Source organism: Girardinichthys multiradiatus, chromosome 18 (assembly GCF_021462225.1).
Source record: "Girardinichthys multiradiatus isolate DD_20200921_A chromosome 18, DD_fGirMul_XY1, whole genome shotgun sequence".
In the NCBI taxonomy this organism is placed as follows: Eukaryota; Metazoa; Chordata; class Actinopteri; order Cyprinodontiformes; family Goodeidae; genus Girardinichthys; species Girardinichthys multiradiatus.
In genome coordinates this window covers 39280174-39402355 of record NC_061810.1, presented here as the reverse complement: position 1 = coordinate 39402355, position 122182 = coordinate 39280174, and the positions used below count along the sequence as shown (strand labels likewise).

At 38.6% G+C, this 122182-nt stretch overlaps 2 protein-coding genes and 1 long non-coding RNA gene across 3 annotated transcripts; 1 reads left to right on the top strand and 2 right to left on the bottom strand.

Moving 5' to 3' along the window:
- Positions 1–26768: 26768 nt before the first annotated feature.
- LOC124883778 (rho guanine nucleotide exchange factor 26-like) lies at positions 26769–59364 on the top strand. Its single transcript, XM_047391104.1, has 15 exons — positions 26769–26988; positions 27434–28681; positions 29806–29854; positions 29958–30100; positions 35674–35730; positions 36161–36321; positions 39523–39675; positions 39790–39922; positions 41550–41624; positions 43148–43237; positions 44693–44847; positions 50342–50551; positions 57913–57983; positions 58114–58215; positions 59181–59364. Exons 2-15 carry the CDS (start codon positions 27518–27520, stop codon positions 59321–59323), a joined length of 2706 nt encoding a protein of 901 aa, XP_047247060.1. The 5' UTR covers positions 26769–26988; positions 27434–27517; the 3' UTR covers positions 59324–59364.
- On the bottom strand, positions 36657–39511 carry LOC124883779. Its single transcript, XR_007042312.1, has 3 exons — positions 37324–39511; positions 36924–37243; positions 36657–36840 (listed from the first exon to the last, which is right to left on the bottom strand). It is a non-coding gene; the product is annotated as an uncharacterized LOC124883779 (long non-coding RNA).
- A 2208-nt stretch (positions 59365–61572) lies between the features above and the next one.
- Positions 61573–103816, bottom strand: dhx36 (DEAH (Asp-Glu-Ala-His) box polypeptide 36). The gene is made up of 26 exons (XM_047391103.1): positions 103243–103816; positions 100251–100408; positions 100030–100128; positions 99138–99345; positions 98131–98169; positions 97807–97977; positions 97535–97614; positions 93249–93323; positions 91320–91486; positions 91164–91245; positions 88976–89116; positions 85802–85907; positions 80681–80768; positions 80136–80191; positions 79959–80023; positions 79392–79535; positions 78845–78962; positions 77303–77401; positions 75920–76093; positions 75692–75778; positions 75531–75614; positions 72587–72686; positions 72393–72483; positions 65340–65460; positions 62396–62548; positions 61573–62312 (listed from the first exon to the last, which is right to left on the bottom strand). Exons 1-26 carry the CDS (start codon positions 103504–103506, stop codon positions 62082–62084), a joined length of 3201 nt encoding a protein of 1066 aa, XP_047247059.1. The 5' UTR covers positions 103507–103816; the 3' UTR covers positions 61573–62081.
- Between the last annotated feature and the right edge of the window lie 18366 nt (positions 103817–122182).

The window sequence follows — 122182 nt, the reverse complement described above, 5'->3', positions numbered from 1 at the left end:
TGTAATATATTTACTTTCACCCTACAAAGCTAAAGGTATTTTGCTCAGGATATCCAGTCACTGATCTCACACATCCAACAAATTCATTGAATAAAAGAAAATATATTACAAGTCAAGAGAATGAAGATGGTTTTCTTCTGCATCTCAGGCTGAGACTTGAACTGAGTGCAGATGAGGTAACATGACTGATAATTCTGGCTCGAGGCTTCCACACAACAATCATGACTGCCGAGCATTAAACTTAAAAGGTTGTGTGCTGCTTTAACACCTCGCTTTAACCATGTCTCATCTTTAGACTTGTGTCTCATAATATTCGTTAGGTTTCTGTGAAGTATATTTTTGGCTGCACATGATCCAGAACATGTAGGAAAAGGAGCATAGTGAGCAAAATGGCGCGATCGCAACACGCTTAGCAAAAGGCAATTTGCTGTTTCGAAAGGTGCAGAGCTCTGAATGTGTCTCATGTTCCCTGTGGGCTATTTTTCTATTTTCAGAGAACTGTAGGCGGTACGGGGAAAGTGTTCAAGCCAGGACAGGATGGAGATATTCTCCTAGGCTTGAAACAGCTGGAATTAGAAGCACATGTATCCTTGAAGATCATTGGAATGATAACAATCACATGTTGAAGTGAATATTTAAAACAGGACAAGATAATCTCACAGAAAATGTCACATTTTCTTCCAATCTCTGTATGCCTATGCAATAGATTTCAACAGAAAAGGGATAATGTCAACTTTTCACTAAAGATAAGGCGTGTTAAAAACGCCTTATCTTTATGTATGAACTTGCAAACAAAATCAAATATTATAGTCTGTTTTTAACAATGCTTGCGTGCATTATGATAAAAGAAATGTTGTACTAATGCTTTTAGTACTGAAAAAAAAAAAACATTCCTGGGCCATGTAACAAAGAAGAACATTTGGCAAAAGCAAAAACACAAAACAAACAAACAAACAAAAAAAAAACGTAATATGCAGGTTAACAGTATATTTTGTCAGAAAACACCAACACTCAGCTGTGCATTCCTGTGGACTGAATTCATTCCCCAATACCCGCTGGGAAACACACACTCTAGCACACACAACTCCTTTCTCTCACGCAGAAATGCACCGCAAAGCTCTGGCCATGTCTGGGCCTGCACTCGATAAGATAGGTATGGGTTGCACAGCCTACCGGCTGATGCCATTGTGGCCGTTGACAGGAAACTGAAACAGGGTGGGATCGCTTTGGGCCACAAATTTGCATGCCTGTTTGTGCCGTTATGTATGTGGTGAATGTTTGGACATTTGCCCCCTTACCCTCCTGTCAAACACAAGCCAAATGCTTTCCCAAATTCAGTGTTTCTTTTTCCTCTTTATGAATGCTGGTACTCACTCCTGAAATAACTAGCCTCTTGTCCTCTGCGTAAAGGCCTGGGTCTCCCAAAAAACTGAAAAAAGGAAAAGAGAGAGACCATACTGTAGGACAGTCTGCATTCTGCGATTTGGCCACCAGACAGGACAGTGGGGTGACTGTACTGGGTAGCGTTATTGTATTCTGGTGAATAAAGAGCTTGTCATAGACACATAAACACAATGACCGTGCTGTGTGCAGTAGCTGAGTATCTAGTTTCAAATGCTTTGTTGTTTATTATTAATAGATGCCTTTTTTGTACACCACATATGTAACTTACAAATGACGTGTGTGAAAACTGAAATGTCCCTTGCTGAGTTGAGTGACAGTTTTATTCCTGCATTCAGATGCCACTTCAGCACTTGCAGTGGTGACCAGTGCTTCAAAAAGTGCTGCAAAAGTTATCACATTGCAGTTGCTTTTTCACATTTTGTCATGTCACATCACAAAGTAACACATACTATGATGTGGAAGAAAAATGACATAGCTTTTACAAATAAAAATCTGAAAAGTGTGGCATGAATATGTTTTCCGCAACCTTTAGTCAATATTATGTCAAAACCAGCTTTTGCTGTCATTACAGCTGCAAGTCTTTTGGGGTATGTCTCTACTGGCTTTGTGTAATCTACTAAATTTAGATTTTAGGATTTTGTTTTTTGTTCATACAGGTCCTTCTCAAAATATTAGCATATTGTGATAAAGTTCATTATTTTCCATAATGTAATGATGAAAATTTAACATTCATATATTTTAGATTCATTGCACACTAACTGAAATATTTCAGGTCTTTTATTGTCTTAATACGGATGATTTTGGCATACAGCTCATGAAAACCCAAAATTTCTATCTCACAAAATTAGCATATCATTAAAAGAGTCTCTAAACGAGCTATGAACCTAATCATCTGAATCAACGAGTTAACTCTAAACACCCGCAAAAGATTCCTGAGGCCTTTAAAACTCCCAGCCTGGTTTATCACTCAAAACCCCAATCATGAGTAAGACTGCCGACCTGACTGCTGTCCAGAAGGCCACTATTGACACCCTCAAGCAAGAGGGTAAGACACAGAAAGACATTTCTGAACGAATAGGCTGTTCCCAGAGTGCTGTATCAAGGCACCTCTGTGGGAAGTCTGTGGGAAGGAAAAAGTGTGGCAGAAAACGCTGCACAACGAGAAGAGGTGACCGGACCCTGAGGAAGATTGTGGAGAAGGGCCGATTCCAGACCTTGGGGGACCTGCGGAAGCAGTGGACTGAGTCTGGAGTAGAAACATCCAGAGCCACTGTGCACAGGCGTGTGCAGGAAATGGGCTACAGGTGCCGCATTCCCCAGACCTGGGCTACAGAGACGCAGCACTGGACTTTTGCTCAGTGGTCCAAAGTACTTTTTTCGGATGAAAGCAAATTCTGCATGTCATTCGGAAATCAAGGTGCCAGAGTCTGGAGGAAGACTGGGGAGAAGGAAATGCCAAAATGCCAGAAGTCCAGTGTCAAGTACCCACAGTCAGTGATGGTCTGGGGTGCCGTGTCAGCTGCTGGTGTTGGTCCACTGTGTTTTATCAAGGGCAGGGTCAATGCAGCTAGCTATCAGGAGATTTTGGAGCACTTCATGCTTCCATCTGCTGAAAAGCTTTATGAAGATGAAGATTTCATTTTTCAGCACGACCTGGCACCTGCTCACAGTGCCAAAACCACTGGTAAATGGTTTACTGACCATGGTATCACTGTGCTCAATTGGCCTGCCAACTCTCCTGACCTGAACCCCATAGAGAATCTGTGGAATATTGTGAAGAGAACGTTGAGAGACTCAAGACCCAACACTCTGGATGAGCTAAAGGGCACTATCGAAGCATCCTGGGCCTCCATAAGACCTCAGCAGTGCCACAGGCTGATTGCCTCCATGCCACGCCGCATTGAAGCAGTCATTTCTGCCAAAGGATTCCCGACCAAGTATTGAGTGCATAACTGTACATGATTATTTGAAGGTTGACGTTTTTTGTATTAAAAACACTTTTCTTTTATTGGTCGGATGAAATATGCTAATTTTGTGAGATAGGAATTTTGGGTTTTCATGAGCTGTATGCCACAATCATCCGTATTAAGACAATAAAAGACCTGAAATATTTCAGTTAGTGTGCAATGAATCTAAAATATATGAATGTTAAATTTTTATCATTACATTATGGAAAATAATGAACTTTATCACAATATGCTAATATTTTGAGAAGGACCTGTATTACTGTAGTAACAAGCTTTATGGTATATTTAGAGCTGAATATGGCTGTCTGTAGTTAAAATTCCTGTTAGACACTTAAATATACATTGATACAATTTAGTAGACAGTAGTCTAGTAAAAACAAATAGTTTTTAGTAGACTACTGTCACTGTCTCCTCAATAATACAGCTAAAAAGCCTTTGAGTTCATTATGCAGAAAACATCACACAATACCATATATGAATTTCAAGAATAAAACCTCCAATCAAACTAAATGAACAAAGATAATGTCCTACGAAGGCCATAAGCCTTTGACTTTTCACTGTCACTTAATGAAGCTCATTTATGAGCTCTGCTCTCCTACAAACTTGACCCAGTATTCAGTCAGCTGTATCTTAACCCCATTTGTCCTTTACTTTCCCCTAAATGTGAAATGTAACACTATATTTTAGAAACAAGGTGTTTTCTAAAAATCAGCCTAATTTCTCAACCAGGTGAAACTAAAAAAAAAGCCTCTTTCACCCTCCTCTCTATAATATTTATGGGTTATGCAGTTTATAACCAAATGCAGTTTTCAGCAGGAAAAATAAATTTGGTTGCCTCTCTTGCTTTGGCAGGTTTCTGGCTGAGAAGGCAATAGGGTGTTGCGTTGAAGAGATCCATTAGCTTGTGTAGGTCACAGTCAAACAGCTTGTCTGGGAGTGGAGGCTCTTTTCCAGTGCACCATCCTTAAGAGAGAGGTGGATAAGGGAGGGGCTGGCTTAGTGTGGATAGATGACTCACAATGTGTAGGAGCAGGAAAAATAGACCTGGACCCCCAGCCTTTTTATTTCATCTGGTATTGCACTACAGAGAAACATACAGGAATTAATATAAAAAAAAACAAAAGTGGTTGGTTAGACAAAGTGATATCTATCTATCTATCTATCTATCTATCTATCTATCTATCTATCTATCTATCTATCTATCTATCTATCTATCTATCTATCTATCTATCTATCTATCTATCTATCTATCTATCTATCTATCTATCTATCTATCTATCTATCTATCTATCTATCTATCTATCTATCTATCTATCTATCTATCTATCTATCTATCTATCTATCTATCTATCTATCTATCTATCTATCTATCTATCTATCTATCTATCTATCTATCTATCTATCTATCTATCTATCTATCTATCTATCTATCTATCTATCTATCTATCTATCTATCTATCTATCTATGCTGTCCTGACATTCTCTCACTGCCACTGTGTGGGTGTAATAAATGTGAGTCAACAGAGGTTTTATATTGTTCTCAGATGAGGAGCAGCCATTTGCATTATGGCACAAATCAGTGCATTGCATGTCCAAGATAATATGCACTGTACACATGACAATGAATGTGATGTATATTACAGTCCTCCTCCGCAAAACCTCATTAGCATGTCCATCTGACGTCCAAAATTATTCATACCCCTGGCAGATTTATATTTAAAATATATATATATTTTTTTTTTTAACCGTGTCCTGTCCGGCGGAGTAGCGCTCAGAATTGTTGTCTGAATGCTACAAAAAAGCCCAACAGATTTACTTTCACAAATGGAGCATCACAGCTAATGCTTTAATGCTGTGCTTGATATTTATAAAAGAAACTTTATTAGAAACTGCTTTGGAATTATTTCAATTGTTACGGACACAGAGACAGAAATGAAAAGGAAAAAATATAGGAAGCACGAAAGAGAGAGGTGGGGCAAAAAGGAAAAGGGGAGAGAAGGAGAAAAGAATGGAGGAAAGAAAGAAGGACGAAGAGAATACAAGATAACACCCTGCTTGCTTCGACACCTGCAGAAACGTTCATATTAACAGCTTTTTTACCAAACATTGCTCAGTACTTATGAATGCAAGATGTAACTAGTGGTAAATGCGGCTCAATATATACATTTGTGTTAACACCTGAATCTAAAGGAGATCCAAGCCACAGACATCCAAAGGCCCCCCAGAGCACAGGAGCCCCAGGATTCAAACATTACTTGAAATCTAAATCTACCAGTGGTATGAGTAATTTTGAGCTTAACTGTAATACCTAAGATTTTTGCTGGAAGTCTGCAGAGTGCTACCTACAGTCCCAGAAAGGCACAGTTAAACAGTCTGTAAATCTCCACATAGAACTTCAGCTGCACAATATATTGAACTTCTACGGTCAAACTCAATCAGTTTACCAAATTGTGCAATTGCAAAGCACTGCTTGAATATATTTACAGTACTATACAGTCACTCTCCTCCACAGCTAGAAAGCTTGAGAAGCTAGGTGGAGAAGCTATTTGGTATGTTTTTCTCTAGGGAGGTTCCTAAGTCAGGTTTGTCAACTCTTCTGGAGTGAGACTCAAGCTTTTCCTCCATTTGTAAATCTCTCATTCTGCCCAGATAAATCGGGCTTCAAATAGAAAAACTGATACGCTCAAAGTCAAAACATCTTGTTCCACACTGCCATTTGTAACAGTTTTTTCTTATGTGTAAACCACAAAGCCACTAAGGCTTGAAGGGTTCATGTCACTTTTGACCTCATATTCTTGATTACATTTTTTCAAGCCACATGCAGGCCTGATTATTGGCTGAGCTGTAAAATTAAGGAATCACTAAAATATTACCTGTCTGACAACATGATGAATTCTAAAATATCTGAAAAAGCTAAACATCATGCCCCAATCTAAGAAAAGAATTTCAATTCAATTAAATTTATATAGCGCCAATTCACAACACATGTCATCTCAAGGCACTTAACAAAGGGTTTGGAATGGGGCGGGGTTGTTGGGGAGGTTAGATTAAACTACTGAGTGTTAGAGATTGGCCATTTTAGAATGGGCTATGTGTAGGGGTACTAAGTAAAATAATAAACTGATAAAGTTTGTCCATGTAGAGCCCACTGGTGGCCATTGTTATACTAAAAACCACCTCTCTCTGTCAGACTGATTATCACTATTGGAAAAGAGAAGGGGTCACACGAAATTATCAGGCAGCATAGGATAAATTTTCACTGTTACGCTCATGATACTCAGCTTTACTTATCCATAAATCCTGATGAGCCCAAACAGTTAGACAGACTACAGGCATGTCTTGAAGACATAAAAACTTGGATGACTTTAAATTTTCTGCTTCTAAATTCAGAAAAGACAGAAGTTGTCATCTTTTGAACGGAGTCTTTGAAACAGAAACTGCTTAGTCAATCACTTAACTTGGATGGCATTAACTTGAACTAGAACCGATTGAAAAAAAAAAAAAAAAAAAGAACTGATTAGATATAAAGTCATTCAAATCTATCGGTCTGGGAAAGCTTACAAAGTCATTTGGAAACAGTGGTGAACCTTCTGAGGATTAGCCAGACTAAGGTCACAAAACAACCAAGAAAAACATCTAATGCACTGTAGTCCTCAGTTAAGGTCAATGTTCATGTCATGCCACAATAGGAAAGATACTGGGCAAAAGTTGTATCCATGAGAGATTTCCAAAGAAAAACCATTGCAAACATCAAACAACACAAAGACCTGTCCTATATTTTGGAGAAAAAAAACATCCTGATGATTCCCAAGAATTTTGGTGTGGTATGACTATTCATTATACTGACAGGACTATGTGGAAGGTGTGTGTTTTGCTACATCTGGTTTAAAACTAACACAACCCTTCAGAAATAGAACTTAATTCTGACAACCGAGCATGGTAGTGTCAAGGTGATGGTCCAAGGCTGCTCTCCACCTGGAAGACTTGCCATATATGAAAGAACCATTAGTTCTACTCTACACAAGACAATCCTCAAGGAGAATGTCTGACCATCAGTTGGACCAAAGTGCCTTTGGGTTATGCAGCAGGACAATAATCCAAAGCTCATCAGTAAGTACACATCTTAATGGTACAGAAAAAACAACATGAAGGTTTTGAAGTAGTTTAAATCTGATTGAGACGCTGGGGCATGACTATAAACTATAAACAAACAGCTTATTCGTGTTTGAAAACCCATGAACACTTGATGGTAGTAGCTGCTGCAGCGAGTGGGACAACCAGTTATTAGGTTTGAGAAACAATTACTTCTTCATGTTTGAAAACTGCATTTTGTAGTAAGAATCTGTTTGATGATCTGATTAAAGTGTGACAAAACTAAGCGGCAAATGCTTTTTCACAACACCGTAGATGGAACAAATATTTTGGTCATAGTTTGAAGTGCTTATGGTTGTGTTGTGGAACTAACACCTAAAATATGAGCTGAGTTATTTTAGGGATCACCTCATTGAGAGTCTTTGTGAGTTTATGGCCATGATTGCTTTTAAACAATTACATCTACATTTTCCGTACTGGCTGACTTGTAGTTTCAACAATTCACAAGGTTTCTTTTGTTGTGTTTTTTTTTTTTATATGTTTGCCATGTTGGGTGTAAATGCATTATTGATGTGGGTCATATCCTAAAGATATTGTTCTGATGAAAACACGGTATCTTTAATTATTCATTTTAAAATGTGTTCAGCAACTTGCAGAATAAGCTTATGTGACAGTTACTTCATGCTGCCTTAGCCCCAGAATGTCATTATGCCCCGGAGCGGATTTTGACCAAAATTCCCTTTAAACGGCAAATAAAAAACATAAATTGTACTTTAGCGCTTTTTATAATGTCTCTGAGGTGCTGCACAGAGGTGAAAACATGTTGACTGTTGCATGTCTCCAGCTTTTGCTTTGAATCAATTTTATGTCACAAGGTAGGCTGTGACTGTGATCAAGAATAAACATAAAGTCACAAAATAATCTCTCTCCATAAACCACAACTATACAAAAGGAAATACAGCAGCAAAAATTAAAATGTTTAAAGGTTTGCAGACAGAGAAATAGCTGAAACAGAAAGGGTCTAGCCTGAGAAGGAGATGATATGAGCAGATGATCATAAAGGGGATGCTGCCAGATTTGTCAGCAGCAGACGTGGTGCGTTGGACAGCACTGTCATTCAGATATATTCTGGGAAACTCAGGAACAGTGGATCTTTGGCAGTCTTTGATGTGTGGGATGAAAAAAAATGACAAGGAGTGAAGTTTACAGGTCCTTCTCAAAATATTAGCATATTGTGATAAAGTTCATTATTTTCCATAATGTAATGATGAAAATTTTACATTCATATATTTTAGATTCATTGCACACTCACTGAAATATTTCAGGTCTTTTATTGTCTTAATACGGATGATTTTGGCATACAGCTCATGAAAACCCAAAATTCCTATCTCACAAAATTAGCATATTTCATCCGACCAATAAAAGAAAAGTGTTTTTAATACAAAAAACGTCAACCTTCAAATAATCATGTACAGTTATGCACTCAATACTTGGTCGGGAATCCTTTTGCAGAAATGACTGCTTCAATGCGGCGTGGCATGGAGGCAATCAGCCTGTGGCACTGCTGAGGTCTTATGGAGGCCCAGGATGCTTCGATAGCGGCCTTTAGCTCATCCAGAGTGTTGGGTCTTGAGTCTCTCAACGTTCTCTTCACAATATCCCACAGATTCTCTATGGGGTTCAGGTCAGGAGAGTTGGCAGGCCAATTGAGCACAGTGATACCATGGTCAGTAAACCATTTACCAGTGGTTTTGGCACTGTGAGCAGGTGCCAGGTCGTGCTGAAAAATGAAATCTTCATCTCCATAAAGCTTTTCAGCAGATGGAAGCATGAAGTGCTCCAAAATCTCCTGATAGCTAGCTGCATTGACCCTGCCCTTGATAAAACATAGTGGACCAAAACCAGCAGCTGACACGGCACCCCAGACCATCATTGACTGTGGGTACTTGACACTGGACTTCTGGCATTTCCTTCTCCCTAGTCTTCCTCCAGACTCTGGCACCTTGATTTCCGAATGACATGCAGAATTTGCTTTCATCCGAAAAAAGTACTTTGGACCACTGAGCTACAGTCCAGTGCTGCTACTCTGTAGCCCAGGTCAGGCGCTTCTGCCGCTGTTTCTGGTTCAAAAGTGTTTGACCTGGGGAATGCGGCACCTGTAGCCCATTTCCTGCACACGCCTGTGCATGGTGGCTCTGGATGTTTCTACTCCAGACTCAGTCCACTGCTGCCGCAGGTCCCCCAAGGTCTGGAATCGGCCCTTTTCCACAATCTTCCTCAGGGTCCGGTCACCTCTTCTCGTTGTGCAGCGTTTTCTGCCATACTTTTTCCTTCCCACAGACTTCCCACTGAGGTGCCTTGATACAGCACTCTGGGAACAGCCTATTCATTCAGAAATTTCTTTCTGTGTCTTACCCTCTTGCTTGAGGGTGTCAATAGTGGCCTTCTGGACAGCAGTCAGGTCGGCAGTCTTACCCATGATTGGGGTTTTGAGTGATAAACCAGGCTGGGAGTTTTAAAGGCCTCAGGAATCTTTTGCAGGTGTTTAGAGTTAACTCGTTGATTCAGATGATTAGGTTCATAGCTCGTTTAGAGACCCTTTTAATGATATGCTAATTTTGTGAGATAGGAATTTTGGGTTTGCATGAGCTGTATGCCAAAATCATCCGTATTAAGACAATAAAAGACCTGAAATATTTCAGTTAGTGTGCAATGAATCTAAAATATATGAATGTTAAATTTTCATCATGACATTATGGAAAATAATGAACTTTATCACAATATGCTAATATTTTGAGAAGGACCTGTATATTCAGAAAGCCTGTCTGTCCATAAATGACAGATTGACAGGGAGATGAGGTGTGTGAGATTGATGGATGTTTAAGTGATTTAACAGGGCCAATCAAGTTTGAGTATGATGCATGTATGTGTTAGACAGATCAGATGAGTCAAACTGGGTGATTTCCTTGCTTCTTTGTGCAAACATGTAGGTGCAGTGGTCAGAATGACAAAACAATTTTGTCTGTCCCGAAACATACAAACATTCATTGCTTTTTCATCTTCTGCCAGTTTCTGTAATTTCAGATTACGCTCATGGAATGTAAACAATAATAATCTGCATCAGTAAACTTAATCACTAGCTTTTCACTAAGAAAAAAGGAAAAATGAAAGAGGGGGCAAATTGCCTGAGGGGATTGGGCTGGAATAGGTTTATAACAGCCATTGGTGTGGTATGGCTAAGATTGTAAATTGTAGAAGGACATAGATGAGAAATGTTGTGTTTTGCCTGTCTGCAACATGTAGCTGTTTACCTTAGACTGGGAGACTGGAGAACGTTTTTCCATGATTCTGTGTAATTTTATATATATACCATATTGGCAACAATATTGAGACACCTATAAACAATAAACAAAGCTGTATAACATCAAGAACCTAGGCATATAGACTGCTTTTACAAACATTTGCTAAAGAATGGGCCATTCTGGAAAGCCCTGTCAATTCATACAATAATATGATACCACCTGTGCATTACATCCATTCATAAAATTTCCTTGCTAACCATTCCACTGTCCACTAGGAACAACAGCAACTCAGCCAGGGACTGGTAGGCTCTCTGTTGGATCCTGAGGAACAAAAAATTGCCAACTTTCTGCAGGATCAGTAGCTACAGACCTCCAAACTTAGTTTGGTCTTCAGATTAGCTCAACAACAGTGTGTATAGAGCTTTATGGGGTGATTCTCCATGGCTGAGGAACTACACCCAAGCCTTATATCACTAAAGGCAATGCAATGTGTTGGATGCAGTGGTGAAAAGCCCACCATACCTGAAGACGTGTTCTGCCAAGCAACAACTTATCTCTGGCAACCTACTGGTAGAGAGAGTGTTATGGGGGTGGGGTTGTTTTTCAGGGGTTGGGGTTGGCCCATTAGATCCAGTGCACAAAGCAAGGCCCTTAAAGATCTAGAACACAGAGCAGGTTAGTGGGGCGCAAATTGAGTAGCCTAAACAGATTCCTGACCTCACCAGATGAAGCATGTTTAGGATGAAGAGAGGAGACTGTGAGCCAGGTTATCTCATCCAACATCAGTGTTTAACCCTATAAATGCCCCAAACATATATTCAAATATTCCCAAAAATATCTTAATGTTTCGGTGTCTATACATTTTTATAACCCAGTGTTTGAAAGAAAAATGACTTTGCTGGAAGGAAGAGTCTGTAACAGTTTTGTCTTTATATTTACCTACATTACCCATCCATCAGAAAGTATATGTAACGAACAATTAATGTTATTATACACTTATGATTTGATCTTTTTTTGTGACATCAATTATGAAAATAGTTTATTCAAAGTCAAATAAATTCTCATAATTCTACACAGTAAAATATTACAAAGTTTGCAAAAGCAAAAATAAACAAAACAACTTCAAATGTTATTCATTCTTGTTGTTATAGCCTGCATGCTTTTCTTCTAGGAGACAGTAGCAATTACTGGACGTACTTACTTTCTGTTTAGGTTTGTGAGCTTAGAACACTAAGGGTACTCACTAAAACTGGAAATGGGAGTACTGTTTGTTAAAATATATAGGGACGTTTCTTGTAGCAAATAAGGATAAATTCCTATTCGCTGACCTTTAGTCCAGACATACAGTCCCTTTACATCCAACATTCCTTCTTCCTTTGTCTCCTTTAAATCCCAGAGCAGTACTTTCATGACGTGATTAGCTCCATAAGCGCATCGTCCTCTTCCCCCTTCCAGATCAGCATTTGTCCTGTTTGCTTCCTTCCAGTGGATGACTCAAACGGAAGCTGCAGGTTAGGTGGTAAGTGTGATACTGCTCCTTTGTATGCATCTGTTGCATGAAGAAAAAAAAAAGACTAATAAATAAAATAAATTAAGGCATTGAGATTTATGTCTTGGTTGTAAGAAATCCCCAAAATAAGCCATTATTTTAAATTAACTCCTGGGTTTCTGCTCACGCAGCTAAATCCCCAAAACATAATTACAAATCAGTAGCTGCATGGTAAAGACCTCAGATGTAAAACCCCAGAGATATTAGCCTTCATCAGATTTTGGATCTTCTTACTAAAAGTATTTTGTTTTACAGTTTAATGATCATTTACTAGTGTGAAGCAACTGCAGCAAATACGGAGAAATACCCATACATTTGATAATTGCTTACCACAGTCATCATTCTATAGTCAGCCTCAGAAAGCAATGCCATCGCTTCTTCCTGTGGGGTTTGTGGGATTGTGTTTATGTGCAGCGTGTTTACTTAAAGGCTTACAGATCTGTGTCCCAGGGACATTTAAATTAAATCCTGTTTGTTTTAATCTTGGTCAACAGAGGAATAATTGTGGAAACGTGATAGATTAGAGAACTTAATGGTTTATTTAAGTAGTGAAGAGCCTTTATGCTCTCTCTAGCTTAGTTGGTGCATACACACTTGACACACAAGTGATGTACGGGGTTCACAAACTCATCTCATGGCAAAACTTAACATGAGTACAACCTGAATATACAATTTTTGGGACTTTCGGGAGGTGTTGGGAATCCACTTAAGGACTATAACTTCGGTGGAATTTGCAACACAAATAGAAATGCTGATAGTAAAGTTTAATACTAATTGAACATGTCGCCTCAACGTTTCAACTTTTCTTTTTTAAAAGAACAAAATATCTTAAATGGGGTTTTTTTTATTATTATTTTTATTTGCTCAATTATAAACTAAAAATTCTATTGAAATAGGATCTGTAAATCATTAAACATTAAAAAACATTTTAAAAAAAGGAGAGCTGCGTCATATTAAACAGCAGAAAATAAATGGATTCTCTTTTTTTCTCTGTTTTTATTAAAATACTGTTCGACTCAGAAAGTCCTCCAAGATTTTCATTAACATCAACAATTTGTCATTACAAACATGTTATTGCACTAAACAAAAGACAGGTGCACATTCACGACTTTACTTCGTCAATAATAATTATTTAAAGTTAACGATAAGTGATGAAATGTTGAAATGGTTTCTGACTTTCAAAACTGGAAAAAAATTAGAACCTTCATATTAAACTTTGAATGCATCTGTTGTATTAACAGGGATTCAGACAACTTTTTTTAGCATTAATTGACAAGGTCACATACTTGTTATTTTACTTAGAGTTACTTTGGAGACCTTGTGACGCCACCCGCATGGAATAAAAGGTCATTTTGACTAGACCATGGTTCTATTAGGATATCTTAAAAGGAAATGCAGGAATGCCGCTCTCCTGCATGTCAAATTCAAGAAAGGCAGGCCTTACACTGGAACTACAACATGTGAATGGAGAAAATAATCAACTTTAAATAGCTTTGTGAAATGCAATAGCCAATTACATTACATACTGTGGGTGCAAAGTTGAACAAACAAGAAGTTCAAATAACTGATTAGGTCAATTTACATATATAATACTGTGAAAAATTTATGATTTTCATTATTCTGAATTATCGAAATGATGCTTTCTTTACATGACTAGAGTTAGTGAAAAGATAACAAGAACAAAGCAGAGAAACGTCATGAGCAAGGGTATCAGATGCACACATTAATAATGCTTGTATCAGCTACATGAAACAGAAATGATCAGATTTTCACTAGCAGATTATTTTTATCAAAATTGTAGGATTGCTGCTGAAAATAATCGAATTACAAAGTTAAAAGAGGCTTCAGATCAGTTGTAGTCCATAGCTGGTTTATCCTGTTGTGGGGCAATCATGATGGAGCTATAATAGGCAAAAGAAAGTGTGGAAACATTTACATAATTGTGCTCAATTTAAAAGCCCCAATTTACGATTTAGGTTAAGCCAGACTACTTAGACAAAAAATTATTTAAGTGTTCGGAGACACAAGGGAGGGCAAAACTCAGATTTGGATGTGGAATATTTGTATTATCAGACAAGTGTTTTCATTAACGCTATGCAATCACAGGGCTGCATGGAGGCACAGTTGGTAGCCTTGCAGCAGCAAGGTCCTGGGTTCTACTACTGGCCGGGGGTATTTCTGCATGGAGTTTGCATGTTCTCTCCGTGCATGTGTGGGTTCTCTCCGGATACTCTGGCTTCCTCCCACAGTCCAAAGACATGCCTGTTAGGTTAACTGGTCTCTCAAAATGACCCTTAGGTGTGTGAATGAGTGTGTGCTTGGTTGTTTGTGTGTTGCCTTGCGATGGATTGGCGACCTGTCCAGGCCTCCCAGGCTGCCCATAGACTACTGGAGGTAGGCACCAGCAAACCACTATGGAAGAAGTGGTATAGAAAATGACTGACAGACTGTGCAATCACAGCTTTAAGGAATATTAAACATATCTGGGGTGGGATAAGCCTGCAGCACTTCAGGATCCTGACAATGCCTCTGCTGGAGAGAGTGCAGATCACTGCACCAGTGTGAAGATGAAGACAAATTCCAGTTTCGTTTAAATAAATGGTTCATTGAGTAGCCTTTAGAAGAGTAATTAGATGCCATGATTTATTAAAGTGGAGGCAGAAATCGTGGGGGGTGGGGAGGTGTGTGTGTGTGTGTGGGGGGGGGGGTCGTGTTGGGTGGTGGGGGGTTAGAAAGTGAACAAGACAGTGGGATTCAGGATGACTCAGCAGCAGGCGGAGAAGGAGGAGGGGGGGAAGCCACTGAGATGCTGGCATGAGATGGGAAGTGAGTGCAGAAACAGAAATCCATTACTGTTAGTACATCTGGCTTTGCAGGTTAAAGTGATGATTTGTTTTATTTATTTATTTAACTTTGGGAGCATGTTTGCAGGAGTTACATTTATGGCAGTTTACAGTCACATAGGTACTTGCTATTTTTCTTACTTAAATGCATATTGATATTCAAAAAACTCTCTCTGTTCCATGTGAGTATGCATGAAAATAGCAGTATGTGTTTCTATAAGGGATTAAAAATAAATTTTTTATGCACACTTGATTTCACAACCATTTCTCACTGTTTTCCAGTGGATAAATGCATGATTGCTTTAATCTTGAAGTTTTGTAAAGTGTCCTCTTAATTGCCTTCATAATTACTTTTTCAACACCTTTGCAGGCTGTTGCTAAACCTATGGAGGCATAATAAGCCCAACAGGGCTTAAACTAATGCTGTCTTCTGACTGTCATTCATAAAATGCAGTGTGATCCAGGAATTGTACTTGGTTTATAGTTTTCTTGTGAAGTATTTTATTTTACGTCAGAACAGAACAGAACGTGTAGGTTATTGAATGGTGTGCAGAGCAGATCATGGAACTTACCAAATGCAGCAGATGTGCTGAAGAATGCACCCCCCCCCCCCCCCCCCCCCCCCCCCCCACCCCCTCCGCCAAAAAAAAAAGGTCAAGCACTTAGCAAGAATGCTCAAATAAATATTTTAATTTGGTGCAAACTCAGATCAGAAATGGTTGTGTAATTCATCATAAACTGTAAGCCTTTCTATTCCCCCCGTGAGGTCGCACAGCGCATGCTCGCCGACCAGATACTGAGTGTGGAGCGGACCAACCCGGACTCCTTAGTAATCGTTGTTGGCGACTTTAACAAAGGTAATCTCACCCACGAACTCCCCAAATATAGACAGTTTATTAAATGTCCGACCAGAGAGGACAACATTCTGGATCACTGTTACACCACCATCAGAGACGCTTATCACGCCGTCCCACGTGCTGCACTGGGCCAATCCGATCACATCATGGTCCACCTGATTCCTGTATACAGGCAGAAACTAAAGCTCTGCAAACCTGTTGTGAGGACGACAAGGAAGTGGAGCAGTGAGGCTGTGGAGAATCTCCAGGCGTGTTTAGGCTGTACAGACTGGGATGTGTTCAGGACTACTACCAACAGTCTGGACGAGTACACAGAGGCTGTGACTTCCTACATCAGCTTCTGTGAGGACAGCTGTCCTACCATCATGCACCAGGGTGAGTTACAACAACGACAAACCCTGGTTCACAGCTAAACTCAGAAGGTTAAGACTGGATAAGGAAGAGGCCTTCAGGAGTGGGGACAAAGACATATACAGAGAGGCCAAGTACAAGTTTGGCAAGGCAGTGAAAGAGGCCAAACGACTGTACTCTGAGAAGCTCCAAAACCAGTTCTCAGCCAACGACTCTGCATCTGTCTGGAAAGGGCTCAAGCAAATCACCAACGACAAGCCGAAAGCCCCCCACTCCATCAACGACCAACGCCTCGCCAACGACCTGAACGAGTTCTACTGCCGCTTTGAAAGACAAAGGGACAGTCCTGCAACCATCCCCCGCGACGCCCCCCAACAGCTGCAGCCACAATCCACCACCCCCACCTCCCCAACCTCAAGAGGGGCCTTGGCACCTCCAACCCCCACCCTGAAGTACCCCCCCACCAGCCCCCTACCCACGCCGAGGACGGCTCTTTCCATCCAGGAGAGGGACGTCAACAAACTCTTCAGGAGACAGAACCCCCGGAAAGCTGCTGGTCCGGATTCTGTCTCACCAGCCAGCCTGAAGCGCTGCGCTGATCAGCTGTCTCCAGTCTTTACAGACATTTTTAACACCTCACTGGAGACATGTCATGTGCCAGCCTGCTTCAAGTCCTCCACCATCGTCCCTGTTCCCAAGAAGCCAAGGACCACAGGGCCTAATGACTTCAGACCCGTCGCCCTGACCTCTGTGGTGATGAAGTCCTTTGAGCGCCTTGTGCTCTCACACCTAAAAGACATCACCGACCCCCTCCTGGACCCCCTGCAGTTTGCCTACAGAGCCAACGGGTCTGTAGATGATGCAGTCAACCTAGCCCTTCACTTCATCCTCCGGCACCTGGACTCCACAGGAACCTACGCCAGGATCCTGTTTGTGGATTTCAGCTCTGCCTTCAACTCCATCGTCCCAGTTCTGCTACAGGAGAAGCTCTCGCAGCTGAGTGTGCCCGACTCCACCTGCAGGTGGATCACTGACTTCCTGTCTGACAGGAAGCAGCGCGTGAGGCTGGGGAAGCACGTCTCTGACTCCCTGACCATCAGCACCGGTTCCCCCCAAGGCTGTGTTCTCTCTCCTCTGCTCTTCTCCCTGTACACCAACAGCTGCACCTCCAGTCACCAGTCTGTCAAGCTTCTGAAGTTTGCGGACGACACCACCCTGATCGGACTCATCTCTGATGGTGACGAGTCTGCGTACGGATGGGAGGTGGACCATCTGTTGGACTGGTGCAGCCAGAACAACCTTGAGCTCAACGCTCTAAAGACAGTGGAGATGGTTGTGGACTTCAGGCAGAACCCAGCCCCACCTGCCCCCATCACCCTCTGTGACTCCACAATTGACACTGTGGAATCTTTCCACTTCCTGGGAACCATCATCTCCCAGGATCTCAAGTGGGAGCCAAACATCAGCTCCCTCATCAAGAAAGCCCAGCAGAGGATGTTCTTCCTGCAGGTGCTGAAGAAATTCATTCTGCCAAAGACTATGATGGTGCACTTCTACACAGCCATCATTGAGTCCATCCTCACCTCCTCCATCACCATCTGGTACGCCGCTGCTACAGCCAAGAATAAGGGCAGGCTGCAGCGTGTCATTCGGTCTGCTGAGAAGGTGATTGGCTGCAGTCTACTGTCGCTCCGGGAACTGTACACCTCCAGGACCTTGAAGCGGGCAGGGAAGATTCTGGCTGATCCCTCCCACCCCGGTCAGACTCTTTGAGACTCTCCCCTCTGGCAGGAGGCTGCGGTCCATCCGGACCAAAACCTCACACCACAAGAACAGTTTTTTCCCATCTGCCACCAGCCTGGTTAACAAAGCCCGGAAACCACCCTGACACTCTCCCTTTCCCCCACACCCCCCCTTCTTTGCCTACAGGACACCCGTAACTTGTAACTCTATGCGTTACATTAACGCTCAGCATGGACTCCTGCTTTACTTGCACTGCCATTCTTGCACATTGATCACCTGCACTGTTGTATTGCTCTTGCATCTTATACTGCTCTATATTTACTCTCACTCACTTAAAACTGTGCACATATATTTATATTATATTGTAGATATGTTTATGCTGTTTAATTTCTACTGTATTGCACCGACTACGCCAAAACAAATTCCTTGTATGTCCAAAAACGTACTTGGCAATAAAGCTTTTCTGATTCTGATTCTGATTCTAATTGAGTTTGAATGGAACTGTCATGTCTTAAACAGCCACCAGAGGGCACAGGTGATGGAGCTCAAAATGGAACAGACAGTTGTGCTATCAGCCTGTTGCCAGAGCGACTTCAGTCAAAACAGTGATTGAAAGTAATCAGAAAAATTATGCCTTATGGGCACATTAGACAGCATTTTTATCACTTGATGGAGTTTTATATGGGTCCCGTTAAGGGACTGGGTGAGAATGGGTTCTTAGATTGTAAAAGTGCCTAGCATGTGGGGCATGAAGATATTATAGTGACATAGAAAGTGTAGGCACAGGCACATGTTGAGAAGGTTTTAGTCATTCACTACAAACAACACAAGTGGAGAACTGTCATAATAACCTAAAAGTATTACAGAACTTGCACCTGTCACTCAGACACCACCACTGATCTCTTAACCCGATGTGGGATGACACACTGTGAGTACCCCTTAAAATGAGGCTTCCATGCCATAGTAAATATAGTGCACCTTTGAACAATTTAATCTCAGTATAAATCCAGCTGATCTGTGAAGGCTCAGAGATTTGTTACATAACATTAGTGAACAAACAGCATCAAGAAAACCACACAGCAGACACGTCATATATAAAGCTGTGGATGTTAAAGAAGAATCAGGTTAAACAACAATATCCCAAAATATGAACATCTTACAGAGCCCATTTCAATCCATCATCCTAAAATGGAAAGATTATGGCATGACTGCAAATCTACCAAGACACAGCCATCCACCTTAACTAACAGGCTGAGCAACAAGAGCTCTAATCAGAGAAGGAGCCAATAAGCCTATAGTAGCTCTGGACGAGCTGCAGAAGTCCACAGCTCAGATGGGAGAATCTGTAAGTCCGTTCTTTATGGAAAGAAAGCTTGTTACAAACCATGTAGGAGACACAATCATATGAAAGAACTGGCTCTGGTCAAATGAGACCAAAACTGAACTTTTAGTCCTACGTGCAAAAACACTTTGTATGGGGGAAAAATGACATGGCAAATCACCCTGAACACATTATCTCAATAATGAAAGAGACGGTGGTGGCTGCATTATACTGTGGTTACGCTTTTCATCAACAAGGGCAGAGAAGCTGATTAGAGCCATAGATTTGGGCTAAATACAGATCAATGCTAAACAAAAACCTGCCAGAGGCTGTAAAGCACTTGAATCTGGGGTGGTTGTTTACCTTCCAAAGTCAAAAAGTTATAGTGTTATTGTTTAGATGAAAGCATTAAGTTAGAATTAAGTCAAGATCTAAATCCAGCTGATAATTTGTGTCAGTCTGATTGAACTTGGACTTTTTTTCAAAAAAGAATGAGCACATATTTTAGTCTCTAGATGAACAAAGCTGGTAAAGGCATTCACCCAAAAGACCTGTACAAGCAGCAAAAGGTGGCTCTAAAACTCACAGGGCTGAATACATCGGTATACGCCAAACTTTTCTGATTTTTAATATGTTGAGAGCCATATATTCTTTTCCTTCCACTCTACAGTTATGCATTACTTTGTGTTGGTCTATTACATTAAGTCCCAGTAAAATCTACAGAGGTTTATAGTTAACATGACACAATTTTAAAAAGTTTAAGGGTTGGGAATACATTTGTAAGCAATGTCTGCCTTTTGTTCTCTGTTCTATATGTGCCATCTCCTGCAAAGCAATTAATTTACACACTCATTACCAGTGTGAATCTCCCATGAATTAAGTCTAAAGTGTTCCAATCTCTCTGAGTGCTGACATTTTCATTTAGTGAGCGGATAAATGGTCAACATTAATTTGTAACTTTAACCATCAATATTGTGTAAAGAGTTGGGGCCATGTTCTAATGGCCTTCCATAATAAAGAAGGATCAAGAAAAATAAAGAGCCCATAACCAAATAAATTATTCAGTAACATTGTCATTGTTTGTTACAGGCTCTTTAAGCCTAGACATAAGGTGGCGGGTGTGAGCTCTGATTAATATTCCCCCCTAGGTTTTTTTTCTGTCATTTCCACTTTTTCTCCTGGTATTTAAATGTCCCTTGCATTTGTGGTGAATAGGAGTAGAACGGCTAGCTGGATAAAACTATTTCTTAACCATTTTGTAACAATTATGTTAATCTCACAGTAATTATCATTCAAACAGAGGGACATACCATCAGATTTGAGAATCACCTGTTTTTGAGTATTGTTGAAGCTTTAAGTTACTGAGACATTTGTATGTTTTATCTTTCATATAATTCTGCGTTTCTTCATCATTCCCAGTTTAGTGCATGTCTACATGTCATATCTACCGCTACAAGCCAATGACATCCCTGTCCTGGGGCAAACAGCCAATGAGAATCCACAGGGGAGAGTCGATCGGAGGTCATTGCGGCCCTGTTGGCCAATCAGGGCAAGCTAAAAGGTCTGTAACCATGGTGATTAGCTTGGGTTCAAACATGTGTATATGTGGCAGATGCCCCCTGTGTTGGTCCCATATGCGTTCATAGATAGGCAATGATGCAAAAGTTTGGACAGCCATGAAAGAGAGGGAGTTGTTTTCAGCTTAGAAGAACTCTCTGATTTGTAACATGGACCTTAGTTATAACATAATTGATAAATAAATATTGCACATACTCCTTATTCTATTTTGCACCAAATTTCCTGTTTGGTGCATTTTTCAGCCATTCTAAGTTATAGTAATTAAAGTTGTTAGCTCTGCTCTGTATTGTTCTCTGAGAGGATGGACTAAGAGATGTGTGGGCGGAAGTAATGGCTGGAGGGGGTAAGGAGGGGATGAGTACGGCAAGCAAACGGCACCGCTGACTAGGAGAAGTACAATGAGCCGTGAGTCAGAGGAAAAGCATAAGCGAGAAATAGAGAGAACTATGCTGATAAAAGGTCAAACTGTGAACGGCTTTTTTAGAATGCCAGAATACTAACTACACTCAGGAATGTTGTGTATTATGCTGGCTCTGAAGTTTACAGTGTATTTTCAGATAGTTATGTTTCTTTTTTTCTTCTTCTTCTTTTTCCTCTGTTTGAAAGGGCGTGTGAATTCTGAACCAGTACAGTGGAGATAACTGAGAAGGAGGAAAAAATCTTTGGATACTTCATATCACACAACTCCCTCACTTGGAGTAAGACAGATCTTCCTTTCTGCGGTTACTCTAATTACTGTAATGAAATAAGAAAATTGTGCCTTGATCTATTAGTAAAGCAGAGTCTTGTTTTTATTCAATAAGTTAGCTGGTTTCTCTAGGGGTTTGCAACACTATCGTTTAGAGTTAACAGGAGAAAATGGTTTTCAAGGCTGAGTTTTATGCAAATGCACATTACAGGGATGAGCTCTTTTGCTGAAACCCATAGATTAAGCAGCTTACTCATACAAAAGAATGAAGGCAACGGCAGTAATCTTTGGCACTTCGAAGAACAAGATGGTATTTCCTTTTTTATAATGCCTGCTTTGTGAGCCTATTAAAGAATTTTATGCATATATTTTGTTTGACATTTTTAAACAAGAATCTGGATCTAACTTTGCTTCCTTTGATTAGAATGCCTTTAGAGCAATACATGAATCTAATTATTCATATTTTATTGGATTTTATGTGCAGGGGTAATTTTATGAAGGAAAGTTGGGTTAGAGAGAAAATGAACCCCCTATAAATAGTAGGTCAGCCACTTGGTGACCTTCTATGAATAGTGTTACAAGTGTGACCATGTTACATTAACAGCAGACTGCTGGAACGACTAATTTGTTGGCAAGGTGCAATGCACTGAGATTCAACCTCATTACTGAAGAGAGATTTTTACTCCTATCACTCATTTTCAAACTAAAAGCTGATCATTTCACTAAGTAGGCAATGTGTCCCAAGTCAAAGAAGACTGGTGTTAATTCTATATAAAAAAAACCCACTTTGTTTCAGGTTTTTAACTAGGTTTACTTAATTTAGTTCACCTATTTGAACAACAGATTTACAAGCCCTTTAAATCGCCTCTATATCTCACCAAACATTGAATTATTTGGGTGGAGGCCTGTGACCTGTCTGCAGCAGGTTCCGTGCAGTCAGCTGTTGCTCTTCACCACTCAAACAGTCTCCAGATACATTTTAAGCAAAATCCTGCGAATAGTCTTTAAATGTGCATCTAAAATCAGCATATCACCGCGGGCAAATTTGACACAAAAATCCGGTTTGAATTTTTTTTCTCTTTTAATTTCTGCCAAATTATGGTATGTTGTTGGAGGGCAGTGAGAGTGGAGCAATATTTCCAAATCCCCCCCCCCCCACTATATTGAGGTCAAAGGCTACACAGACTTGTAAGACTTGTATTGTTTGCCGTCTTCCATTTTTTGATTGTGTCTCATGCTTTATTTAGTTTGCCTTAGAAGTTAGAAAGGCACGGGAAATGACATAATGGCATAGCACTGCATTCTAGTTGCAAGTCAGAAAACAATGTTTTTCCCTCCATTTTATTTGTTCAAACATTAAAGGAACATTTTTGTAGAGGTTTCATGGCACTTTCTGTAGCACTAGTTTTACAGGACACAAAGTATCAGAAGGGCTAATAAACAGCACAACATATAAAATTTGACTTTATATGTGAAGCAGTCATACTGGATATTGAGCCCAAGGTTGCATAAGAGCTTATAGAATATTGTTCTCCTCAGCTTTTTCTCCTCAACACATCTTAAGGTGTTCCAACTGTCTGTTACACTCTTCCTCTTAGTCAATCGTGTTTCCATTCATCATATTTGATGATAAAAGTAAATCCTAAAAGCATGTTTAGTCATTATCCATTGGTGTTAGTGTTTTTGTTTTCTTTTGTGTTTGTTTTCCAATAATTTCTGGGTTGTTTATTATTGTCATTAATCTTGCAATATTCAGTTCTTTAATATTGTCATTAGTGCCTTTCCATATTAGTTCATTCCTTTGCGATTAGTTTCTTACCTTTTTCTGGTGTTCCTTCATCTGTGCATTTTTGTTTGTTTTCCTATGTTACTGTTAGGCTTCCCTCCTTTTGATTTGTAGATCATTTTGTATCTAAGTCCAGCTGCCTGTGTGTCACCTGTGTTAATTGTCTCCTCATTTTCCCTACTCAGCTAGACTCACCTGGTTCTGTCACTATCACACCTCCTACGTTTGTAAGCTCCCTGGTTATTGTTGTTTAGTACTGGATTTTTCACTACACTTCCAGGGCTGGGCTGCCCTGTTCTCCCTGTGCCATTTCATAAGTTTGACTTATTTTTTTTTTTTATTCCTTTTCATAATACACGGCTCCTGGTCTGTCTGCATTTGGGTCCATTCAAACTACTAAACATGACATGTTGAACATAGTCAGTCATTTTCTACTGCTTCTTCCATAGTGGATCACGGGGAAGCTGGTGCCTATCTCTTGTAGTCTATGGGCAGGAGGCGGGGTACATCCTGGAGAGGTCGCAGTCCATAAACATAAACAACCATGCACACACTCATTCACACACCTAAGGGCAGTTTAGAGAGACCGATTAACCTAACAGGCATGTCTTTGGACTGTGGGAGGAAGCCGGAGTACCCGGTGAGAACCCACGCATGCACGTGGAGAACATGCAAACTCCATGCAGAAATACCCCCGGCCGGGAATCGAACCCAGGACCGTCTTGCTGTAAGGCAACAGTGCTACAAACCGTGCAGCCCATGTTTAATATGTATTTTTATTTTTACTTTTTTGTTGTAGTTCTTCTAAATCCCTCTACTCATCCTACATACATATAAGCATTTGCAAAGCAACTATTTAAATCATTTTTGAAAATACCATTTTCCAAAAGTATTCAGAACCACTGAGCCAAACTCGAAAGAACATCCTCTTCTTCACCGACTCAACTCCATGAATAAAGTTGTGCCTCTTGGCTCTTACTTCAGTACCAGGAGGAAACAGATTGTTCTCATTCAGCCTCCCCTTGAAGAAAATCTTTTTGATATCAGTTTTGGGTAATGAAAACCTGATTACAATAATTGTTGGCAAATAGGAAATGTCTAATTTTTTCATTTATTTGTACAGGCCACAAAAGCAAAGGTGAGTGAATGTCTAATATAAATGGCTGCTACTTTCTATTTTGTACATAGAAAGAGTATGCAATTGATTTTGAAGCTTCTAGAATTAGTGTACTTTGCTGCCTCAAGTCTGCATATGTAGCATGCTGTTCAATCGATGTTTCTTCTGTTCCACCCTTGATGTCTGTGAACCCATGATGTAATTTCGAAAGTTTATTCAGTCTTATGGATTCATTTTCAAAGTGAGGAATCCACATCGATAAGTCTGCGATTTGCATTTATGGTGTTGAAACATTGTACAATTTTAATTTGTATTCTCACAGATCAAATGCAGATTTCCCAGTTATGTGTAATTTGACTGTAAGGTAAAAATATTAATCCTTATGCATGACTACTGACTTACTTTTACTTTCTGGCTTTAATTACTTTAATTAGTACTGTTTTTAAAGAGAGATACCTTACCCTGTATTTTTGTTTCTTAAACAGTTTGTGAGTGAGAACAAAATTGTTTCACCTAAAAAATGTGAATCACTTTGTATTGATCTATCACATCAAATGCTAATACATTGAAGTTTATGGTGGGAACCTGTCAGAATGTCAAAAAGTTGAGTCCTACTAAAAAGGAACTCTGGTTGGATGAAATGTAAATAAAATATATTGCCCTAAAGGAAAAACACTATACGTAAAGGGAAATTAACAAAATACACCACCCTGAACACTATATCTAAGCTGATGCATTGTGGCATCATCCTACTGTGGGATTGTAAGTAGGTCAAAATTGTAATTGATATGTAATTGAATTGTTATTGATTAAATTCAGTTTTGGTTTCTATGTTTTTATTTCTTATTTTTATTGTTTTAGCTGTGTGTCACTGCTACTGTAATATCTAAGTTTCTCTGAAAAGGACAATTAAATCTGTGAAAAGAGAAAATTAGATTTTAGATCAGGTTTTCCCTTGCTTGGTAAACAGGATCGACGCGCCCCTTAGTGGTCAAAAGTAGGTAATACAAGACATCTCTTTGAGTAACTATATGACGTAATGGGGCTTACTATTACCGCAAAAAGCTTTGAAAAAAACTGTAAAATTTGGCATCTACTTTGACATTAAATGAGTAATCTGTTTACGAAGATGAGGCATATAGTCTTTGTCTTTAATTTAATTGCAAAATGTGTGTCGCACACAGAGTTGCACAATATAAATGTCATTTGCCCGGTTGCACAAGACATTTCATTGGAGTTGAAAATGAAAACCATTAGGATTTCTCTGCGGAATTGTTTATATATTTATGTTGTGTCCATGAGATGCCTATGAGAAGGGAAGCACTAAGGTGGTTGTTGCACCTCATCATTAATGTACATAATGTAATGTACGTTTGGACAAAAGAAACGCTGCATACATTTATTTATTATTATTATTATTATTATTATTATTATTATTATTATTATTATTATTATTCTAGAGCGAATCCCAGGTACAATGTGGTTGTTGGACCTCATCATGACGTCATATAATGTGATATTCCGAGGAAATAAACATTTATTTATTCGTACTTACTTACTTTTAATTAAAATAATTTTTGTTAATGGTGACGAATTTCCCGGAATTGCAAACCAGAATCTTTCTTTTCTATTGAGCCACTTGCAATTACAATACAGAACACACGATGGCGTAAACCAGCAACAGGTCAATATATGCCCAACGCCGTTGTTTATTTATTTATTTATTCATTTATCTTGTTTTAAATAAATTTACTGGGATTGCCAGCTCAGATTTTTGTTTTCATATAAGCCTTTATCATCTGCAACGTCCTTTCCTGTAATTTAATTTTTTTTAATTGTAGAGTGCCTCAATATTAAAAATGTATCTATTCAAATCTTTTTTAGACGAATGCATTAATTGGGGGGAAATACAGCACACACCCTGTTTTACACTCGTGTTTTATTAAATCAACTCTAATAAGGCTTCGAGCTTCGTTGCAGCTGGATTACACAACTCTTGTGTTCTCGGAAATCCACTTTAATACACTGGCGAGCAGATGTTACCAGAAGACACACCTGAGTTCAGTCCAGAACTTGAGTGCCATTATTTGCAATTTACACACTCCTGCCTTCCCATTCCTCCTCCCATCATTCTACTCCACCTCATTCTCCCCCTTTCGGTGATCAGAAAGTCCTCAGCCTTCAGTGGTGCACAGACGCGTTGTGAGCGGCGCACGCTGGAGTTTTCTCCGATCAGATAAACTTCTTTAACTTTTGTACAAGATCCCTTTTGAAAGAATACTCACTGGACGCTATTGGATTTCCCTCCTTGGTGTTTATTTAATGAAGCTGTTTGTTTCTCAGAGCGCAGGTACAATGAGCGTATTCTGCGCCAGATCGGCAGATTAGAGGTGAGTTGGACTTTAACCTGCTGGAAAACCTTAATGGATTTACCCGGTGATAGGAAACGGTCCGCTTTTTACCAGTATGTGTTGATACATTGTGTTTAGATTTAAACAGTTAGAAGCTGATTAAGTTAAAGATTCAAAGAAATTTAAGAAACATCTAAACTCTTACACCACAGTTTTTCTTGGTGGCATGACAGTAATTATTTGGTGCTAACATTATCTTGGAAGCTTGGAGCTTGTAATTGGGGCATTTCACCTCAGTGAGCAAACACAAAAGACTTGTCCTCACATACAGGCCTTCAGTTTCAAGCAGTTTTCCCACTTATGTGTCTTGACTGTAGTTGCTGCTGGTATCTGCTGTGAACCCTTGTTAATAAGTAATCCTGAATTTGGACACTTCTGTGCTCTGTGATACTGATTTGTGTCCCTCTCTTTTGTTTATCTCAAGGGTGGAAATCTTCTCACTGTGGTTGTTTTTTGCACTGAGACCTTAACGTTTCACCACAGACAATAAAAACAAGATACAAATGCCATGGATTTGGGTAATGATGTAGATCTGTCCAACAACAACATCACACCTTTGTGGAAGCGGTGCACAGACAACAGTAAAGGTTCCCGGGATTTGAACAAGCCCAATCCACGACCCCTGAGCTACCACGTAAACAGGGTCACGACTGCAGAGTTCCCTGTGGGAGATGACAAATGTTCCTTCACTTTGAGCCAACCAGCTGAGAGAGTGCTAGTCACACCCCAGGCTTTAAATGAAAACACTATGGTGTTTAGACATGCTTTACACAAACCCTCAAAGAAAAACCGGGTTGTTCGGAGCATTAGCATTGGGCGTCTCTACAATGGACGCTTCTCCTTGTCCAAGTTTAAGTCTGAGGATAACAGATCTTCACTGGATAACAGAGTGCATAATGGAGATAGCAACAGAAGGAAAACCAGGAATGGACAAACTGTATCCTCTGAAAATCCTCACCAGGACATGCAGAGAACCACCCCTAGTCTTCTTGATCTGGACTTGGAGAAAGACCAGATCACTTCTGGGACAAATACACCCTCACCTGAAACTCCTACCCACAACTGTTCCTTACATCTTAATTCTCCAAACACACCTAATAACAACCACTATAAACTGTCTTCACAATCATCCACATCCAGCTCCTCATCTTCATTGCAGGGTACCCTCACCCCCTCTCACAGCTCCACTTCAAGCATCCCCTCACTATCGTCATTAAGCTCCTCAGACCCTCCCACCCCTCGTTCCCCATCACCAGCTGACAAAGGGAATTCATTGCCCAGACAGCCTCAGACAACCTCCTCTCCATCCCCACAAGACACCAGTATTGCATCTCCCTCTTCCTCCATCTGCTCCACCTCACCATTGCTTTCCCCAACTGCTTCTCCCTCCATCGTCCTTAGTACCAACAGTCCCGCTGCCCTGAAAATGGGCACACATCAGCTCATTCCCAAAGGATTGGTATCCGATACCCGGCAAACCAAGGCGCCACCTACGGGGACACAACGGCTGGCATTGGATCATCCCAAACGAGCTTTGAAAGTCCTTAGCATGGTGGAAGCAGGAGATTACTTTTCAACTGGAGTGGGGCACACTGAAGAAGCAGAGAGAGAGAAAGAAAGCCTAGGGACATTACGGAGAGGTTTGAGGAGTACGTCTTACAGGAGGGCACTTGTGAGTTGAGTTGACACAGATGTTTCCTCAGTTGATCCAAAGATTGATTGGTTGCCCCAGCCTGTCAGCTACGTTACAGCTGAAAAAAGAGATTTATCACAAAAACCTGGAATTTTAACAGGGTGTAACGATTTTTGAGATCCCCTGTAATTTAAAAACCTTGTGGTTATAGTCTGACGAAACCAAACTTCACTACTTGGGACATGATTGCCAAATGTAATTTTGGCACAAAGTCAATGCTGTGCATCTCCAAAAGAACAATATGTCAACTGTAAAATGTTGTCATAGTAGCATCAGGATCTGGGGTTGCTTTTCTTTAAATGGAACCTAGGGTTTTGTCAAAGTGAATTTTATTATAAACATTTCCAAATACCAGTCAATTTTGATACAAAAAACTTTGAAATACAGAATGAGCAAATATTACCAGGTAAAAAAGTTGTACACTGATAGATACATGCCAAAGAAGGCTGAAAGCTGTTTTGGGGTCAAAAGATGGTTTAACAATTATTGGTTTCAGGATATGCACACACATGCAACCAGGTTATTGCAATTATTAATTCAGTTATTATATATTTTTTCATGGTCTCATGTATGCAGCAAAACAGTTGGTGTGAGTTTCCACAGTTGTGTCTAGTTGGGTGTCTGCAGACCTTTCCTTGACTCTAGTCAATAAGCGGCTCATGTAAACTGTGGTAATCTGTTGAATTATTATTTTTTCTTTGTTGCAGCAGGTGGAGATTGATTGACTAATCACAATCAATCTAAGGGCTTTATATACTTTGTGCACAAAGATTGCTTTGATGCAAATTTTCCCAGTCAGGAGGGGATAAAGTCCAAATCATAAAACCACAACACAGACTGACCATTGTGGAGCAAATTTGCATTAGGGCGATGCCTTACAGGGAAACAATTAACTTGTTTGTTGGATGTTATGATGTAACAAGACAATGGGTCCACGCTTAAATATGCAAAAACTCTGTAAATAGATTAGGGTCAGTGAAGGAGGTCACTAAAAAGTGGACAAATTGGTCATAGACAGGTGATAGTTGATGTTGCTTAAAAGTAGGTACACGCTTTCTAGATACTCCGTAGTTTAAAGTCATTGTCCTTTGTTTCTCTTTCAGATTCCAGATAGGAGGAAATTGATATCTCAGCGGACCTTTGACAGTGAAGGTACCGCCTGACTTTTGGGTTATTTTGTTTTTCATACATTCAACTCTTTAACTGTCTACTGTCCTTGAGTTTAAATTCTCTGTATCACAAAAACACATTTCAGAAGAGGAGCTTTACCAGAACTACCAGGAGAAGGCCCTTCATAATGATTCTGATGAGGATGCGGATTCAAGGGGACCTAAGCCCGATAAGAGCATCGTCGTCCAGTACAAACCAATACGTACCTCCTGGAGCCAACTCAGCGTGGTTAGATATAGCACACACACACACACACTCTTGTTTTGCTATATGTAGTGAGGACCATGTGTTGACTCCCATTGACTTCCATTGATTTTCAGTCATTTTCAACCCTTTCTATGCCCTAACCCTGACAATAACCCTAAACCTAACTATTACCAGTGCATGTCTAACCCTAACCTTAACCTAAACTCAACTCACACCTTAGCCCTAAACCTAACCGTTAGCAAAATAGGTCGTGAGGACCAGCAAAATGTCCTCACTTTGGTACAAATGGTCCTCAATTTGATGGTGATATCGGAAAATTGGTTCTCACAGTAATGCCAAAACAGAAACACACACACACAAACACAAAGGGTTGTGTTAGCTTCAAGTCTTCTAATGTCTTTCATACTCTTTCTCTACATCCTGACTAACTCACAATCTCACTGCTGTGGCTGGAAAGTCTTGGAATTCTAACGCTCCAAAGAATGCTGTCACAGCCAGTGTGGTCACACTTCAAACCCATCCTCCCATTTGCCCCTGTTTGTCTCTGGCACTTACTGTTTATCAGGGAGCACACTCCTTTTCGGACACATGCAGCCTCAGAGGCAGACAGTCCGTCAGAGTCAGAGAAAGTCTTGGAAGCACTTCCAGGCTTAATGCCAGTGTGTTGGCACACCCTGGATATTCGTCAGACTGCAAATATGCTCAAAATGTTCTCCGTAGGGAGATGTGTGGTGATTCTGTGTTGTATAATATAGTTACAAATTGGAATGAAGGGACGGAAGAAGATATTAGAAGCAAATGGGCTAATTTGCTTCTAATATCAGTTTCCAAACTACTGTGCAGACTCTAATGACTTGGATAAATTACTTGCAAACTAAAAAATATTCTTCAGATTGTAGTTGCTGGTATTTACAAAGCCATCAGAATGTTTTTGCCCCTCTTCTATTTTTCCACATTTTTTAATACGGCAGATATTTTCCAGAATAGATTTTAGCAAGAGCTTGTTAATCCAGGGTTCATAAGTATTCACATTCAAGGATTAATACGTGATTGAAGCCCCACTGGCACCAAGCACAACCTCAAGTCTATACTATCTCTCCCTTCTCTCTGTCTTTCTGCCATCTTCTCTGTTTAAGACACTCTTAGACTCACTAAGAGTCCTCCTCACTACTCTTAATAGTTTTTGACCTTAGGAGCTCTCTTAAGGTGCTTTGTGAATAACTTTTATCTCACCAAGGGGAAATTCTAAGAGAACTCATAGAATTCAAGGAATTCTAAGGTTTTCTTAAAATGACATTCAGTTTCTATTCAATTCAGTTTATTTATATAGCCCCAATTCACAACACATGTCGTCTCAAGGCACTTCACAAAGTCAGGTAAATACATTCCAATTAATCATAATCATTGAATAGTGCAGTCAGATTCAGTTATTTATTCAAACTGGATAAAAAGTTTTTCTGTCTAAGGAAACCCAGTAGATTGCATCAAGCCAGTGACTTGTAGCATTCCCTCCTCCTGGATGAGCATGTAGAGACAGTGGACAGTCACTGGCGTTGAATTTGCAGCAATCCCTCATACTGAGCATGCATGTAGCGACAGCGGAGAGGAAAAACTCCTTTTTAACTGGAAGAAACCTCCAGCAGAACCAGGCTCAGTGTGAGCGGCCATCTGCCACGATCGACTGGGGGTTTGAGAGAACACAGCAGAGACATAAAGAGAACAAAGAAGCACTGATCCTGGAGTACTTTCTATGGGAAGAAAAAGTAAATGTTAATGGATGTAGTTCCTTTAGTCGTTTCACCTAGAAAGAAAGAACAGATAAACTCTGAGCCAGTTTTCAAGGTTAGAGTCTGAAAGATAGCACATAGAGTGAGTCAAGCATTTCCATTACTGTTTTTTTCCGTATCTCTCCCTATTTCTTCCGGCCCTGCTCCTGAGCAGGTACATTCGGGGCTGAGTAGGGACAACAAGTGACGTGAACAGACTGCTGTTCACTGATTGACCATGGGACGAGGAGAAATTAGAAGGTTTTAACTGAGATAGTGCAGGGAAAAGTTAATAAAACTCAAGATTGACTACAATAATATTAAGGACCACAACGGCCAGAGTCGGTTAAATTGAAATATAATTTTAATATTTACAAATCATAAACCATGCCTGAAGACTGAAAAAATGAAAAGGACATTTCAGCTTTCTGAATTACACACAGGCCCTTTAATAACATCCTAAATCAGCTGATCATACATAAAATCAGCTGTTCAGACACACATATATTTGTCCCAAAACACACAACACAATACCACCATAAAACAGTGTGTTTGGTTCAGAAATTTGATGGTCCTTAAGCGAACCAGCGTCTGCAGGAGGAGGGAGCAGGTAGAGAGCAGCTGCATGTAATTAGACTGCCTGCATTGGGTCAAACAGGAGGAAGATCCCGCTGAATTCGCAAAGCACGAATATCTAATATCCAACCTAAAACTAACTTCATTGCGGTCAAAAGTCCGCAGTTTTGCGCTTTAAAGTTCTTGTCTTCATTATTGCCATGGCTGAGACAAAAACTTCCTCATAAAGCCCAAAATGTTACCTTCTTCAGGCAAACTTTGGAACTTCTCCTGCTCACATCAAATCCCTGAGCCTTATTTAATAAGTTCTGGCTGGGCTGTTGTCCAGTTAGTAATCCCAGTGGATCAGTTTATACATGAAAAAAACAAAACGTATTCATAAGACCTTCTTGCATATACAGTAGGAGAAACATAATTTGTATTATATTTATTTAAGTTTTTATTTTCTATTTATTTATTAACTATTTTTATCATTTTACATAGATCACTTTAATGTAATAATGTCACACAGTAACATTAATAGTGGCACAGCACACTACACTGATGGCTGGAGGCGGGGCTTCCATAGATCCACCCATCAGTGAGTCAGTGTAAACACAACGGGTTTTGTAGAGTAGACTGGAGCAGAGCCAAGAAACCTAAATAGAGCCAGTGGAAAAGGTGCATTGGTCTAAGGATTCTTTGTGAATATGGGCCCAGATTGTGCATTAAAAAAGATTGACCTGATTGGTTTTTACACCTCCACAAGGGAACACTGGAACTTTGCCTAGGTGACCGTTGGGTTCTTGGTCACCTCTCTGATCAGGGCTTTTCGTCTGTGATTACAGTTTGTTCAGGCTGCCAGAACTATGGAGAGTACTGGTGGTTGCAGACCTTTTCCTGTGCTGAACAATGGATGCTTGATGTGGACTATTCTTTCTCAGATTTTGCCTTGACACAATCTTGTGTTGGAGGTGTGCAGGCAATTATTTCAACTTTATTGCTTGCTTTCTGCTCTAATATGCTCTGTCAAATGTTAGACACCATATCAACAAGTGCCCTCCATTCCAAATAATGTTCATTCAACCAAAGTGACCACAGATAAACTCCAGTTAGGTTGCTGTAGCATCTCCAGTGTAATCAGAGAAGATCAGATGCACCTGTGCTCAATTTTGACTACCAGCAAATGGTGTACTCAATTTCGTATAAGGTCTGTAATGTAACAAAATGTGTAAGAAGTGAAGGTTTATAAACTTTCTGATGGCCCTGCGTATTAATTAGTCCCAGATGTGAACTAAGCATAAACCAGCTTCACCAGACTCACCAGTACTCTGCTGAACTAAGCTTTTTTTTTCCATTACAGCTGGTGTACAGCAGTGGATACCGTGTTTGTTTGGTTTGTGTTTCTGTAAATCTCACAATAGAGTGTCATTTATTTTGTTGGGAATGGTGGAATGTTGCTGTTGTTGTCAAGGTGTGACTGGAAGCTTAGCTCCTTTTAAACTTAGTGATGCCAAAAACCAGACATACAGGTTGTCTTCAAGTGAGACACACCTTATCGGCAATATCACTTAGCCCCGCATTTGTCTTATGGGTATTTTGTTATTTTGAGTTTGATGGGACATCAAATCCCAGAAATTATGTTGTTCCTGGATCAACAGTGGAAAGTTTCAGAAAGTGGGGCTCACCAGACGTTTTCATCCTCAAGTGCAACCTCAAGCAAAGAAAAAGGTTACAGCTAATTGATTGTGTTCCTGTTGCTTAAAACATGTTTAAACGTTTCTTCTCTGTGGTGTTCTCGGGGGGCTCCCAGGCTTTGGGGGACCTTTGGATGTCTGTGGCTCCGGTTTCATCTGTGTCTGCCTCAGGTCCTGGGAGGCAGGTCTGTCTAAATATTCTTATGTAGAAACCTTATATACACAAACATGCTTACACATACTCCCACAGGTGTTTGGATTCAGATGTTGCAGATGATACAGATATACAGATATATATATCTGTGAATATCTTTCCGTAATGCTCCACTTATTAAAATAAATCAGTTGGGCTTCTTCTTGGTTCTCAGACAACAATTCTGAGTGCTACTTTACTGGACAGGACACGTAAAAAAATTAAACTGGGAATTGGGGAGTTTTCACAAGAGAGAGCAAAAATAATAAATCATAAAACTGATATCTGTACGTGTGAACGGAATTTAAAGATCAATAGAGATGTTTGATCAGCCTCAGGTTTGTTTGTTCTCAGTGTTTGCACAAAGACTCACAGGACTGCAGGGCAGATACTAACACAGATGTGATCTCGGGGTGCAGTTTCGATGCCATTCTCTTCTTACCCAAACAGGCTGAGAAGGTGGTAGAAGTAAGGGAACACCTTGTCAGGAATGAAGCCTGAAAAATGTATTATACTCATTTAAGTGTCCTGTTACCTATGTGGTATGAGATGAAAGAAGGGAAAGAGCCAAGCTTTTTTTAGTCAACTGTACTCCAACCTAGGCATTTGCCGAGTGTTGACATCAAGGGTATAGTAATGCAATGTTGCCCCTCCTACACCTGTTGCTGTATTCTGCCAGTGAGCAGTTTTGTTGTACAGAAAAGGCCAATGGGGTTGTTTGTAAATACGTCCCTTTGTGAAAAACAGACAATCATGATCTGGAAATTATCCATCACCCTGACTGAGATTACTGATTTAAAACTAGAGTTGGCAAGCAACAAGCTGGTGGGCAAGCTGTTTTAATTATAGCAACGCCATCATGGTTATAAATCATTGTGTTAATAATGAAACCATGGTGTTTTTGCTTAAGTTTCTCATATAGGCTGATGCATACTTTAACTTAAGGCTGAGAAGTTGATTTTTATTTCACTTCTAGTCCATTTCAAAACATTGGTTTGCTTCTGTTTTATTAATAACAAGAAAAATTACCAAGAAATAAATAAAAAGAACTGAATTAAATCACTGTGTTTTATTAATTTATTGTTGCATTTGTTGCCATGGTATCATTTTAGTTGAGCCATTTATTCATTTCTTTATTCTTGATTATGGCAGGTTTGATTTTCCATACCTGTTGTATTGTCGCTAAAACAAAAATAGTAAAATAAATAACTATCTGTGCCAAAACAGTCAAACAGCTCTCTCAGGAATGCAATATGCAAAGTGTTTGTTTCTTTTTGTGAAGAGATAACATATAAATACCAACTAACATCTAACCATTTGGTCAGAGAAGTATTGATTAAAGGAAAAACAACTTTTAAATCATGAATGTTATTTTTTGTTTAGGTAAAGAAAAGTGGCCTGTCTGAACAGCTGAGTCAGGAGGAACGCAAAAGACAAGAGGTAGGATTTGGGTTTTATTCACTGCTACAAAATAATTTTAAGTGTTCCTAAGAGCTGGGATAAGCTATCCATTTGTCCCTGTAAATTCTAACAAAACACTAAAAAAAAAAACACTAAAGGGGCACAAGAAGACATATGCAACATGGACCTTTGAGCTGACAGGGACAATTAGTTGCAAAGTAGGGAGAAAGATGCAAAACTGATGATGATGCAGGTTGTTTATAGCCAGACACCACTGGTTGTGGAAGTATTTTTTGGTTGTATATAGTTATCTTTGACATTCCTGACAGGACTGAAACCTGCAGGTATGCAAAACATGTTGATGACAGTCCCCAGGGGATACTATGTGAATCTGAACCTGGTGTGCTCACTGAACCCTAATTCTTCATCCCATCAGGTTTCATCTCTGCTGCTTTTCTTTCTTTTTAAGGCCATCTTTGAAGTGATCTCATCGGAGCACTCCTACCTCCACAGTTTGGAGATTCTTATCCGTATGTTCAAGAACTCAACAGAGCTCAGTGAGGCGATGACCAAAACTGAACACCACCACCTCTTCTCCAACATCTCGGATGTCTGTGAGGCTAGCAAAAAGTATGTGGGTTTGCTATGATGTTGTTAGCGAATTTGATCATTTACTTCATACAGCGATTAGCATAATTACATTTTTACTTGGCTGATAGAGTATTATATAATACTCTGGGTTGATGGACTTGCTTTGGTATTTTCTCTTTAACTCGGAACCAGACTTTCAATGTGAAATTGATTGTGTTAAAACAGCAGGTTACAGTGTTTGACAGAAGACTGAGGATTCAAGTGAGCTGGGTTCAGCAGATGCCATGCTGAGTCGCTTTTACAAATGATTGTCAGAGCTGCTTGCACATGGGATTTCTCTCTCTTGTAGGTTCCAAAGATCTTTCAGAGAAAATATTGAAAAAGGCAAAGCATGCTTTTTTTGACAGTACGTTTCTGTCATAATGAAGAGTTTCCTTTAACTCTGAGGAGAACACAACAACAAATTCAGGGTAGCATTTGAACAGATTTATTTTGTGAAGTGAATGAACGGAGGCAAGACAGGAATCCAGACAGCGACAGCAAGGGACTGGTTCTTCTCTAGAAAGGAAGGCGACAGGGTTATTGATATCCCAGGAGTATTGGAAGGTGTTTCTTTCTGGAGGATTTATATAGGGACTTACAGCCAGAATGATAGTGGTTTCGCTGGGGAGGTAAGTCCTTCCTCTGTGAAGGAGGTTGGCAGGATGTGTGCGGTCAGCAGCAGTTTTTTTCCCTTACTTCTCTTGTATAGCTCGAGGTCTCAGTTTGAGCATTCCCATGTAGGAGGGTGGACAGGCAGGTGACAACAGGAGAATGGTTCTCCGTAAGGATCTTTCCCGAGCCAGGGCCAGAAGCTGAGGAGGCAGGGGGACTTACAGTAGGAGACGATGAACAAACCTTGAAACTCACTCAGAACCAGTTCACAGGACTGGGAGCCTTAAAAAAAAACAACAGGCAAGGTCTAGGGAGAAAAAGACAAAACAATCCAGATGAGACTCAGGTTAAATGTATGCGAAAGCACTGCACACCACGGTCAGTTACCACTTAAAATGAAGCGACGGGCTGATGTCTCCCTCCTAGTCTCAGCTCCTGAAGAAGCCCAGTAATTAGGCTCTGATCAGCAGCACCTGCCAGGGAACGCTCAAGAGCAGAGGGTGGAAAGAAACACACACACACACACAAACTGCACACCAACACAGACACCTGACAATTTCATACACAAGGTATTATGATGTGCTTTACAAGAAAACTAAGGGTAATTGGCAGGAGCATTGTAAAGGAGCTACAGCTGCCTTTTTTTATACTGTAAGGACACAATTACAGTAATCTGAAAATTCTGGAATGCTCTGTTGATTTTGTAGCCTCATTGAGTCGAGCTAAGTGGTCATTTCTAATCTTTTTTAGGTAAAAAATAGATTTTTCTTCATTAAGCTTAAGCACATTCTGGACCTTCCACTTATTGATACTATGGGCCCACTAACTTAGTGACTCTAAGGGACTGTGGTCATATAGAGACAAAGAAATGTAAAGTTATGTGTCATCAACATAAAATTTAAACCAGTATGAGCATTTTATTATTAAACAAAAGGGGCCTGAGAAATGAGCCTTGTGGAATCCCATGTGGGATTTTTGTTTGCAAATTAGTCCCAGTCTTGCAAGTTAAATAAAAAGTCAGAAAGTCTCATTCAAAGACACCCAGTCTATCAATCAGTATGCTGCAGACATTTCTACTAGTTTGATTATAATTTAGTATTTAGTGAACATTGCCATCATCAAACCAAATTTGTATTTTTTTAAACCAGCATTTTAATATCATTAGTTACTTACTGACCTAGATATATACCAGCTGACTTTACATGGCCCTTGAGTTAACACAGAAAAATGATCACAGTTTTGCTCTGTAACTTAGGTTGTCAGCTTTCCTCAGGATCCTAAGTCTAAAAAAGGCCATTTTAAAATTGATGGTGCAAACATTGCATTGCATCTCTCCTGAGACATCTTTTCAAGCAATTCATGCCAGATCTGCAACCCACTAATCTTTAAGAATAAAGCTTCCTCTATACTTGAAATATGAGAGCTAGAACTCTAATCTGAGGCAAATTTTATTTATTTGTACATTTGTGAATGTCCCATTATCACTCCATCTTGTGTTTAGACATGTTGCAACCCATCTCTCTTCTATTTCTCATGCACACAATAATGTTTGGCTGCACCCTGCAACACCGGTTAAACAACAGGATTTATTTGGAACAGAGGTTTTGAATATTGCTTTTCAAAACAAGAATTTATAATCTCTGCAGCCAGGATCCTGTGTGATCTTTATCATAGGAAGTATGTGTTTTTATTTTCGTTTTTATTTTCTTTACATGTAGGCGTGTTCCTGGTTGTGCTATTATATTTTGGTATGGCTTTCTTAATTTTCAGAGTGTCCCACGAAATCTGATCATTTCACTGTGGCAGAGCCAGTTGATGAGATTCAAGGCAGGATGTGGTTGAATTTGTATCCTTTGTTGATAGATGTTCTGCACATTCTTTTGTTATCATGCTAATTTAAGTCCAGTAATTTATTGGTGTCAAGTTTGTTTTGCCTGAGGACGAGATTCAGCCTGAATCTTTGCAACCTTGGTCTTCTTAAAATCCTTAAATTCATATTTAGAACATGGGCCAAAGGGCAAGGGCTCATTAACAGCAGGACAGCTTGAAAAGGACAGAATCAGACAAGGGTTACATGGTCACTAGAAGCACTGTTTCCCATATACAGAAAAACAGCAATGGGTTTGTTGAGGGATTAGAGATTGGGGGAACTGGTCTGGACTCATCTGCTTTTCCAGATGAATTTGGACATGGTCCAACTGGTCAAGGGCAGCATCCTGTGTCTGTTCTCCAGCTTCCTGTTTGGCACCTAAGTTAGTGCAAGCAAAAACACTTACTCTCTTGAAGTTGGACAAATGGTGTTGTTGTTAAACCGGCCATCTGTTTGTGCTCAGGAAGAGGAAATGCATCTATGCAATGGGTACTGCTAGGGTTGTATCTATTTTGAGTGTTGGGGAGTTCCTTTTTGTGATCTTACAGCACGTTTTTAGAGGTAAGATGCTGGCAGTTGTCTTGCCTTCCTGACTTTACATCCATACGTGCGTCATGTGTTTTCCTATTTGGGACTCATAATTTGATGACTTTACATCATTGCAGTTCCTGGCATACTAACCATTAGTCTTTTTTACTACCGATGTCTGTGCTCAGGTTCTTTAAGGAGCTGGAGGAAAGACACAACCAGAGCCTTGTCATCGATGACATCAGCGACATTGTTTGCAGTCATGCTGAGGCTAACTTCGACCCTTATATCACGTACTGCTCCAACGAGGTCTACCAGCAAAGGACACTGCAGAGACTGATGTGAGTGACCGAGCGAATGTACTGAGATTTAATCCAACATGCCAATGGACTTTTCCTCAGAAACGTTCTTTCTTTATCACCAGTACTCCTCTGACTCAGCTTTCTTACTTTTAGTGGTTCCAAGAATTCAGCTTTTAAGGAGGTGCTGACCAGGATAGAGGGCCACCCAGACTGCAGAAACCTCCCTATGATCTCCTTCCTCATCCTGCCCATGCAGAGGATCACTCGTCTGCCTCTCCTTATGGACGTGAGTGAATTGAAGATGCACAGTAGCTCAGGATGAGGAATTAAAGACTTTGAGCGTTACCCAACACTTTGTTTATTTGACTGGGTGTCTTCTAACCACAGACGCGTTTGTGTGACCTCACATCATTCTTAATTAATCCACAAAGATTTATCTCCACTTTCCTTCTTTGAATTTTGTTCTTTTTTTCATCACCGTCACTTGCTCATTTCATTTGGCAGAAGGGTATTTGGTCTCCCTGTGTCTTCCTTTCTTATTTTGTCTCATTGTAATTTTATTCTCCTCCTTCTTTCACTAGATCCCAATGGGACTTTGGGGTTTATGCTTGTACCATGAGAGAATTTTGGTTCCTGAGAAAGTTTTATTTAGGTTAATTTCTTCCCACAGTGATGTAATTTTGTCCCTGCTGAAACAATGTACTAAACACCCAATGCTCAGTTTTTTTATTTTGATTTTGGGTTTTTTTCTCACTTAAATGTTTTAGGTCAAACAAAACAAAGTTATTGGGAGTAAAGGGAAAATAATCTATCCAAACCAACCTGGCCATGTTTGAAAACATAGGAAACAAGTGGCATCAATTACTTACGATAACTGGCAATAAGTCCTTTACAGTCCTATGGAGGAATGCTTTCTCACTCTTCTTTGCAGAATTGTTTTAATTCAGACACAATGATGGGATTTTTTGTATGAAAAGACTGATTAAGTTCACAGCTTCTGTATTTGATTTAAGTCATTCCAAGGTGAACTTGCTGGGGTGGCTCTTGTTTAGATCACTGTCTTCTCCATAACTCAAGTACACTTGAGCTTAAGGTCACAAATTGACGGCCGAAGATTCTCTTTCAGGATTTCCTAGTCGAGATCAGAATTTATGGTTTCATCAGTTATGGCATATCATTCATGTCTTCGAGCATAAAAACAAACAGCCAGCCACAAACATCACACAGCCACCCACTTGTAGGAGCATTCACCACTTTCATGTTTTCTCCGTTTGTGGATAATGGCGCACCAAGGTTTGCTACAGTCACAAAGCTTTAGGGGACTTTTACACCAGAACCGTCTAATTCATTTTAAACATACCAGAGTTTTTATCCTTAGATAGTTTGCTTAATTTGGCTAAGTGTGAATGCACAACCTTTCTAACCCTTTCTAGACTGATAAATGTTAATTCCGTTTTTATCTGTCCTAGAATTTCTTTAGCTCAGGATAAGAGGTGTTGCATTTTGATATATTTTACCCTACTTCATGTTGTTAGACAGGTTCACTTTTAGTGATTTGTTGATTTTACAGGTCTGGCCATAATCGGGGCTGGGTATGGGTAATGAAATTTTGCCTAGCTTTCCAAACATTTTTGTTAATTACAGTTAATTCATCATGTAACAACAGTGAATAATTAATCAAATAAAGGTCACGCTGGTCATTTGAAAACTGCCTTTTGTATTTACTGAGGTTATTTTTGTCTGACATCAACATTTGTTTGATAATATGAAACATTTAAGTGGAACAAAAGGGAAGCAAAAACAGAACTCGGTAATGTGGCTTTTTTGTTGCACTTTACGTGGGTCTAATGGTGGGAGTGGGTTAGCAACAAATGTTTTTTAATGTGAAACTTGTCTCATAATCTGTTTTGCAGACCATCTGTCAGAAGACTTTAAAGGACTCGGAACACTATGAAACATGCAAGAAAGCCCTGCAGGCCGTGAGCAAGGTTGGTGTTTTTTAACCAGTTCAATGTCTTGATGAGATTTCAACCTTTCGGTAGTCTGTTTCTTTTCTCTGTTTGTTTCTGTTAGTTTGACATCTTATTACCACAGGAATTAAGCTGTCTGCTCTACCACAACAAAGGCACTACAATAAGTTATTGTTGTCTCCACAAACAATAAATTAGATTGAGCCTTTATTGTCATTAGCCATGCATCAATCTGTTTTGTATTCCATTTACCAATAATATGTGGACTCTAGGTGTACTGAAAGCTGCTTAACAACAAATCATCAGAGTCTGGCTAAGCGGCGCCTAATAATTATGCAAGTGTCATTTTAATATAATTCAAAAATTTTTGATACTGATGGGTCACCACCAAATGGTAATAAAATATAAATAGTTTTCTGTGGCTACTGGTCAGGACAAAAACTTACAGCATCCTGAAATGATTGCAAAATAGGCGAGAGCCAGTATCAGATTCCCACTAAAGCTTCAGTAAAAAGATCAGAATTGTCATTTTAATGCTATTAACACACAATTTTTAAATAAAAAAGTGTAAAATGATATAACTGCATTTATTTAAAACTGATAAGGAAAAAACTCATATTACTGCAAGAATAATGTCATATCCAGCCAGTGTCTGTGTCGTGAGTTTGTGTTTTTGTTTATTTCTCCTGGTCTGGTCCTTAGTTTACTTTTAGTTCTGTGTCCTACCTTATTAATTGGTTTCACTCCCTATCTCTCCCCGCAGTCTGACCCACACCTGTTCCTAGTTCCCCTAATTACTCTGTCCCTCTGTCCATTGGTTTTCCCTGTTCTCTCTGCCTGTATTTAAGTTCCTTAAGTGCCTTTGTTCCTTGCTGGATCCTTGTCTGTTTATGCCATTGTTACCAAAGTCATGTCTGGTCACCCCGTGTCCTGGTCTGGATCTGGTTTGACCTGATTCCGGTTTACCTGCCTGGTCTGCTTACGAGAACAATTAAAGACTCGTCTTACCTTTGCTCCTCTGCCTCGTGCCTCCTTCACTGCACGTTGGTCCTATCACAAACCCGCATTTTCTGACAAATAATACAATATCCAGTCATATTCAATGAATTAGAATATGCGTTACGATGAGGCTTGTTTGTCAGATTAAAAGTATTTTTCAAAGTAATTACAATCTTTAAATAGGTAATAACTTTTCAACACATTTCTGTATTAAATGTTATGTTTTTTTTTTATCTAAGGTTATATTCTAATATTAAATGTTGTGTTTTTGTGTTTGAAAAATCATCATAATTAACAGAAATAAAGGCTCTGTGCAATTAAACTTTATGATGTGTTTTACTTGGTGAATTGAGTTACTGAAATAAATATTTTTTTTTTATAGTATTCAAATTTATTGAACATGACTGAACTATTATAGGCATAATAAATATCCCTACCATATATTTACTGTAATTTTGATAACTACACACACTCATTAAAGTGATGGTTTTGCAGTATGCAGTAAATGTTTTCCAATACACAACGCTTATCTGTGTGACCAGGTGGTACGAAAGTGCAACGAAGGAGCTCGCACAATGGAGAGAACAGAAATGATGTACACCATCAATTCTCAGCTGGATTTCAAGTTTAAGGTATGAACATGAAAGATAATATGTGTATTTTTTTGTTACTTCTTGCTGTTATTAGGAGGCAAATAATTTGAGTTAAAGTGGAAAAATGCTCCACCAAAACATATTTTGTCATTTATCATAAATCTCACAATTGTAAACCTTCAGTTTGTTTGCTGTTAACAGTTTTGAAAAAGCTTTTATTTCAGATTTTGGGTACAGGAGAGATTAGCTTGAAGGTCACTTTTGTTGGGAATGTCCTTCTCCTGTTCAGATACTGAACATTCTTGGACAGTTTTTCATGATTAGTTAAGGCCGGCAATCTTTTATATAGCTGAGTGAAACTTGTTGAAAACAAAACTTTTTTTTAACCCACACAATTTTAAATTCAGCCTAAAGAAAGACACATTATCATTATTATTCACATTTTGAGCAACTTTCAGAACTTTTTCACCACATTTACACATTAATAGACACCTTTATCTAAACTTTCTTAGCACCTCTCCCTTTTCAACCACATTTCATATTATGTTTCATTTTATTATACCGCAGTTCATGTCTTTAATCTGTCTATTCTGACATTTTGCTCTGGGAGTTAATTTCTGCAAAGGAATAAGATAAGGAGAATGATTCTACTTTCATGCATATTAATTTTCTGGGCAAGTTTATATCAGTAGTATTACACTTTAAGCCATAAATAATATGTCTTTGATCACATTTAATGGACATGGCTGTTTGCATTTTCTATAGTAACATTTGTAAATTCTTTCAAAGGCCACATTTTTCATCTGTATTCTTCAGCATAACAAGTTTTACAAATATAAAAGCATAGTTTTCTTGACTTATTAACTTTAGCATATTTTTTTAAATTTTTTGGCAAACTGTATATATTTCAAATTCTTTTCATTTTAATTCTTGTAATTGTTTTTGTAATGTGTCTATACTGCTGTGCTATATATGCCTATCACTTTGCTGCTAATACCCTTTTTTTTTTTTTTTTTTTACTGAGGAACAAATAGATTACTTTCTTCTATTTTATTAGACTTTAAATATTTCACCTTGAACTATTCTGCATTATACTGACTCAACATCAAACTCTTATTTATTAGCTAAATTGTGTTTATCTTATTCTCTACCTCTCATCAAATAGGTAAAGCCCAGTTTATGTTAGGGGAACACAAGTGCAGTAATGCAGCTGCATGCACACATGTAGTTGCCGTAATGTGAAGCATGCACACCACTGTTTCCCATTTGGCACAGATCTTCACACTTAGTAAACACACAAAGCTTGGCTGGCTCATGTGTGCCTAACTAGCGTGGGAAATAGCTGTTGGGACATTTGGGATCCACAGATGTTTCTGCGTCGACACCTGATTACCTTTGGACCTCTAGCAGAGCCCAGACATTACAGACTCTTTATAATTTATTACATTTTATTAAATGTGTTGTTTTGATCTGTTGTCTCTTCTTGTCTTTCAGCCTTTCCCACTGGTTTCATCTTCTAGATGGATGGTAAAAAGGGGTGAGCTGACTGCATTTGTGGAAGACAGTGGCATCTTCACAAAGTGGAAATCCCGACACCAGGTGTATTTCTTCCTCTTCAATGACGTGCTTATCGTCACCAAGAAAAAAGGGTGAGTTAGTGAGCTCTGCTGCACAGACATTTTGGGCAGTGGGTTTGATTTACTGGCTGTGAATGTGACCTGGGACTGAAGGCTTGGCTCGTAATTCACCTGTGCTGACAGAGTCATGGTGAAAGGGTCCCTACAAGTGTTTGGATTTCACTGATTGTAACCAAGAATCCCAAAGTTGGGTGGGGCTTGCAATTTAATCAGCTCAGTCCTCGTGTTTGAACTTGTGTAGGGAAAAACCCTTTACAAAAAAAAAAAATAATAATTGCTGTCTATTCTTAAGGATTAGGTGAAATTTCAAAAACAGACATCCTTTTTTCTGTGCCTCTCTGGTTATTAGATTCATTTTTTTAATGAAAACAGCAACTACCTTAAATTATAATCAGTGGCTTTGCAAAGTACAGCACTTTCAGGGGTTCTTAACATTCAAATAAACTAAGCATTTGTTTCTGTATTATAGTCTGACACTTGGCATGTTTAAAAAATCAACCTTTAATATGGGTACATTCATTCTGTACGAAAAACGTTTTTACAAAAATCAAGTATTCTTTAAAGTATGTCTTTCTCCCGAGATTGGATTTTTATGTTTTAATATAAGAGAAACAATTTAATTGCATTTTGCAAATTTGTGGTGGTTCTAAGAATCATTGAGGGTGCTGCAGGTTCAGGTTCAGTCTGGCTTTTAAAGTGTCCTGAAGTTGCTGTTTGTATAACTTGGCAACTAAAGCTGGAAACCTAACCTGCTCAGAAGATTGTTTTAGATAAGAGATCAAAAATGTAAAAGGATTAGCATCTCAAACCGTTATCTTATATAGTGGAAAAGGTCGACGTGTGTTATCGCCAAGAAAGTGTTAGGACATAGGTGTCCAGGTTTAATAAGAGGCATTCTAATGAGAGAGTCTAAAATAATTAAACTACAGTTCAACGCTTAATTTAAAAACATGTTTTCTATATTTAAATGCATCTTTAATAATATTTGTATTAACAAGACTACTGAACTAATAAACAAAGTTAGTTTCGTGCAACAACTCACTGAGTTGCATCTGTATGCTCACATTTTTTTATTCCACATCCACCATTAAATAAATAAAAAAAAGAAATACCTTTACGTTTTAATTTATATCGCAAACAGTATGTAAATGCAAATATTTCCATTGTCTGGCTTAAACCGTTGCTCATACGTTTCAAGAGCACATGTACTACAGCTAAGCCCAAAATTATTCACACCCCTGGCAGATTTATTAAAGTAAACTGTTGATTTTATCTGAAAAATAGTAACTTTGTTTCAGCCAAAGTCCTGACTTGAATCTAATGGAGAATCTTTGAAGGGAGCTAAAGATTAGGGTGACGGCAAGGAGGCCTACCAACCTGAAAGAAATCTGACCCTGTTTTTTGAAGCTTGTCTCCGGTCAACACATCCTGTAAACTGTCTTCAACTCTAAACCTTTTCCTTGTCATCTCTGCTGTCAAGCATATTGATGCCTCTACTTTTAGGCAACAGCATGAAAACAAATTAAAATATGCACTTAAATTTATGTGTTTTTCATTTGCGTGTCATTTCACTGCTGTGCTAATAACATTTTTTTCAAATATCCTCTCCTTCCTTGTCATGTGTCTGGATTCGATTGCCATGTCTTTTGCAGACGGAATGTTCCCAAGAATCATTAAAAAACACTAAAACACATTCCTTCTTATGTTTTTCTGAGAGTCTGATCTAAAACAGCAGACTCCAGCAGTGAAAAGTGCCAGGACTGTGTTTAAAAAAAAAAGGGATTTGGTCAAGAGGGTGTTTTGGAATCAGTGTGTGTGTTTAATGTTGAATGGGAGAAGCTGTTATAATATTGGTTTGTACTGTGGGGAGCGATGCAGCCAGGCTACGGCACGCTACTCTACTACACTCCAGCTACAGCAATGAAAGCAGAAACACGCTGGAGGTTCACAAGGCCAGCCAGATAGCAGCAGGTTGCCAACCCTCTCCGACATAACAAAACAATAGCCACCTCTTGGTAGTATGACCTGAAATGTGTTGCATGTGGCTAAATCCAACATTGCTCAAACGTTTCTGCTGCTTCTTGTTTTGTTTATATTTCTCGAAATGCTAACACTAGAAAGAAGTAGCAGGGTCAGAAGCATGACACTTAAACAGTAGAGAACATTTACACCCATGAAGGTTTTCAGAGGAAAGGTCATAATAAGCAATAATACTAGTAGTGTGATTAAAACAACAATAGTGTTGTATTTGCTGGTTATCCTTTACATTATTCTGTTCAATTAAAACTAGTGGCTGGAAATGCCACCTCATGTAAAACCAGGTTGTTTTCACACGCCTGCATACCTCAGCAGCCGCCTGATTTGTCTTCCTACCTTTTGATTTTCATAGCTGGGGTTCTCAAACTTTATGTTTAGAGGTCCAGGTTGGATTTTTAGATAAGGTAAAGTGTCCAGAATAACATAAGTCAGATAGATCGCTTTCTTTAAGTTTACCTACAACTTACTTGCTAAAGAAATCACATTTTATGCAAGCCACTCTAATTTTTAACAGTTAAGAGCAATGACCACTTTTACATTAAACCTGATTAGCTAAAATAAAGTACCATACAATTAAACAAAGTTAACTCAAAGTGTAATATGACACTGTAACATTAAAACAACTAAGGTAAAACTATTATAGGATATAGCAACTTATTGAGATAAATTGATATACTTTCAATAAGTTTAGCCATTGGACACATGTTCCATATGAATTCAAAGAAATGAAATCCAAATTCAAATTGGATTTTATAAATACATGGTTTTCAATAGTTTTGTTATTATACACTATGAAACCCACTCGCTGTCCATCTTCAGGATGTGTTGTTCATAATTTGTGCCTCAGAACATAAACAGTTCTGAAACCCATTAAACATTACTTTGACTGAAAAATCGACTCCCTCCTACATCCTACAATGGCTGCAAATGGATAATTTAAAATCTATTACAGTTAAAGTTAACAGAAAACACGAGACTATTTTAACCTAATGTGCGAAAAACAACCAATTTAAAAACACTTGCTCTACATCACTCAATTTAAAGGCTCCTATTGAATTTATTTGGGGTAAATTTCCACCATGGTAATCTATGTTTACTCTTTTACACTCGGTGGAAATGAAAGGGGGGTTATAAGATCCCCCGATAACTTTCCTGGTTCCTTATTTTATTTTACTGACACAACCAGTGCTCCCCTCTCTTTCTCCTTCTGTTTCTCTCTGATATAGAGTTTGCTTGTGCCGTAGTCTCTTGTGAATGTACACATTTGTCAGCATGTCTAAGTTGGAGCTTCATCAGCCTGAGGATTTGTGTGACTCCACGTCCGTTTATCTGCTATGTAGCAATTATTGGGCATGATATCTGCTTACTCAAGCACTTATTAATACTCACCTTACAAACATAATGTTCTCCACCCATCCTGTTCTCTCTTGTCATATGAATGGCATTCCTGGAATTTCACTGGTAGATTTGTCAGGGAGGCAAAATGCTTATGATCTTGAAATCTGGCAAGGGAGACCAGGAAGAGATATGTTTTTTAAATTTGCACATATAGTTGGGTTTCTTTGAATTTTTGAAAGAATGAATTGTCTCTTTAAATAACTCATAAATTAAACTTTGTAGTAGAGACGCACGGAGAAATCTTTAGATTAACCAGACCTTTTTTCCAGTTTCTACTGTGCAGAGAAGAATGAAAGTTGATATTTTTAGGGATCAGTAAAGTTTTTAATAATCAAATCAGAGGAAGCACAAAAGCTTTAAGAAACTATATAAGCTGTTCATTCAGAATCCTACAACAGAGGGCCAGTTGTGCTAAATTTAAAAATGCTATAGATAGTTTAAAATGTAAAATACTTTTGTCTTTGTTTCAAATGGGAATCCTTTCTCAGACAGTGCAAGCCTGTGCTCCTAACGTAATTAATTAATAAGTGTTTAAGGCTGGAAGACTTGAAAAAAAAATGTTCTGTTATTTATTTATACTTTTTAAAAGGGAAAAAGCATCTTTACTGCGTAGGGTTTACAATAGATAAATATAATTATTTAATAATTTTAGTTTCCATTAAGTTAAGCAAAAGGATTCAAGCTAAACATTACTGATTTTCTTTCATCTTGAAAACGTCTAACTGTATGATCAAATAAAACTTAGTTTGTATAATATAATTAAAACATCTATTTACTCATATCCCTTTTTGTGTCACAAGTAAATATAATTGTTTATCTTCAAAAAGAGCCAGAATAACTGCAAATGTATATCAACAAGACACTAAAGAAGTAGTTTATATTCCCAGTAGTTTGGTGAAATATTCCTTTGGCTAACATCATCCAAGTATGTGCAGCGATTAGCTCTGAGGGAAAGCCACCACGTCTGTGTGACATAATGTACTGAATGTGGAAAATCAAAACCCTGCTCTAACTTTCTAGTCTTTGTTTGAACTATACACAAATCTAAGTTTAAAGTTTGAAATTATGGTTTCATTAAAACATTCTGCAGCTCTGTTTTAAGTGGATCTTGCCAGATTCCTAGAAAACTCAAACTCTAGATCTCAGATATAAAACTGTCATAATGGCCTTTGCAGCTTTTCGTGTCATCTGCTGTCTAAACTGCCATTTGAGTCCATGTGTTTTCCTGTTTTAGCACCCTTCCCCTGATATCCAGTAATTCTTCTGACTTACAAAAAAATAGAAAACCTGCATGCAGCGAAGGACACACTGCAGCTTGTTAGCTGTCTGTACCTCCTGTACTTCAAGGGTGAGCTGTGTCAACATAAAAAAAAATCATGGCCTCCAATATATATATATATATATATACTCAAAACATTAAACCATAAAGTAGATTTTATTATATTTTAACTGGATTTTTAAATTAAATTTATAATTAATGCATGTCAAATTGACTCCACTGAAAGTTTATATTTCATTTTTGATTTAGTAATTTATATTTTGAGACCTGCATTTATTGCTCTGTTTAATAATTTAAAAAGGAAAATGCTTCCAACTTAATGTATTTGACTGTCAAATCAAGATAGTTCTGAATTTTTCTCTTTGTCCAATCTAGTTTTTATACACATTGCTTCCTTCTCTTCAGAGTAACAAATTTCTTGCATCTGTTGTTCGCTAAACACACAGTATTCCTTGTTTAGCGGAATGCAAAAGAATTATTATCTGGTGAACTACAACATTTGATGGATTTTATGTAGATTTGATTTAATATACCAATGCAAAGCAGTACATAATGGTGTAGTGGATGAGAAAGGAAAGAATCATGACATGGATGCTGTGAGGGACTCTTTTTCTTATGCAGGGACTGGTCAGTGTTAATAGGAATATGGATGGTGGTAAAAACAGAAGAATCCTGGGGAAACCCCCCCCCCCCCCCCCCCCCCCCAAAAAAAACAACTGTGTGAAGCTACAAAGGACAATGAAGACTTTACCAAGCATTTCCTCATGTCTTTGTGCCTTTTTTCCCCACCAGTGAGGACAGTTACACTGTGATAGACTACGCCCTGAGGGATCAGATCCAAGTAGGCACCAGTCAGCCCAAGGATGTCCACCTATCACCGATGAAAAGTCCCACCAGCATGCTGGGCTCATGGCAGGTCGGGACAAACCATCTCTTCTGGCTGTGTTTCCGTAGCAACCACTCCAGTGAAAAGGTGCGGATGATCCTCGGGACGGAGCTGCAGTGAGTGCCTTGCTTTGTTTCCTATTTTCTTCTTAATTAAGTCGTTTGTTCCGCTTGCATTACAGTTACATATTTACAACCCATGGCCTTGAGCACCAATGAATAATTTTTGCCTGTGGCAAAATGCCACTCTTGCATGTTTATACTTGGTTAAGACTCACATGGTTTGGTTTGATATGCTGGCTATTAGGTTAGACAGCAGAGTGAATCTGAGTTCTTTAATATTTTGAATGGATTTCTGTGGGGAACAAGCTCAGTTCAGACTTTTGCTCCACTATGTGCCACAGTGTGCCTTTTAACTTGAATTAAACAAATACATTTCTCTCTCTTTTTTTAGCTCCCCTATTTGTGCATCTGTTCTGAAAACAAATGTAATATGTTGTCTCTCCTGTGAATTAGGACTTTATATCTGTCATAGTTTTATACAGTCAAACTGTAAAAACATTTTTACCATAAAGTTTATTGTCATCTGTTTTCAAGTAATGTAGACTAAAGTTAGCAACTCCCTTTTAAATTACCAAAATGAGCAGCCAACAGACCTAAAAACAGCTGCAGTCTATAAACTGTTAGCTATAGTTAAGTGAGCCCTCTGTGACTTCATCTCTCCTCATTTAGCAATTAGAGTGTAAAGTGAGGATGTTCAGATTACATAACCCAAACAAAGCAAAGGGATCTGCTATACATCAGCCTTCATATTCGTTCACATGCACGGATGCACAAACACATTGCTGTAATCATCTGTAGTGCTTCGTAGCTTTGCTAAAGAGTGTTTTCAGAGGCACGAGGCCTGTTTTTCCTCGCTCTTATGTAGCTGGAGAACCTCCCTTAATGTTCTGATGCTGTGATTTTCCACTATAGACAGAGTTCTGTGAGAAGAAATTTATAGCGAAGAAGATTTAAAATGTGTCTAACACTTCTTTTTTGTTTTTAAATTGAACAGCCCAAATAATGTTGAATCTTTTAACTCTACGGCGGGCTGATGCCGGTGCCTCTTTCATCGGGCGAGAGGCAGGGTACACCCTGGGCAGGTTGCCATTTCATCACAGGGTAACAAAGAGAGAGACAGGACAAACAATAACTGCAACAATTTGTTAACATACTCATACTCAAAGGTTATTTAGAGAGAACAATTGACTTAACATGCTATTTCTGGACTATGAGAGAAAGGCCAGAGAAATGTAATGCATACAGGGAGGAGAAACCTGCAAGCTCCAAGGAACCTATGCCTTCTTTCTACAGGGCAACAGTCCTAAAACCTGCGCCACCTTGTAGCCCCCCATTATTATTAGTATTATTATCATTATTATTATTATTATTGCTGTTGTTGTCATCCCAGTTGAAGGATATCAAGATATTGAAAGCTACCATTAAACTAAACCTTAGGTACATATAATATTTTCACAGTTTTTCTATACTTTGCTGCATAAACTATCCATTTTAAATGACACTATTTTCAATGAATCTTTCTTGCATATATTGCAGTCGTTAGTTTTTAGAAGACATTAAATTTGACTCCACAGAAAATATGAAACAAGACAGGTATTGACTTGTGTCGGGGACATCACCTAAATATAATCTTCCTGCCCAGTTGTCCTCCCTGCTGCATGAGTCTTTGTGGAAAACCCAGAGCCCCCCTCCTTTGGTGGTGTTTAGAACAGTTGGCTACAAATGTAGTGGTGTGTGTCGCGCAGCCCTTTACTCACTGAAATCCTGAATGAGCCGAGAAGAACCAGTGGAGAGACCTGGCAACTGTCTAGTGTTATAGTGGTAACTAGGCTTTGTTTAAGCTGTTGTTTAGCAACAGACTTAAACTAAGCTGGCTGTTTCCCACGACTGTGCCCCCACCCACTTTCTGCTCCTTTACTTCTCCTGATCCTTCATCACATAGCCCAGAGTCTCTGTGCCTGTTCTTTTACAAAGAGGACTCTGTGAGCTCTTTGTTGTTGACAACCATGCCGTCGTCCAAGTTTAGTAAGAATCGCACAACATGAAGTCTTGTCTCAGCAGACTGTTTGGGACAAATAAAGCAGGCTGAACAATAAAGCTATAGGACAAAAAGGTTAAAAAAAATATATATAAAGTTTAATTTGAAGATCTTCCAGTTTTTTTTTTGTCCCCAATACTAATCCAGGCCAATACTGAGTACACCAGCCTCTCCATTTCCTTTGTCCTGACAGCTAGAGATATTTCATCCCAAATGGTGGTTCTGCAGGATAGCATCTGCTCCAACATGGCGTTAACCAGATGAAATAAGCTACTGTAATGTTCTGACAACACATCACATAAAATGAGTAGCTTATAGCTTTAGTAATTTCTAAAGATATATTTGACCAGATACACAGAGCCACAGTCTTCAGTAAACTCATGTCTTGGTCCTGCAGCTAATGTTTTTAAGCTGAGCAGTTTATTGAAGTCTTAGGTTAATGCAAGCAAATTTAGTCTGTGTTTTAATATGACTTTATTTTTTTTAATCTGCTGCTGGTGCCCCTTACACCTTTCACAGATGAAGAATGACAAACTGCTTTACATTTAACAACAGTGGTTCATTTATCATATACCAGTTTAAATAGAATTATTTATTTTTTTATTCATATAGTAATTCTGTTATTTTCCTGTCACACATATAGCACTGGCGAGAATAAATCCTGTTATGCCTAAAATTATTCACAGCCCTTGCGAATCTAAGTTTAAAATAATCCTTTATAATTACCAACATATTTCTTCTGACTGGAAATAATATTACGGTTTTGGAGCAGCCTGGCCAGAGTCTCGACTTGAATATGATAGAGCATCAGTGAAGGGAGCCAAAGAGGCCTTCAAACACCAAAGGTCTGGAGCTCATCACCTAAAATTAATCCTGAAAATATCGGTGGAAACCCACAAAAAGTTGTTTAGCAATTGTAAGAAGGTTTTGATTGGTGTAATGCCACTGAAGATTTTTTTCATTAATTAATGAGAGAGATATACATAATTTCAATGCTATTTTTTTTATAAAAGGGAAATCTATTTTTTTTTTTTTTTATTATTTGGTATTCCTTTTACAATGTTTTATTATCTTCTGAGAGATTCCTGTGTTTCATATAAGAAACACAATTATTGGTTTAACATAAACAATTTAAAATCAAAATTTAACAGGGTATGAATAATTTTGAGATGTAGAAGTTAATTTAAGATTCTGTTTTCAATGTTTTTATTTGCTCAATTTTGCTTAACCTTGAGCCCCAATGGCAGACACTTTGTACATAATACTTTAGAGCGTATTTTCTGAAAAAATGAGAAAATGGATTTCATGGGTTTTACGTCCAGTAAAGTAATTATTCAAATTAAAAATTTTCAGCTGAAGTGATTTAAAATGATTGGGTCCTTATCCTGTCAATGTATCTGACCGGTCAAAACAGACTGGTGATGGATTTGTAAGAAACCTCGTATATATATAATATAATAATGTTAAACTGTTGAGGCATGTGGTAAACAGATTGTCATATTATGGCACAGTGGAGTGATAAATTAAGAAGAAACGGAATTAATTCACAAATCTAAAGCAGTCTTTTCGATCACCGCTGAGTACTGGAGTCTTGAAAAGGCTGTTTAACTGCAGCAGTCTGGTTAAGGCTAGAGGGCAAAGTCTGTGTGGGATTTCTCTTTAATGAGTGCAAACTTTTCTATCTACTTGCTTGGAAAAGAAATGTTTCTTATCTTAATATTTATATGTCCATATTTATCAGTTCAATGCTGACTTTAAGTCCAGGAAATGTCAGGAGTTCCAGAGTGAAATTCCTTACATTTTGACTTTAGGCGAGTCTGTTTTTCTTTTGGAAACGATACTGTAGAAATGAACCTGTTTCTTTTTCCCTCATCTGGTGGTTGTTGCTTTCATTTTCACTTACTGACATTAAGCGTGTTGTCCTACCCGTGTCGGTGAATCTTTGTTCAGTGTCTCAGAAGCAGATATATATTAGGGTGATGTTTGATCTTGACATTGTAGCTGTGCATCAGGAATTCCAGCTGTTTGGAGATGGTTCAGAGGGCTCTGTGTGAACTTCTAGTCACTCCCCTTTTTTGTCTTCTTCTTTTTCTGTTTTTGCATGCTAGGATGCTTTCCTCATAACCTTGTTGCTGTGTCCAGTGTTCAGAATCAGTGAATAGTACTCATCTATTAGTGGAACAGAGCAGCTACAGTAGTCTGCAGGAAAACAGAAGTGTTAGTCAGATATTCAGCTGTAACAGAAAGCAGCCCAGATTATATAACGGCTCTGACCAGAGAAGGGAGTCTGTGCTTCTGTTCCACACACTGGATACTTTTTTTTTGGTTTTTTTTTTCTCCCCGTCTGCTCTGTCTGGTTTTGTTTATGTGATAATGGGAAAGTTGTTGATGGGAATTGTTATGTGGAAGTTGCAGATGGGAATTGTTCCTTCTGCCTGGGAATTTCCCTGACAGCAGATGCCATGTGTTTGTCAGAGCAGTAAGTAAAGTAGTGAATGCTCTCTTATATCTTCTCTTTTTTGTGACACATTTTTCTAGATAATGAAACAAATGTTTATTTCAAACAAAAATAACCCGAGTTAATACAAAATGCACGTTTTTCAAATTATGACTTCATTTATTAAAAGAAAACAGCTATCCAAACCATTCTGGCCCTATATGAAGTAATCCCAGACATCACACTAACACTACCATGTTTGACTGTATGATGTTTTTCTCTGAAAAGCTGTTAGTTTTGCACCACATTGAATAAAATCAAATCCTAGCCCAGGATCCTTCTGCATGGAGTTTATTGTGTCTCCTTGTGCACGCATGGATTTTCTCAAGCACCCCGGCTTCCTCCCATAGTTCAAAAACAGACTGTTAGGTTAATTGGTTTCTCTCAATTGCCATTAGGTAGGAGTGTGTGCATGCATGGTTGTTTGTGTGTCTCTGTATTGACCTGTGAAGGACTGGTGACCGGTCCAGGGTGTACCCCGTCTGGGTATGGCAAGTTGAATTGTTGCCAAAATATGGTTAATCACAGTTCATACAATTTTAAAGGGGATTATTTTCTTTTTCAAATAGCCCCCATATAGATTTAAATAACTTATTTCCCTTTTTATAGATTAAATCATTATTTGAAAACTGCTTTTTGGGGATCTGTAGGGGCATATACTTTTCACAGCACTGTAGCAATACGTGGAAAGCTCAAGCAACAGAGGCATTTGGCTGAGAGTAAGCAAGCTCACTGGATAAAAAGTGAGTTATAAGAAGACATATAGATGAAGACCCAAAGGTCTGGGTGGTGATTTTTAAGTAATCAGACAAAGAAAGGAAGAGACTGTTATCATTCTTTATCCACTTGTGTGAAAGACGTTTCACAATCCACCGGCAAGACTCTTCTTTTCAAAGGTGAAACACGAACCTTTCACTATGGTTTTATGAATTCCTTTCTTCTGCAGGATGAATGGTCAAAGCCAGAGGAAGTCTTACTACAATGGATAGACTGATTCTGCTCTGGCTTTTAGTCCATGAGAGGGAAAGAGGAGCAAGCACCTGCTATCCATGCTCATACCTCACCAGTCTAAATACGCCTCACATATGTCTCCTCTGCTGATGCCTGCACTTACATTTGTTGGTTATTTCAGCTGTTTTGTGTGAGACGTCGACCTGTCATGACTTTTATTTTACATACACATACATCTAACTGTTGGCATGCAGGCCCAGCTGTCAAATAAAATAAACAGCTGTCTTAGCCACAAAGAAGCTCTTTATAAACTTTATAAACAGTCAGGCACAGTGATTTCTATGAAGGTTGCCTTGTAATTTTTTTTTTTTTTTTACCAAATTTGATTTAAAGGGATAGTTTGGGATTCTTTAAGGGTGGTTCTGTGAAGTTATTATCGGTAACAGTTTCTTTACCTGTAAGAGACAGATGTCATTTTGCAGAAAAGTGAAGACATTCTCATAATGGTAGAAGTCTAACACTTAATCAGCTGATTTTAGCAAATTAAAAAAACTCAAAACAAAAAACAGATATTACACAAGATATTTGTGTAATATCTGTTTTTCTTTTGTCATTCACAGCCAGAAATATTTACATACAGCCATATTGATCTTTCTTGCAAACAAAGAAAATATTGAAGTAGCCGTTAATCAGCCAGCTGACCAGCAGCGCCCAACAACAGCAGCAGGTGTGGGAGGGGTACAACTTTGTTAATCTATGCTCTTTCACTTAAACACTTTCTCTGGCCTCTCATAAAAAAAGACATAGTGTGTAACAGTATGATGGAGGATTTTAGCAGTTTAAAACTGTGGCTTTTAAAACTCTCTGTTTAATACTGGTCATCGGCTAATGTCTATTTCAGACACAAGAATAGTTCAGGTTACCTTTAATCAGTTCCTGATGTAATCACTTTACACTTACAAAGCAAAAGTAAGCAAACCTCCAATAATTTGGAGAAAAAGACATGATGTAATAATCTTTTATCTCATTTATGTCTGATTTAAAATAAAAAAGCAAATACCAATTTTCCTACTGGACTCTGACCCAAAACTGAAGTGTTTTTGGGTGAACAGTAACAGAAAATAGGTCCTAAAGGTGCAATGTAAATCCAAAGGTTACACTGTACTGTTATGATTATTGCTGTGTTGGCAGATTGTTGGCCAGCTCAAATGAGGTTATTTGAAGATCTGCGCTTATAAAAGTCTCTCAGGTGATACAGTTTTGTTTGTTTGTTACTGAGGTATGACAGTGCTGTATTTTACTGCCTGTGTGACCTGAAAATTATCACACGATGGGAATGCAATAATGAGGTCTGACTCATTGGTGCCATCCGGTAGTGTCCATTTGAGGTGCATCAGGGACAAGCCACACAGCTACCTTTACACAATTGTCCATGTTTGCAGGCCACTAATGCGGAGTCATTGAGGGCCCCCATGAACCCCCTCAGTTTAATTTTCCAACCCTCCCTGTGCCTCTTTATCACTCCCTTCATCTCTCTCTCTCTTACTCGGTCTGATTTCTTTAGAGCAGGTGAGATGATATCTGGTTTCACAGAATCCGACCTATGCAACTCCACCTACTTGGTTTCCCACACAAGAGACAGGAAGAAAGCAAAAGCAGGTCTCTCTTCTACTGAGAATCAGCCCTTTGTGCTCGTTTTTTCTTGGTACTCTCTCAATGACGACGGATAGAAAGGAGGGAGGGATGGAAAACTTGCCAAGGAACAAACATACGTTGTCATCAAAAATCTACAAAGCTGTAAAACATATGTAGTCATATCAAAAACAAAGGTCTGGTAGGCAACAGTGCATCACCTACAACCGGGTGAAGTTTTGAAGTTAATTCTTTCAACTGCCAAAGTTTTATAGAAATGTTTATTTGTTTTTTTAGGAATGAACGTGCACGGTGGATCAGTGCTCTGGGCCAGAATGACAATGATAAGAGAAGACATGACAGAACCAGTAAGCTGCCACAAACCCCTCTCTTTGAGCTTATTGCACCACCTTGTGGCTTTTTATTTTATTTATTTTTTTAGCAAAACCAGTTAAATCTGGAAACAACTTAAGGCGATGTTTTGTTTTTCCTTTCCAGATGTTATCCAGGTTGAGGTGATAAGAACGTACACAGTGAAGCAGCCAGATGAGCTATCTCTACAGGTAGCAGATGTGGTGTTGGTCTCCCAACAAGTGGATGGTATGATGTGTTTCACTTTCTCACATTTACCCTGTAGCTCCTCTAACATTTTTTTTTTTTTTTTACACGCTCATCTCAACAACTCACAATATCATTAAAACGTCTATTTATTTCGATGCTTCAAATCAAAGTGAAGCTCATTTATAATATAATTACACACAGAGTGAAATATTTTCGGCCTTTTTTCCTGCTCATTTTGATAGTTATTGCTTCCAGCCAATAAAAACTTTTCAGAAAAGCAAAAATGACACAAACCTAGAAAACAATTATTAGATAAATGTTGTGGTGTGGTCTACACAGTCATGGGGAAAGACTGTTGACTTCAGTACTAAACACAGTGGACCATGATGAAATGGCTCCCCAAGGCATAACTGAGTATGAAAACGTTACACTGGAACTCAGCTGCGCCTCTCCATTCTTGCTCCTAACTCTGGGACCATGATTTGCAAATTAATTGTCAAGTTTACCTTTTCAATCTGGAAACATGACTTTAAACCAATGAGCAAAGATCATGTGCCTTTTCTCCTTAGCCCAGATAAGACCATGGTAACATTTTGAAAAAGGAGCCCAACCAGTATTGGGCTCCATCATCAAAACTGATATAAATAAATCCTGAAATTATATCGAGTGTGACAAATCTATGTAATAAACAAATTTGACCTTTTAAATTAAATTACTGAAATTAACTTTTCAATGACGTTCTGATTTACTGAGCTGCACCTCTATTCCTCCTCTTCAATTCGCTCTCCTCTTCCTTTTAGTACCTATCTCTCTTTCAATGGACCCGATGTGTTTAAAGTTTCCCCATCTACTCAAAAGCCTGGAAGTTAATTGCTGTTTTGGTGACCATAGCAACAGACTTTCCTGTCAAAGAATGGACAACATCAAAAACAAATATGCTACATAAATAAAGGCATGATGTGCCACGCCAGTCATTGTAATGTGAACATGGTTTGACCCCTCAGGCTGGTACGAAGGCGAGCGGCTGCGCGACGGAGAGAGTGGGTGGTTTCCTGCCGAGTGCGCCGAAAAGATCACATGCCAGGCCACCATCGAGCGCAACATGCAGAGAATGGATCGGCTGCAGGGGCTGGAGACCAACGTGTGATGAGACCATAAGCCACAGGACAGATGTTTTTTTGTTTTTTTTTTTCGGGGGGGGGGGGGGTTTCTCCATGCTGACAAAGACCTTCTGACCGAACTTCTTAAACACTAATGTGTTCAGCAACAGCATCGGTTACAGATTTATTATTCAGGATTTACTTAACACTGAACACCTGTCTGAGTTTCAGACTGATCGAGAAACCCCCAACAGACACGTCGTTGGAACGTCAGATTTACGTTTACGCTCAGGGAAAAATTCCCTCGTTTGATGCATGAGCTTCTTTTGCTTTAATTACTTCCTCGTTTTGTTGTTATTGTAAATAAGCTTTGCATGTGTACATATGTAGAACAGTAACACTTTTTTTTTTCTTCCTTAAATACAGATTTATTTTGGAAGAAAAAATACTGAGCATTATTTTAACTAGTCTCTGTTAATAAACGTTTGATTGCTATCTGACTTGTATTCTGAGTGGTCGTTTACGGCAGACTGTTAGATTAGAGGAAACTATTTAACTTTTCCACTGCCATGTTACCAAGGGGCTGATGTTAAATCAGGTGCTCTTGTAAATTTTAAATACACTATGCAGAAGAAGTTAGGGATATCTGGATGAGGATGAACTTAAAATGTATTATAACCTTTACAGGTGTACCCAAAGTGACCTTCGCTAAACCTCTGAATGCACATGTCTACCTGTTCAATGTTTCAGTATTTTTTGCACAATTTACTGTTCTCTAACAAGGAGCTTGATGGCAAAATTCACAAAAAAGATGTTTGATTCAATACATTTCCTGGTTCAATCAAAATTGGTATTGAATCAGTCCTCCTCATCATGCTGTTAACATTTTGGCATCACTGGTCAAAGACGCCACCTAAAAATGGATCAACAGTACCTTGCCATTGTGAGGCTGCAAACATGATGTTCTCAGACTAAAGTGGCCACTGAGCTTACCAGATGATGAATGCAACTCAACTCCAGGCACATTTAAGGGAGGTGAGAGGCATCCAAGTATCACATCAAACATGTCAGAGCATGGTCTGCGTGCTAGGTGCCTGCATGGATACCTGATCACACCACCAGGCACAATCATCTTGCATGGGCCAGGGAGCATTTACGCTGAATGAGGGATCAGTGGGTCTCAGTGCTGTTCTCTGATGAAAGTCGACTGAGGTTGACCAGAAGTGATGGCCGCCAACAGTGTTGGGGATGTCAAGGAGAGCAGTAAAGGCATATATTTAAAGAACTTAATTACGGTTCAATTTTTTTTAGATAGTTATTACTTGACATCAATAATAAATAATTAATATGGAAATCACATGGCCTACCCCATTATAGGGAAGACTTCTGAGATGATGGCAGATGGTCACTGACATCCTCCAGAGAGGGTAAGCCACAAAAGATCACCGCTAAAGCAACCGGCAGTTCAAAGTGCCGTATGCAAGCAAATGAATGGAAAGTATGAAGGATAAAGTGTGGTAGAAAAATGTACACAAGTAACAGAAATAACTGCTGGACTAAGAGGATTGTAAAGCAAATTCCATACAACAGCTTGTGAGATTCACAAGCTGTGAACTGCAACTGGAGTCTGAGCTTCGAAAACCAGTGCAGAAGGAGGTATCAAAGAAATGGGCTACAACATATGCATTCCTTGCGTTAAGCCACTCCTGAACCACTAATGTCAAAAGCATCTTTCTATAGAGATAAAGCCAAGTCTATACGGCAATGTCGAGAAGAAGATTTAAGACAACACAGGCCACCAATGCAAACGAGCTAAAGACCACAGGCAGATCACCTCCATGTCATGCCAGAAGACATAATTGCTTATGAAGCCAGCTGCAATGATGCAGGAACTTAAGCAAAATAAGCCTCAACCAATAATTGAGATTATAGTACATGAAGATACTGGTCAGCTGGTAAACATTTCTGAGCCAAGGACTTGAAAAAGCTCAACAAGCTAATAAAGAACACTGGCTCTGTTCTGGGGACTCCTCTGGAGATCACTGTTGAAAAGAAGGATTCTTCATAAATGAAGGACATTATGGAGAATCCTGAGCATCCTCTTCATGAGACCGTCATTCAACAACAGAGTATCTTCAGTCAGAGGCTTCTTCAGATCTGCTGTAAGACAGACTGCTACAGGAGATCCCTTCTGCCCACGGCCATCGGCATCTACAACGGCTCTTTGAAGAAACCTGTATATGAGCTACAACAACATTTAATTTCCCTTTGGGATGAATAAATTGTTAAAATAATGTAACTTTTTGATATTTTATTTATGGAGATGCAATTTCTCCATTTAAAGGACAGTTATGATATCCAGTCATGCAGAGATTATTTCAAGGTAACGTTTTTTCAAATTTCAGTCCCATAAGATGGTATAAGCTGCACTGAGTGATTATAAGTAGCCTCTTTATTGCACAAGCAGTTGTGTGGCATTACTGGGAAAAAAGGTGAAATGTTAAATGTACAAATTAAACAAAACAGGATACATAAAGAGAGGTTTGTCCTTGAAGAATACTGAATGGTCAAAAGAGACAGAAAAGCAGGACTCATTCCAGTAAAGAACATTTTCATTTTTTCAGCACTCTATCATTCTGTGTTTGGCCTTCAGCAGCATCTAGGGAGCACTAAAGTTTAAACCAAGTAGAAGCATCAGGGAGGCCAGCTGTCTATCATAAATATTCCAACAAACTCATGTGTGAAGGTGCAGACAGCCATGGTAGAGGCTCTTCTCTTCATTGCCAGCCAAATGTCGGGCCACTTTTAATCATCGTTGTCGTCGTCCTCGTTGAAGTAAACGTGCTTCCCTCTCAGAGCAGACGTCCACGTCCTGTCATCATCCTTGCTGCTGGCTGCAGGCCTTTCCTGGGTGGTAATAAGGTCTATGATGGCTGTGATGACAGCACAGTCTTTGGACTGGCGGTTATTCCAGTCCACAGGAGCCGGGTTACTGATTTTCTCTTGTAACAGTGAATCCAGCTCTTTCTTCAAACTCTACAGAACACAAAGTAGAAACTAATAAAAAAAACAAACGATCCATTGTGGTAATGTGAGCATCTGGTGTCGACTCCATTTACCTTAACGAGATGAGCAGTGCGTGCCGGGGATCTGAAGACAATCCACCGGTCGACTGCAATGGTCTCTTGGTCCTCGTCTTTCTGGATGGTGATGTCTCCTCCGAAGAAAAGCAGCGAGAATGGAGACACCTCAGTGCAGTCGTACAGGAAGATCTAAAGAGATAAGGTGACATTGCATGGACACAACGATGGCATTATTATAACAGATTAATGCGTTTAGCAACGGGAAGCGGCTTCATTATGACATGCTGAGTCCGACAGCTATTCTGCAGTGTAGGCTGAAAGTGTCGCATTAGTGAAGAGAAGTTGTGCCAGTGTGAAATGTGTTTTGGTGCCTCTGGTGTGAGGAGAAATGTCATTCAACCCCATCTGTGAATCTCCCTAATGTGTTACACTCTTTCTATCCATTTCACTGCCTAACTGACAGCTGATTATGTAAAGTAGTCTGCTCAGTAAGACCCAAAATATGGAACTGAACACTTTGAATACTAAGGGTAATAATTCAGAGGGATGTGTCAATGACCAACCTTTACCTAAATAACACTTTTGTCTCAATTAAGAAAACCACAAAAATGAAATGAAATATATTATTTTAGAATAATGATAATGAATGCTAAACGATAAATCAAGTTTTTTCTTAAGATCACTATATTAAATACTAATCAATTTAAATAATACTGGCTGAAATAATCATAAATATGATGTCTGCCTTAATCCCCAAAATGCTGCTTGTCTTTACCTCCAATTAATTCATCTTTATTTTCCATACAGTGCTGGTATAATTTAAAACCTCTGTGAATCTGAAAAAGATTTAGATTATATAAAAACCTGTGAACTTGTTTTTAAAATTCAATAATATTGCTTATTGTGTCATAATTCCACCCTATATCAAAGCCCAAATGTTATGTGATAGGTTCATTTTAATCAACGTGGGGCAAATTCAGAGTACTTTGGTTAAAAGAAAACCCCCCAGGTCCTTTTCAGCACAAACATTCAGATGGTAAATAAAAAAAGAGAGGTCAAACAAAACCTATCTGTGCTCTAAAGGTCTCAAACACAACCTGAAAATTAAGGGTCAACCCAAAGGTGGGGAGATAAGGAGCCGGCAAACCTGCATTTACTCCATAAATCTGTGATGTAATGGATTACCTCGGACAAGTGCGTCAGAGAAGATCAAGTCTAACGTCATCACCCATTTTCCTTCCTTTTTTTTTTCCATTCTGCTGCTCTACTCTTCTACTTCCTTCTCTCTTAGTGAGCAAATAACCTTGGCAATCTCACACTGTCTGAATACCTCACTCTATTAACGCAGATGTGCAGTATTGTGCGAGAAGTAACAAAAATACTTAAATGTGGCAAAAAACAAAGGTAAAATACAGCAAAGGATGTTTTCTTCATCAACACTGAGGCAGAATAGCCAGATACAAAGGTAGAGGATGCAATCAAAGCAGCCATGAGATGTGTTTTTTTTTTTTTTATTATGCAGAATCGGGACACTGACGTAAGGCGACAGCTCAGAGAAAACAAAGACAGATAGATGGAGAGAAAAACAACAGTCTGAGGAGAGATTTACTTAAAAAAAAGAAAGAAAGAAGAGTATATAAAAAAAAAAAGCATAAGAGAGTTGCAGTCAGGAATCTGTGTTGACCGGCTTGCACCCACAACCATCTCTTGCATTGTATCTGGAAGCTTTGAAGCCTAAAGAGCCTTTGAGAGAGAGTTGAAAGGTGGTGTTTTTAATCAAATATTCATTAAGTGCAAAGCTGGTGTGGCACCACTGGCAACCTTTAGCCACTGGTACTTCTATCCTCTCACAGGCGCTCGTCAGAAGTGGCCAGGCAAAACCCCAAAAGCCGTTTTCACACATGAACAGAAACGTTCAGAATAAAATATAAACAATACGGGCTTGTCTTATTTAACAGTTGTTCACACTGGGACTTCACAGCTGGAGATTTTCTGCTAGTGATTCGCTCTGACAGCGTGATATTTGAGGTAGGGAGTGCAGAGGAGCACACTTTGCACAGGAGGTGGGACATGACGCACCAAATATAGACAACTGAGAGTTTTGTTCAAAACATGCACCTCAGATCTTACTTGTCTTTACTTATTCAAGTGAAAAGCTGTAAAAGAAATGCCCTTACAGATGTCTTCTACTTTAGATTTTTAGTCACACTTAAATGGTTCAGGTCTTCTAACAAGACTAGGATAACATGAGTAAATATAACACTCATTTTTTCAAATGATTTCATTCATAAACCAAAAGCTATTTAAAAACACAGTCATCCTATGTGGCCTGGTTTGCTTCCTGAGCTAAGCTAAGCTGAAGCAGACTTGGGTTATGGAGAAGGAAACACAAGAAAAAACAAAATAAAGGTTTTGTAGTGGCCTAGTTAAAGTCCAGACTTAAATCCGATTAGGACGCTGTGGAATTACCTTAAACAGACTGTTCATATGCGGAAACCCTCCTAATGAGTCTGAATTAAAAACATTGAAAAACAAAATAGCAAAGAAGAGTTGGCCAAAACTCTTAGATAATGATGCAATAATAAAAATATGATTCTAATTTTAATTTTGGAGTTACTCAGGTTATCTTTGCTACACATTCAAATTTGTTTGATGATCTGAAACATTTGAGTTTGACTGAAAAGCAAAAACATTAGAAATCTGTAAGAAGGCAAATACTTTTTCACGGCACTAAACAGGTGAAAAGAGGAGAATAATCTCTTATACCTGGGTTGTTTTATTTTCCTTTAGCGCTCCAGAGGATTTGTCAATATGTGCGCACATTCCCACATCTTTGAAACTAGAAGTTTCAAAGATGAAACTAAGAAGATAATTTCCCCATGCACTAAAGACACGCTTCAATCCACACACAGTTGTAAAAAAATAAACATTAATTCTAGCCTTGTTATAAAGCAAAAAGCCCCCAGGTCTGTTTACTTACACTGCTGGTTCTCATCTTCAGGTGGTAAATGAGCCATGTGTAATTGAACTCCCTCTCTTCAGCATTGACAGATTTGGGATGAATACACACCTTTCCGTCAGCGTGGGTGTACACCTTTACCCTGAAATGAACGAGACGTTACAGAGTATGAATGATAAGCAGCAAGTATTTCATCTCTGATTCTCTGTTTGCCATCAATACCTATTTGTAATGTAAGGGAATTGTTTTTAATGTCAAAAGGTGAAAAAATGTTTTACTAGCAGAGATAAAAACCAAAAAGCTGTCGGTGTGCATTTAAAACAACTTACTTTGTATAAATCACTAATATGTTCATTAAACTGACAGGATGGGTTTAAGATAAGCAAGTAGGGCAAATTTAGCTTGTTGTTTTTACAAGTAAGCAAAGTTTATTTGTGGTTACATAGTGCGTAGGGACTAAATCTTTAGCATTGAATTATGACAACTACATTAGAAACTGAAGACATTCCTCTAAATGTTTTCTGCATTTGCCTAGATGTTTTACAGATGTACATTTTAAATTTAAAACCATTAAAACTGTTAAATTCTCTGTTTGGAAATGGAATGTTGGAGAATTTAAAGATGCGTGCTTCTTTTTGGCATTGAGGCACTCGTGAATGGTAAATGGCCTGAACCTGTATATCGCTTCATCAAGTCCCCAGAGACCCCAAAGCGCTTTACGCTACAGTCAGTCATCCACCCATTCATTCGCTGACAGTGGTGAGCTACAATGTATACAATGTCTTACGACACCCCTGCAAGTCTGGAGGTCTTAGGGGAATGTAATGTAAACGTAAGAAGATGTAAAAACATTTAAAATTGAGTTTGCATTAATGGTTATTAAAATTCAATTCAATTCAGTTTTATTTATATAGCGCCAATTCACAACACATGTCGTCTCGAGGCACTTCACAACAGTCAGGTTCAAACATTCCAATAAATCCTAACCATTGAACAGTGCAGTCAGATTCAGTTATTTATTCAAATTGGATAAAACGTTTTTCTGTCTAAGGAAACCCAGCAGATTGCATCCAGTCAGAGACTTGCAGCATTCCCTCCTCCTGGATGAGCATGTAGACAGTGGACAGTCACTGGCGTTGACGTTGCAGCAATCCCTCATACTGAGCATGCATGTAGCGACAGTGGAGAGGAAAAACTCCCTTTTAACAGGAAGAAACCTCCAGCAGAACCAGGCTCAGTGTGAGCGGCCATCTGCCACGACCGACTGGGGGTTTGAGAGAACAGAGCAGAGACACAAAAAGAACAAAGAAGCACTGATCCAGGAGTCCTTTCCATGGGAAGGAAAAGTAAATGTTAATGGATGTAGCTCCTTTAGTCGTTTCACCTAGAAAGAAAGAACAGATAAACTCTGAGCCAGTTTTCAAGGTTAGAGTCTGAAAGAGAGCACATATAATTAGTTACAGTTAAACTCAGTCAATCGCCATGTCTAGGAGAGAGAAAGGGTTAAACACTAAAAGACAGGGCCATGTGGATCATTGGTAGAAGGTGAGCATTAAGTTGTTGCCAGCAGAAGCTCGGACGATTCCCCTCTCCAGAAAGGTGTCACAGGTAGACACAGAGTCAGGCCAGGTGTAGCTTCTAGGAAGAGAATAGAGAGAACAAAGTTAAAAGCTAAAATAACAGCAAATAATGCAAAATTGGAGAGTAGTGTGATAATGTAGCGAAGAGGGTGAAAGTGGTCATTATGTCCTCCAGCAGCCTAAGCCTATAGCAGTATAACTACACAGATAGTTTCAGTTCAGATTATTTAGTTAAACGGCGCTTATTTACAACAATGTCGTCTCAAGGAACCCCACAAAGGGTCCCACTGATGGTCATTGTTAGTCTGACAGAGAGAGGTATCCCAATCTTTGTGGTTTTTAGAATAACCTCTCTGTCAGACTGCTTATAACCATTGGAAAAGAGAAGAAATGGAGGGTGTGTTCTCAAACTGTGTTGTTTTAGATGGAGATGTCGTACGCTGTCCTACAATGGCCCTGCCCTCTATTGTTGTTACCTGTGGGCTCCCATGAGAATTTCTTTCTGATTCCTGAAAATGTGACCATTCTGCAGTTGAGTGCAGTTAACAACACAGATAACAAAAACCCATATTTTTTATAGAAGTAAGGAATAAATAGCAAAGACGAAAAACACACTCTTTATTTAGAGGACTGTGAGGGTTGTACTCAAACCTTGTCCAACTATTGAGCCTCCCACCTAACAGAAGGTCTGAAGTTCATTTGGCAATTTTCTGATTTAACTGAATCCATTTTTCTTCAACAAGTAATATGTTCCCAGGGCCACATAGGCAGCAGCACAATCCCAAAGCATGAACAATCTGGCTTCATATTAAAATGTTGGACAGAGGACCTTTTGATGAAACACCACAAACATGTTCCAATCATTTCTCAGTTCTTTGTGACAAGAAAGTTACATTTTGTCTTCATCTTTCACAAGAAACCCATCACCTGCGGCTGGATTCTGAGGCGAGGTTACAGGAGAGATTTGCTTCTTATGACCTTTTTGTGAATGTCAATGTGCTGAATGTGTGAGTTAACTGCAAAGCTCTGTGGTCTACTTAATGTCCAAACCTTAACTTGACCATTCCTAATGTTGGATACACTGGATAACAATTGCAAAATTAGAACATGAGGAAATAGGTACTTAAACACTTTATTTTTATAGTTTAATTTTAAGTGAGCAGTAACTCACTGGTCCTTTGACCTGCATTGGTCCTTTGACCAATGCAGGAAACCTCCAGCCAGCAGATTGTTGGAATAAGGCCTGAGAAATGAGAGCATTTATCAAGCATGGTCATTTCTAAAAACAAACAAAAAGAAGAAAAATTATAGTAGTTTAAGTAAGTTCAATGTATTCTATATGATAAGCCAACACAAAGTAGGGCATAATTGCCAAGCATGAGGACATGTATGAATAGTTTTGGGCGTGGCGCTGCTGATGTAGGGGTTAAGTGCGCCACCATGTGCAGAGGCTATAGTCCTCAATGCGACTGTCCCAGGTTCAAGTCCCAGACCTGGCGACCTTTGGCGAATGTCTCCGCCTCTCTTTGCCCTCTTTCCTGTCTACCTACTGTTAAAAAAATTAAAAATAAAAGCCTCTAGTGCTGCATAAATATATATATATATATATATATATATATATATATATATATATATATATATATATATATAAAGAATAAATAGTTTTTAAATTTTCTCACAAATAATCTGGAAATGTAGCATTCCTTTGTTGCAGCATTTCTCACCAAGGCCAAGAACTAATTTGACTTATAAGCTGACTTCTGAAAACAATTGGTTACGCTGAATAATATTTAGCTGTACTAGTGCAAACAGGGCTGAATACAAATGCATTCACATACTCTGATCCCAGTGGTATGAAAACTGACATGAACAAATTTGCTGAGAATCACTGAATCCAATCATACACATTTAGCTTGTTATTCTAATTCCCTCAGAATGCCTCCTGTCATGTCTGCTGGAGAACAGAAAGGAAGCTATAAGGTCTGATAACCATATCGAAGTTTAAAGTGACACCCTGTCCCAAATGTGTGTATGCCAGCAAAACAGAACCGACTGCTTAACAGCAGAGAACTAACTGTAAGTACCAGACAACAGTCGGATTTGGTAACAAAGGAACGAGCCCTACAGTAGCAATTAAATAATTTCATCTTACAAAGAGCTAACTTCATATGCAAATAAAGGAACATTCAATGCATTCATAAAGGTGTTGCTAAGCACTGAAACAGACAAAAGGGGGACCCCTCTGTTATCACAGTTTTTGTTTAAATACACATTTCTGTGAAAAACTATTTGACCCCTTACAGACTTCTTTAGTTTTTGCTTTGTTTTAGCTCAAACTAATTTATCAGACAAGGACATACAGAGTACAGGTACAGAAAAAAAGAACGAAAAAAAGCTAAATATTTTTGTCACTTATTTCGGAAAGTGAAACTTATTAAATAGATTTATTACAGTGTGACATATTTCAAACCTTTATTTCCTATAATCCTGACCATTATGGCTCACAGATAATGAAAACTCAAAATGCATCGTCTCAGAATATTACATAAGATCAATAAAATCTTTTGTTTTAAATAGAGATTTCAGGCTTCTGAAACGTATGTTCCTTTCTATGCATTCAAGCCGTGGTTTTAACACCATGGTCACTGAACCAGATTTTGGTATCTTTGGCAGTGGGGACAGGTGCCAGGTCCTACTTGAAAATGAAATCAGCATCTCCATAAATCTTGTCAGAAGAAGGAAGCATGAAGTTCTCTAACATTTCCTGGTAGATGGCTGCATTGACTGTGGATTTCAGAAAACACAGTGGACCAATACCAGCAGATGACATGGCACCCCAAATCATCACTGACTGTGGAAACGTCACACTGAACTTCAAGCAACATGGATTCTGTGCCTCTCCACCTCTAGATTCTGTGACCTTGATTTCCAAATAAAATGCAAACTTTAATGTCATCTGAAAAGAGAACTTTGGACCACCAGACTGTGATTCAGGAGTGGCTTAACACGAGGAATGTGATATTCGTAGCCCTGACAATCGTCTCAAGGCTGTGGTTATCCTGGTTGCTTCCTACCACACTTCTTCCTTCCATTTAACTTTCTATGAATGTGATTAAATACAACACTCTGAAGAAACAGCCTCTTTAGTGATGTCTTACCCTCCTTGTGGGGGGTGTAAATGACTGTCATCTGGACATCTGTCAAGTCAGTAGGCTTCCCCATGATTGTGTAGGTCATAATATGGCCGTTACATAACATTTAGACATTAAAAATGCTGTTTTTAAAGTCATCTTATCTAATATTCCCCTTTTCTGACACATTGTATTTTGGATTTTTATTATCTGTAAGCCATAATCATCAAAATTACATGAAATAAAGGCTTGAAATATGTACGTGTATGTGTAATAAATGTATATAAGAGTTTCACTTTCTGAAATAAGTGACCAAAAATTTATTCTATAAAATTATTTTGGAAGTATCTGTAAATACAAAATGCAGTTCTCAAATGATGATTTCATTTATAAAGGTTAAAAAACTGACCTTGCTCGAAAGAGCAATTGCCCACCAGGTTAAATCATGAATCAACTAATTATTATTCACACTTTTTGGAAAACTAAATTATATTTCACAAGCCACAGTCATGGCCTGATTGCTGTCAACTCTCATTTAGTTAGAACCTGTCTGACTACATGAAGTAGGCTAAAATATCTCAAAAGGCAATACATTGTGTCCCTGTTCTAAATAAATTCAAGCACAGATGATTGATATCTATCAGTCTGGGAAGGTTTACAAAGTTGGGACAGCAGCAAACCTACCAAAGTTACTCTTTAAATGACTCTTCCAGGAGGTCAGAAAATATCCCAGATCAAGATCTGAAGCACTGCAGGCTTCACTTGTCTCAGTTGACATCAGTGATCGTGACCCCACCATAAGAAAGAGAAAGGTGAAAAACATCATCCGTGGGAAGGTTCCAGGGACAAAATTGCTGCTGACCAAAAATAACATAAAGACACCTATCACCTCTTATTAAACATCTGATGGTAGACTTTTGGGAAACTACTATGGGGACTGACTAGACAAAAACTAAGCTGTTTTGGAAGATGCGAGTCAAGTAACAGCTGGTATATAACAGAGCATACTGAGCTGATTCTGATTCTGAAAGTCAAAGCTGGTGTTGTTAGTTTGATTGACTGGTGCTGCTTCTGGACCTGGACAACCTGTAATTGACAGAACCAGAACTCCTGCTCTCCTGTAGAAGATCCTAAATGAGAAATGTACAGCCATCAGTTTGTGATCTTAACATTGAGCTAAAACTGCACAATATATCGCGAATATCGTCATCACAATATCAGTGTGTGCAATATTCATATCGCAAAGGACTGCTTAGAGTGCAATAATTATTGACTAATGTTTTTGAAGAGTTTTGAAGTTGTATTTTCTTCACTAATGCAATATTTATCCAGTGTTGTATATCGAATATCCAGTAGGACAGAGTTTCACGGCAGCAAAAGCTCAAACCAGACACAAATGATGTTGCCAAAAATGCTAAAGGTCACATAGTAGTAAGTAGTAGTAGTAGTATGTACAGATTAGAAAGGGAGGTAAGAAAAAAAAGAAATAAATAAAAGACATGTATCGCACCTGATATCGTCATCACAATATTGACAAATATTATCACTATCGCAAGATTTTCTAATATTGTGCAGCCCTGCATTGAGCGTGGAATAAAATTTCTCCCCAGAGATATGAATGACTCATTGCCAGTTACTGCAAACAATCAGTGACAGTTGTGGCACCCAATGGGGGAAAAACAAGTTATTAGGTTCAATGGACAATTACTTTTTTATAGAGGGACCAGCTGGGTTTCAATAGCTTTTTTTTCGTAAAAAAGTGCGATGGACTGGCGATCTGTCCAGGGTGTACCCTGCCTCTCGCCCATGGACTGCTGGAGATAGGCACCAGCTCCCCCGCAACCCACTATGGAATAAGCGGTAGAAAATGACTGATGACTGACTGAAAATTTTATTATTATTTGAAAACACTTTTTTTTTTACTCTGATAATCTGAAACAAACAAACAAAAAAAAAGACATATGTAAGGGGACAAATACTTTTTTACAACACTGTATTGTATATTGCTTGTTGTGTAATGTTTTGTTAGGTTATCTGAGTTTATATATAATGAAATATGATATATAAAACAAATGCCATTGCCAAAGCCATTTATCCTTTGCACACAGGTCAAAGCTGTCACTTATGACAGCTGCCTCAGGGCACCTCTGTGAGTGCATTGATCTTGAGCTGCAAAAGTGCCTTTGTTTTTCTGACAATCTTTCAAACACAGTTGCTGCATGTAACCATCACAAAACCCTTCCAGAACTCCTGCTAGAAGTCTGGTGAATGATTGTAATGCTAGCGCCATTTGTCTTTCAAGAGAGGAAAAAAAGTGATCATTTACTTCTCAGTCGTGAGCTTCCTTGGACTGACAGACTCACCCAGGTCTCTTTTGGCTGTGAGATGGTCTGATCATGGCCACCTTAGGGTACAGTCCAGCCACAATCACTGCCTTAATTAACTTCTCATTATCTGAGTAAAAAATAGACATTATTATTTAATGAAATACTGTTCTATGGATAAAATGTCTGATTTAAAAAAAGGTATGAATAAAAAAAAAATATCTCCTTCTTACCTGAGTTGACATTGGATTTAGGGTCTTTCGGATCCTTGCTGCTGACAAAGCCAGCATGCATGAGATGTTCGGCAAACTGACCCTTCATGTTGTGTAGCATCTAAACAATAAAAAGGATAAATTACAAGGGTGTAATGAGATCTTGTGATATTAAAATGGCACAATAATTCTTGTCAAAGTGAAGTCTATCCTGCGTAGCCTTATTCAGTTTCCATTAACATATGATTTCGTCTTGTGGAGAAGTCCAAGTGTAAGGCAAATATTATAAGACCTGGATATGTAGGTGAGTTGTTAAAGCTCAACACCCTTTTGTATGTATGTTTAAGACTCTTCTGTTGGAGTAAGTAAGGAAGAGTTCTCATGGGTTTGCTGATTATCATTTAGCTGTTAGCAATAAGGAAGCCGGATGCATGGTAGGCATGGGCTAATATGACATTTTCAAAGTATGATAACCTTGAGTAAAAGTAACATGATTTCAGGCTAATAATGTATAAACACTAACATTGCAAATAAAAATGTATAATATTTCCTTTATTTAAGAGTGAAAAAAAGTTTATTTTGTCTTTTGCAAACGAGTAAAAAAGTGTGGGAGCCTTCTTTGAGTCAGAATCAGAATCACTTTTATTGGCCAAGCTTGCATGCAAGCCAATAAGACATTAAGGATAAATATATAAACTTTAGAGGAAATAACACAAGATAAAAAGAACAATATGTACATATACAGGTCCTTCTCAAACTATTAGCATATTGTGATAAAGTTCATTATTTTCCATAATGTCATGATGAAAATTTAACATTCATATATTTTAGATTCATTGCACACTAACTGAAATATTTCAGGTCTTTTATTGTCTTAATACGGATGATTTTGGCATACATCTCATGAAAACCCAAAATTCCTATCTCACAAAATTAGCATATAATTAAAAGGGTCTCTAAACGAGCTATGAACCTAATCATCTGAATCAACGAGTTAACTCTAAACACCTGCAAAAGATTCCTGAGGCCTTTAAAACTCCCAGCCTGGTTCATCACTCAAAACCCCAATCATGGGTAAGACTGCCGACCTGACTGCTGTCCAGAAGGCCACTATTGACACCCTCAAGCAAGAGGGTAAGACACAGAAAGAAATTTCTGAACGAATAGGCTGTTCCCAGAGTGCTGTATCAAGGCACCTCAATGGGAAGTCTGTGGGAAGGAAAAAGTGTGGCAGAAAACGCTGCACAATGAGAAGAGGTGACCGGACCCTGAGGAAGATTGTGGAGAAGGGCCGATTCCAGACCTTGGGGGACCTGCGGAAGCAGTGGACTGAGTCTGGAGTAGAAACATCCAGAGCCACCGTGCACAGGCGTGTGCAGGAAATGGGCTACAGGTGCCGCATTCCCCAGGTCAAGCCACTTTTGAACCAGAAACAGCGACAGAAGCGCCTGACCTGGGCTACAGAGAAGCAGCACTGGACTGTTGCTCAGTGGTCCAAAGTACTTTTTTCAGATGAAAGCAAATTCTGCATGTCATTTGGAAATCAAGGTGCCAGAGTCTGGAGGAAGACTGGGGAGAAGGAAATGCCAAAATGCCAGAAGTCCAGTGTCAAGTACCCACAGTCAGTGATGGTCTGGGGTGCCGTGTCAGCTGCTGGTGTTGGTCCACTATGTTTTATCAAGGGCAGGGTCAATGCAGCTAGCTATCAGGAGAGTTTGGAGCACTTCATGCTTCCATCTGCTGAAAAGCTTTATGGAGATGAAGATTTCATTTTTCAGCACGACCTGGCACCTGCTCACAGTGCCAAAACCACTGGTAAATGGTTTACTGACCATGGTATCACTGTGCTCAATTGGCCTGCCAACTCTCCTGACCTGAACCCCATAGAGAATCTGTGGGATATTGTGAAGAGAACGTTGAGAGACTCAAGACCCAACACTCTGGATGAGCTAAAGGCCGCTATCGAAGCATCCTGGGCCTCCATAAGACCTCAGCAGTGCCACAGGCTGATTGCCTCCATGCCACGCCGCATTGAAGCAGTCATTACTGCAAAAGGATTCCCGACCAAGTATTGAGTGCATAACTGTACATGATTATTGAAGGTTGACGTTTTTGTATTAAAAACACTTTTCTTTTATTGGTCGGATGAAATATGCTAATTTTGTGAGATAGGAATTTTGGGTTTTCATGAGCTGTATGCCAAAATCATCCGTATTAAGACAATAAAAGACCTGAAATATTTCAGTTAGTGTGCAATGAATCTAAAATATATGAATGTTAAATTTTCATCATGACATTATGGAAAATAATGAACTTTATCACAATATGCTAATATTTTGAAAAGGACCTGTATGTGTATGTACGCTCAATATTAATAATAAAAAAAGGCAGGTTAAAATAGTGCTTAGTGCAGAGAAACATGTGCGAGAGAGACACATAACCTTATCTTCAATTCAGCCAGAAAAAAACTCATTCAAAGGACATTAAACTGTAGGAACGTTATGACGGAAAACTGCTATAAAACCATAGCTTTGATAATGGAAGATCCAAGTTATAGTTTCCTTCACATATCCTGGTACCGATATCTTGCCCAGTGCTCGACAGAAGAAACAGTCCCCAATTGTAAGCCAACAGCAGCTAACATTTAGCTGCTAATTACGCTAAGGTTGGCATCTGCTTCGGCGCTTCCTACCAGTATTAAACTGGAGGATTATTTTAGAGTTTTGTATTAAGTCTGGACTGCATATGATCACCTCAAAATTTAAACCTGAAATGAAAACCAGAAAGTGGTAATCCTAAGTTTTACCCAAAACTGTTGCTTAAAAGCTCGTCTTGCCTTGTTAACCCAATATTGCTTACCGTTTCTGTTTGTGAGCTAAATGTATCTTTACACTCCTGCAACTACTTATCTTCAATCTGCCAGATGCCAAATGTGAGAAAAATCTTTGCAATCAGCCTGACTCACCTGGAGTGTGTTGGCAGAAAGGAAGTTGTCCCAGCAGTACTCCCTCTCATACCTGGCCCCCCGCTGTTTGGCTTCCTCCCATCCCTGCCAGTCAGTGTGCAAGGAATTTAGACAGAATCAAGCCATACAAAGTCAGGGTCATTGCAGTTGGTTTTAGTTACCTTAAAGGCATAGACAATAGTGAGGTGGTCACTCTTGGAGTCTCTGGACAGAGTCCTTCTCCTCATGTCCGCCATCTTTTCTTTACCCTAAGAGGGACAGATGATTTTCCAAAGCATCTTTAACTACGAATCATATATAAAAAGTGCGACTGCAGTAATGTGCTGAAGTTTATGTGTGTGGGTCTGCTGTCGATGTTGCCTTTCATGTCTGTGAGCGCAGCACCCTACCAGGGGGATGAAGAAAGGGTCTTTGAAGCTGAGCGAAGCGGCAATGGTGAGTACAGGGTCGAGGCATCCTAGCAGAGCCCCAAAAAGGATCAGTTTGCCAATGTGCGGCTCCACAGGGAGGCGTGCCAAGTGGAAGCCCAGAGCTGTCAGATTCTCTGCATGGTCCAGGGCATTCTAACACATCATGTCACAAAACCCAGAAGAAAATGCTTCATGTCATCTTGAGCTCAGGCTGATGTTTTTTTTTTAATGACATCCATCAAATCAAATGGTAGCAGCTTTTTTATAATCATTGTTTTCTTTAAAATAAAATCTTCTAGAAATAGTACATTGAAACTACATCTCAGTCAAAGAAAGGGACATTGTACTGATATTGGCAGCATTATGTAATTAAAGGTGAAACTGGAGGGTGATTAACTGAATGACTAACAGAAAGTGAATATGAAATGATTCAATCATTTTACAAATGGACATCATTTATGTGGCCGCTTTGTTGGGAGGACTTCTTTTACTGTAGTTTATCTGATATTTATTCCATTTTCAGATAAAGACTTGAACAGTGTCCTGTGAGATGTTCTAAGCTTAGGGCAATATTTATTTGCCCTAACCCTTTCATAAATGTCTCGGCAGCTTCATCCCTGATGGGTCTCCTGTGATCCTTAGTCTTCATGACACTGTGTGTTCACTAATGCTCTCTGCCAAACCTCTTTGTTCTTCACGGCACAGTTGGATTTACACTGAGATTAAATTACACACAGGTGGACTTTATCTACTAACTGGGTAATTGGTTGCATTGAATTTTAACAAGAGGTTTCAGATTAAAAGATGCTGAAGACACATGTACACCACACTGTTTAGATTTGTATTAATTACATTTAATTAATATTAAAATGTTGTCGTATAAATGCATAAATGGTCTTGCTCCTTTTACTTCTCTGATTTACACTGCCATAGCTTCTTTAACGAGCGCTTAGATCAGCCGACCAGCTGCTTTTAGTCGTCCCAAAAACTAGACTGAAACTCAGAGGAGATCCCAAACTTTGGAATACATTGCCTTCAAATTAGGAATGTAACAATGTGAAAATGTGGGCCAGTATTTATGTGCTATATTAATATTGCTGTTATGGTCATTAACCAATATTTACTGATATTATATATGCCTCCCTACCATTTCGACAAAAAAAATAAAAAAATAAAAAACGGCACATTGCTGACATTGCTTCTCTGCTTCAGTTAAACACTCGACAATCCTGCACTGCATCACTATTACTGTCACATCACCAAACAAACACCACCTGCCCAACTAAGATGTAGTTCCACACTTTGCAGGAATATATGAGCCCTGTTAATTCCCTCTGAAACAAACTATAGGTGGTTTCCTACCAGGTCTGTGAGGTTCTTGATGGCGAGGTTGACTGCCTTCTCACTCGGTGGGTCCATGGCCTTTTCCAAAAATCGACTAATGGAGCCAAGCTTCAATATCTAAAAGGGTGTACATCATCTAATCAGCCAAAGCATAACATTGTACATTACAACCAAACTATGTTGCTTGCAATAAGGTTTATGTGTGTCACTGTCCAAGAGGCTCGCTCAAAACGCACTTTGAATGTGTGTGACTCTACACACATTTGCATGAAGCCACTTTAATGTGCTTCCCTTAGTGCCAGGAAGAGAATAATTGTGATAAAAGCTGATTCTGTGAATGTCCACATTCACTTAAAACGCATTCATTTCCACATAAAAAACACAGACTTTTAAATTCACCACAGAGTAAAGAAGCAACCACATATCCACTCTCCAGTTGACAAAGAGGGTGATGTTGGAGTGTCTGTGCATTAGAGATTCAGCTCAGGGTCTGCATGTTGTCAGAGTGTCTCTCACTCTGAGGTTAGTCTGATGCATTAGTCAGCCTCTCACCCACTAGCTTAAAAAAAAAAAAAACATATTACACACTTACTTGAATTTATTGAACTGAGCTGGAAGAAGATGCAGGCTAGAAACCACATACACTAAAGCTGCTGGTGAGAACAATCACTTCAAACACTGGAGCCGACTGAACTTTGGCTTTATGTTCCATTAGCAATGCTTTAAACATTTTTGACTGCACTATGAGGATTCAAAGAGACAAACAGTAGAGCTCAACAAGCAGCCAACTGAGAGAAAAATAAACTGTTCATGTATGAGAATGAGGCCGTGAACAGAAATGATTACATTGTTCTAAACAAGAGAAACAGCTGGAAGAGGGGCGTGAGTCAGACTGGGATGTCTTTACTCAATTTTAATTAGGTAAAAGAGGCTTCAACACCAAGGACGACCAGCAATGACTAACCCTTCACCTGCTGTTTCCTGCAGTTTACAAAAAACTAATTGATAGCGTGTCAGAACAGTACACACATCCATCATCTGCATAAATTTCAAAAGAAATTTGATGAGTCTAGATTTAAACCCTGTTCCAGAGTGATGGGCACATCAGGGTAAGAAGAGAGGCAGGTGAAGTGATGCACCCATCATGCCTTGTGCCTACTGTACAAGCCTGTGGGGACAGTGCTATGATCTGGGGTTGCTGCTGTTGGTCAGGTCTGGGTTCAGCAACAGTATGTGTTCAAAGAATGAGGTCAGCTGACTACCTGAATATATTGGCACGGGCATGTTCCAAGATGACAATGCCAGGATTCATCAGGCTCAAATTGTGAAAGAGTGAAAACTGACATTAAATTCAAATGTGTGCACCGTATTCATACTTCTAACATACACTGAAGTTGTAGTAATTATACCACCCTAAATAAAGAACGGTTCAAAGGCATAAAAGCTCCGAATTAATATGACATTTGCGCAAATGTTGGGCGTATGTAAACGTCTGACTGGTAATGAAAAAAATTCAGTTCCCAAGCCAAAACCCTCTCTCTTTCTCCCTTCATACACCACCTTTATCTGCAAACAGAGCTCCTCCAGCGGTGTCCTCATAATTTCAGGTAATTGATAGGCTTCCAGCAGGCTGGACCTAAGCCCATTGTACAGATGATAGCATTTTCCTGGTTGCACCCTGGATATATGTATAAAAAAAAAAAAAAAAGATCAAGAGAGTCAGATAGAAACAGAAGAAAAAAAGATTACATGTTATAGCAGTCCTGTTACGAGGGCTTAATTTGAAAAATCAGTGGGATGAAACTGCACACAGTAAGTGGCTGCTGCTAATTGGGCCTTGCTGCACTTTGATGTCAGAGCAATCTAACACAGCAGACGTCTCCAGTCGCAGAGTGGAAACAACCTGAGAGTGTCTGAACTTTGCCTCTCTCTGTGTTTGCAGATGGGTAAGCAGTAAAATGTGGACTACTGAAAGAGACTTATGAAAAGCTCACAGGACAAAAACAATTTAGCAATAATTCCCCTATATTAATGCAGGACACCCAGAAGCAGCAATGTGAAGTGTGCCTTTATTCTAAAATAACACCATGTGTAGGAATGGAAGTACCTGCCAGCACGTCCTTTCCTCTGTTTGGCGTTGGCCAAGCTAACCCACTCAGCCGTCATGGTGCTGATGTTGTTGTCAGTGTCAAAGTTGGTTTCCTTAATCTTGCCTCCATCGATCACATAAATGACATCATCTATGGTGATGCTGAGAGGACGGGTGAGGGAGATAAATCGGGAGAGAAAAGAAAGAAACTGAGATGAAACAAAAACAAAAAATTACACACTTTAAAGCAATCTTTTAAGCATATTTCGAATTTCTTTCAAATTAAAAAATATTTTAGCTCTTTGGTAGATTTAGAGTCCACATTTGGTGGAGTGATATGGGTTGCGGCAGCTTCCTAATTTGTTTGGTTTATGTAAATGTGGGGCTCTGTGAACGTATCGTTTCTCATCCAAGCCATGGAGACAGTATTTGTGATCAAGCCAAGAAAAATATGTTAATTAGCTTACAATTAGCTTCTATCCCGGTAATGACTGGCACTCTCAACGTTATTGCTGGCACAAACAAAAAAGCCACACTTAGAAAAGTAATGGACTTGCAACTAATCATGGAAAAAAACATACACACCTGGTCTCAGCTATATTGGTTGCAATCACAATCTTTCTAACTCCTGGTGGGGGTCTCTTGAAAACCTGAGAGGATTTGAGAAGAAAGATGAAACGGAGGGTTTCTGATGTTAAAATGGGATTGTGTTGGTGGACACGAAGATGATCAGAGAAGAAAGAAACAAAGGAGAAAGCTTGCCTGCGTCTGATTAACAGTAGGCATGAGGGAGTGCAGAGGGATGATGACAAACTTTTCTGTAACACAGGACATAAAAGCAGAGCTCAAACAAAGCACCAGCAACCATAATAATAGGACAGCTGGAGAAATGATTTGTAAATGTATGCCCTATGCTATTTTTATTACTGTTAAGAATAATAATTGGCCATGCGTCTTGCAAACGGTCCCCTTTAAAACATGGCAAAGCAAATAAATATACAATAGTTGCCACCAGATATCTAAATGCACTGTATAAAAATTCCTCTCTGACTGACATTACGTCAGACTAAAAATTTATGTAACAGGTCAGTTATAAAATCATTTCTGTTGGCTAAATTCCTTAATAACATTTATTGTAAACTTCCCTTAAATTCAGAGGCTTCTGACCTTGAAGAAACTATTCAAAATGTATCTCATTATTCTGGCAGTTAACAATTAGAAACAATTTTGTTGGTGTATCAAAAAGTCTATTTTCTTGTATTAAATGAAGTCAGAACCAATAAGAATTAAATTAAAGGTGAGAGTACCTGATCGGAACATCTGCTGAGCCATAAGGAGGTCATTGAGACTGCTAATGTTGTCCCAGCCAGGCAGGAAAACCAAGATCGCTCCCTCCTGCCAAATTAATGATGTAACCATTTTAAACGAAGGCTATGGTCAAACAAATCTGACAACCATCCATTAAACACTCATTACACCACTGAATGAGCAAGGTGCCCGACACACTGGGGTAGCTGAGGTGAGCCAAGGCTGACTTCCCTTCAACTTCCATCTTCAACCAAAAGGAGATAAACACAATGCCAACATCATTACGACAGCGACATCCTTCTACAACAGGGCAGGCTCTGCTTTATATCAGCTAATGGCTCTCTAACACCAGCAAAGGAGAATTGAGCACCAAATAGACACATGGAAAAATACAGACACACAAATGATACCTGAAAAAACAAGAGCAAAGTAGAGATTTTAATGTGAGGAAACTCCCTGCCAGTTCAGGTTTACAACAGTCTGCAAATGACAATGTCAGCCCATCTAACAAGAGACTAAAACAATTACAATAGTGAAACAATTTGATTATTAAAAGGAAGATTCAACAATATAGTTTCCTGTGTATGTTTAGGTAACTTATTGAAAGGCAAAAAAGTTCTTCCAACCCAGCATACAGCAGGCACAAAAAGTGGTACAGGGAATAAATATTGACCACATGAAAAAAAGGATGTGCAAAAGGGCATAAAAAGCCAAGGAACTATCTTAAATCTGTCAGCATTCAGAAAGCAGCAGTGGCTGAACAGTTGTAATTATAGATGCATAAAAGTAATTGAAAACCTTCACAGTGCTTTCATTAGTAATGTGTAAGTGTTACAAAAGAATCAGTGTAAGGGTTAGATTGGTGTTTCTCATAATTAATTGGATTTTTAAAAACAATGAGCTGGATTTGTGCAAAAGACAAAGACTTCTTAAAAAAAAAAAAAAAAACAACTCAAGAGAGGGGACAAGTTGCAAAAAAAGACCAAAATGACCTACCCCAGAAGAATGTGGACAGACAAAATATGGCTGGCTGCCTTTTTAACATAAAAATGATTTGTGGTTCCAATAAAATCTCAAGCCACACTTCATGCATCTATTAAAAACCATCCCTGCATGGCTGGCAGACATTCCCAATGCATCTAGTTGTCCTACACAAGGATCTGTACATTGCAGCAAGCAGACAATCTCATATGAAGCAAATACTTTGTACAATCAAATAGGAGAGGAAATCCAACACTAACAAATGAAAACATACGATCTATTAGTGGAGAGACCTGCTGCCGGAGTCAAAGTAATTTGATTAACTTTAGTTCATTATTCACCTGCAGATTCTCTCTCTTACCTCAACCCCCCGTACCCTCATTTCACTTTCTCAGCACACGCTGGCTTAAACTAATTAAAATGTCCCGTGAAAATGGCTGTAAAACATGAAGTTTTCAATCTTTATGTGCAAACGTTTTTGCACATTTTGAAAGGCTTTTGCTACATCAAAGAACCTAGTCATGGGTTCAAAAACATTAGACCTATAACTCTATTGAAATTATTTTGGTTGAGTTAGGCAGCAGGATGAAGGATGAGGGGCCTTCAGTCTATAGCACGCACAGAAACTACTAAGTACTAAGAAACTACTAAAACTAAGTATTTAAAGTGAACAACAAAAGGGTAAACAGCTCTCAAAGAAACAGAAAGTGTTCCGAATTCAATAAAATTTGAACTAACACCTCAGAAAAAACAACTAATTTTATTACTTTGGTTCTGTTAGTTTGATTGCAATCACCCGGAATCGCAATTAAATATGTTAGAATTGTTAGAATTATTAACAAGTCCCATTAAAACAAAGAGAAAACATGTTAACGTTAGCTTAGCCCTTCAACAAACTGCTCCAAATGAAAACATTGTCAACACGTACAAGACCTGATATATCAGACACTAAAAAAACATGACCACACCGCCAACATCGTTTCTCTGCTCCAGTTAAACACATACCCAAACAAATACCGCATACCCACACCCTCCCCTCCTCCTCCCTAAACACATACACAAACAGCAACAACAGGGAAATAAACACTGATAAAAAAAAAAAAATGACTAACATCAGTCGATACCAATGTCGTGCATCCCTATTATTTAGTTCACTGAAGTATCAAACAGAGACCCTGTAAATGGGTCAACTTATCGGTATCGGGAACAACAATTCTGATTGGGCATTTCTGATAAATCATACTATAAAAGAAAGAAGAATTAGACACATATCTGCAACATTACTAGAAATTAGCACTAAGTTACACAATATTGGAACAATGGAAGACAACAAACACAAAGAGATTAATAACTTAAAAAAAAAAAATACTGCATGCACCAAACAGGGAGGTAGGGCTGTATAAATGATCCAAAAACATCATCATTGCATCATCAGTGCTTGCAATCATCAGGGCTGCACATTATATTGTGAATATATTGTCACTGCAATCTTACTGTGTGCAACTTTAAAAAATCGCAAAAGGAATCCTTTTGCAATTTTTGCAGAAGGACTGAAGTAATTTTTGCTTAATATATTCCAAGTTGCATGAATTCATGCTTTGCATGTCAATGTAATATTTATTCTGTTAGATTGAGTCTCCCTGCTGTAGATACCCACACCTGCCATGGTTTACAGTGCCCAAGATGCTAAAGGTCACAGAGAAGCTGGAAGCACAGGTGAGAAACAGGAGTTCATTTTGACATCACAATGTTTATCAATAACATCTCTAATGCATGAATAATGTAATTAATCACGTAATTACTTTAAATATCTCATTAGTGTAAAAAAGGACCACCATATTAGTAGGCTTTTATATTCCAAATATTATGAATTCATGTTTTGCATACAAATAACATATTCAGCCTGTTTGACAGGGTTTTACTACAATACATGTCTACACGTGACACCCATGTTAGTGCCCAAGATGCCAAAGGTCACAGAGAAGCTGGAAGCATTGTAATGACAGATGAGAATGAGGGATGTTTTTTTGTGGTAAATGTGGATTTATTGCAAGTGATATGACAATATTTAGAAGTAATTGCCATCAGACCATATCCTAATACCTTTTAGCCGTCAAGGAAACTCATTTTGTCATTGACCTTTTATTAGAAATTCAAAATATAAAAATTTGAAAAAGGCAAACTTTAAAAATTTAAGCAAAATCTGAAGTCCAAAACAAAAACAGGAATTAAACCAAAATGGATCACTTTAAGTTGGCAGAAAAAAGACCACTCTTAAGAAAGAGAAGTTACTTATCAGCTAAGAATAAAGATGTTCAGACTAAACGGTTATTTCATAGCATGAACTACTTCTGCCTTTTAATTACACATAATTATTGTTACCAAATACTTGCACCCACATGGGACTATGTGTGTTATGTAAAAATTGCCTACATACAGCAGCTACAGCCTGACAGAAATGAAGCACACAAAGAGGTGGATTACAGTTGCTGTAAAAAATAAAATAAACAGTTCAGCCGTGTTAGCCTACTATTTGGTATCACACACACTGATCCTCCCACCTTAGAGTTTGACCTAGCAGACAGTCATTACTGCTTGCATGTCTCCCCTTTAGGCGTCTAATCATAGACCTCTTCAATATAATTAACCAATCATCACAGGCGAAAGCCCGACAGACGGGTCATATCCTTGGTTTGGAGCGGCGTCATGGCAAATCAGCCAGTTCCCTCTCAGCCATTTGACAATGCCACGGCAAATCAACTGGTCGAGTGGCTGAGTGCTGCTGTGACTGATGGAGGTATGGCCTCCTGAAGGAAAGGGTAATTATTCTGTCTGTCTGTGTTAGTCACTCCTCGTTCCAAGGCCCTCTTTTACTTCTATTCTCTTTCACACCTTTTCGACAAGCCCGGCCGAAAAACAAACATAAATAATACAACTAGTTCCACATTACTTGGAAAGAAATACTTTGAGTTTGTCGTATTTTATTTTATTTCATTTCATTTTTTTTTATTTTCATTTCTATTACTTGTGAAATTTTAGCCTCAATGTTACCGTTTCAATATTGACAATAAAGTTGCATCCCAATAAAATGGAACAGTTAAAAAGTTAATTTCGACAACAATTACATTCAGAAAGTGAAATCTATAATATAAATTCATCACCCACAGAGCATTTGTGTATATTTTATGCATTTATTTCTGTTCATTTTGATGATTACAGTTAACAGCTAATAAATCCAATTTTTTAAATCACACTTTTTCCTCCACTCAACTCTCCATTAATATGCTTGGACACAGCACTCTGAACTGTCAGCTTCTTTAGCAATTACCTTTTGTGGCTTATCCCCCCCTTGTTAATGACTGCTGGTCCAGTCAGCAGTCCTCTCCATGATTGCACAGGCCGCAACATTGTTATAACATTTCTGCATTAAAAATCCTTTTATGTTGTCCTTATATAATTTTTTAATTATCTGATGTAAGCCATAATTATCTAAATTAACAGATATAAACACTTGACATACGTCACTTTGTGTGTAATGTATCTAAAGGAGTTTTACATCTAAAGTTATTGGAAACAATTAACAAGTTTCAATGACATTCTAATTTCTCTAGCCCTATAAGGTGGCCTTATTGGTGCTGCCAATATTCTGCCATTCACATTCTGTAATAGTAGCAATGAAAACACGCTGACACAAAAGGAGGAAACCTGACGAGAACTGGAAGGAGAAAAAAGGGGCTGGACGTGTAGCCGGAGAGCATCTGCTCGATCACTCATTAGCACAGATCTGCTGGCAGGATTGGTGTCATTTTCTCTGATCTAAAGTCAGTGTGTTTGGAAGCTAGCCCGGTTCCCTCCATCTGCTCTGCCATATATCTCTCCTTAAGCAGCCGTGTCACCTATGAAGTTTTTACTTGATGTCCATGATTTTCCACATGTACCACAGCAGTCTGCATGTGTTAAATTGTCAGGAGAACAGTATAAACCTAAAAATCCTCAAGGCATGTTCCAGTGGCAGAAGCCTGTTATGTTCTGACATAAGAGGCTGCTAGCAATGTAATCTTCTTCCACAGTACAAATCTACTGAAAAAAGAAAATCCTATTTCTGACTTCACTGAAACCAGAGACCAGATTACACTCACCCCCTCATTGAGCACAATATAACGGATCAGTGCCAGGATCAGCTCCAGATCAATCTTCTCATCAGTGTCTAACATCTCCACCGCCTCAATTGTGCTGTCAGAGTATCTGTAAAACATTGACAAACATTGAACACACACAATCTCTCATACTATAGGCTGAAAACACGTGTCTGTTCTCCAACTAGTTGCATCGGGTTTAAAAGGGCTTCATAAATTAGTAATTTACCAAAGTTTGTTTCAAAGCCAGAAAGTTGTTTATTTTTGTTTAAATAAGTTCTTGTGTGGTTTTTCGGGCTTTTTAAGAAGTAATTTTAACGGACTTCTGCGTGTTTTGTGGTAATTAATGGCAAATAAAGAATTCAAGCATCAAAGGGCATCACTTTGTTTGGCCTACTACTTAGGAAATTAGTAATTATAGTAATTTTTCATTATTTTTGGACAATCAGACTCAGATCAGAATCTGCTAATTTCCCCATGATCATCTCTATTTGGTGATGAGCAGGTCAAATACTCTTAAATTGAATTTATTCCAGTCCATTAAACGTATCAAAATTAAGAACCCCCACCATTTGTGGTCTATAAATAAGTCAAGTACTTTTATCCAAGTTAAAAAAAGAAAAGAAAACTGAAAAGAGTTTTGGGACAGATACTTTGTCGTATAAATGGGGACAATATTTTACCTCATTCATTTTTTATTGGATTCAAATTAACTACTTCCATCAAAAAGAATCTGCAGCACATTTTTTTCTCAGTGTGAAAGGCAATACACACTACTGGTTTCAGCCAAACGTAAAAAAAATATGCTGCTTATATTCTATTGAGCAACCTACACTAGCAGCGTCCAGTAGGACTCTCCAGGGCATGACGCTCAGCAATCCTTCTTAAACTTTTTCTATTTAGAGGTGCCGACAACTCCTGGTAAAACTTGTCATGGCTGAAGTCCAGTATTCTCTCGCCGCACTTCAGTAACATGCATTCAGTTTTGTTTTAAAGGCACCAACTAGCACGAGTCAACTGGCAAGGCTGTGTCAAGATGTTCACCTAATAATCCTTTGAATAAAAAAAACAAAATCTGAATTGATCGAAATCGGAATCAGCAAGTCGGGTCTAAGAACACTGGAAATCGGTACAGGTCAATAAAGGCATAACTGGCATATCTACAAAAAAAACAACACTGTTGTGGAGGACGAATAACTGTTCTGTGTTAGATTCATCTTCTGGATTTAAAAAAAAATATTTCTTAGGACTTGCCCTTCAGATGCTGCTCATTTAATATTTTAGACCTGACACTTCTCCTTTCCTCAGTTCCTGCAGGAAAGTAAAGAAAATTGCCGTATATTAGCCAAACATATGGCAGACGTTTTCTGGGTCCAAAATCCCTTTTTCTGCTTGTCAAGCTGTGCTAGGCTTGACACAGTTTATGGATGCAACAAGATGAATGTAAATTAATCATTTATACCAGGCAAAAGCATTTTCTGTCCTACCAATACATATGTAAACACGTGGGGTTTGGAGTTTGCAGCTTGCCATAAAACAATAAATATATAATGTGGAAAAGAACCTCATGCCTAATAGGTTTGATGGAGGATCTGTGATGCTGTGGGCCTGTTTCTCATCCAAAGGACCACACTGTTAAAGTAGAAGGCAATATGAACTATTTAAAACAGCAAAGTAAGCTTTTGATTTGTTTTATTAATACAGTGTAGGTACATAGTGCTGACAGTATATCTTGTTTACTGTTACTTTGTCAATGTTTTTACTGTGTGATGATAATAATTTTACTTTCAAATCTTCAGAATGCTTGTTTTCACCACAGGCATTACACAAATCTCCCTCCAGCGCTCAGACAAGCAAATCCCGTCCTGCCTTGAGTGCTATGAAATTGAATTTCAGACCAGCAATTCAGATCATGTCTGACCAAACAGGATTAATGTCTTAAGACTCCTGTGCAGCAATAGAACAAGCTGAACTGAATTAGTAGAAGAACTGTGATCTTATAACTAAAACAGTGGATATATAAAGCACAAATAAACAAAAACAACAACAAAGCAGAGAAAAAAAGGGCTTGACAGCTAGATGTTCTGTATGTGCAATCTGGACAGAAGGATGGTGTGTTGCTGCAGCATTGCCTGTTAAGGTTTAGCAGATAGACGAACCATCTCAGACTTCCAGATTTAACCTGATGCTCCCTGTACAGTTTTAATACAATGCCTCACATGGGGAAGGAAAACGAACATATATGCACTGTGGCCACAATACTTTAACTCATATGTGAAAAAATAACTTCTGAATTATTAATAGATGCTAATCTTATTTTGCCTCTTTATTTTTAACTAAACAAAATCTAGATATTTGGGGCATATTAGAGCTACTCTGTTGAAATATGTTTAGTGTAGGACGTGATATACAGCTCCAAGTACTGTGGTCTCAGGCAAGGTTGTGCTTTTAATAAACTTTCAAAAGGTAAACTGTAGCACAAGCAATTATGTTGACAGTCTCCTTATTGAGACTGACAAGTTATAATGAAGGGAAAGAAAAAGGCACTGCTCTGCAACTTTAGGACAGATATTTGTTGATAAATAGTTTAAACATAGGAAGTGGCTACGTTGCTTTAAATACAACAACCTGACTAACACAAAAACACTGAATTAATTCAGAATTGTTACACTAAATCCAAGTCTTTAAAGTCTTTTGTCCTCGTCTGTGAAATGCTTGCAGAAACTGGGAACATTCTAAAAATCAGCCTTTACAACTTTGTGAGTTGAAATTTAAAAAGAAATGTGTAAATATGTGCAAATTACCAGCGGGGGGTGGGAAATATTCTGTGTTTTCTGATGTCTGAGAAAAAATATTTTAGGTTAATAAATCAAAGCGACAGGCCCAAATCAATGAGTAGTTTTCAGACTGATTCAGGTATTATTATTCTGTAAAACATCTACACTCAGTAGTTTGATAAACAAACTTTTTTCTCATATTTCAAAGACTTCTTGGATCAGTGAAGCAAAAATACCACTTTTCTGCTCTCATAACAGAGGTTCTGTGAGTTATATTATAAACTGATTTAAATCAGGTAACTCTCCTTGTTAGTGACAATAAATAATACTTTTAAGGAATAGTCAGTCCTTCAGCACCTCTTCTGCCAACTTAACTACTCATCTCCTCTCACCCACTCACCTGCCCTGAAGGGTCCGTGCATAACATGGCCAGCTTTCCTTGTATTCCAGCTCCTTCTCCTCCTTCTCTGATCTGGATTGGCGGCCCTGCCAAAAACGTCTCTTCCATGCGGGGCGACGATCCTGATTCTGTGGACGATATCTGGCAGAGACACAACATCCAGTTTGTGCATAAAAAGTGGATATTTATGACTGTGAGTGTTTGTTACTGTGTGTTTCAACGTAAAATGAGAGTCTGGTACTCAATCAAAGATATTTTACTTAAGTAGAAGAATGTCTAATGAAGTGTTTTCTCTCAGCTTGTGACTCTTGTCTGCTCAGGAAGTTAAAGTTATCTCAAGGTGCATGCTTTAAGGTTAACACAGTTTCTATGTTGTATGTACAGTACAGACCAAACGTTTGGACACACCTTCTCATTCAAAGAGTTTTCTTTCTTTTCATGACTATGAATATTGTAGCTTCACACTGAAGGCATCAAAACTATGAATTAACACATGGAATTATATACTGAACAAAAAAGTGTGAAACAACAGAAAATATGTCTTATATTCTAGGTTCTTCAAAGTAGCCACCTTTTGCTTTGATTACTGCTCCGCACACTCTTGGCCTTCTGTTGATGAGCTTCAAGAGGTAGTCACCTGAAATGGTTTTCCAACAGTCTTGAAGAAGTTCCCAGAGATGCTTAGCACTTGTTGGCCCTTTTGCCTTCACTCTGCGGTCCAGCTCACCCCAAACCATCTCGATTGGGTTCAGGTCCGGTGACTGTGGAGGCCAGGTCATCTGGCATTGATCTGTTCTCTAATCTGAGCTGCTGTTAACCTGCGATTTCTGAGGCTCTTGACTCGGATGAACTTATCGTCCGCAGCAGAGGTGACTCTTGGTCTTCCTTTCCTGGGGCGGTCCTCATGTGAGCCAGTTTCTTTGTAGTGCTTGATGGTTTATGCGACTGCACTTGGGGACACTTTCAAAGTTTTCCCAATTGTTCGGACTGACTGACCTTCATTTCTTAAAGTAATGATGGCCACTTGTTTTTATTTACTTAGCTGCTATTTTCTGGCCATAATACAAATTCTAACAGTCTATTCAATAGGACTATCAGCTGTGTACTGTATCCACCTCCTGCACAACACAACTGATGGTCCCAACCCCATTTACAAGGCTTGAAATCTCACTTATTAAACCTGACAGGGCACACATGTGAAGTAAAAACCATTTCAGGTGACTACCTCTTGAAGCTCATCAACAGAATGCCAAGAGTGTGTGGAGCAGTAATCAAAGCAAAAGGTGGCTACTTTGAAGAACCTAGAATATAAGACATATTTTCAGTTGTTTCACACATTTTTGTTCAGTATATAATTCCACATGTGTTCATTCATAGTTTTGATGCCTTCAGTGTGAAGCTACAATATTCATAGTCATGAAAATAAAAAAAACTCTGAATGAGAAGGTGTGTCCAAACTTTTGGTCTGTACTGTATGTGACCAATTTTGAAGTAAGAAAATAGTTTTTAAGTTGCCCTGTTGTGTGGATAAAGTTTGTTAATCCCACATTCTATCTGTCTTGGAAGGCGGAGTTGGGAGGTGGGAATGCAATCACGTTAGTTTGAAATCCAGTGGGATTTGTTAACTGTTGTGGTACTAAATTTCATATCAAGTTTCTCTCCAGTTTATGCATTTGTACACATAAGGAACGTGTTAACAGTTCAAAGTACTGGTTTAATGAGATACAAACTGTCAGAAGTGCTAATAAATGGTTTATATCTGCAACCTTTATTACATTATATATGCACAGCAGTCATACTGACTATTAAAGGTTGGGGTGGCTTGAAGACCTCTGACATTCCCTGTCAGAGTTCCAACTTCAGGGTTATTTCCTGTTTTATTTGTGACAGGAAACTTTAAAAAAAAACTGGACAGTATATAATAATATAACAGACTGAACAGAAGTTCTTTAAAAAAAAACTTTCAGATTTCTAAAACCTTTAGCCTATTTGAAAATATAAGAAAATGAGATTTTCAAAGTTGTTTGGTGCCTTAGAATGAAATGACAACATATGTACAAATCAGACATGGACTGGATTATTCTACTGTGATTCCAGGTTCTTTACAACACAGTTTGTAAATTATTTGCAAACCTTTCCAAAAATATTACCATTATACTGCTATGTTTCTGGTGTTCGGCTATGATACCTGGTCATCTCGACGATGTCTTCAAGTAAAAACTCTTCCACCGGGAATGTCAACCCAGGGATGTGGATTATTGGACATTTGTCTATAGAAAGACAGAGAAGAGGTGAGAACAATACTTTATATGTAATACAAAACAGCGAATTGCAGGTGTCATACCAAAATATTTAGAAAACTTCTCAGCGTTGAGAGTGGCACTCATCAGGATGACTTTGAGATCATCTCGGAGGTTGAGTAATTCCTTCACAATGATGAGCAAAACGTCTGACTGAAGGTTCCTTTCATGGATCTCATCCAACACAAGGTGGCTAATGCTGGATAATAACCTAAGAAAACATGGAAGATTTGATTTTGGGACTGGCTGATTTGTGAAAGGCATTATGATCCTTCTATTTTCCATTAGCTCGTTTAGGCAGCGCTGCTTTGCTCAACTTGGTTTCGCTCTACTCAGTACGGTACTTGTTGTGTTTCCACTGAGTTGAGGCAGCTGAAGTCCCGCCTACAGATGTCAGTGTAGTGCGCTGTGCTGCTAAAAATGTTACTTTGTGAGATTGTCACATTAAAGTAATCTAAAATGATCAAAAATAAATAAATAGAAAATAAAAACATAAATAAATTGAATACTAATAATGTTTGTATTATTGTACATGCAAGGATGTCTTATATGTTTTTTCATGTATAAAATGTTCCACTGGGATAATTATCTGGACCACAGCCCAGCCAGAGCTTATAAAATAAGGCTCAGGGCTTCTGATGTAAGGGTTTGTGGCAGGAGAAGCAGAGAGGAGAGACAAAGCTCCAAAGTTTGCCTGAATAAGTTACAATTTTCGGCTTTTGTATTACAAGCTTTTGTTTCAGCCATAACAATAACAAGGGCAAGGACTTCAAAGCGCACAATCACCGACTTTTAACCGCAGTGAACTTAGTTTTAGATTGAATTTTGGATATTCTTGCTCAGCGGAATTAGCAGGATCTTCCTCCTGTTTGATTTTATGGCCGCCTGATTACAGGCAGCTGCTCTCTGCCTGCCCCTTTCTCCTTCAGATGGTGGTTCTCTTAAGGACGGTCAATAAATTTCCAAACCAAACACGCTGATTCATGGTGGTATTGTTTTGTGTGTTTTGGGGGAAATGTTTGCGAGCCTGAACAGCTGATTTTGTGTGTGATCAGCTGGTTTAGGATGTTATTAAATACAGTGTGCTGCCTGAGTGTAATTCAGAAAGCTGATGAGTCATTTTTCCTTTCCTCCAGCCTTCAGGCATGGTTTATAATTTGCAAATAGTAAAATTATATTTCGATTTGGCCTGCTCCAGCAAATGTGGTCCTTAATATTATTATAGTCCCTGCACTATCAGCCTTCTCATTTCTCCTGGTCCCATGGCCAATCAGTGAACAGCAGTAGGTTTACGTCACATGTAGTCCTGACTCAGCCACGGCTGTACCCGCTCAGGAGCAGGGACCAAAAAAGTAGGTACTGGTCTGGAAAAAAACACTAATGGAAATGCTCGCAAAGCGAGCCAAGTGGAGTCGAGAAGGGCCAAATCGAACTAGTGGAAAAGGGGCCTATGTGAGGATATGCATGAGATATGAAACAATTTTTGCAACATTTTGTTTACCATTTCTACAAAAAAGTTAATATTTCCTAACAATATACTTTGCTGGTTGACAAAAATATTAAATATATAATTTTTTTAAAGTAACATAAAAACAGTCTGCACAGTCTATGTAAGAGAAATTGTTCATAAAATGTTTTGGCCTGACAAAGAAAGCCCTTAAATAACTTGCAAAAGTTGTACCAGTTCTGTGGAAAAGCTAGCACTTTAGCTATGCTAAGACGCTCAGAATTTAACGAAGAGCATGGAGGGACGGGTCAACATAAGATCTCAGTGTGTGTACATGTGTCTTTATTTCTCTGCTTATGAGTATGGAGACCCTTGCTAATTATTTTGGCTGGGACAGATGAACAAACGGCAAACCTTTATGGACAAGAAAAATGACTAAAATCAATACACAGAAAGGGCGTGCAAAAAACAAAAGCATGGTAGGACGCAATGATGATAAGGAAGTGAAAGATAGGATCAGACTCACGGATCTGAGCGAAGCCACTGAAGAATAATTCCTGTAGTACAGTAGAGTATGGAGCCTTGTCTCCGTGGCAACCGGCTGTGAAATGTGAATAGAAAAAAAGATGAAAAAGAAGAAAGGCTTCATATTTTCCAGATGACACAAATTAAGTCTAGAACTGTGTTACCATACTTTAATTTTCTTACAAAATTATTGTTGTTTTTTTTTACTAATATTTTTTCATTAGGTAAATGTACACCCTTGCATATAAAGCTGAGTTTGATTTTAGTAACTGCTAACCACAATATACGGCAGAGGGTTCAGATAAACAATAAACCTGCACTAGTCTGACGTTTCACAGGTTGAAATATAATTTTTTCTAAACCTTAATCAAAAAACATTTGGTGAGGTTTGGCAATATTCAAAGTAGTTTATATCAGTTTTTGTTTACTTGTATTCAGCTGCATCTGTGTTGTATTAAAAAAACGTGTTCCAATTTAACTTTCATATTAACTTCACAAAGCAATTATACTTTATTATATTTAGGCATACCAACGTTTAAAGAAATGTCATGTTAAGGACTGCCATCTGTTTAAAACTACAGTTGTTAAGCAAAGAGTAATAATTGAGGAAGCGGACTGTCTACAACTAGTTCTTCATTGTGGTATTTTATTGTCTTTTTCTCAAAATGAGGCAAATACATTTTTTTAAGTTTTAACAGTGATAATATAATATAATATAATAATAAAAAAAACATGTTTCCTACTTGTATTAATATTCAATCATGGCATGAAAACATTGAAAAAACAGGAGGGGGTTAAACTAGGTCCAAAAAAGACCCATTTATCCCATGCCATGAACTCTGAAGGGTACATAAACTGGGGTAGGGCAGGCCAATAGGCAATGTGTAATTGTTCACACTGATTAAACTTCTTACTTAACCAGGGTATTTCTCATTGTTGAAAAGTTAATCCTTTAAAAAAAAAGGTACAAGGAGCTTTAATTCATTTTGTGTCTTAAAACATAGCTGCTGACTGCATCTCACCGGCAACTGAGCTACACCGAAGGCTTTGTTGTATAATTAATGCAAATGTGATATTTAAAAATAATACAATATTCCGGAAAAATAACACTGAAGTAATAACCCTGAGTACAGGCAAAAATTGTATATTCACAGGGTCAGAACAGAATGAAAACAACCAAGGCAGTGAGCCAAAAAAAAAACATAAATAATCACCAAAGATATTAAAAAATGATATGTAAAAACAGAACAAGGGTATGCCAACATTTCTTCCCATTCAGACACGTAACAGACTATTTAGCATTTAGAAGGTCTTAATAAGCAGCCAAAATGCTTCATGTAAAATAAGAGCTGCTGGGCTTCAAACAGCCTCGACACTTCACACTCTGCGCAGTGCCACAAATTCATTTCTACAGCACAATACCACACTGTAACAGTTCTGCTGTGAGGTCATCTCATTGTTCACTCTGCAAACAATAAGCTCCCTCTTCCCTCAAACAAATTTCTACTTTCCTAGTTTGTAACTCAACCTTACAGAGGCTGAGAAAGTCCAGTCACCTTTAATTTTCTACTGAGCCAAACCTTGCTTGTGGGTATTAATGTTGCTCTGTGGTACCTCATTAGCTACATTAAGGTGCAATGTGTGACAGATTTTGTACAATATTTAGGAGCAATGAGGAATGCAACATTATTTCTTTACTAAACCAGAAAGGAAAGTGCTATCAACTGCCATGTGTCAATGAATTACCTACCACATACAGTACAGACCAAAGGTTTGGACACACCTTCTTATTCAAAGAGTTTTCTTTCTTTTCATGACTATGAATATTGTAGCTTCACACTGAAGGCATCAAAACTATGAATTAACACATGTGGAATTATATACTGAACAAAAAAGTGTGAAACAATTGAAAATATGTCTTATATTCTAGGTTCTTCAAAGTAGCCACCTTTTGCTTTGATTACTGCTCCACACACTCTTGGCATTCTGTTGATGAGCTTCAAGAGGTAGTCGCCTGGAATGGTTTTTACTTCACATGTGTGCCCTGTCAGGTTTAATAAGTGGGATTTCAAGCCTTATAAATGGGGTTGGGACCATCAGTTGTGTTGTGCAGGAGGTGGATACAGTACACAGCTGATAGTCCTACTGAATAGACTGTTAGAATTTGTATTATGGCAAGAAAAAAGCAGCTAAGTAAAGAAAAACGAGTGGCCATCATTACTTTAAGAAATGAAGGTCAGTCAGTCCGAACAATTGGGAAAACTTTGAAAGTGTCCCCAAGTGCAGTCGCAAAAACCATCAAGCGCTACAAAGAAACTGGCTCACATGAGGACCGCCCCAGGAAAGGAAGACCAAGAGTCACCTCTGCTGCGGACAATAAGTTCATCCGAGTCACCAGCCTCAGAAATCGCAGGTTAACAGCAGCTCAGATTAGAGAACAGGTCAATGCCACACAGAGTTCTTGCAGCAGACACATCTCTAGAACAACTGTTAAGAGGAGACTGTGTGAATCAGGCCTTCATGGTAAAATAGTTGCTAGGAAACCACTGCTGAGGACAGGCAACAAGCAGAAGAGACTTGTTTGGGCTAAAGAACACTAGGAATGGACATTAGACCAGTGGAAATCTGTGCTTTGGTCTGATGAGTCCAAGTTTGAGATCTTTGGTTCCAACCACCGTGTCTTTGTGCGGCGCAGAAGAGGTGAACGGATGGACTCTACATGCCTGGTTCCCACCGTGAAGCATGGAGGTGGAGGTGTGATGGTGTGGGGATGCTTTGCTGGTGACACTGTTGGGGATTTATTCAAAATTGAAGGCATACTGAACCAGCATGGCTACCACAGCATCTTGCAGCGGCATGCTATTCCATCCGGTTTGTGTTTAGTTGGACCATCATTTATTTTTCAACAGGACAATGACCCCAAACACACCTCCAGGCTGTGTAAGGGCTATTTGACCAAGAAGGAGAGTGATGGGGTGCTGCGCCAGATGACCTGGCCTCCACAGTCACCGGACCTGAACCCAATCGAGATGGTTTGGGGTGAGCTGGACCGCAGAGTGAAGGCAAAAGGGCCAAGAAGTGCTAAGCATCTCTGGGAACTCCTTCAAGACTGTTGGAAAACCATTTCAGGCGACTACCTCTTGAAGCTCATCAACAGAATGCCAAGAGTGTGCGGAGTAGTAACCAAAGCAAAAGGTGGCTACTTTGAAAAACCCAGAATATAAGACATATTTTCAGTTGTTTCACACTTTTTTGTTCAGTATATAATTCCACATGTGTTAATTCATAGTTTTTATGCCTTCAGTGTGAAGCTACAATATTCATAGTCATGAAAAGAAAGAAAACTCTTTGAATGAGAAGGTGTGTCCAAACTTTTGGTCTGTACTGTATGTATTATACATTGTATTCAGTTTAATTTCCATACAGTTCCTTGCAAAATATTTAAACCCCTTGAAATCTTTCACATTCTGCAACACTGCATGGACAAACCTTTATGTATTTTATTGTAATTTAATGATATACACAGCATGGGTTTGGTTCTGCTACCCAGTTTAATAGAACTTCATTGTACAGTAAGGAAATATAGTTTTAATGCCAGCTTCTTTTGTAAGGAAAGTTGGTACATCATTAGACGTTTAACAAAGCAGTATTACACAGCCACAGTGCAGCTACACAAATGAATCTTTAAAGAATGACTGTTTAAATCACCTATAATTTAAGCTCACTGGTAGAAAGTCAAAATCCTGCTATAGTTAGTAATTTTATAAGAAAGGTTTATGAATCACAGCTACATATTTTGGTGCAAAAAAGACCAATCACATTGTCAGTGTTAGCCCTCTGGTTGACAGATAATATAAATTCAGGATATGCAGCAACTGGAAATAATTTAATAAATAATAAAATAGTTATACTTGCTTTAAAGATATAATCACACTTAGATCCCACTATAATTTAAATGTCTGTGTATTTTTAAAAGTATTAGAAGATAAAGATCAGCTTAAGCTTTTGGCTCCAAGATTATGGATTTTTTTTTCTATATTTAACTGTAACATAGGCATAAAGATTTGGCTCCACATCACAACAATTATCTGTTTAAGAAGTCATGATTGGCTGTGCTCTGATAAATGAAGCTGACATGAAGTCTAAATTTAGGAACAAGCCAAGAACAACATCATCAGACGACATAAAACTGTGTTTTTTCTAAAAGTTAAATAAAGCATTGGTAAATCAAATCTATTACCTCAATTTAAGATATCAGCAATTGTTAGGGAAAAAAAAAAAACTTACCTCTGAAGGCGGATTTGGTAACCACAAGAATTTCCATTTCCGACACTTTCTGCTCTCTCTGCAGCTACACGCTCCGCTACCTGAGAGGGAGCGCACACACAAACAATCCCACACAAGACAAAAGCCTGTATTTTTAAAAAAGCTGCTTTTCCAGCATAAGGCATGCATGAAATTTAACAAACAGAATGTTACGCATATTAACAACAACATTCCTCATTAGTAGCCAATCAAGAAAGTATGAAACAACAAAAGCAGGCCTGTAGAAAACGTACGGAGATAGCACTGATGCGCCGAGGCTGCGTGCAGACCACACGGCACGTCGAACCCCTGCCTCTATTGATGTGGTCATCCAGGATAAACTGAGTGACCTGAGTGGTCTTTCCACATCCTGTCTCCCCACTAACTACCAAGACACGGTTAGAGTTGATCAGCTGCACCAGTTCCTGTGGACCAAATCAGAGATGCAGGGAGATGGAAGAAAAGGTATTAAAAAGTGAGAGATAAATAAAGGTAATAAAAGAAATATGACTTTTGGGGGAAATAAAAATAGATATTTAAAATAAAAATGCTTAAAGAGTATTTAAATCAATACTTGCCTCTTTTTTTCCATGTGATGGTAGTTTTTCCCTGAATTTCTAGAAATAAACAAGTTAAATTAAATTAATTAAACCAAAAGTAGCTTTTTATTTCTTTATAGTTTTGCCATTTCAAAGCTATAGTAAAGTTTCTTATAAACATTGACCATTCAACATTGTGCACTTCACATATTGTGTTTTTAAAGCTGTAGTAGGGAGTTCTGAGAGATCCATAGCCTGAAAATTTGAACAAGAACACCTTACAAGTCCTTCCCCCTTGCTCTGTGCTCTGCTAGAGCTCCTTCCTCCTCAGCAGAGCCTGCCGTGAACGCGGAGGCAAGTAAGCCAGGCCACCGATGACGGCGGATAAACAGCTAGGCACATTCACTGGTAGGGACGAAACATCAACAATATGCTTTATATTGACTTTGACCAGCCTATAGTCTCACTACAAACTTGGTGCTCAAATCATTAGCACAGCGCCATTAGCACGGTACACCGTGCAGGGGAGGGGTGCGAGCATTGCGTACATGAGCGCGATTGACACTTCTAAGACATTCGTCCTGGCTCTGATTGGTTGTTTCTGACCGGGAGCGGTGTATTTCTGCAAATGGCAGTAGGACCACTGGGAGGTGCCAGAGGAGCTTGATTTTTCAGATTATCTGTCTCAAATTCTACTGTCAGGACATAGTGACAGTTTTAACAAATATGTAAGAAAATATAGTTTAACAAAAGTTACCTACTGCATGTTTAATCCCAATATTTATGTATAATGCTATTTTAACATGTAAACTTTGCACTTGAAAATTGAACTTATACACCCAAAATAACAACCTGATTACCAAATGTTAAAAAATACTAAGCTATGAAAGCTATGTACTAGCTTTACTCCATACTCTTTACTCTTTACAGTGATATAATGTACAAATATTAAATTTGTACTGGACATAAAATCAAGAACAAATGTCTGGTCTGGCAGAAAGTCTTGTTGGTGACCACAAATTAAAACTTTGTAATGATACTCTTACCAGCATTTCTTTGTAATTTAGATCCTTTTTTTTGCTTTGCAGATCTCTTTTCAAGTCATCATCCATTGATGAGTCTCTGACTAGTTCCTGAAATAAGAACTCCAGATCCTTGTCGTTCCTTATCAGTTTTTTTTTCTCCGCCTCATCCTTATCATCTTCATCCCAGTTTTCTGGTGGCTCATCTTTATCTGCCGCTGTAGACGAGCCACTAAACAAAAAGTTAAATAACACAGACGTTAGGAATACAGCTCCTGACAAAAGTGGTTAAGTTTACACATCCGGCAACTTTAACTGTATTCCAATCTAAACCAGGGCTATACTTTAGTCATGCTTTTCATATGAATGGCAAAAATTTGTTTTTTGAAGTTGTATTTCCATTTAAATATTACAATACAAAGCCTCATTGAAGAGCCAAATCCTTGTAAAGTAACCATACCTTAATCTAAATGTTTCCATTCCTCCATAAATGTAGTATCACTTAAAAAAAAAAGATTTTTAAGAACAGTTTCATCAAATTGTGTTTTCTTTTCCACATATAGCTGTCGCTGTCAGGACCTTTACAAAAACAAGTTGTCTCAACTTTGGGAACAATGAAAAACAGGACAAAAAAAGGCCTAAATTTGCTGAAGATAAGCAGACGTGTCAACTGTTAAGAGGAACTAATGTAGTTAAATGTATAAATGTCTGGCATGTCAACATAATACAAACTGGATGTGCATACTCCTGATAGGTTAATTGAATTACTGCTTACTATTAATATGATATCATCTGTGTTATATGCTGTTATTTAGGGTAAAACTGGAGTAATGCTGTTCATGCGCATGTAGCTAACAGGCTGACGCATCACAAAATACTGAACTAAGTCCATAATAAACACTTTTTACATAGTTACCGTTGTGATGAGCGACTTGCTTTCTTCTCTTTAGAAGTATCTCCTTCCTCTTCCCCAAATTTATGTTTCTCTTCCTCAGGCATATCCCCATCAAAGTAACTGATTTCACAACCATGATAATAAGACACAATGTCAGCTACAAACATTCAACTTTTTACTTTATACATCCTCTTACACTGGAAGCTTGAGAGCGAACTCTGCAAGTCCCAATCAGCTCTCACCAGTGACCGCTACTGCCGGCAGCCGTCCCCCAGTTGTCAGACATGGAGGATTGTGCATCCCTTCTGTCTCTCATTGGGCCAGGCTGGTCATTCTGGACAGAGTTAAGCAACTTGGTGATGTGCTCCTCTCTGGCCTCATCCATATGGACCACCGCCCGCTGCAGACATATATATATAAAAAGGGGGGAAATAAATTATCTTGCTACTGCACTTTATATCACTGAAAGTTTCTGCTTGACTTTTGCAACCCATCACTGCATTAATCACGATAATATTATAACCAAGGACAAGAAACTATATAATAATAATTGTGTTTCACCAACCTACTTTGTGGCAGTTCCTTAGATGTTACTTTGACCACTGTTGCCTACCTAAACATTTAACCTGTGGTAAGCAAGTACAGTCCACATATACTAATGTCCCTCAAATAACTTTATAAGTTACTGAAAGAAAATGAATAAATAAATAAATAAATAAAATGCATGGGAGAAAGCTTACCATTGTGCAAGGTTTTGCCAACATCTTTAAGTTGACAAAATTCAGTGCTCTGCAGCTCTTTTAAATAAATGTTGCAAACTTTGGAGTTTAGTTAAAGAGCAGAGCTGTTTGAAATTTTTAAAACTGCAGGAGGAGGTTTAAAAAAAAAAAAAAAAACACCTCAGGGGGTCTAGTGTAATCCATATCTCGACACATCACAGCTGTTCAGGTAGAAAAACAGGATCATTTAGCCAGGTGATTATACTACTGTGCCAACCCCGTTTACTAGTACAGAATCAAAAAACTAAGCATGGCATATAGCATAAGGGAAAACTGCAATTGCACTGAGAAATATTGACTTACATACTTTTCACCTAAACAATTTGCTGCTTCTTTCTGTCCCTTTTGGTTGGATTGAATAGGGTAAGAATAAGGCTTTTGTTCACTCTGCTCCCTTATCCCGGAACTTGCTCCAGAAAACTAAAAATAACTGAATTTCTTACTGAGTGCTTTTACTTCCAAACAAAAAATTCTTGAGGCCGATTCAATAACATGTACCTATTTGTTGATTTTTTATTTTTTATTTTTTGTGTTTTATGTGTTGCTGCCTCTTGGCCAGGACTCCTTTGAAAGAAGGGGGGGTTATACTGGCTAAATAAAAGTTAAATAAATAAAAACAATAATCGAGTATTTATTTTATTTTCAGCGAAGAAAACCTAAAGCTCAACATAAGGCTATCTTCACTCAAAGAAAAAAAAATTAAAAAATGATAACCTTCAAAGTGCATGTAAAGCAAAACCTGAACCAGACCACTTAAAGGTGAGACACAAATAAGGCGTGATTTGAAACATTTACTCAGCACTATACAGGTCCTTCTCAAAATATTAGCATATTGTGATAAAGTTAATTATTTTCCATAATGTAATGATGAAAATTTAACATTCATATATTTTAGATTCATTGCACACTAACTGAAATATTTCAGGTCTTTTATTGTCTTAATACGGATGATTGTGGCATACAGCTCATGAAAACCCAAAATTCCTATCTCACAAAATTAGCATATTTCATCCGACCAATAAAAGAAAAGTGTTTTTAATACAAAAAACGTCAACCTTCAAATAATCATGTACAGTTATGCACTCAATACTTGGTCGGGAATCCTTTTGCAGAAATGACTGCTTCAATGCGGCGTGGCATGGAGGCAATCAGCCTGTGGCACTGCTGAGGTCTTATGGAGGCCCAGGATGCTTCGATAGCGGCCTTTAGCTCATCCAGAGTGTAGGGTCTTGAGTCTCTCAACGTTCTCTTCACAATATCCCACAGATTCTCTATGGGGTTCAGGTCAGGAGAGTTGGCAGGCCAATTGAGCACAGTGATACCATGGTCAGTAAACCATTTACCAGTGGTTTTGGCACTGTGAGCAGGTGCCAGGTCGTGCTGAAAAATGAAATCTTCATCTCCATAAAGCTTTTCAGCAGATGGAAGCATGAAGTGCTCCAAAATCTCCTGATAGCTAGCTGCATTGACCCTGCCCTTGATAAAACACAGTGGACCAAAACCAGCAGCTGACACGGCACCCCAGACCATCACTGACTGTGGGTACTTGACACTGGACTTCTGGCATTTTGGCATTTCCTTCTCCCCAGTCCTCCTCCAGACTCTGGCACCTTGATTGCCGAATGACATGCAGAATTTGCTTTCATCTGAAAAAAGTACTTTGGACCACTGAGCAACAGTCCAGTGCTGCTACTCTGTAGCCCAGGTCAGGCGCTTCTGCCGCTGTTTCTGGTTCAAAAGTGGCTTGACCTGGGGAATGCGGCACCTGTAGCCCATTCCCTGCACACGCCTGTACACGGTGGCTCTGGATGTTTCTACTCCAGACTCAGTCCACTGCTTCCGCAGGTCCCCCAAGGTCTGGAATCGGCCCTTCTCCACAATCTTCCTCAGGGTCCGGTCACCTCTTCTCGTTCACAGACTTCCCACTGAGGTGCCTTGATACAGCACTCTGGGAACAGCCTATTCGTTCAGAAATTTCTTTCTGTGTCTTACCCTCTTGCTTGAGGGTGTCAATAGTGGCCTTCTGGACAGCAGTCAGGTCGGCAGTCTTACCCATGATTGGGGTTTTGAGTGATGAACCAGGCTGGGAGTTTTAAAGGCCTCAGGAATCTTTTGCAGGTGTTTAGAGTTAACTCGTTGATTCAGATGATTAGGTTCATAGCTCGTTTAGAGACCCTTTTAATGATATGCTAATTTTGTGAGATAGGAATTTTGAATTTTCATGAGCTGTATGCCAAAATCATCCGTATTAAGACAATACAAGACCTGAAATATTTCAGTTAGTGTGCAATGAATCTCAAATATATGAATGTTAAATTTTCATCATTACATTATGGAAAATAATGAACTTTATCACAATATGCTAATATTTTGAGAAGGACCTGTACGTGCTGAATGAACAGTGACAGCCTGCAGTCACACAGTAAGACCTGGAGACAACCATCACAGCACATACCGATCTGCGGTCAGCTTGTTTCCTCCTCACGGCTCCATACCGTGCGTACCACAGGCCAATCTCCCGGCCCCTCAGATGTGGAGGAGGTCGGTCCCTCTGACCTCCTCCTGCTCCTCCGTCCTGGTCAACGTCGGAACCGTGTCCTCTGGGACCTCTGCCGCCACCACCACCTCCTCTATCTAACCTCTCTCTGCTCCCATCCCTGTACTCTCTACCTCCTTTTCTGCTTCTTCTTCCACCTCCACCTCCGTACCGATAACTCATACCGCCGTAAGGGAAACAAAAAAACGCACTAAATGTAAAACCTGTCACTGTCAGGAGACATGTAGCAGCACGTTTTCGTTGCTTGGATGAAATAGTACTGTCCGAATCAGTACATTTTAACCTGAAATTGAAGTTGTAAAAACTTACCGCTACACCAACCAAGCTTCTAATAGTTAACTAACTGAAAACAAAATAAAGCTGCTTTACTCCGCAAAAATAAACAAGACGCAGCAAGTACAAGTAAAAAAGTGTTACAGCCAGCAAATCCTATTTTCTGTCCGGTATGTCACATAAATATGACGTGTGGGTTTACGGTCGCTGGATGTTGACGTAAGCACTCACGCCGAACTGGTATCTCACTGAATATTTTTTTAAGAGCTTTTTATTTTTAAACGCTAGGGATTTTCTCAAGTAACAGTAGCAGTCATGTGTATGTGGATATGTTGATAATTAGGTACCCTGCTGGCGCAGTGGTGGAGCGGGCGCTCGCAGCGGCTGTCCCCTGGTTCGAATCCCGGCCACGGCGACCTATTCTGTATGTCTTCACCCCATTTCCTGTCTACCTACTTCCAAGAAAAATAAAGGCCTCTATTGCTGCGATATAAATCTTAACAAATGTCGTAAGATAAATATTTGTATTTAAATTTCGCTTTAAAGCGAACTACAAAAGTTGTTTTTTTTTTTATTTTTGTTGTTGGAAACGGATGAGATTTTCTTTTACATTTAAAACAATAAAAACATCAGTAAAACAACAAATGGAACTTGTCTCACTCATACACAAATCACAATATGTACGCTTGTTACTCATCCCATAGCCTTTACTAGCCTTAAGAGCTTATCTATTAATGCTGCGTTTCTCCCCTATAAGAAGCCGCTAAATAAGCGATTGCTGCCGTTAACTACTTTTTCTTAAACGTGGAAAGTTGCCTACTCCTCAAGCAGTGGTTTTGTTTTTTACGGGGGGGTTTGTGTATTTCTGTCTACTGTCTACACAAAGCTGGGTTCTGCTGGAAGTTTGACCAGAAGGAGCAGACACACACAAAAAAAAAAAAAAAAGAATTGAAAATAATAAACAAAAGCAGTTTTCTTAAATAGCTAACTTTTTTGCCAACTGGAAAAATAACTTTAGTGTGACTGAATTGTTTTACAACTATAGGATTAAATTGGATTTCGTATAAATAAACTTGAATGTGTTTATATCATTCAAGTTGACTATATATTCCTGTATATAAAAACTGTTTGTTTGTACATTGTAATGATACAACAACATTTATTGAGAACTGGTGCCTCTGCCTTTGATGTCGATGCCCGTAAATGTCAAGGGCAAGGAGAAATTAAAAATTTGTCATTTTTCATATTCCCAGACAGGCTTCCAATTCTACAAGTTTGTGTGCTGTGATTGTTGGAAGCGCTGTTTCAAACAAAATATGGAGGAACAAAAGGACATACAATAATACAATATATACAATTTTTATGAATTTGGACAAAGATAAGTATTATTTTTTTATTTACCATGTATGATGATTTATTTTTCTATGGATTTTACTTTCCAACAGTTTATTTCTCTATATTTTGTTTTGTTTGTAAAATATGGATGAGGGTGTCTGGAATAAAGGTGCATTTACTTATTTATTTATTTGCTCACCTTTAGCATCAGGAACATGAAAAATAAAATTAAACCATAATTCTGTTAATCTTGTAATGTTATAGGCAAAAGATGTACGAAGATGCTAAAATTCTGTTCTCTTCCATTAGAAAGATATATTTCTGAATTGTAATGGAACTTTCCTCTTCTAATCCACTTATGTCACTGAAATGATTAATTTTATTCTGTTTTATGTGAACTGAAAAGAGAAATGGATACAGTTATCCGGCTCTTTTCTAATTATACAGAGCACTTAAAAAACTTTGTGCATTTGCACGCATATTCACACACTTATTTGCAGAGCGATGATTACTATAGGAAGGTCCCAGATGAGATCAAAATGACAACTTCATTACTATTTTTCCCTTCCAATTTGTGGTACAATACTGATAGATTAAAAAGTATGTATTACATAAACCAGTGAACACAATATGTAGTCTTCGCACCATTTTAACTACACAGTAAATAATTCACAACAGGGGCTCTGATTATACATATATTTCAAACACTTAAAGGTGCTCGTGTTAAAAAAAAAAAGTATTGTTAAAAAAGATTTAAACCCTGCCAGATTTAGAGCCATGGAGGGCAGCCATCTGCATTGGCTGGTTTGGATCACCATGAGAATGGCACACACCCAGCAAACAGCAAAATACAATAAAACCTGAGTAGCTGTATCAGTTATCACACAACAGAAACACGCATTACAAGTCAGTTACTGGCTGTTATTGATGGGAAAATTATGGTCATATGGTTCATTCTGAGACTGGTGCAAAAGAACAGAAAAAAGATTCTGGCTGAGAACAAAGGTTTGACATGATTTGGAGGGTCTTAGCTATATGTAACTTATGTAACCAGAGCTACAGTGCTTTGCAATATTAGACAAACAGAATGAAACACATATATTGTAAAATGAAAGGAACAAGGTACATAGTTTTCAAATTTAGTTTTTGTACTTTGTAAATAAAAATCTGAAATGCATGTTGTGAATGTGTATCCAGCCTCTTTTACTCTGATACCCATAAATAAAATCCAGTGGAACCAAATACCTTCAGAAGTCAGCCAATTAGTAAACAAAGTCAACCTGTGTGTCATTTAATCTCAGTATAAATAGAGCTGTTCTGAGAAGTCCACAGAGGTTTGTTATCAAATATTAATGAATCGACAGCGTCATGAGGACAAAAGGAACACAGCAGAGGTCAAGCAGAGGGTTGTGGAAAGTTTGGGTTCAAAGATAAAGCTTTGAACCCAAACTTTGAACATCTCACAGAGCACTGTTCAATCCATCATCTGAATGTGAAAAGAATATGGCAGACCTACCAAGGCATTGGCTGTCCACCTAAACTGACAGGATGGACAAGGAGAGCAATGATCTGAAAAACAGCAAATGGCCAATGTAACTTCAGATGAGCTGCAGAGATCTGCAGCTCAGATGGGAGAACTTGGTGACAATTGGTCATGCACTGCACAAATCTGGCAAAATGGAAAGGTGGCAAGAAGAAAGCCATTTTCAAAAGTTCAAAAACAACATTGTTTTACTAAATGGAAATTTAAAACAAAACTATTGAAAAAGAAAAACTTGAATTTATTTAGTTGCACGTCTACTATTAAAATGCAGCTCAAAGCAACCATTGGGAATGACAGGTAGGCATTTCCACTGTCCCTATTACAAAGAAAGGATGACATTTGAAACTCTCCTGCAGACATGGACACTTCTTTTTGTTGGGAGCACCAAATCTCAATACAAGATGCTCACCACCAATTTTAGTTAAGATTACATTGTTTTGACTCCTTAATTAATGCGCAATCATTTGAAACCTTCTATCAATATTATTAATAAGCTTTTTCATCGCCAAAACAGTAAGACCAAGGGCCAGGGAGATCCAAGGAGAGAGCAATAAAAATGTAAGTTTCAAACATGAGTTTGTAAAGATAAAAGCTGTGTCCAAGGCTTATAAATTAGGAGGAAGTAACTGGAACTGTAGGGCTATTAGCACTGATTAATATTGTGGGGAAACCAGAGCCAACAAGCTGTTTCAGAAATAGAACAGTCAAAATGTCTGAGGGACTTGATGAAGGCTTAGTACCCCTTAAGTGGCACAGAGACACAGCTTCTAAATTGTCCCAGCAGAGATGGGGCAACATAACTTGGACAGTGGCTTCCATTAACTGGATGAATGGTGTCTCTGAACAATAATTTTGCTGATGAAAACGAACAAAAAAAAGTCCCCATAGTCAATGGATTTAGCTGCAATAAATGGGCTGGATGGTGGGCTATTTACAGAGGTGATTGCCATAAAAAAAAAGGTTTTTTAATGTTTTTGTTAAATTAAAACTGTAGTTTTCTTTATTCCCAAATTTTTCCTAGTGTCTTTTTATAATTCATTATTTCCAATCCAATCAAAAATCTATACCAATGATTACCCCAGACAATGAAACTCTTTCTGTGTTTTTCGTGTCCCTGGCTGATACCACAGACACAAGCTTTAAATGTCACAGTTTCCAGAAGCTGCTGTCTATCTGTGCATGTTCTCACACATATACAGTTCTAGAAATCCTACTCTTCAAATTTAATGAGTGTAAAATGACTTTTCAATCCTCCTGAAAAATAGGTAATTTTTTTTTTATCTCTGAAGAGATCCCTGCTGCTGTCTCCCCTTTCTTTCATTAAAGGTTTCACAATTCTGATGTGGTTGTTTCACACAGATCTCCTGTTTCTTCACAAATCCATCTTATTCAATCTGGTAAAAAAAAAAATACAAAAATGTGAAATAGGAGTACAGCAGATTTAACACAATTTAACAAATCTGCTTTGCCTTTTCAATGTGAGCATGTGCATTTTTTGGTGTCATATTCTCAGTTGCCTTTTAAATAATGATCCTAAACACTATTTACAGAGCATACAGACATTTAAAGAGATGTTCTTAGGCTTTTTCCATTTCTAACGTTTGAGAAACTTAATATACCATTTGGTGGTCTAAGGCATTGGCTAGCAAAGTTGGGGTCACAACTGTACTGGGGGTCTTGAGATTGTCTTCATAAACAAACCAAGTAACAAATATTATGGCAAAAGCAAATTTATGGTATAAATATTTTAACTGAAATAGAAACAGAAACAAAAATAGTGCTTACAAATTGCTTAAACCATTCGCAGTTATTGCTGTTTGTGTTATTATCAGACCCCTGTTTAATTTACTTAACTAATAGCGGTGGTCATGATTCTCTTCTATTGTTAGTTTGTGGGTTGAAAGTTGAAAAGTTTGAGAACCCACAGGTCCAAGGTATTGACCATGGGTGCAACTGGACTTATGCAACTGGGTCTAGGCATATGCTAGTTAGGACAGACAGGTCGCAGGGTTTCAGTTCCGTTGAGCCCACACCAAGCTCTTGGCCACTGCAAAGATGCCTCATTTTGAGAATTGGATTCACTGTGTGCAGACGGGGCCTCCTACAGCATAACTGTTCTTTCTCAAGAACAACCAACCTTGTTGTACACATTTTTGTCATTACCACTGATTGTTCAGGTGCTTAACAGAATTACTATAGGCAATTGCTGCAGGGTCCTGTTGATTGCCCTAACAGCTCTCCTGTGCCTACTGGACAGTCAGCCATTGCTTTGTTAGCAAGGTTGGATCGCTTCTATAAGCCAGGGGTTAGATTGGGTATTCCAGGCCAGTAAGTCTGCAGTTGTGGGACTTGTTACTTCAAAGCCGTAGAGAATTATATAAAACTGTGTTGCATACCATTTGTGGTGCTAAGGCTCAGTGTACTCATGCTAGCGACTTTAAAAATGGAGAATATTTTCATACTGGTATGTGACAAACATATACACTTGAACCCAGTATTGGCTTAATTCAGTCTCTTTGACTGCTGGAAGAGCCTCTAGTACCCAGAACATATGTTGAACTATTTCCTGCTTCCATTGTAGCATTGTGGCTGTTTTTTCTTAGAAGACACCCCTTGTGTCACAGTTCAAAAAGGGAGCATTCCCCCTGTGGCTGGGTTAGATGCGGATTAATGGATCCTTTTTATGGTTTTCCCTTTGTACTGTGCACACATGGTTTCATGCTCACAATTGTTTGTTTGTTACAGAAGAGACAAACAGGGATCACCTGGGTCAAAGCAATGTCCATCATACTTGGTGACTAACATTATTTCTCATGCCTGTCATCTTTGGTATTATGGCACATTCCACCAGAGTTATAGCTGCGTAATGAGCTGCCCTGAAAAGGGTGTTTTCATTGTTTTATTGATTTCATTTCTGCTTTAACTGTTATTATTGTTCTCTTTCCTTGTTTTTTGTTTTAAATGTTCCTTGATTTTACATGTACAGCATTTTGTTGCAGTTGTGGTTGTTTTGAAGTGCTTTATAAGGTAAGTAAGTAAGTAAGTCTGTTACTGAACTACGTATGTGATGCTGGATCAAGGAACGTACCGTGTTATTAAAAAAAGAAAAAAAAAAGGTGAGGAATGATATAGTTTGAGGTGAAGGATTGTGGTGAATGTTCATTGTTATGTTTTAAAGATCCAGATTTCTAAACAGTGGTGGCTCTAGCATTAATGGCACCTTGGGCAAGCCCCTCCTTATGCCCCACACATCATTAGCCTCATAGCATAATTGCATAAGTCATATTTTCGCGTACTGCTACAACATCAATAAAAACTATAATGTTCTTGCTTAAAAATGTGTTTTCCTACAGTTTTCTTGTTTTCCAAAAACGTTCAGCTAGGACTTAGGCAATTATGCTATGAGGCTAACATGTAAACATGTTTTTCCAAACTAAACCCGATCTGCACGAAAAGGAAAATGGTTTTATGATGTAACTTATCAGAAACATCAAGAACAAATATATATTTATTTATACAAATTTTATGTTAAATTGATACATCTAATTATTTTGTTGAGGTTTGACCAGCTCAGACATTAAATTTTTTTAATTACAGATGGTTAAATGCAGTGAAGATTTCTTAAAAACACAACAGAACCCCCGCCCCACCAAAATAGACTTTTGGTGTAGCACTGATTCGTAAGCTACAAATCAGATACCAAATTCTATATTATTAGCCTCTGGCTTGAACATGCTGATAATGCCTAAGAGAAGTTATTCAGGGTTCAACTGACAGAAAACCTTTTTCCTTGTGTCAACCGACCACCATCACCAGGCTTTACGACCTTGGGCAAAAAGCCATATCCGTCATTTCGAAAACTGTGACTGCTTCTTGTAATACTGGAGACGAAATACAGCTTGTAAACAGAGAAATGTGTATTGATATCTGCATGACAACCAATGTGTTTGATAGAACTTCATTATCAATATGCAAAATAAATTTATATCATTTTTTTCTGTTCTAAAGTTAAAAGTGGACACATTACAAATGTTGAATGACATGAAATTTAAAAATGCTTTGCTCATGTAGCAGTTTTTGATTTATTGTATCATTTACTGTAATACAATTCAGAAAATCTGGAATCACATTGTTATATGTGCTGTCATAGACAGTAATTTACTATTAACAAAACAGGATACAATTACAGATTAATATCTGGTTTTGTATCCCACGTGTCGCCACAGAATCATAGAAACAGACAATGCTTTCAGTGCAGTAAAAAGGTTCATCCATCTCATAGGAACATTAGAAGATGACCTCCAGTCTGGACCTTAAAGATTACAGCATGGTGAAAAAGATTCAACTTGACTGGTTTTGGACTCTCACCTTTCAGACTCCAGGTCTGCTGTACTGCAGCTTTATTACTTTCTACTAACAGATTTAAAACACTTACATCAGATAGTATTCTGTAAGGAATGTTCACAAAGCCAATGTATCAAACTTTAACTGAAACTGATGTTGATTATCAACATTAACAAGTCAGGCCCCTCATTGATGAATCTGAAATGTTCCTGTTTAATGGATGGAATAGCCTGAATAAATCATGTCTGAATACAATTCAGTTGTGGGGAGACCTAATTATCGGGTGAGTGAGTTAATTTCGGTAGTAATTTGTTATTCCTCATTACGATCTACATGAAGTTTATTTTGATTAGGAAATAAAATATGTTCTATTTTACTAAAGGTTTCAGTGGGCTTTACACACATCAAATGTGTAATGGACTTATAATCCTAAACCTATAATTTAAAACTAGATTACAGTGACATAATTCCCTAATATCAATGTCTTTGTTGCAGCACAATGCCATTAAACAACCCTGTTTAAGCTGAAAAAGAAAAAAAATTGTATGACTGGGATTTTACAAATAGGACATAGATTCAAACGGAATAATCTTGTTTTGATAACACAGTTCCCCTTTAAATGAGCGTCTTGCGCCCCGGTAATTATATTAAGGATGCATTAAGAGACATAATTATGACCCATCCCAATATATCTGTGTTTTCACAATGCAAACAAAGTGTCTTATTATTTAAATGCTTCTTTCCACTTGTATTTATTGAAATGTTTAATTTAATAAGGCTTATCCCACCAAATCTATTTGCCAACCTCTAAATGTTAAATAATTAAAAATGTGTTTGTCTTTATAACAAACAGTTGAACACACGGCAAACAGTGTGCCCATTCTCAAGTGAAGAATAATATTTTTTTCAGATGCAAATATTTAAGTCTTTGACACTTTAAAAATAAAAATGTACTATCAATATCTCAGCTGGCTGCTCCAGAGAAAACAAATTATAGATTTAAAATGAGCCAGTGTGAAAGAAAAAGCTATTTAGGCAATTTCTGAGGCACTGGAGGAGAAAAGCATCCAAAGAGCTATGCTGAAAAATTAAACCTGAGAGAAGCCTTTTGAGTGCCCGAAAGGTTGCGTAAACAACTGTTATGAAAGGAGCAAGGTCTGTTTCATTTGTTGCAAGGCTCCACAGTATCCTCAGAGCTGTTGCAGATATACATTTCACCTTGTTTTCATACCTCCACACAAACATTCTTTCTAATTAAACATTTTACCAAGGAAATACCCTTAAATTAAATGCCTTGGCAAGCATTGTTTTCCCTCTGCTTTGGTCTTGCCCCATTTAATAAAGCACTCCATGCTCACTAAAGCCACGTGTTCATAAAAACACTGCCACTGAAGATACAGTTACTGGAAAGATGTGATCCAGGGGCGGATGTATAACCCTCCACATAATTCTGAACACGAAATCCAACACTGAAACATTATGGTGGTAGCATCATGATGTGGAGATGCTATTATTCAGGAGGGACAAAGGATCTGTCAAGATTTGATGGGAAGATGTATAGAGTTAAATATAGGGAGAAACCCTGATAGTGTCATGTTGTGTGGTTGTGGAGTAGGACCCAGAAACAGACAGGCACTTGGGATGAACATAATATTAATTGGCAAAAGAAAAACTTACACAAGACACCAGGAGAACAGAACAAGAAGCATGGCCAAAGTCACAAGAAAAACCACTGGGAGAGTAACTGGAGATAATGAGTATAGCAACGGGGAGTGTAACAGGAGGATCCAGAGTAGGACACTGAACCAAAGAGCAAATATACTGAGGCACAAGTGGAGAATGACAAAGCAAGCGGGATGAGTTATCAGAGGATAATGAGGAGCAGCTGAGTAAGAATGAAGACAGGGAAGCTGGGGGAGGGACACTAAAAAACCTTATTGGAGCTGAACTTGTCATGATGTGTTTTGGAGGTAGGACCCAAATGCAGCATAAGGTTGAAATGATGTAATACATTTACAAAACCGGGAAATGAGGAACTGAATAGAATGTAAACAAAGAAACTAGATTAAATTACAAACCCAAGGGAAAACAAATTTAAAAGGAAATGGAACTAGACTCATAAAAAAGTGCCAGAAAGTAACAAAAACTAAACAAGTAATCCGTTAAACCTGAATGAACAGAAAACAACTGGTTGAAAAAAGTAAACAAAAACACAAACTCAATGCTCTAGCAAAGGTAGGACATGACAGAATCAACACACAAAGAAACTATCACACCAAGGAAAAACGTCTAAGAGAGCAGGAATAATTCTAAATGGTCAACAAACAGAACATAAGGATAAACCAGGAAACTAATGTAATATTTATGATTGATTTTAAATATGGGCTGCATGGTGGCACAGTTGGTAGCACTGTTGCCTTGAAGGTCCTGGGTTCAATTCCTGGCCAGGGGTCTTTCTGCATGGAATTTGCATGTTCTCCCCGTGCATCCTTGGGTTCTCACCTGGTAATCCGGCTTCCTTCCACAGTCCAAAGACATGCCTGTTAATTGGTCACTCTAAATTGCCCTTAGGTGTATGAATGAGTGTTTGTGTGTTGCCCTGCGATAGACTGGCGACCTGTCCAGGGTGTACCCAGCCTCTCGCCCATAGACTGCTGGAGATAGGCACCAGCTTCCCTGCGACCTATGTTGGAATTATGAATCTGAGAATATTATTTAATATTTTAATATTTTATCAAATAATATTTCTCTTAAGGGTTGACCTGTGAATACCAGCCCAGTAAGGCGATGGTATTAGGACAAAATAGAAAGGTGTGAGACGAGCTCTGACATTATTGAACAGCATAAACTCTGCAAACATGGACAATTTCTTAAAATACAAGAATTTATTAACAAAAATAAGTCAACTCAAAGTCAAACATATTTCAATCAACAAACTCTTTACTATGCTAAAACAATCCAACTAAACTACCAAGCAGAATTAAAAAATAGGGAAGACTAATAGGTTATGTACAATATGAACAAGTTGATTAAAGATGGTTAAAAACCATGACTGATGGAGTGATGCAACATTACCATGCTATGTTTATGTTTGAGAACCAAGGATTATCTTGAAGGATCTGGAAATGAAGTTAAGTTAGTCTTGGAACTAACTTAGACAATAATTGGCATACCTTTAGACAACCATTCACAATGCAAGATCAGGTAAAATATTATTTTAATAAAATGTTTTGAATAATGATCTGCTGAATAAAACTAACCTTCTGGATGACCATTCCTCAGTGGTGTCTAATTAGCTGCCTTTATTTATTGAAATAATATTTGAAGAAATATTAAGGGAGTATTTTGGAAAATAACCAAATCTTTCTGGAGAAATGGGACTTAATGGTGTTTATTTAGTTATCAAATCTAGTAAATGGTGTTCAGGGACTATTATTTACTACCTTGAAATCTAACAACCTTTCTGTTAAATACTCTTTAGTAGCAAGCACGTGTTCTTACCGGTTAGCAGTTGAGCTAACAAAGAAGCTGACAGCTTAGCACCAGAATCAACACATACCTTTAAAATACCAGGGTTAATAAAAGGGTTAAAATGCATAAGCGTGGACGGCGCGTTATGAGCAATGTTCTGTTTAAAATCACCCTTTAGATAAAGTTTGTCTTAACTTTAAAAACACACAAACACTGAACACAAAGCTGAGCACGTGTGCTGCAGACAGCCTGCTAGCACTAAGAGAGCCGAGTTTCACACAAACAAAACTTCATAAAATGAAAAGCGTTCAGATCATTTAATCCTAACTGTTAATCTGCCCAAACCTAACCTCTGACCATGGTGAGGAAATGTAAAAGGGGCGATGAAGTTTGAAGAAGGTATCCACAGTCAACAAGCGGTTAGCTCGGTAGCTTCGCGGGTATGGAAGCTAATCGTTACCATATTTCAAATGAAAAAGCATTTTCAGAAATGCTTTTTCCTTTTAAGAATGTGGCTGCATTGTCTGACTCATAAATGAAATTAGTTATCAATAATCCTATTTGCATTTTAATTTTCTTCTTCAAGACTGCTCATTCTTTCACTTAATTAAAATGAAAAAGGAAAAGACATTTGAGATTTATTTTTCAAAATGTACCCCAGCACATAGATACCAAAATTCAATTTGAAATGTAAAATTAGAAAATGAAAAAGCATTTCCAGAAATGCTTTTTCATTTTAAGAATGTGGCTGCGTTTTTTGACCCATAAATAAAATTTGCATTTGCATTTGCATTTTCTTTTTCACGACTGCACATTTTATGCCATAATCAAAAAGAAAACAAAGCAGACATTGCTTTTTCGTTTTTGTGGTCTGCCCGCAAAGTACTGTCCAGAACTCGAAAACAAAAAAGCATTCCAAGCGGCGGGCGCAGCAGAGTGACGTCAGCAGCCGCTCTTCCTCAGCTCCCTGCTGACCGAGCTACCCATCTTGTTCAGTAGGGGTCGCTGTGCGCGTCTGCATTGCATTACATTGCAAACGTGCCAAGAAATCGATTGAATTGCTGCAGGACCGAGCTCAATTTGTGGCAGTGGCAGGCAGAACTGGCAGTTCCGGTGGCAGGCTGTGGCATCCTCGTGGCAGCCTTATGGCCTGGGACATCCAGCGTGTTTTTAAGCATTTATTTATAATTTTCTGTGAGTGACAATTCAGAATAGCCGCTCGTGCTCTCTAATAAACCGGCTGTTTGTGCAATAAATCTTCGTCATCCTTTCAACATGTCACACATACACACAGTGCTATTTATTTTCCATGTCTAGTAAATACAATCACCTTATGTTATGGGTCTAAAGCTGTTTATTAAATAATAATCAATAATGAAATCATTATTTAAAGGTAACAGGCTATAGCAACAATGACATCTCGTTTGCCGATAATCAGCATCAGCTTCCACAAAAACAGCGGCAACCGCATTGTCGAGCTTTTACGGCCGGTCTGGCACCTTCTGGCATCCTCGCGGAATCCCGTGCCACCCTGCGGCAGGCTGAGGCAGTTCCGGTGGCATCTTCGGTGGCAGGCTGTGGCGGAACTGCCACAGCCTGCCACCAGAACTACCAGTTCTGCCTGCCACTGCCACAAATTGAGCTTGGCCCTGCTGCAATTCAATCAATTTCTCGGCACGTTTGCAATGTAATGCAATGCAGATGTGCACAGCGCCCCCTACCGGACAAGATGGGTAGCTCGGTCAGCAGGGAGCTGAGGAAGAGCGGCTGCTGACGTCACTCTGCTGCGCCCGCGGCTCGGAATGCTTTTTCGTTTTCGAGGTCTGGGCAGTACTTTGCGGGCAGACCACGAAAACGAAAAAGCAATGTCTGCTTTGTTTTCTTTTTGATTATGGCATAAAATGTGCAGTTGTGAAGAAGAAAATGCAAATAGGATGATTGATTACTAATTTTATTTATGGGTCAAATAACGCAGCCACATTCTTAAAATGAAAAAGCATTTCTGGAAATGCTTTTTCATTTTCTAATTTTACATTTCAAATTGAATTTTGGTATCTATGTGCTGGGGTACATTTTGAAAAATAAATCTCAAATGTCTTTTTCTTTTTCATTTTAATTAAGTGAAAGAATGAGCAGTCTTGAAGAAGAAAATTAAAATGCAAATAGGATTATTGAGTACTAATTTCATTTATGAGTCAAACAATGCAGCCACATTCTTAAAATGAAAAAGCATTTCTGAAAATGCTTTTTCATTTGAAATATGGTAATGATTTGCTTCCATACATTGAAGGTGCGTTCGCTCTGAACAAAAGGGTTAGCTCCGGGAGCTGTAGCTGAGCGGCCCGTCCTGTCCGCTCCTACAGGGCTCGGAGAGAAAGTCAAGCAATGCTTGTACCTTAATTACCCCCATTCATGAATGAAAATACCGCATACACAGACAGTTTTTCATTCGTACTTATCTTTGCATACGATCGATGATCGTATGACACCCTTGGATCCAGTTTGAAGAGTTTATGTCTGTTTGCCAGCAAAAGACATCAGCGCGCTGGGCCTCTCCTGACCGATCCCTCTCGAAGGCCGTGTGGAAAGAAATCGGCTGGTTGGAGAAGGGGTGCTCTTATTCAGACAGAGGCATCATGGGAAGTCCGCTGTTACCCCCGATTCCTAAGTTGTGCCGGAAGTAGGTTAATGCAATATATTTTGAAAAGTTCCAGAAGAGTTCGTGCTGGAGTTTAATGTTGAAATCCATGGCTGTGGGTCCCAACACCCACTATGGAATAAGCGGTAGAAAATGACTGACTGATTTTAAATATTTATCAAAAATGATCACAATTAGATAAATAAATTCTAACAAAAATCTTTTCTTACGAATATAGAGCAGAGATAAACTCTGGTGGTGTGATTATTTAGCTCACAGCACTTAATTAGTACAGTTAGTTAATTATCCTTGATAATTATTAACCAAAACCACTCCAAATGTCACTGTGTTATCAACCGTTTTACCGAATTGTGGAATTCTAACCTTTTCTTGACAGATAACTTTTACACAAAATAAACACAAACGCTGTCTCTTTATCTTTGTGAAAATGTATTAAACCAATAGCCCCTCTTGCAATCAAACTTCTGGTCCAACAACGTTCACCTAATCAAGCATGCACTATTCTACAAAAAGGGATACACTGATAATCAAGAATAAGGATATGTGCTGAGGGTAGATGGAGATCGAACTTGCACTTTATGGACAAATGAGAATAACACAACAATTTGGATTAACTTGAAAAAGTGAGCAAAACCGCTACGCTGTCAAACCTTTCTCCATGTGTTCATCTCGACAGCTGGTAGAACGGTAGGACCACGCCCCATAGCCACTAGCAGCTGATAGCCCCAAATCTTGAACAAAGGGTCATAACACTCTAAGTGGAAAGCTTTGAGAAAAAACCCAACGGTAATAAAATGATGGAACGAACAATGGAGTGGCTAGGCCACAAGGTTCAGACTGCAGTCTTTTTTGAATGAAAAACTTACAAAGTTCAGCTTTAACTCTTGGCTGATTGGCAATCAGGTGCGTCTAATGGTCTTTGATCGAGGAAAATGAATCGTCTGATCTTCTTGTATCAGACAGATTTCCAGCTTTCAAGCTCTTTTGGGAATGGCCAGTATGGAGGAAAAGTAAACCCGCCCGCGACCTTCTATTTCTACCCTAACGTCGTAAACTACGACTGGGAAATGGTTTGTAAAAGTTTGTTTCCTTGGCTTTTTATGAGCTCTGATGACATCAGTTTTGATGCCCGCCTCTGCGAAGTAGAGACATTTATCTGACCAAAATGGGAGGTGTGAGCCCCAACACTAAACACAAAGAAATGAATCAATGATCTTTCAAACACAAATGAACCCTGAAAATGGCCAGAAGTATAGAAAATAAAAAACAGGGAGATGATCAGAACACAAACACAACTAAACCTAACACCTACAAATCAATACAGTTAAAGGCTGCAAATGACCAGTGGAGAGGTTTATCTTTCAGCAGGACTATGACCCTAAACATACAGCCAGAGCTACACTGTAATGAATCAAGTATACAGTATTCATGTGGTTAAGTGGTCGCATCAAAGCTAAGACTTAATTCCATTTAGGAATCTGAGGCAAGACTCAATAATTGATACTTACAGACACTCTCCATCCGATCTGACGGAACTTGAGCTGTTTTGCAAACAAGATTGCGACATGCAAAGCTTGAAAATACATTAGACCAGCAACTGTCAGCTGTGATTATGTGGATACTCTACAAAGTATTGATTCAGAAAGGATTGAATACAAAGAAACAACACACGTTAAAGATTTTATTTTCTAAAAGATTTCAAAAACCATTTATCATTGTATTTTCACTTCATAATTAAGCATAAATTTGTCTTGACCAATAACAAAACTGCAAAATACATAGATACCTGTGGTTCTAATAAGCAAAATGTCTAAAAGGTCAGGAATATACAGTTTTGCAATGCATTATATGTGTGTCATTTATGATATCTGTGGTGGCTTTGATGTATTGTATGTTTCTTTTGTTTCTTGATTTAAAAAAAATATTTCTTTTAAAATAGTTTTAGAATCCAGGCTTTGATTTTAGACGTTGGGTTGTCTCTGCTGCTGCCTGCTCAGCCTATCCTTTCTCACCCTATCCTAAATTGCCCTAATCTTATCTTATTCTGCCATGTGACGGTTCTGTTTCACATTAGCGCATCAGCATTTATTCATGTAATTACTTCTCCTATTATAAAGACCTTACGATTTTCTCTCTGTTGTCTCTCAGATTAATTTTGTTACTTTCAAATATTCCACTTCTCTCTGGCAGCCTGAGGTTTATTGTGTTTTTTAATTTTTGGATTCAATCTTAGTAACAGCTCTCATTGAGTCTCAGTAAAATTCAATTGGTGATCTTTTGCCTGCCTCGTGTCCAGCATTATCCTCATTCTAGGTCTCACTACAATAAGACAGCGTATTTGATACAGATCAGTCAAAAAGGAACTTTCAAAGCAGCACAGGTTCTGTTGCATTTATGCTGTTTTGTTTATTTGGTTCTCTTTTTATGAATTAATTTTTTTGTTATTCTGTTGTTTACCATATGTTATGATGCATGTTAGAAGTGAATGTATGGACTTGAAGGCTACCCATAAATTGCCTACTGAGAATATGAAACTGTTTGAGAAGACGTGTCGTAAGAAGAAAAATCTAGTGCCGATATAATCGTATGGGACTGCTTTGTGAAATTAAGGAAGTTAAACGTACAACTTTGCTTCATAATTTACTGCATATGACAGTTCTTGCACAGAATGGGAAAAAATCTGTTTGAAATGTTACGTTTACAGAAGAATGATCCAGAGAACAGGTAACTTCTGGCTTGATTTAAGAAGAAATGGAACATGGATGCTCAAATCCAGACTTCAACACAATTACAATATTGTATGTCTGAATTGAATGGGTGCTGGCTGTTATTGCCCTTTAACTATTTCATATTTGTGCACTTTTGATCATTTTGTACCTGACTTATGTTATTAAATGGTGCCATCTTCCATGGGACATTTTGTACCAACCGTGTTTCAACTCTTACTCACCAGGGGGATTTATGAGTTATCTCCTGTATGAAAATGCAATGAAAATAAAAACTCATGTGGCACAGTTTAAGTACTCGCCTGCAAAACTGTTTCACACATGAAATTTAATGGATAAAATGGCGGGGTCCATACAACCTACTGAGTACCATTTTCAGTTGCTGGAATGACATTTCAGCAATCTGGACAAGCCTGCTGCATCTAAATGTCTCTGTGAGTAGGACCTCTGTGGGCTGATAATCTTTTTTTCATCAAATTATGTGGCATCCTTTTGTTCCTAACACATTACCCATACCATATCAGTATGGATATCAAGCATGTGTTTTACCAAATGAGATATGATGTGTTTTTAAAGTGGTCCTTTAATTTTTTTGAGTAGTGTAATTGGGATCACAAAGAATTAACAGGAGAGAGTCAATGAGCGTAGCAGAAGGAAACTGTTACTCCATCAATCTGATGTTGGGTAAGCGAAAGACAATGGATTGCCAATATTTTCTCACCTCAAAATATGCAATTTTACTAGAATATTGTACATGTAAAACATTGCTAGGAATGTGCTGCTAATTTTACATTACCTTGAGCGTAGTGCAAAATTCAAATTTTATACTCTTTTTCCCAGGTGGTTACAACAGCCAGTGATGCTGCATACTATTGATGTCAACCTCAGAGTAAGTTAATTAGAGCACCTAATTCACTCTGTTTTCTCTAATAAATAATTCAATGGTAAGAGTTTGTATGTTGCCAAATATTCCCAGAGGAATTACATGAATAAATAAACAAAGCCTGTGCACAACTCATAGTTGTATGAAAACAAGCAACAGTTTATTGATCACATGGTTTATGATAATGCTTGAGCAATAAATGAACCGTAACACTATGAAACACACAGACGATGGAATTAATTAGGTTGCAGAGGTGAAGCACTGTTCTAACGGGCAACCTTCAGCACAATTAACAGCAGAAAAAGGGTTGACACTGAATACAGCTCTACATTCATCATTACTAATATGGCTGTACATTATTTTTTTTCCCACAATCTGCCCCGGAGCGGGTGAAATGGGAGCGGACCTCAAAAATTGGTAGAGGTGATTTCCTGGAATGAATCTTTAATGACGGCAGTCTTTGGGAGGATGGGAGCGGTTTCGGCTGAAGCAAAAAGTGACTCAAAAGTCTACAAATAAAATCCACACACAATACGATCGCAGTGCTGAATCAAGCTAAAAATACTGGAGACACCATCATAAAATATAATTAAATACATTTCAATTGTAAGAATAAATAATATCTAATTTACTGCTGAGTGTAACTAGAAATACATGGGAATGTGCATCGAAGTGATAATGTAAACACTGCTATTACCTATGAGAATAGATATTTAATAGCTTCTAAATTTTACAGTCATTGTAGTGATTCTAAATATTTATGGAAAGCTCAGAGATTGCCTTGCTCCAGTACTGAATTTATGCATGTAGATAATGTGAAGCCTCACTGAGTCAATGATGGGATTGGGAGCAAACTAAGTGGACAGAGAAATGATTCCCCAAAGTGGTATGGGAATGTAAAGTTATGTGCTGCCTGCTGAAATAAAATACACAATCACTCATTTAAACGGCAGGGAAGTTGAATGAGGCAGAAAAGTTATCCGCATGCAAAACTCTTTTATCTCATCTTTAGTTATCATCTCACTCTCTATTCATTTTTCAACCTGGATAGTTCTCTGAGTTGATGCTAATCAGTGTAGAAATGTTTGACACTGCGGCTGGTTTTCAAGGAAAATACAAGAACGGTAAAATTAGCATAGTCCTCTTTTCATTGCAACATGAATACCTTCGGTGTGTGTCTGACACCACAGCAGACACACTCATCTTTACACTCAACATACACTTGAATGAGTCAGACAGATGGGTCAGGTGGGCCCTCTCCTCACAGCTGCGTCACCAGTGACGTAGTCCACGTGAGCTGTTTTTAAATAAGAAATGTGATCAGACCTCAGCTGCTCGTTTTTCAACATCTGAGTGATTTTCCTTCTCCTGCTGCATCTATTCCATGGTGACAGGCTGCCACATGTTAAAAATCAGAGCTTAAATACTGATGGTTCTGGTGTCTTTTTTGGTCTGCCTTTCTGCATAATTTAACTCACTCAATACTTCAGTGCCTTGGAAAAGTATTCATACCACTTCAACTTTTCCACACTTTGTCATGATACAGCCTGAACGTCAGTGTCTTTTTTGAGGGGTGCAGTGATATACCAAAAGTAGCAGGGGAT

What these genes read in the sequence shown, in the direction of transcription:
- LOC124883778 (XM_047391104.1), top strand. Translation starts at nt 27,518, where the DNA reads ATGGATTTGGGTAATGATGTAGATCTGTCCAACAACAACATCACACCT. An exon ending in AGCTGGATTTCAAGTTTAAG is followed by an intron (nt 43,238 to 44,692) that starts GTATGAACATGA and finishes CTTGTCTTTCAG; the next exon opens with CCTTTCCCACTGGTTTCATC. An exon ending in ATCGTCACCAAGAAAAAAGG is followed by an intron (nt 44,848 to 50,341) that starts GTGAGTTAGTGA and finishes TTTCCCCACCAG; the next exon opens with TGAGGACAGTTACACTGTGA.
- dhx36 (XM_047391103.1), bottom strand. Translation starts at nt 103,506, where the DNA reads ATGAGTTATCGGTACGGAGGTGGAGGTGGAAGAAGAAGCAGAAAAGGA. An exon ending in GACATCGTCGAGATGACCAG is followed by an intron (nt 89,117 to 91,163) that starts GTATCATAGCCG and finishes TGTCTCTGCCAG; the next exon opens with ATATCGTCCACAGAATCAGG. An exon ending in TCAGCAGATGTTCCGATCAG is followed by an intron (nt 80,192 to 80,680) that starts GTACTCTCACCT and finishes CCTGTGTTACAG; the next exon opens with AAAAGTTTGTCATCATCCCT.